Here is a 144,179-nt window from a genome sequence, read left to right on the forward strand (position 1 = left end):
TTTTAAACTTAAAAAAAAGCTATTGTTGAATTGAGGACGATGAATGACCAAGGTGATGATGTCACATAAAGCAACAATTAAAGCAAAGACAGTTAGCTATGTGATTTAGGAAATTGCTAATAATGACCCCTCGTAGATATGTTTATTCCAACGTTAAACCAAGGTTGCCCTTTGCTTATCCTTTATAAGAAATGAGTTAGGAAAGACTTAAAAAAGTATTTTATTTACAAAACTAGGAGATAAAAATAATATTCTTTGTTATGTGAGGTATACATAAAACATTATCGAGTTTAAAGATAGTCATCTATGAATTAAGTATCAAGATACTAGTGTGAATGATAGAGATTTTATTACTGTCACCAATGATAATATTTTTATTGCTACCATAATCAGAGTAAATAGATAAATTTTATAGGTCGGAAATAATATGACAAGAAATAACAGAGTTAATAATTCAATTAATAGAGTTCGATAGACTTTTATAGTGTATCCAATTTTATTACAAAGTTAGTAGAAATTTTTTCACTAATTATTATTGTTAAAATACTAGAACTTATGATAATTATAGTGATTGTTGGGTTTTAATTATTTCCTGAGTTATTTGGGTTAAAATTTCTATGATAATTAAAAATTTTGATACTATAATAAAGAATGACAACTCTGAGTATTACCTATCTATCCATGAGATATCATGTTCAATACTTTATTAAAGTTTTTATTTTGATTACTCATTCTTTTGAATTTTTGATTGAATTGAGTTATAATAACCGGTCTAATCTCTCTCTTCTCGTTTCATATGCATTTCATAATTGGTTAACTTGTTCTATAATTATTCAAATGACATTAGTGAGTTATATATTTGAATTACTATCGCTACCTACTTGTATTCATCATCATGGTAAGTAACAATGGAAACAATGATTTATTCATCACTCAAGAAACGATCTATTAAAGCCAAGTTATCTATAAAAACTTTTAGATTTTACATATAATCAATAATTATACTTGTTTTTTTTGGTTATTTTGGATAGATAAAACACTTAGCATTAGAATAATTAGTGAATATAGTTTATAGTTTGGATTTCACTATAATACTATATAAAGAGATTAGTGATGTTAACACTATAATACTAGTAACTGAGATGACGTAATCAGAATTTGCTATTAATGTTAATTCTATTGATACTTGAGTATTTGGGTAGATAATTGAAAGAAACTATCAACATAATTTAGATTATATAAAAAAAAAGATAAATAAATTATAAATTATTACTAAAGAGTTTGAAGGGATCCAAAGTTACTATATTTGATAAAAATGAGTCAGATAGATTAAAAGCAAATAGTATTTTTTGAGATAATCATTGGAATGTCAGAGATAAAGTAGAAATATATTGACATCAATTAGAGCAAATCTTATCTTCTGAGATAATTATCGGAGTCAACTAATTGAGACTTGAATAATTTACAAAATAAGTCTTGATGTAATAAAAAATTACTATTAAAGTTAATTTTTATGATACTTGAATATTTTTTAGTGGATAATCGGAAAGAACTATCCGACATAGCATAGATCATATCTAAAAAAAATATTAATAAATGATACTCACCAAAATGTATAATTACTACTAAAAATTTGATGGGATCAAAGCTATCGAGTTATTTTATCGATGGAAATGAATAATATCGATTAAGAATAATAATTATTATTTAGATAATCATTGGATCATCAGTAGAAAAAAATATTGATATCAATTGGAGTATCAACTAGAAATAAACAAAAGTGCTATGGAGATAAATTACAAATACATGTACAGAATTTTTGGTTTATATGTATGTATATGAAAATTTAATTTAAATAATTAAATATGTAAATAACATATTATATATTCAATTTTTTCTTTTTCCTTTTCTTTACTCTCGACTATGTGACACTCTTTTTTTCTGGACGGCCGCTTCGCTGTTCCCCACGCGCACTTCTCCAAATGTAGCCGCGACAAACCCGAGGCACCCTTTCGACTTCTCCAAGTTGCCCTCTCCTCCTCTATTCCCCTCTCCTCCTGTTCATTTTCCTTGATCGATGGCTCCGATTCCATTGAAGCGGTCGGCCAGTTCCGCACAGAGCCTGACCCGCGGCGGCGCCCCAGAGGCGTGCGGCCTAGTCCGGGAGGCCGTCCGCGCCAGTGCCGCCGCCAGCCTCCCCTCACCCCCGCTCGTGCCCACCCGGCCGCAGCCTCAGCCTCAGAAGCAGACCGATCGGGTCCAGGCTGAGGTAAGGTTCGGGCCGCCCGTAGAGGGGCTCGCCCTCGATGCGGCGCCGGCTCCCGGGGTCCTCTGCTGGGAGGAAATCGACGGGAGGAGATGGAGCTACGTGGTGGACGTCGACGGTACCCCCGGAAGGGCACGCAGGGGCTCGTCTGTCCGGGCCGTGCCGATGCAGAGCCCGGTGGCTCCGTTGGAGGTGAGATCTCTGTCAACAGCATCCGGATCGGGTAACTGAATTCCCGGAGAAATTGTTGTTTTCTTTTCTCCTTTTAGTTTTGTGGCTTAATTTTCTTTCCGATTTTATTAGTTGTAAATAGGTTTCTTTATTCTTTTCCCTATCTCTTCAGTTAAGTATTTCTTTTTCTTTTTTTTTTATTCGTTTGAAAATATTAAAATAGCTTCTCTTTAAAAGACCTTTTAGACTACTTTATCCTGTGAGATAATGCATAAAGTGACAACAAAATGAAGAATTCTTTCATTCTAGAGTTGCTTTCTGTTGCAAATATTCAGAAGAAAGATGTTCGATCTAGTAAATTAAGCAAGAGGAGTGGTGGTAATAACACGCAACACCGTCAGGTCATTGTTGCTTAAATTGATGTGTAACGTTAACAAGATCTTGGAAAGTTTTTGTACAAGGCAATTTTATCAGTCTAGAAGGGTGAAAAAGAGGAATGCCATGTGAAATGAGAGAGAGCGGGTATACTCATTAGGACCACATTTTTGCATGCTGTGTTTTAGATCAAGAATGTCCCTTGTTTGAGAAAAAAAAGTGAATGTTGTATTGTAGCACACATCCTTCCCCCCCCATCTTGATAAACCTCACTGAATATTGTGCTTTATCACTTTTTCTTTCCAGTTTTAATTTGCATATTCACAGTTATTACAGTGCTGTAAAGGGTTCACAACCTTAAGATTGTTAAGTGTGCTCTAATTTAATATTGCATAATGCATATAACATTATCTATTAATTTACAGGAGAACTATGAGTTGTAGTGTGTGCATGGGATACTTTTTGACCTATCAGGAATAAAAATTGTCGGTTTGCGAAGTATTTTCTAAAAATTTAAGAAAATACATAAGTTCTTGGTTGTCCAAGCGTCACGAGGACACATTTTGGTGCAGGAGTTGATGTCATTCGTGAGATCGTATGTAGTACCTGAAGGCTTTCCTGATAGTGTTACCCCTTCATATGTTCCATATATGACTTGGAGAGCTCTAAAGGTACTCATTTGATCTGAAACCTTTTGAAGCCTATTATTATTTCTGTATTTGTGTCAAAACTATTTGGAAGAATTTTTCATTTGTTTTTTTTTTCTTGAGCTCCTCATTACTAATGTTTTCCGTTATTGATTAGCATTTCTTTGGTGGAGCCATGGGTGTTTTTACAACACAGACGCTGTTGAGCTCTGTTGGAGTATCCAAAAATAAAACTACACCAGGTGCTGTTGCCATTAATTGGATACTCAAGGTGAAGAAAATCTGCATTTCCTGGCAAAACAAAATAACAGCTAGTTATGTGCTAATTCCTCTAGAACCATGGTCTAAATTGTTGAAGCAGCAAAAGCCTGCTAAACCATCTTTTCATCTTCTTTCATTCTATTTATTTGGGATGACTGAAAAGTTGTTTATGTACACTATACAAAATGGTGATATTGCATATATTGCTTATGGCATTATCCACCTTAAATGCAAGAATATGGAAGCAATATAAGGGTCGAGGTTTTAGATCTTGATACGATACCAGTTTTTGACATCTTGTCAAACCACTATGATACTGCTATATTGGGTGGTGTACAAACTTGTATTGCCTTTGCCTGGTATTACCAAAAAATAGTGAAAAATTAAATACTGAACAGTGCCAAGCTATATGGTCCGATAGCAAGCTAAATGATCTGGTCTGGATGCTGGTAAATACTATCCCATATATATTAGTCAGATTGATATTGGAATCAGTATAAGGGTTATATATCTTGTTTACCATATGCGCAAGTGAATGATGTCCATAAAAAGGGTGATCCCAGTGCACAAGCACATGGCTCCTGTTAATGTGGGGGCCAATGTATGCAAGCCACAAAGGAATAACCTTACCATGACACCTATATACATACTGTTTTTTTTTTTGAAGGGGTCCTTAGATATATTAGTTGCACTGGCCGATGCCGGGTTTGTGTGTACAGGTTTTGAGCACCATGTACAACACAATCAGGCAAACTGATTTATTGTGCTTCTATTGGATTTGGTAAATTGCACACCATATTGGTAGTTCTGCAGGCCGTGTAAACAGTTTTTTGCTAAAGAAATAATTAATATCCTTGAACATTTTGTCTCCCATGGGCTCTCTTGAAGCAACTGACAAATGGCCTTTCTAGTCACTACTGATTTGTCTGTATGCAAATGGTATTCTTTTGGTTTATATCATTTTATCTTTCAATACATTAACAGATGAATTGACTGATCTTCTTTGTAGATGATATTTGTTAAAAGGAGTTGTTTATTGAATAACTTGCCATTGCAATCTTTTTTTTTTTGTGTATAAAGTGTTGAATCAAGATCCAATCATAATGAAAACTATTGCTCAGAAGCTGAGACACAATCCTTTACAATTTAAGATTACTTGACTTGATTGTTCTCCTCCCCAGTGTTCTATTCTTGAACTCTCTAGCTTTACCTGTGTTGCATGGCAATATTGGTTTTTTTGAGTTGCCAGATTATATATCTAACCTAGTGAAAGCCACTGCTTTTCACATAGCAGTCATCCCTACCGAGCTATAATAAACTTAGTGTCAATGCCAATGCTAGCTGACTATTTCATATGCATGTGGCCATAATGTTTAAGAGGACATTTATCAATTATAAAACAGAAGCATTGCACTAAAAAATGAAAAATTGAATATATGACTATCTAGAAGAGATGGATTTGAAGCAAAAACGAAAAAGTCTTCATTGCTTGATTAAAGGCATATTTTCTTATTTCTTTCTTGGAGAACATCAAGGGCATGTTTCTTGTTCTTGTATTTTGTATTATTATCACTTTTCTTGTTGAATCTATTCTGATTTGCTAGAATTATGTTATTTTAAATATTAAAATGCAATTTCAATATTACGCAGGATGGAGCCGGGCGTGTTGGCAAAATGCTCTTTGCACGACAAGGAAAGAAATTTGACTATGATCTGAAGCAGGTATACCCTTGTGCTTTTGTTCTTTTACTTCTATGACCTTACATATATGACAACTATCACTGATCGGTATTGGATATTGCCACAGCTTCGCTTTGCGGGTGATCTTTTAATGGAGTTAGGTGCTGGAGTAGAGTTAGCAACTGCTACTGTTCCGCACCTTTTCTTGCCATTGGCTTGTGCAGCTAATGTGGTGAAGGTTGGAGAAACAAATATATGTTCTCAGTTTATAGCGTCTGACTGGTGATGTTTGGTGTATGATGTCTTCAATTGTGTCATCTGTAGAACGTTGCTGCTGTGACATCAACATCGACACGTACTCCAATCTACAAGGCCTATGCCAGAGGAGAAAATATTGGAGATGTCACTGCTAAAGGAGAATGTGTTGGCAATATTGCTGATCTGGTATGCTATTTGAGAGTATGCTCACATTTACTGGTGCATGGTTGTTTCAATAGTTTATTAGTTTGGTTCAGGATGGAATCTGACACAAAAGTCAGACTCATCAAACCATTTCACGGGGCACGTTTCACATGCAATTGTATGTGACTATATGCAGCTATTCCTTTTAGTTTCTTACTTGTCTTTCACTTTTTGAGCACTAAAAGTATTTTTCTCAATATTGAACCAAGTCTTTCTAGCATTTACTAGAAAAGAGAACGTAAAGAGATGTAGTTACCTGCGAAAGATCTAAACTTCATACATATTAGAAATCATAGACTAAAGTTACGCTAAATTGTCATTTTTCCGTTTATTCTCAATGTGTATTGCAAAATTAGGGAAGAAAACATGGTAAGCATTAAAATCAAAATCCACTTGGTATATCTTACGCGATGGCCAAGCGACAATAGTAGTAGTGGGGAAGTGGTAGCATCTTACACAATAGCGAAGCAATAGTGGCAACAGAGGCGAAGCGATGATGACGAGGCAGTGGGACCTTACGCGACGACAAAGTAGCAGCGACAGCAGAGGTGAAGCGGTGATGATGAGGCAACGACACCTTATGCCAGAAAAGGGCTTGCGAACGCGAACCCTAGGTTCTTTATTATGCTGATTTGGCCATGGACCCCACCATTTCTTTGAATATTTTATTAATTTAACTGGACCGCTTGGTACAAGATGGTCCGCATACCAGTACCCTATCGGACCAGTATGTACTGCCCATACCGCGCGGTATACCACGGAATGACAAACCCTGCATAATAGTTCATCTGTTTTATGCACCATTTCCCTTGCTTTATCAAGCTTTGCAGTTGACTAAATAAAAATCCATTTGTTTTAAGTTGGGAACCGGACTCAGCATCTTGATTTCAAAAAGGAATCCATCTTTGGTGGCTTCATTCGCATTCCTGTCATGCGGATATGTTTTTAGCGCATATCAAGAGGTTAGTATCAGTAACTCCCTGCTGTGACTTTATTACCTTTTCTCACTGATAGTTCTCGTTGATCATGCTTATTGTAATTGTTTATCTATCTTCCTTGCTAGGTCAAATCAGTTGTGTTGAATACATTAAACAGGGCAAGATTCACTGTGGCCGTGGAATCCTTCATCAAGACTGGTAAGTCAAGCAAGTACTATAAAACGTAAAAGAAATTGTCATTGTTGTAAAAGAGACAAGATGTGATGAAGCAATTTGATATGGTTTCCAAAATTTTGGATTGGTTGAGAAAAGAGAAGCAAAAACAAGAAGAGAAAACAGAAAACTATGAGTAAGAGAAAGGAGAGGGGAAGATGCAAATATGATCAGTTCGATTGATCTAAAAAAGTAGTCATGGCATGCAGGATGTTGAGTTAGTATTGTGGTGTATGACACTTTGAGGCTGAATATACTGTTCATACCATAATCTTGACCATAAATATACCATCAAAGTTCAAGACATGTTGCATTTATAGATCTATTGGAAGTAATGCAATGTTTTTGTTATCTAAGAAGCATTTTAAATAACGAATGCTAAGAAAATGAATAAAGATTGAAATATTAATGTGTTATTGTTGTGGCTTATAGATACATGTATGAAACATAATAGTAGATAGTGGTATATTACACAAGACTCCCGCTAATGTGGGGTCTAGGAAGGATCAGTGTGTACAGAAATTTTAACCTTTACTAAATGTTCAATCCTTGGAATTTTCTAGGGCATGTTCCATCACTGAAGGAAGGAAACTCTAAGGAAAGTATATTTCGTCCTCCATGGTCGAAACATACACCAGTAGTTATAGGTATGTGATAACTGGACTGTACTTCTGTTCATTCTTATCAGTCTACAATTATAGCTACTTTTTTACCTTGGCTTTAGGCCCAAGATTTTGTGATGCATTCCAGGAGTCATCCTCGTTTTTTGCCATACAACCCTTGTTCGAGGTAGTGTTTCTTACCATTTACTCATGCTACTTGTTTTATGCAGTGTAGTTCACATAACAGGTTATGATTGTTCTACATGCATTGTTCAGTTTGCTACTTACGTTAATTGAGTTTTAGAAATCAACACTAGTATTATAATTTTTCTTTTTAGCCAATTTTGATATGACTTGATGATTTTCTGTCTATGCTTCATTTGTAATTACAGAAAGAGAGATACATGGTTACCTACAACCCTTCAAAGGATAAAATATATGCATTATTGAAGGATCAAGCAAAATCAGATGATATATTGAAAGCAGCATTTCATGTGAGTATTGGTTATTGATGGTTGACTAGCCAGTAACACCTGCCTATTTAATTGTGTGCTTTATCTTTATGACAGGCTCATGTCCTTCTATATTTCATCCGTTTGTCAAGTTCAAATCAAGCTTTGAGAAAGCTGATGAACTCTAACCAATCAACATATGGAGTACCCTTACTTCCTACAAATGCTGACTTCCTTGCTCATATGGAAGAGTCTTGCAAGATTGTTTCATCTTCATATGCGATATTCAAGAGAAAAGCAGCAGAGCAGGTGATGCATTAAAGACTTGGTATTATATGTTAGCTTAGGTACCCTTTTTTTAGGATGTTCTACTCCATATACTGCTGTAGTCTTTCTACTTATACATTCATCTAATATGCAAGCTAAATTTAGCTGGTCATAGTAGTAAATTCATAATTATGATTTGTTGCCTGTGTTAGCTTGGGGAATATCTAGATAAAGAGTAATCGGGTCCTCACTTTGGATGATTCTGGAAGCCTTCACTTTTAAGGAATATGGATTAAGAAAAAGCATGAGCAGGGAATATTTATGAAGTCCATTATCAGATCAAAGAGAAAGAAATCTAAGTCATTTATGATTTATGTGTACCCCTGCAAAGTTGAAGTCTCATTATTATTCTCACATGTCATTTTTGGGGCAGACATTATGTCAACTTCCGTATATACTTCTATGGTATATTCAATCTTTTAATTGCTATTTTTTCAAGGGAAATGATTTAATGGCAAAGAAACTGACTAGCATAATATTCTATCTTTTCATAATGAATTAGTGCTTTTGCATTCATTGAACTAATTAATCTAGAAGTGAAAGCTAGTTTTATGCTAAGAGTGTTTGTTTTTTTTTCTTGTCAAGGGGTGGATAATGTCGGAGTCATTGCTGAACCCTGGCAGAGCTCGGCTACTAAGCACCAAAGAACTTTGATCTTTGATTATCATTCAGAAATTCGACATTCATTTCGTGGATGCTCATCATTAAGATTCTGCAGTGAAAACTCATGGTAAAATCATGCTTCATGTCACATCTAACACTTGTACTAAGCGAGTGGAAGTAAACACTGCAGCAACTGCAGAGTATACCATTCTATCATCTATATCGGGTACGAAGATATCTCAACATGAAGCGATGGAATTTCGATTTTTACTAGCTCTTGGACATGCTGTCTCATACAAATTATAGAACCCAACTTTCATCTGAAAAAATTTTGGTCTTTCATAGTTGCAAGCTTCTCACTCTTGCACGTGATATGGATGGGTAAATGTTCAATGCAAGCCTTTTCTTTGTGGATTTCTGGGCCTTGTCTTTCGGACTGGGATTTAGTATTATTCATCTTAATGTTGTAAATACCTTTATATCATTATTCAGCAATTTTATCTTGTAACATAATATGTATTAGGTGCAAGACGCTAAAATGTGGTTCAGAGGTTACGTGAAGGGTTTGACACAGATTTTGCAGCCTCATAAAAGCTCTCCGATAAAGATAGATTTTGTTGCTCAGTATGTATCTATATTTGGTCAAAAGATGGTGAAAATTTGTCTGGCTGACATTGTTCTTCATGTGCTACTATGGATTTGTTTTCTTATTCTTGTGAGTCATGATGACATGTAACTGGTCAAAATCTCCGAAACAGAGTTAATTGTTGATTCATGCTATTTTTTTATTTTATTCCTAGCATTAACATGCAAATACACGCTGTCTGATAAGACTTGTTAGGGAGCTTCATATTGGATTACCTCAGCCTACGTATGTGAAAGAATCTCAAGTGGTGTTGGCCCAGTTTGACACTTGCAGGCATCTCGTCACTTACAAGGTTAGTAGATTAAACCTAACATGTTTTTAAATTGCAACTTTTACTTCACTGTAGTAGTATTTTATTCTTGCAGGCTGCAAGATTGCATGCAGGCGTTTGGTTGGCCACGAATGGATAATCTTCAAGTCATTTGTGGATGCCATTTGTGCAGGTGAAATAACAGGCTCTACATAACCACAGAGAATGATTTATGGTAACAGTCACACTACAATGATTTCGTTATCTGAAATATTCCAGCTACAATGACATCTCATCCGATCTATAGTATCCTTGTCAGCTGTTTTCATGGTTGCAGTTTTTCGTCTAAGAGGAACAATAAGCTCAAACCAAACCAAATCTCCAAATTAGATCCCATGCACTAAATGTTAAGAAGGCCAAATTCCACTGCCTGATTCATCTTTTGGGGAAAAGAAAAAAATTTCATCCAAGAATTGTTCCTAGTTCTTCTAAGACAAAAAACTTAGTCAATTCCTGATGGAGTCATCAATTTATACCTTAACAATCATGGGAACATGCCATAAAGTGAAAAAACATATCATGTGATGCCATGTCCATATCTATTCTTTGAGGAAAAACGACAACCTTCATGAAATTAGAGTCAACCTACGATCAAACTTTTAGATTCCACAAAGCTAAAAGGTTAGCAAAAATCAACCATGCAAGTATCAAATCGTTTGAACATTATGCCTCCCAAGTTGCAGCACTAGCAGCAGTGACTCCCAATAGTGCTCCAACGACACTCTTAACAGTCCGAGGGGGGGCTCACTTCCCAAACATTAAAGCAGCTCACCGACTCAACTCCCACTGATGCACTGTTCGCTTGCCCGTATTGACTAAAATACCCTCAATCCTTTTACTGATTTCTACATGAGTCAACCATATTTGTAAGTAATGCCAGGGGTATAAAAGACTTATTATCCTGATAAAATAAATCCGGGGTTCAACATAGCGATAAAGTCCTTTCTTTTCCCTTTTTCTTTCCTCCTCTTTAATTTAAATCCCTTCTTTTTGTCTTCTCATCAAGCGATGCTTGCGAAGGCCTCCACCCAGATGTCTTCCTTCTCTTGCTCTTCTTCTTCTAGGGTTCGTTATCTTCCTCCCAGTCTCCTTTTCCTTTCTACTTCTGGTTCTTATCCTTTGATCTGTTGTAATGTATCTTTTGGTGCGGTTTTGATAAGATAGCCTCAGCCTCGGCGCGTTTGAGATCCTTTTCGCGCCAGGAATTGCATGTTTCGGCTCGATTCTTTTTTTCTTGCGATCTCGTTTGTTTTATTCGGATTTTGATGATGCTGAGGCGTCGTGTTCTGGCCGGATCTGATGTGCGTTCCTTAATTCCTGGATTTTATGCTGGATCTAATAGTTTTCGATTTTTCGATGTGGGGGTGTGCTACTTATGGACGTCATTTGTTATGAATTAGTTTTTGTTGGTGATGATTTAGTAGCATGGGGATGGTTCGAAGTGGCACACATTGAATGCTGAGAGGAGGTTTGGTGATGTGGTCTAGCTTTGTGTTATTGCGATCATGGGTGTCGTGTTAGTATCAGATATAAAGACTGTGAGTTAGAATTCCAAGTGTATAGAGATGATTAACTCAGATTACCTGAAACCAAATTGTCTACATTGTTGGGAAGCGTAGGAATTCGACTCAAGGATCATGCATCCGTTGTTTTTCAGTACTATAGACTATTGTATCACAAGTATTAATCCTATAGAAAGGTGACTGGTGTGTGCCCCTAGTTTTCATCTTGAACCATAGAAATTGCAAAGTGCTGTTTCCATCTCTGTTCTATGGATTTTCCTCATTCTCTTAGCTTATTCTTTTTTCTGCTTGCTGATTCTAATGTGATGAATTAAGCATTATTTTTGAATTATTTAAGTTCTCTTTTGTAGGTAAGAGGACAACCATGCATGTGGCCAAATATGAGAAAACAATGGTTTGGGAAAAATTTACTATATGGCTTTGGAACCCTGATCGTCAGTCCTATAAAAATTTTGCGTGGGGTGAACCAGTTTTTGGGTCTCCCCCCTTTCTTTTGCAACATTACTTGTATGTCATCCTCATTACAAATTGAGTTGGTGAGTGTTTGATGTCTTTGGATCTCTATATTTTACGTGCTTTTACATTACTATCTTGCACTAAACTACTGAATTAAACTATAGCCGATGAAACTTGTTAATATGAGTTACTTTGACAATCCCCTCACATTAAGATTTGCAACAACACAAGCATATTCTCCAGATATTTGGAGTCAGCTGCATGTTTCTTTTTTCATGGAATCTTTTTTTTGCCATTGAGCTCTTGTTGAGAACAGTAACACAAGTTAACCTAATAGCTATCAGTTCCCTTTCATATGCCAACTTTAGAAGTTATCTTTATGGTCATGAATCTACCACATTCTTTAGCTTACTAGTTGTATTTGGATAATTTTTCTGTTGCTTAATAGAAGAAAAAACAGTGAGGACCTTTTATCATCACATAGCACTATTGGTTGCAATGTCCTTGGACATGCCAAGGTGGGCACATTTTTTTTGTGATTGACCAAGTCTTTGGTCTTTCTGTCTAGGGTATTCAAAATCTTACTTGGTAGGGGTTACGAAAGAAGATTCTGTATGAGTAGATCTTTTATTGTTCAGATAGTATTCAACCAAATTTTTTTGATTTACTAGTTAGATATTAAAAATAGAAAATTTGCCAAGTAAGATGATTTAGCCTTTTGTATGATGGGTATTGGTGCTAGCTGTCATATTAACAGGGAAAAAGGTATACATGAAAAAGAATGGTAAGACATCTGTCTGGCACCTTATCCAATTTGAATATCTATTGAGCTTTCTGTATCCTAGAGACATGTTACGTAGAATCAGATTACAATTCATTATTTTTTTGCTCTATGTTGAGGGAATATTGATACCTTCAGTAAATTTTGTAATAGTTTAATAAAGTTCCTGATAGTTTAAGAGAGTTATTTGGTTGTTTTGGCTTCGAGAAAGAATGATAAATAATCCTGATCTATAAATAATTTTGAAGTGCTCTAAATAAGCCTTGTATCTTATAGATTGAGAGTGAGCGTTGATATCATGGCAGAATTTCTCCTTGTGATCTAGGTGACTAGGATTTGGGTTAGAAAACAGTGATTATGCTTCCAAGGGCAAAGCTATGTAAATTGATCTTCCCCAAACCCAAACCCATCATTTGTGGGAGCCTTGTGTATTAAGCTGTCTCTTTATAAATATTATGGATTAATAGAACAAATTGTTCTGATTTTACACCCTTCATCTTAACATTCTGCATAAGGAAAATGAAGAAGTCATGGACAGCAATGGTCATCTTGTGACAGTTTGTACAACTTAGCCTACTTAATAATGCTTTATCTAGAAGATGATGTTGTCTTCCCAGTTTCATGATTTTGATAACCTTTTAAAATATGATCAAGTGGGGGGTAGCAAACACATGCTTTAGTCCAATTTATAAAGAAATGGTTGTATATAATGCTGAAATTACTATTTGCAAAGCTGCCTCTGGATGTCTGCATTTAAGTTTTGTATATCTCAGCCTGTGGCAATCTTGTGTTTTCATACCATGGCTCAGCCAGTGTCCTCACTTTTCTTTTGGTGTTAATGTGTCCCACATTTTTTTCAGGTGCCGTGCCTTCAAGATAATTATGCATATCTTTTGCATGACATAGATACAGGTACAGTTGGAGTCGTTGATCCTTCTGAAGCCGCACCTGTTATAAATGTGCTGGAACGCAGAAATCAGAACTTAACTTACATACTTAATACCCATCATCACTATGATCATACTGGTGGAAACTTGGAGCTGAAAGCAAGGTATGGTGCAAAGGTATGATGGTAGACGATTTCTTTTTCCATGAAATTCTGGGACTGAAATAGACTCTACCAATATAAACCTCTTTTCTTTTGTCATTGTCTCATTGCCTTTCTGATTTATCTGGAAAAAATGATTTATTGTCTCTGTAATTTAGCAAATATCTATGTCTTTGTGGTTTCTTTATTATTTTGATATACAGTTGTCATAGTTTTAGGAACCCTTCACTTAAGTTGATTTGTATTGCTAGTCACAGAACAATCAGACAATTACTACAGCTGAGTTATGCATGAAATAACAGAGGTTGTAGTCTTTGAGTATTCAATTTTGGTCAATTATCTCTGCATAGCTGGAAATTCCTTTCAAACGATTAAGTTGTGAAATTGATATTTCACTAGGAGAGAATGATGAAGTTTCCCTAAGAGAACGCGAAAAGATATTGAGATCATGCATTATTTCTCATACGACAGATTTTTGGTCAATTATACCCAGAACATGTATCTGGCAGCATAGTCTTTTGATTGCCAATTATTGTCATATTGGAGTTATAACCTTCTGTTTGAAATTGTTGGAAGTGGATGGAACACATCAATGGTTTGTTTTTTTTTTCCGCATTTCTCACTACTATAGCATCTTAATAATTCATTTAGATAGAAATCTAATTTAAATGTGACAAGAATGGGAATGGCTGACATTTCAATTATTGTCATATTGGAGTTATAACCTTCTGTTTGAAATTGTTGGAAGTGGATGGAACACATCAATGGTTTGTTTTTTTTTTTCCGCATTTCTCACTACTATAGCATCTTAATAATTCATTTAGATAGAAATCTAATTTAAATGTGACAAGAATGGGAATGGCTGACATTTCAACTTAGTTTGGGAAATAGATGATCTTGTGTACTCTAAAAGCATGCATTTGCTGGAAGTGCAAGTTTGCAACTAATATATTGATAAAGTTATTTTTGGCTAGTTCTTGACTTCAGTATGCTAAAATTAGGTTATTGGTTCTGCTAAAGACAAGGATAGAATTCCTGGCATAGACATATCCCTACATGATCGAGAAACGTGGATGTTTGCAGGCCATGAGGTGCTCGTGATGGAAACTCCTGGTCACACAAAAGGTCAAATCTATTTGATCATTTGAATGTACAGCATTTAATTATTTTTCTATTTTCTTCCTTGCAGAATTTTGGTCAGATTAGCCTCTTTTTCTTTCATTTCATAACTGACATTCTATTTGTTGCTCACTCTTGGTCAGTCTCTGGGAAAGCAATATCTTCACATAAAAATCTTTTGCAAAAGGGGCACTATTGTCATGTATCCAAATATTACAGTATACTTCATCACCAACATATTTTGATTGTCATGATTTGTTATTCAGATAGTGTTTCCATAGTAATACCATTAGCTTTTCATTTTGCTTTTCTAAGAACCATGATTAGTGTCAAAGTTCTAGTTACTTTACTTTTTACCAAAATTCTTTGGTGGTCCAATCATTTATTGGTGTTAGTTCATAATAAATTTTTGCAACTGCTGCAATAACTTTAATTTGGATTAATCACCAAGCTTTCTGAACTTTATTAAGCTCATATTGGTTTCAGGGAGTAACTAAACATATAGTACAACTGCTGGCCATCCTGTAAGACAACTTTGTCTTCCTTGTGATGATGCAAAATATTCTTAACCATTTTTAAATTTTAACAGGTCATGTGAGCTATTACTTTCCAGGATGTGGAGCAGTATTTACCGGGGATGCCTTGTTTAGCTTATCCTGTGGCAAACTTTTTGAAGGAGATCCAGATCAGGTTTTCTTTTGCCAAAATATGTGATTTTGTGTTTGCTGTCACACACCCTATTTCTGTGGCTTTGATGATAAGACTTTTAAAGTGGACAGGCTATAGCAAACTAGTCCATTAAGTTTAAAATGGGCAAGAAAAATGGCTGATGCATTCTTAACTTGTTTGTCCTGGAATGTTTACAGATGACAAAATCTATGAATTTTTTCATTCTCATGATCAATTTGTAAATTAAATACATCGACTAGTTTTTTCTATAGTTCTATATCTGCATATACCTATTGTTCAAATGTGGATGTGGGGTTCATTTGTGTTAGCATATGTATCTAAAGAATGACTAGTGTTATTGCCTTTAAAAAGATCATATATCAAAAAGAAGCATAAAGTTATGTGCATTGCAAGCAACTTGTGAGTGCCAAATTAAAGTAAATGCACCATGTTGAACTTTGACATAAAACAAATGAGTCATTGACAATTTTGCATTATTTTATCTTGTTTCTATAATGTGCATAACAAGTTGTATTTCTCCTGATGCAGATGCTTTCTTCGCTTCAACAAATTATGTCTTTACCGGATGCCACAGATGTATACTGTGGCCATGAATATACTCTGGTATGAGGTCATTTCTTTTAGTATTTAAGTGACAAGTTGTGGATGCAGTATTGATGTTACTGGTGCTTCTGGCAGAGCAACTCTAAGTTTGCCTTATCTATAGAACCCAACAATCAAGCACTCCAGGAATATGCAGCACATGTTGCTCAGCTACGCAGTAAAATGCTGCCAACGGTAATCCTATTAAAACTTAATAGTGATTTTGTCTTTGTTGATTTGAATACAACAGAAATCAAACTATATATGTTGGCTCAGTGGTGTCCTTTTCTTGTCATTCCAGAAAGCCTTTTGATGAGAATTCTGTTTATTTTAAAAGAATGAAAGAACTCATCTTGACTTTGTAACACTTGTTGAATTTGATCATTGACATACTGTGATGTTCTAGATTCCGACAACAATAAAAAGAGAAAAACAGTGTAATCCATTTCTGCGCACCTCCAGTCCTGAGATCCGGCGAAAGTTGAATATCCCCCTTTCTGCGAGTGATGCACAAGCCTTGGGTATCATTCGTCGAGCCAAGGATAACTTTTAATGCAGTTCTTTCTGTAATAAACACAGGTCTGTATTATTTGGAAACTAATATTCTTTCAAGATCTCTGTAATGTTGCCTAGTTGTGTGTAATATGCTTTTGGTTATATGAGATATTCATCACTTTTCAGATATCATTCAGAGTAAATGTTTTTCTGACATGAAATGAATTCGTTGTCCTCTTGTATATCTTCCCATATTCTGAGCTTTTGATTATTTGTTGTCGTTTCATTTCCTAAATCCAATTTACTTTCAACGTTACAATAAATTGTCCTAGCTAATATCCCATCGTTCTCTCTCGTTTTCCCTACCTTAAGCTCCCATTCCTTATCATAGTTGTTTCGATTTCATGGGTTCCATCCGGTGATTTGAACGTTCTTGATTTGACTAAGAATATTATTTTTTTCTGCAGAACTCGATGACATTACAATTTGTTGTTTTTAGGATATTATGAGGAGTTTGTACAATGAAAACAACTTACTAGCATGTGCACATGCTCTTGTATTGTTCTATATGGAGGATAAAAAACATTAATTATAAGGCCATGTGGACATTTGTTAATATGTAGCAGAAATGAATGACGATCTGAGAGTTGCATGGTATTAATGAGCCAAGCTTCAAATAAATCTGTCAACCAAAATTTCACCATCAGATACTGTTATTTTGTCTTTTGTCAATCACCCACCCGAGTGCTTCTAAACCTCCACACTTTAAATTTTATAATAATTAACAATTTTATAAGATCTTCGAATTTTAAATTTTATAAACTAAATAATAATATTATAATGCCTTCAATTAATAATTTTGGATGATAATTAGGAAGATCTTGATATATTTCAAATAAAACCTGATACAATTCTATTTTTTTTTAACCTTATCTTAGGTCTAAATATTTTAAAAAAATTATAATATTTATAATCATATATGATGGAGAAATGTTGACAAAAAAAAATAGATGTTTTCCAGTTATAGGATTTTTAAATGGAGTTACAGTATTTTATTTTTTTTCAGTAATAAAAAAAATTATAAATCAAATTTATATGCTATTTCCAATATTTGCAATTTCCTCCTTGTCAATTGTGAGTTCCCCAGAAACAACCCCTTCTGAAAACCACGCCACGGCTCAACAAGGGGACGGAAAAGGGCTGCTTTTTAAGAGGGAGCCGAAGAAGAGCCCTCTCGAAGCAACAACTCCCTTCCTCATCTCTTGGCTTCTCACTCTCGTCGGCGATCCTTGTAGGAAGTTCCGTCGCGAATTTGAGAGAGCAGAGGAGAGAGGCAAATCCAGAACCCTCATCGAAGCCCTAGTCCTCGATAGGGTAGATAGAGAGAGATAAATAGGATGGACGCCATCAGGAAGCAACTCGACGTGCTCATGGGCGCTAACCGCAACGGGGACGTGACGGAGGTGAGCCGCAAGTACTACGACCGCGACGTCTGCCGCCTCTTCTTGGCCGGCCTCTGCCCCCATGACCTCTTCCAGCTCACGGTGCCTCACCTCACCTTCCTGAAACCCTACTCTTGGATGCTTGTACATTCAAATATGGATTCCGAATCTGGAGCTGTTGGTGTGATGTTAACAGCGAAATGAAGTCGGAAGCTCTGTTTACTGACTGTTCTTGCATTATTTTTCTTCCTTCCATTTTGGTGTCAAAAATCCTTTGTTTCCATTTGATTTTGTGTTTTATGAATGTTCGTTACTAGTTAAGTTTCAAGCTTTTGCCCCTCTTTTGTGATCCTATCTTGTCGTCAGGTGCTTCCAAAGATCTGAAGAATACAACTTGTACTTTGAGCTTGGTTTTTGGTTTATTTTAGCTGGTGTTTTTTTCACATTTCCGGTCGTGTACAATATTGATGTTGCTAACTTGGCAAATGTAAAGTTTCTCCGTCTCTATTCCTTTCTGGGAGAGGAACTATGTGGGGCTTGTAGTTCTTTCTAGCTCGGTGTGTATTGTTGATATGATGACTTAAGATGAGAGAATCGTAGCCCTATTTGACTTTCATGATGTCTATCATATTGTGATTTGTTTTCTGTCTTCTGATATTCCATTTCCATGATTGCGATGTCCTGGCTTGTTCACAGCGGCAGTTGGTATTATCTCGATCTTTTTGAACTTGGTTTACCTTCCAAGGTGTACTGCTGAGTGCTGATTTTTATGCCTGCACTTAAGGCTTTGAAATTTAAAACTACTTATATATGTTCTTTCACTAATAAAGCTGTACCAATTTGCATCAGAAAATGGATATGGGTCCCTGCCCAAAGATTCACTCTTTGCAGCTCAGGAAGGAGTATCCTTTTTTCTTATTAAATATCTATATTTTCTTTTACTTTAGATTCGTCAGCACTGATTCATGTAGAACGAGGAATTCTACCAAACAAAGAACCAGAGTGTCCATAACTGTTAATTTCAGATTGGCTATATGATCTCAAAAAACCATTTAGTAACACATTTTTTGTTGAACAAAAGTTTGTGAACTTCCATACAAGATAAAATACCTGCTTTAATATGCTTATGCAACATTCACTTTGTGTGCTTTTAGTGTTGCTTGCTGGTGATTGTTTATCAAGCATTGGTAACCAATTGTCCTGCCTCGGATATGATTCTTGATAGTTAATACTATTGTCATATATTGTAGGTGTTATGTTAGAGATTATAGGTCTAATGTGGATTCTTTGCATTTGCTTTTTCTAATTTACCTTACTAACCTCCTTGTATGTGTGTTAAATATTATGCTAGTGTCACCAGGCAAGGTTCTTAACTCCTTATATAGCTGATCAGTGACTGTTTCTTCGTCATGCTTCATCCTTCAATCATCCACTACCAGATTAATCTCTCTCCATCATTCTTACACCTATTCTGGACAGTCAACACAACTTTAAACAGTCATATCCCCTGTTTGTCTTTCTCAGTTCTTGTTTATTGCTGCTTTATCTATATATGTAATCCTCTATAGGATTCGTAGGATTCACGACTTGAACATGTATATTTGCTTCTATGAAACATAATTTTGATAAAAAAAATTCTCAAGTATCCTTATTTTCTTTATTGAAGACCTTCAGTTGGCAGGATGCAGTCATCTGTCAGGCAGGTAATCCTTGTGGGCTGAAGGGGTTTCTTGGTAACTTTCATTTTTATGCAAAACCATATTGGTGGACATCATCTAGCATTCTTAGCTTTGGATGGAAAAAGGAAAAAAGAGACGGGGTTATGAATAGGTTTCTTATGTATCTGTTCTCTGGAGAATCACATTATGAAGCTGTATTTTGAGAAGCAGTTCTTGAATTATGAGTTCCTGATGGCTCTTTTGGTGGACAACGTCGAGGCGACGCGACGTCACCTTTATATATATATACATATATATATATATACATATATATATATATATACATATATATATATATATACATATATATATATATATACATACATATATATATATATACATACATATATATATATATACATACATATATATATATATACATACATATATATATATATACATACATATATATATATATACATATATATATATATATATATTCCTTCTCCCACACGTGGTGACGTCGCTTTAAAAAAAGAATATATATATATACCGTCTGATAATGGGCGGTCCGTGTACCGGTCAACTGACGGACCAGTACGTACTGCCTGGTACGGACGGTATTATTTGAAACTGTATACCTTGATATGTATGTATATATATATGTATATGTATGTATGTACATACATATGTCAATAGGTTTTTCATTTTTGTATCCTGTTCTTATGCATACATGCATATTGCATATATGAGTCTTTCGTCCTAAATATAAAAATTCTACACTATTGTATGCATACACATACTAGCATACATGCATACTTTTCTAAATATATGGAAATTTTTGTGTTCCTGGAAGGTCAGAACCACCATTAATTAGAAACTTTGATTATTAGATTCCTTTTGCTGTTTGCTACAGAAGCTCTACACTTGTATTGTCTTCCTAAATTCCCCATAGATATGAAGAAGCAAAAGCAAAAGGCGATCATAATTTTGATCGAGAACTTGAAGATATGATTGAAAGACTCATTGTTGAATGCGAAAGGAAAATTCAAAGAGCTCTCAAGCGTCTTGAGGAGGAGGATGCTAAGGCTGCTATAGCAATATCTGTATCCAATGTTACTCAGGTATTTATTTATTTCTTTTATATGCATAATGATAATCTCTAGCATCTGGCATAAGTTTCTCTAATGATTTTTCTCCTGTTAAATTGAAGACACCTGAAGTCATGGAATTGTCAAGACATATAAAGGAGAAATTGAAAGAAGCTGATGCTTTTGGTAATTTTTTTTTTACTGTCCATAGAAAATAATTTCTGTAATTTGTGTTTGAATCTATCTTTTTGTAGAACTTATGCTGTAATTTTAGTTACTTCAGTTATTGGATTAATGGTTGCCTTTGTAGAGTACATTTGCTGCTTATTAGTTATAGCCAAAGAAGCCATAGTAACTTGTTTAAATCTTGTCTATGATGCTTTTATTTTATTTGTAAAACAATTTATTCCACCATTTAGAGATGTAGTTATTAACTTCAGAATATCTTGTCAGCTTTCAGGTATGAAATGTAACAAACAATTTTATAATCAAAACTTGAGTAGTTTAGAGGCTAAACTTTAGACCATGGTTTCAAACACCGGTTGAACCAGTCTGGACCATGGTATTTACTGGTTTGTGCTGATCTTATGTGGTGGAGGCAACTAGGGTGCCTAGTTGGTAGTTGAGCAGGTCTGTCATGGACATGTTGGCACAAACATGCCGTCTTGTTGTAAACCATTCTGTTGTAACATGTTGATCTCTTTTTACAGATCCAGGGGGCCTTGTTTGTTTGTCTAATATCTATTATGCCACTGTATGGATCTTCTGAAATAATATTAGATATAAAAAACGATAAAAATAGGAATGGATTTAAAAATGCCAATGATACATTTGTATAATCATCTTCCTACCATGACTCATTACCCATTTTTGCCCCACCCGAATTGGGCAAACTGATTGCGAGAGAGAAAAGAGATGGAGGGAGACTGGTGTTTTGTTTTTTTAGTGGGTTGTTTGGTGGGGGGTAGGCATTTAGAAATTAGCTTCAGATAAAATTTGTAACAAAGTTGGGTTGATACACTGGTTGAAGTTTTAAGTTTTGCATATATATGCTAATACTCTGTGAGCTTCGTTGGGTTCCTCAAGTTCGGTTTGTGTCAGGTTGCCCTATCCCTTAGATGAATCCAAACTAAATTCAGCTCGTGTCAGGATTTTGCAACCCAAGTTTTGTGATATCTTGAATAGGCCCAGCTTGCAGCAGGTTGTCTCATATTGAATCTAGGCTAACCTGTCATCTTTGACATGAAATTCATAAAAATTGTTTTCCTCTGCTCTACAAAGTCATTTTATAATTGTTTCATTGCAAATAACATTGCGATGTTTATCTTTTTCTTTTTCTTGTACGCCTGTGCTCTCAAGTTTTTGATAAATTGTCAAAGAATGACACTTTTTCTGATGCTTTTCATTCTCTTGTTATTCTTAATGTAGCTTATGCTTAACACCATATTGCTTACTAATATAACTTATAGATTAATAATTGTTGTTACATGTTGCTTAAGTTAAATAATAGGGTTTTGTTTCCAGATTTTGAAGGAAAAGCTGATAGTAAAATACGGGTTCTAGAAGTGGTGGAGGAGCTCAAAGCCCAGAGAGCTGACAAACAGGTATGATTCCAGAGTCATTCCATAATAGATTTATGTGGCATTATTCTGCAAAGTCAATCTGTAGTAACTTTGTGTTATGCGGTACTAGGTTATGATGTTTCTGATTACTTATTTTTTAAGCTAATTAATTTTGGTGCAATGGAGTGATAACTTCTTGTTTTCAGTGCAGGCAATTCTTCTACTTGATGCTTTTAACAAAGATAGGGCTTCTTTGCCGCAGCCAAATCAAAATCCTCCTCAATTAGCAACTCTGTCTGTTCTCAATCCTCCAGATCCTCGTACACAAGAAATGATCAATGAAAAACTTAAGAAGGCAGAAGATCTTGGTAAATCACTCTTTAGTTACTGATGCTGAATTGCTATTTTTCAACATGTACTTTAAGTTTGGATGGCTCATATTGCATTTCTCAGTATGAATGGATAGTTCTCAATGTGACCTAGAAAGAAGTTTAGAGGGGAATGTCAATGTGCTACTGCAAGTTGTCCATGTTTCAAGCTTTGCTATCTGTTTTTGAAATCAGAGGCTTTTGAGTATATTTACAGCCTTCCACTACCACTTGGTTGGTGGGAACAATCTGTTGGAAGACTATGATGCCCTGACATTCCAAGCTCATCCTATCTTACTATAGGAAAACCATTCTCTAGAATGCAGGCATTTGTTCTTGGCATAGTGAAGTTTTTGATTGGTTTGACATATTCGATTGGATAACTATGGCTTCACACTTGCCATTTCATAGCTTTAGCTGTCAGAGATACTGGGAAAATTTCAGTAATGGCTACAGAACCTAAGTTTTCACAGGCTATTTGAGGCAGAAAGTTCACTGTTACATAATAATATCTAACAGCAGTAAATTTATTTCAGGGATTAGTGCTTACTTCCTTTTGGGTGGTCTTATTCAAAACGTCAACCATAGCTATAAAAGTGAAAATTGATTGGTGTTTTACTTTAAATTATAGTTTTGTTTCTCAACTCAGGTCAAAATATCATAGATACTTGTCCAAGATTGTCATGACATTCCACTGATGTGGTATACATGCAAGGTTCACAAATTTATGTAATCGGTCAGGGTTCAGACGGGTATTGTACCAGTGTACAAGCATCAAAATTCGATGTTTATCAAGTTTAAAAAAAAACCATGAATAAAATGAAAAATAAAAGAGAAGAAATTGCTTGGTATTGGACATATACCGACCTATACCAGATGGCACAGACCCTGTTCTGGGCATACTAGGTGGTATAGACCTTGTACCAGATTATCACGGACTTAGTTGGTTTTGCTTAAGTCGTGCGGCACCCTTGCGTGTCCGTCCGCAAAGGTCAGCCTCCCCGAAGCCTCCCACAGTCCCTTAGGACCCACAAAAGAGAGAACGGGTTAGAGAAAACGCCTCATTCGGGATCCACAAGCAAACATTTCCGAAAACACTTCATAGACAATGCAAATTACAAACAGACTTTAAAGCTCTGAACAGTTGCACAACAAAGGGTCAAAATGGTCCATTACAGACCGAAAATCTCTCACAAGTGTCCACATGACACAACATTTATTTACAAGGCTAAAGCGGCCATCAAACCCAACTAAAATGAGACTATTAAGCCTTCGGTTGTCCTTCTACATACTAGGCAAAGAATGAACATATCAAAAGACACGGACATACATAAGCATTACATCAAACATCCTGTTTAGAAGTTTGTCCATGACAAGATGGTACAGTCCCTGTACCAGATGGGCATGCCAGGTTTACCTTGGTTCACGTGCTGATAGGCGATCGGAGCCGTAAACACCGTCCATACCATGCTGTACTCGGCAGTATTGCAAATCTTGTATGCAGGTAACATCCATGTGGGCCCACTGGATATTACATAAATTTTTTGTTGACATTTGGTAATGTGGACTGACAGGGCAACACAAATAGACCAATATGGGTCTCTAACTGGGTGGTATGTGCTCTGTTTAAACCATTCAATGAACAGTGTCTGGAGCCTGGACCATGTTAGTGTTCTATAGGTGCCAGCATATCAATGAAGTATTAATATTACCAGTAAATGCTTGGTTTGCCCTCTGTTTATATAGCATAAGATTAAAAAACCATGGGCTTTTTTTTGTCATGAGCTAATTTCAGTTAGTTGTGTGGCAACAATCGCCAAATGTTCAGTGGAGCAAATTGTATAATTTAAGTGACACTTTTTGAGGAAATCACAGGTAGAAAAATTACATTTTCTTCCCTTTTCAATTAATGTTTGTTTTACCCCCTTGAAATAACAGGTGAGAGGGGAATGATAGATGAGGCCCAGAAAGCTCTAGAAGAGGCAGAGGCTCTGAAAAAGGTTTCTCCACCTTCGTCACTTGAATTATGACCCTTACATGTGTCAACCTGTGATAATCTTGTTTAATTTGTCTACCTGTGAAAACTATGTATTATGTTATGTTAAACTTGCTTCATTACAACTATGAGTACCTTTTTCTTCAGCTGGGTGGACGGCAAGAGCCTGTTATAGAACCTTCAAAGTATAGTGCTGTTGATGTTCGAATAGTGAGTTCAACTGAACTGAGAAAGCTGTTCTATTATCTTCGTTTTGAAACATGAACTGATATTTAATATTTTTAATGTATATGTTTTCTGTATTTAGACATGTAGATATATGCCTCAGTGTAGTTATACTTTTTTATGTTGAGCTACAAACAGGCTCTATCATATGATTGTAGGAATTTAAAGACCTTGGTTATAGGTACTTGTTCCTTTTGTGTTTGTCTTCAATAAACTTTATATTCCAATTATCCTGATTGTACCTGGCTTATTGAGATCTCTGCAAACCAAGTATCAGTATTCATATTGTCATCCTGCTCAGCATCTAAGACGAAGAGCTTCGTGGATAGATTAAACAAATTTTTTTTTTCTGATTATTATCAATGTAATGTCAATTATCTTAAGTTGTGCAGCTACAACTTTGCTATGTAGGCTTGGTCTTAGTCAAGCCTTTAGAATTGAGAAGTAAAAAGTTATTATATTTTGAAGTTGGTTTTCAGGATGTCAAAAAGGCAGGCCATGCTTGGGACTTTTTGTAGATGGGATAACAAATGTGCCATTTGTGGTTCCAAAATTTTGAAGAAGCAATTAATATCACTTTGATGTTATATGGTATCCTCCAAGGAGAGGAGAAAAGGAGATTTAATATAATGAGAAGCTGTAATACTTTCTGGGGGGAAAAGAAGATTACAATTTGTTTTATTATTCCTGCAGAAAGGTAGAGAAAGATACGAAGAGGAGAGAGGGGGGAGGGAGGGAAGGAGATGCACACCCAAGAGAGGTTGAGGACCTGCTGCCAAGAGAAATCACTGTTTTCTTTCCCAGTTTCAAATCATTCATTCCCTAACAAGAGAGAACAATCAATTTTTTGATGCATTAAAGATGGGTTCTGTGTTCTCATTAATATAGGAAAAAATGATACAAATAATCAATGAAAAGAGTACCAAATCTGGACCTGACTGATATTTCTCCTTCCTAGACTAGAACTTGCCTATGATTCATGGAATCTGAATTGTTATCTTTTTCTTTTCTCAATTAAAATGATGATAATTGCTCCAATAACTAGAAAAATAGATAAAGAGACCTGAATTAGACCCAATAAGTTTAACTTCAAGACAAGTCACATGTAACCAAACCTTGCAATCAATCTAGTTTCCATTAACTACTGATGTAGTCCTTTTTACAAGTATGGTTTCGGTAGAGGGAAATTTCAATATGTATGCATAGATGGAGTTAATGCTCATGTTAATGGATTCATGCATTAAATGAAACAAAAACTCCAGTGGATAATTGTATGGTATAATTTGACAAATAGTCCAAATATCACTGTAAGGAGTACGGTATTGGTATGATTTTGTACTAAGTAATGCAAGAGCATAAGATATTTGGAGCTTGCTTGGTCATGGCCATTAAAGCAATGAGGTAACAGAAGATTGGCTTTGTGAGTCGGTGGGATGAGAGACTGTATTCTATCGGAGCCAGGAAAAGACTGTGAATAAATCATGGGTTTGTTGGTGGTTAATGATGGAAAGTGAGATACTTTTCTACGTCCATACTAGGAAGGGAAAGAAGAGTCAAACTGAATCCTTCCAAATCAGTTATGAACTCAGGTTCGGATTTGATCATATTCTAATTTTAATCTATTTTTTTGTTTTTGGAATAATGTTAGTATGATAAGATGGGTCTTTTGGAGTACTTGGGTTTCTATATGACAACACCCTCGTACAATTTTGTCTTGATTTTCTAAATTGATTAAGAAAGAAGAAAGAGAAAGTAAATGAATAAAACGAGGAAAAGAATTACCTAGCCACAAAAAAAAAAGAAAGGCAAGATTATTTGCCAAGATGAGTCTGGACACTGGTTTCCCAAAGAAAAAAATAATTTAATCTTGATATGATTGTATTTTTTTGTTTTTAGTTTTCTTATCTTCTCGTACTTGGGGCATTTAAAAGGGCCAAAGGGCTTGTAATGTGATCATTTGTTTTTTTAATAAATGACTTATTCCATAAGATGTGTCAATATGTTCTTTCTTCCAACTTGAGTTCAAAGGATTTGGAACGAGTTCAAGATTTTCTCTCTCTCCCTTTCTCCTCTTCCCCACTAGCTTACAATTTAACATCCACCATTGCCAAGTCTTCTGAATCCCAAACTCGTGGATGCATACTGTTTGTGGAACTACCCTGCATTGAAGACACATGGATCAACATAAACTATTCAATTAAGTCATACTAATCAAAAGGGCGGTCCAGTGTTTCTCTCCTTTCCTAAGAACCAGTTTTCTTTGAATCTTCTATATTTTTTTTGTTGTTTAAATTAAAATTTCTGAGAACCAACATGTTATTCATATCCTCTCTTTTTTGGCCTTTCTTTTCCCTTCCTTACCAACTGTCCTCCTCAAACCCTTCAATCTGACCACCCTTTAGGTTGTCCTACATCAGTTAACAATTACAAATTGTTTGGTTTAAACTTTCTATTGCTTCATTTTAAGGGCTTCATTTATTATCTGTGCTCAATATTTAATTGTCAAATGTCAGATGTATTTTAGCTTTGCCATTCTTAGTTGTTGCTTTTATTTCTCTTAGTTAAGAGAGTTGCTTTTCAGCTTCAACACCTCTTCTCTGTTACTATTGTTGGAAAATTTATTTGCATTTAGATGATCATTTAACCTATAATCCTTGTCTTTATCAAATCAAAAATATAAGAATTGTAACACCATGCGAGTTTCTTTTGCAGACCGATCAGAAGTTGCGTGTATGCGATATTTGTGGAGCATTCTTGAGTGTCTATGACAAGTAATCCTCTCACTTGATCATATAAAAGTTGTAATCATGCTCCTAAAAACTTGAAACCCTTGTGGACTTTGAGCTAGATTTTGATGTATTTATGACTAGTGCACTACCTCCTTGTTACATACTGGCTGTCTGCATTGTATTATGCAAAACAAATATTCTTTTGTAGTCAAAAGAATATATGTTTCGTTGGTCCTTGTATATTAGGAACTTAAGAGATATTAATATTTTTGTATATGCTAATGAGTCAGTTGTTATTGTATGCTTAGTGATCGTCGCCTGGCTGATCATTTTGGAGGGAAACTTCATCTGGGATATATGCAAATCCGTGAGAAACTAGCAGAACTCCAGGTAACCTTTGCAAATTATCTCCTTGTGTACAATTTTGTACAATTTTTTATTTACTGGATTTTATTCCTTACTGATTCTTAGAATAACTATTCACCTTCTTTAGGTAGATGTTGCAGATGTACACTAAATCCTGAACATGATGTACAGTTACATTTTTTGCCTTTATTTTCCATGTCGATTCAGTTTGTCTTCTTGCTAAATGTCCATGAAGTTCAAATTCTGAACATGTTGTTCAGGTGCTGGTATAATGTTTCACATTCTGCAATAAAGAGTTACACTTAAATTTGGCATCAGTGAGTTTTCTTACCTCGATTGAAAAATCACCATGTGGTTATGTTGAGTTTCTGTCTTCACTTCTTTTACTTGGCTAGCACACTGTGAACTGGGAGGGATCCTTTGAAGTACCAAAGGTGGCCATATATGGACTCAGAGAATCAGTTCTATTCCTTACCTGGACAACTGCAATAAATGAAAGTCTGTAAGCAGATGAGCTGTATGTGATGCATATTAAAATTGGTAGCAAAATGTTCTGTTTGTTCCACTTTAAAGAAATTGCTTATTTTTTCATGACCCTGGCTTTTATTTTGTGATTTGGGGTCTGATTTGAAAGCAGAAGCTTCTTAACACCTGTTAGGTAACTTATGAGCCATCTTAACTGTCACTGTCTGTCTGGTTTAAGTGTTTCTGAAGCACCTATTTTGATTGGTGGTGAACTTTTAGAATTTACAGTTTTTAATGAGCACCTGTTTTAATTTTGACACTTCCTTCACCTTGTTATGAATAATAAATGATTATGTGATACAAAGAAATGCTTATTCTCAATGTTATGTGTTTGCCCAAATGCTGGCATCTAGATTTTTAAATACATTTCTTAGTAGAAATTTGAAAGTCTCTTTTTGAATGCATTAGTTCAATGACAATTTTGATTTCAAGCAAAATCTGTCATTGGCTTCATTTTTCTGGTTGACAATTGATTTTAAGACTTCTGTAATCTTTATTCACCTTGTGTCTTGCTATGAGGACTTTCTCAAGTAGGCTATTAGTGTGTTCTTAATTGGGTGAATCTTCATTTCTCTGATAAAATTTCAAATGATGTATCACTGGGAACTAGTTAAAATAATCCTTTTACATATATGGTTTTATCGATGCCTAAAGTGATATGCATGTTTTAAACTTTTACAATGTATGTGGAGCAAATTCAAGGGCATTTTTTTGAAGATTATTTATTTTGAATTTCTTTGCTTCTGTTACTTTTGACCATATTGAAACATCATGATTTTGTTGAGATTAATTGGATATGGTCCACTTGTTTTTTCTTAAAACGTCAATGTCTTCACAATTTAGTTTTCCAGGAAGAGAGGGACAAGAAACGAAAGATTGATCGATCTGAAGATGATAGAAGGTATTCTCATTGCTTCTCATGCTTTGAAAAACTAGGTAATGCCATCAATTTACAACTATATTTCTAAATTGATGATTTAGGTCAAAAGAACGGAGTAGGGATGATGACAGGGCAGGAAGCAGAGATCGAGATATAAATAGAGATGTTCGAGGTGATAACCGAGATAGAGGCAGGGAACATGATCGACGAAACAGGGACCATGATCGGCATTATGATAGAGGTCATAGAGACCGAGATAGAGGTTCTGATCGATCTCGCAACTATGATTCGAGAAGTCGGAGGTCACGTTCTCGCTCCAGGGATCGTGCCAAAGATTATGACCGACATAGGTACTGCTATATACTTGTTTTAAAGTTTGTACTGTTCCGTTTGTCTATATTCACTAGCTATCACAATTCAAGAGCTATCATTTAGAATTTGTTGTATGTCATGAGTTGTGTAGCTAAACATAAGATATTGTCGGTGTTGAAGGGCATTGACGTAGAATATGTTTAAAATTATTGTTAATTTAACATGATTTAGTCTAAAAAGTGCATCAAGTGATGTTGACCTTGTTCATATCAATAGTAGTTGAGAGTGTGAATATGGAATTAGATCCTTCCCTTGGTTGTGGTGAGAGATTTGGTATGCTCGGCAGATATTAGTCTTTGGTGGTCATCACCAGGTCTTCAAGAACACATTATGATTTTTTTTCCCTTTTTTCTACAAGGGTAAATATTATGTAAAGGCAGATTCATTTTTCATCCATATTGCATTGCCTGCTATTAGGTAGTAAGTTCTTTTCAATCCTTGTGTTATTAAGGTTCTAGATAGTCAACACTATGGTCCCTGTAATCTTCAGCCTACCACACTTTTCTTGCCCTGTTTGTTAATAATTGGTTTTTCAATATCGTGAATTAATTATGTTCTTCTCTTTGCAATGTTATCACTAATTGTAGCTGATTGATGTCTATTGAGTTGAGATCAAACACCAGGTGATTGGCAATATTTAGAGGTTATTTTGTTATGCTAGTGCAACACTAATTTGCAAGTAGAAAACTAAAGAGGAATCCAGATATATTTTCTATATTATATCAAAGGCTTGTTTTTCATAATCAAAGCTGCTTTTGTCCTATGTGAACATTGTCTTGCTCATAATAGATATATTGTTTTCATTTATTTTTTTTAAAAAAGACAGCTATCTCAATTTAACATGTTAAAATATTTGTCTTCTTGCTGCAGGCGTCATGATAGGTACTAAAAGTAATTGCTCCAGGATCGCTCGAGTGTCAGCCATGGACCTAGTAATGTCTGGATTTATCTATCATTCATGTTGTTGCTGTGATATTTTGTCTTGATCTTGCTGACGAATGTCTGTTGATCTTCTCATGTTCATAGCTGATGGTTGCTACAATTGGGAGTGGATGATGCCTGACTTGGGCAAGCAAAACTGACAAAAATATTCTAGCTTTTGTGATGTTGAAAGACCTTATTAGATCTAACACTAAAGGACTGTAAAAATTGGCTCTCGGAGTATATATATCTTCTGCTTTGTTTCCTCTTTGTGCCATTGCTGATTAATTTTCCAGTTTTCCCCTGAAAGGATAGTATTGGAACCAAAGTTGGATGCAACTTTTGTGTACCTGGTATGTCTTCTTCCTTGTTGCCACTATCACCAGCATTGATTTCTTATAGGACATTAATTGCTCGTATGATCATGACTAGGTATTTATTTCCAACACTTTTAGACAGCTGAAATATAAGCCTTTGGATATTAAATAAAACTGCAACAAAATGAGGACCCATTTTATGTCTTTACTATTTAAAAACTTATTATGATGTTGAAAATATTAGGAATGTTCAAGGGCATTTTATATCTTAGGAATCATGGTTGAATCTGGGCTTTCTGAATGTATATTAATGTCATGGGATAAGGGAGGATCCTAATATTTGGAGGGATTAAGTCATACTAAATTTACAATGGCAAATTATACTTAGTACAAACCTTGCACTATATCTAAAAAGCCTCTCTATATGTTTATCTAACATCACAAATTGCTGTGTGTTTGGTGGTAAGTAATAAAAAGATGATATATAAACATAAGAAATATTTTTTATTAAGTATATTTCACTCCTTAAATAATTAGAATTCTCAAGATTTTAAACTGGCTAATAACTATAAATGCCCATACGCCGTAGCCGTGGCCGTCCCCGCGCGGTAAACAACAGATTTCTGGTTCGGTGGAGACATCAGTCCGCACGGCGTCTTCGCCTCTTCCTCGCAGCCCCTTTTGTCGTTAGGGTTTGAATAAGTAAGTAGTCCTTGGCTTCGTCTTCCTGCTTCCTCCTGATCCTGTCACTTCGATCCTCTCACGGTCGCCGCCGCTGGTTGCTTCAGGCAAGCCTCCCCTTCCCCACCCCATATGTTGTCTCGCGCTTCCTCTCGCTCGTCATTGGAGAGAAATCGGTGAATGTATCTGCATCGTCCCATCCAGAAACGCCGCTTCTTATTTCGCCACCCTTTTCCCTCTAATATTCCTTCTTGATACATGATATGGAAGAATCTTTAGATAGGGATTCATCCCCTCTGTTTTCCGAGGAGGTAAAAGAAGGAAGAAGAACACTGCACAGGAACATGCACATTTCATCATATAGGTGGCAGACAATATAGCTTCCTGCTATCAAACTGTCAGATGTTAGGAAGGGTTGAAGCATTTCTTGCTCCCTGAAATATATATCGTGAAACCATGAACATTTTGATAAAAATGGATTTATTATTTGCCCACTACCAGAGGTAGTAGAGTCCATTCGACAAGAAACCAACTCGATCTGTAACAGGTTGCTAAGGGTTATCAAGAAAGGGAATTGATGATGGCCTTGCAGTTCCAAGGCCACAAGAAGAGCTTGTGAGAAAAAAAAGGGTAGCTATGGATCAATTCGAGATCTAATCATGTTCTATGCGCTCTCAAAGAGTCGCATTGCTTCTGCTACGTTGGGCAACGAGGGGATTGCACCCTTCTTGGTGGTGGTGATCGCCCCGCACGCATTGGCAAACCTCAGCACCTCCCTCAGCTTCTTCTCATCCTGCAGCCCAACACGCATCTCCGTACGGTAAGTATCTGGTGGCGGACAAGTGCTGAAGCAAACTGGTGATGGGATGTCACTCACCTGCAGCGCAGACGGGTCCTCGACGATCCGCCGGAGCAGTGCGCCGACGAACGCGTCTCCGGCCCCCGTCGTGTCCACCTGCTCCACTGTGAAGGACGCGACGGCGCCATGGAAATCCTTGGAGTTGGTCAGAGCAAGAGAGTTCGTTTTTTAGCTTGGCCTGCTCACTGGCGTTTGAGGTAGAGTAGTTCTAAGCAAGTAGAGATGTGTTCTATACCTTGGTGTAGTACTTGCAGCCCTTCTCACCGAGCGTCACCAGGAGGAGCTTCAGGCTTGGGCGCCAGAGCTGCGCGATCACCTCGTCTTCCACCGAGTCATGGCCCGTGAGGAACTCGAGCTCGACGTCGCTGACCTTTATGATGTCTGCCTCGTTCCAGATGCTCAGGATCTGCTTGCGAGCCTCCTCAGGCGATGTCCAAAGCGGCAACCGGAGGTTGGGGTCGTACGACAGCAGCGCCCCGGCTTCCTTGGCCACCTCCATGGCTTTCAGATGAGCCGATCTGCAGGGCTCCGTGATCAAGCTTATCGATCCGTAGTGGAAGATTGCAGCCTGCAGATCCATCCATCCAAATTTATGAGTAATAAAAGGAAAGAGAATTAGACTCTTTTGATTTCTTGGCGGAGACGAATCACATGCTCATCACAAGAATCCATGCACCAAGAAAAGATGAGCAGATCCTATAGAACAAAGACATAAAGGATCGACCTTTCTGATGAGATCAAGGTTGAGCTCGGCTTCCGTGAGCAGCATGTCGGCGCTGGGGTTGCGGTAGAACATGAACTCACGCTCGCCGTCGGCCCGAAGCGTGACGAAGGCGAGGGCGGTGCGGGCCCCGGCGTCAAACGTGACGCCGGTGTCGTCCACGCCGTTCTCCCGCAGGATCGCCGCCAGCATGCGGCCGAACTCGTCGTCGCCCAGCTTGCCGACGAACGCAGCGCGCCCGCCGAGTCGGGCCACGGCGATCGCCACGTTGGCCGGGGCGCCGCCGGGGGCCTTAAGGAACCCCGGGGCCTCCGCCAGCGACACCCCCGACACCGTCGGCACGAAGTCGATGAGCATCTCGCCGAAGCTCACGATGAGGCCTTCGCCGGAGTCGGCCATCTTTTAGGTGTTCGAAAGGGAGGAGAGACGAGAAGAATGAGTTATACGGGACAGAAGAAGAAAAAGAAGAGAAGGGGAGGTGGGTGTAATAAACACGGAGGGGGAGTGGGTGGCATGGAATGGTCAAACTATGTTAGCTTCGGTTGGAAAGTATAATACAATGGGAAGGAGACCTGTGGGAGAGATATATGCTCTAAAATTGATTCACGATACGGTGTGCTTTTGGCCTGGCACATAAGAGTGCCTACAGAGTTCTTAGGAGACCTGATTTGACTTTGCTTCCTCTCCGTTGTCTAATTGTGTCTTTGGAGGGTATGGTAAGCTTGAAGTCAATATAATTTGTTAGGTATAATATAAGAGACTAGACTTTTGTGGTCCAAAATGTCTGCTGGGTATTCCAAGAAGGGTTGAGATCGGATACATGAATCTTGGATTAGGTTCCACCTGTATGCATGCAACTCTTATATTAATATTTTAAAATATTAATATAAGATTTTAGGGTTTCGGAATCGACAGAAAGGATAAATTGCTTATTGATATTAGATGAAACCATTTCATTGGTTGACCGCTCATAGGTTCACGAGAAATTACTCACGATTTTATCCTTTCGTAAACTTCAAAAAACATTAGTTAGAGAGATCTGGTGAACTTATAAGCCCTTGGTTCTCATATTTCTTAACCAACGTGGGATTAAATGATATTATCAATTATTTATAAGGATATTTATGTTTTTTGATTTTTCTAGTCAGATCATAATAGAATCGGTTCGTTTAGAACTGAATCAGAATTTCAATATTCATTCAAGAACTGGAATCAAATTGAATCACCTCGGTTTTGGTTTGGTTGGAAACCATCGATCGGTAAACCATGAGGAGCATGGTTCGGTTCCGGTTGCTAAATATAGCCAACGTCAAACCGGGATTTGGTTTTCAAGCAGCAGCACCTTGTAATGACTGAAACATATCCACACGTCACTTTTCCTCTCTTTGCACACAGCATAGTCGTGCTTCCTGAAAAGAGAAAAAGGAAAAATAAAAATCTCATGGCTGCTATACCCAAATGCAAGTTGTCACCGACGTGACTTTCCAACTTGCACCATGCCATTGTCATGGGAGCACAACTGTGTCATGGGACCCACCCAAACATTGACATTGGCAATGAAAGACGAACAAAAAATTCTCTGAGCATGCCAAAATCGTCATCCGGTCCAAACAAGAGAAGAGATACACGTAACCTTGGAATCAACAGGTACAATCTTATTTTCACAAAACAAATTTATTATTATCACTGGAATGAATATTGTTCACCAATAATGAATATAAATTCTAGGCATAATGATGCCTGCCCTGCATCATAATCGTCCATTTAATCTTCGTCAAATTTATTGTTATATTTATGTTTTGTTCTTAAACAATTAAACAATTAATATCACGACGACTGCGTCGGATATCATTATTTGTTCTACTTACATGATCTGCGATCACACCTTGGATCGATTCAAGATATACTATCAAATGGGGAAGAATCGACAGCAAGTGCTGATGAGATGCACCAGAGAACCGAGGCAATTAAAAGAATTAGAAGATACAGCACCTACTTAATTAATTACCGCTTCCAAAAAATATTATTTTCTTCCTCGAATGAATTGCTTCTGTCATTGTAGTTTTGTTGTTGATCCCAAATTATATTTGGATACGTTTTCTCCTGGTTTTCGTATCCACATCCTAACCGACCCACGCACACCCCAAATTCCAAACACTTTGGAGTAAATTGCGGGACCCAGTCACATGCGTGTATGGTATTACAGATCGCGAGTGACTTGGGGTCGGTTTTCCGCCTTACCAAACGCTCCACGGGAGGCAGCCATCGGGTTGGTTGGGGGTGAGTCGCTGCCAAACTTACCTTTGCGATGCCCGCTGACGTTATCTACGTCGATCATTAGTTTACCGGCGCCACGTCGTCTCTTTGTCACTTTCTCGCTCTCACCATCAATGCGTGAAGATGGCCATCGCAAATATCTTTGCAGGCGCGTTTATAGTTATCCGGATGGGATGCGACAACCTTTTCTATTTCGGAAGCGACGATAGATCGAATGGGCCGCCGCCGGCGCTCGCCCGCTACGCCTCGGCGCCCGGCGAGCTCAACGTGGTGGCGGAAGGGACCCCCTTGGTTCGGCGCAGCAGCGCCCCCGCGGGATTCTTCTCCCATCTCCTGATGGATCACCCTTTTCACCGATTCCGTTGTGTCTGATTCGGTGAACTTTATTGTGGGGTGGGTGTGCGTTTGCATCTGCAAGATGAAGTCAAAGCATCAGTGCCGGGGAGGATACGTAGCAAGAAGGTTTGGTGATTGTGATGGGGATACGAACCCTAAGAGGTGCACACGATAGGATATGGCTCGGTGCTAAGGACCATAATGGCATGCCATCATTTGTATCTTGTCACCTTGTTTTGTACGTCATTCCTACCTGGCGCTTTCATTTGTATCTTCTCCCCCGCCTCTACTCCCGGCCAACGTCTCCTAGTCGTGACCCTCATTGCCTCCTTCTCTATCGCCGCCCGCCTCCTCTTCGGTCACAATCGCTCGACCTCCTCTCCTCGCGACGATCAGAACAGAGCAACTTTGCATTTTTTGTCGTAGCCACCGATCATCGCAGTTCCCGGCCAGCAACCATCGTCGCCGCTGCTCCCGGCCAACTATCAACCCCTCGTTCTGTAGCAGTCGCCCTCCAACAGTGCATGCAACAACCGTAGCAAGTATGTTGTCCTGCCTTAACCCCAGCAGAGCACGCACCATCGATTCCTCTTCTTAACCTCGATCGTTTCAATGCCGCCTCCCCTTTGCTTAGCATCTTCTGCCACAATCACAGGTTGCCATCACCAAAGCCTCAACCCCACTGCTCGGCAATCGCCCCCTTGGGTCATAGCAGCTGCAGCCACATCGACGCAGTTGCTTTCCAATCTTGGCGCTCTCACCCTATGCAGCAACAAAAACAGGGCAGCAACTCTTCCTCCAACGCAGTGACCGCAGTGTTAGGATCGGAGCGGCACTAAGAGGGGGGGGGGGTGAATCAGTGCAGCGAATTGAAACTCATAAGTTTGAAAACGATTTCGTAAATGCATAGAGATTTCGATTCGACAATGAATGACTTGGCGAAAGTAACTCGAGTAAAGTGAGAAGATAAAAAACCGAAAGCTTGCTGCTATGTAAATAATGGTTTAAGAAAGGTAAACACTCACACATTCAAGGAACACACCAATTTAAAGTGGTTCGGTCAAAATGACCTATGTCCACTTGCGAAGCCTTCTTCGATGAGACTCCCAACTTCTACTAGCAAATTATTTTGAAGGGGAAGGACAAATACCCCTCTCACAATCTTTTACAAGTGATTTACACTCTTACAAATTTTCAAAGAGAAAGAGGGAGGTGAACACTTAAGCTATTGAAAACAAGACTTGCTAAAGACTTTGCTAAGGCTTTATCTCAATCTCTAACTTCTCAAAGGTTGTATTCTCTACTGAGAATTGAGGGGAATTATAGGCCCCAAGAGGATTCAAATTTGGGCTCCAAATTTGAATTGCTTTTGGGTTTCCCGATGCTAGCGTTGCCACCGCTTGTTAGTGGCGGTGCCACCGCCTGTCAATGTCTAACACTGATAGTGTACTAGCGGTGTCACCGCCTAGTCCGGCGGTGCCACTACCGGACCTCTCGGGTGCTGGGCGGTGCCACCGCCCAATCCAGTTGTTTGCTGGTGGTGTCATCGTCGGAACTCTCGGGTTCTGGGCGGTGCCACCACCTAGACTATTTTAGCTCACTGGTTGGGCTCCAAACTTGGCCCAAACCAGTCCGAACTTGGGCCCAATTGGCCCCTAATCGGGTTATAAGATTAACCCTTAATCCTAACCCTAATTATATGTAAACTATGAAATTAAGACATAGTCCTAAATAAGTTTTTAACCGACAATGTCGAGTTTCCTTCCGGCGAGCTTTTCGGCGAACTTCCGGTGGACTTCCGATACACCCTCGGATTTCTTCTGACGGACTCCCAATAGGCTCCCGGTCTTGTGGCGAGTTTAACGAGTCTTTAGTAAGTAGCCGAACCTTCTCGGTGATCTCCATGAACCTCCGACGATCTCTCCAGCGTACTTCCGAAAACTTCGGCAAGTCCTCGATTTCTTCTCGGATGGTTCCGGCAGCACTTCCGATGAATCTTCGGACTCTCGGCGGACTCTCGAACACCCATCAAACTTGACTCCGGTAGACTTGCTTTATATCTTCAAGCTATCGTAGTTAATCCTACACATTAAAATAAAACTTTGATCAAGATAATTAATCCTAAGTAATTAATCAAGTTGTCCGGCATGTCATTGGTCCCTCGACGCTTCGTCCGATTCTTCAGCGCATCGTCCTCTCTTGCGGCCTATTGCCTAATCGGCCAGTTGACTCCACAACTCTAATATCCTTGGTACAATCTCCGCTCTTCTTGGCCCGATACTCGAATCCACGACCCAAAGCCTTCTGTCGATATGTCGACCGATCCACCGGCCCGACGTCCAATCTTCTAACATGTTCCTCCGGCATAACATGATTTTTCTGCTTTAATTGTCTCATCCTGATCGAAGAATCCTACGTCACTCAAAAATACAGATTAAATTATAAACACATATCAAGTGGTTTCATCATAAAAATACGAGATTCAACAATCTTCCCCTTTTTGATGATGATAACCACTTGATGACAGAGTTAACCTTAACTCCCAAGTTTAAACAAACTCCTCCTATCAATATACCATATTGATAGAACCTTGAATTTAAACTGAATTCAAGTCATTGCAATTATTCATCATAAATATTTGCAACACGTCATCATGCATAACATGATCATACTTCTCCCCCTTTGTCATCAACAAAAGGAGAATTTCCACTATCATGTATTTGGAAATACAAGTTCAACTTATTGCATGAAAAATATAATATCCATTTTTTTCATCATGCAAGTTTGCTATCATCATAGATATACATGGTATTACGATAGCAAGTTTACAATATATAAGCTAGCAAATTTTTTTTAATATTTTAAGACACGCAAGCTAGCAATTTTGAGATGATCAAGAAAGTAACTCTTACTTCTTGAAATATAAGTTTTGCTAGATGTTCAAGTTAACTTTTTGCTTCTTGAGATAGGCAAGATAACACTCCTTGGTAATATTCAAGATAACAATTTCTTCTCTTTTGAGAAGTATAATTTTTGTTTTTTTCTTGAATTGTGCGAGCTAGCAAATTAGCTTTCTAGTATGTTTTGCTCCCCCTTTGTCATTGTCAAAAAGAAGGGAAGACCCTTTACGTTAATTTCTAAATTATGACAAAGGTAAATAGCATAGATGAAAATTCAAGTCTTGAATGTCAAAATAATTATTTTATCATAATATTTCATCATGCATCATTATCATACGTTAAAATATTGCATGCATAATACCAAATCATCATATATATTTTCAAAACATATAAACTCATCATTATATGCATGATTCCAAATCATCATTCATATTATTTCAATCATTGTTTCAATCATCACTATAACTCATCATGCACAAAATGTAAAATTATCTAATATGATATAAACATTTATTTTTAAAATATTTATCATTATTTTCATATATGATAATAAAGTATTCATGATACCGAACATTAAATCAATATTTTTAAGTATTTATCACTTCATGATTGTTGGTACCAAACATGTATGAGAAAAATATTTTTTTTTTCTTAAACATTTATCATTTAAAGCATTCATGATACACATCATATGCAATACATCACATACATCATCATAATAAACAGTATATGTATCATTCCAAATCATAAATATTTCAAATCATCATAGTATTAATCTGTCAAATTATATCCTACCATCCATGATCATAACTTTTCTCATTTTATCATTATAAACAAGAAAGAATAAGGGAAGAATAAAATAGTATAAAATATTTCAATTATTTCAAGGCATACAAGCCATAAATCCAACGGCATCATGTCATGAAAGATAAGACCTCTTGAATTACAAAAGACATGATTCATTTTATCAAATCTCTTCTTTTTATAAATAACAAAAATTGTAAGTGTACAAAGAAGAGATCGTGATTAAAAAAAATATCAAGTAGTAAATCCAAGAAATCAAGATCATGATTTGAATATAAACTCATTCAAATTCAAATCGTCAAATTCATCAAAATCTCAACATTACTTTCAAGAGATTCAAAATGTTATACATAGATTTATCATAATAATCATCAAGATCAATAAGATAGAGAAAAATAATTTTCAAGAAAAAAATATTTTTTCTCTTTTTAGTTATTTCAAATCATATGATTTTATTTCATTTATGCCAAATAAAAACATGTATCATGTTTAAAACCGAAAGTGTAAGATTTATTACGACAAACATCAATAAGACACTTTCATTATGATAAAAATCAATAATCCGTAAATCGCAAGATTCATCATGCATAATTTCGAATTATAAAACCATTAAACATGATTTTAAATCAATATGCTAAAGTTTTTTGTATGAAAACATACATCATACTTAAAACCGAAAATGTAACATTTCATCATGATAAAAATCGATAATCCATAAATTACTTAAAAATCACTATGCATAATTTTGAAATTTATTAAGCATGATCATTATGCATTACATTAAAACATGATTTCAAAATATTTAATATTTTCATTACATAATTTCATCATTATGCATCATCATATTTTCAAATTCGTACATGCACAATTTTAAAACCATACATTTCATTTTTCATTCATGATACAAATAAATCAATCATCATTATGAGCATATCATACATGATATTCAAGCATTCATGATACATCATTTTGGCAACATGATCATAGCTTTTCAATTAATGATATCTAAATGTCAAAGTTCATTACATCCTATCATGCATGATCATTAACTTCTCATTTGTATTTCATGCATAATTTCATTTCATCACATTAGGAACATCAAGAAGAATTAATTGGGTGATGAAATAAATATTTCATGAATACACAAATTTTATATCATAAGTGTTTCATGCATTCATATCATCACATGAAGGAATATAAAAAAATTTGGTGATGAGATATTACTTCATGAATACAATAAAATTCATATAGCATATCATGGTTTATTAGAATTAGTCTTCTTTTTGGTGAATAGCAAAAAGAATAGTAGGAGAGCAAGATCTCAATTCATGCATATCAAATATTCAATCATCAAAATCATGATTCATCTAGAAAATTCTCCTCTTTAAATATTCAAAGAGAGAATCATGATGAACAATCTTGATTTACATAAAGTTTCAAAACATAATTATCAAGATCATAAATACTAAAAGACCATGAAACATTTCGACAAATCTCCTTTTAAATAGAAAACAATCTTGATTCATTCAATAGAAAATTCAAATTATAATTACGAGAAATCAAGATCTTGATTTCAATAAAACCCATTAAATTCAAATCATTTTCTTAATCCATAAGATTCATAAAAATAATACAAATGGATTTATCAAAGTCAATAAGATAGAGAAAAAAAAATTTCAAGAAAAATACTTTTCTCTATTTAGTTGTTTCATACAAGCATGCCTTTGTCCTTTTTGTGCAAATATATATATATATATATATATATATATATATATATATATATATATATATATATATATATATATATATATATATATATCATCAATCATTTAGGATCGAAAAATAAAATTTGTCATAAAAACCATCAAGATTCTAATCATTATTTCATTCTACACATCATGAGAACAATAAATTTGCACTATAGACAATCTCATGTTTTATCATTCAAGCTAGCATATATTTTTGCAATTAGCAAGCTAACAATTTTCTTTTTCTTTTATAATAGTGATTCAATCATATCATGTGATAAATATATCATAATTACAAAACAGTATTGAATCATAAAGAAAATCAATTTATGCATAAAATGTTCTAAGCATCAAGGTACATTTTCTCAAATTATGGGTATCGAAAAATCAAGAGAAAACAACTTAATTATTCATTTTGAAAAATATTCTCTTTAATAAAATAAGAGAATTATGATTAATAATCTTGATTTATAAAATGAATACTCAAGTTATAATTCCGAAAAATCAAGAGAATCGTGATTCATTTTAACAAATCTCCTCTTAAATAAAAAATGTAAAGAATTCTTAGGAAATCATGAAAAAGATAGAATTCATTCAATCTTGTAAGAGAACAAGACATTAATTCATGCATATAGAATCTTCACTTAAGCATAAGAAATCTCAATTTACAAATTTCAAAAAATCAAGATAAAGCTAATTTAAATCATCAAATCAAGATCATTTTCAAGAGATGCACAAAAGTGATACAAATAGATTCATTAATTTCTCTTTTTAAAAAATCGATAAAGTCAGAAAAATAAATTTTTTAAGAAGAAACCTTTTCACTTTTTAGTTGTTTTAATTCATGTGATTTATTTCATACATACATGTTCTTTTCTTTTATGGCAAATAAAAACATGCATCAATGTTTAGGATCGAAAAAAAAAATCATAAAAATCATCATGCATAACTTTTAAAATCTCATGCATAAAATCGTCAATCATGGTATCAAAACATTTAATATTTTTATTACATTATTATGCATTAGTTTTATTAAACATTATTTTGAATTATTCTTATAGATAACTAAAACTTCTTTAGTTTTAATTTATGTGATTGACTTTATATTAGCATGCTCAAATTTTGTTCTTATGTCAAAACCATACATCATGTTTGAAAACCAAAGACAAGGTTCATAAAAAAATCATCAAGCCTTCCATACAAAAGCCATGCATCGTCATTGAAAATCAATATGGAAATCATCAAAATACACATTCTTGCTTCTCAAGCACATACATATGATCATTAGATTTAAATCTAACATTTTATTCTATAAACATAAAACATGTAATTTTTTTTTAAAAATAATTATTTAAAAAAATACATCACGGAAAACATCAAGTAATTTCAAAATAAATTAAGGGGGTTTCGATTACCTCATCGTTTAAAGTCGTTAAGGCGTAGTTTGTCACCTTGCCTTTCTTGATTTTCTCCTCATCTTCGGAGGAGCTCAATTCATCCCAATTTTTGTTCTTCTTGCATTCAAAGCAAGTAGTTCGGTTCTTTTTGCTTTTAAATTTTTGTTTCATTTGTAGTTTAAGTTCATCATCACTTGAGCTTATGCTCGAGTGGTCTTCATGAGTTCTATGTCCCAAATCCTTCCTGTCCTTTGGAAGGTTGTTCTCGAGTTCCCTTTTTGTCACATTATTCATTTCATAGGTTATTAGAGACCCAATTAGTTCTTCGAGTGAAAATGTTTTAAGATCCTTGGCCTCTTGAATGGTAGTAACTTTTGGATCCCAACTCTTTGGAAGGGATCTTAGAATTTTAGTTACTAATTCAAAGTTAGACAAATCTTTACCAGGAGCATTGAGTCCATTGATGACATCCGTGAAACGAGTATACATGTCTCCGATGGACTCACTTGGTTTCATCCGGAAAAGTTCGTAAGAATGCACAAGAATATTGATTTTGGACTCTTTCACTCTGCTAGTGCCTTCATAAGTGACCTCAAGAGTTCTCCAAATATCAAAAGTCAAATCACAATTCGAAACGTGATTAAATTCATTTTTGTCAAGTGCACAATATAAGGCATTCATAGCCTTTGCATTTAAAGAAAACATCTTCTTCTCCAAATCATTCCAATGGTTCATTGGAAGAGAAGACATTTCAAATCCATTTTCGACTATGTGCCATAAATTCAAATCCAAAGAAAGTAAGAAAACTCTCATTCGAGTTTTCCTATAAATGTAGTCCATCCCATTGAAAAAGGGAGGACGAATGAGAGAGTAACCCTCTTGAAGACCGAAAAGAGCAATTTCTATTTATGTGTTAAACCAAAGTAGAAAACCGTGGGTCTGATACCAATTGTTATGATCGGAGCGGCACTAAGAGGGGGAAGGGGAGGGGGGGGGGGGTGAATTAGTGCAGCGGATTAAAACTTATAAGTTTGAAAACGATTTCGTAAATGTGTAAAGATTTCTATTCAACAATGAATGACTTAGTGAAAGTAGCTCGAGTAAAGTGAGAAGATAAAAACCGAAAGCTTGCTGCTATGTAAATAATGGTTTAAGAAAGGTAAACACTCACACATTCAAGGAACACATCAATTTAAAGTGGTTCGGCCAAAATGACCTACATCCACTTGCGAAGCCTTTTTCGATGAGGCTCCCAACTTCCATTAGCAAATCACTTTAAAGGGGAAGGACAAATACCCCTCTTACAACCTTTTACAAGTGGTTCACACTCTTACAGATTTTCAAAGAGAAAGAGGGAGGTGAACACTTAAGCTATTGAAAACAAGACTTGCTAAAGACTCTGCTAAGGCTTTATCTCAATCTCTAACTTCTCAAAGGTTGTATTCTCTGCTGAGAATTGAGGGATATTTATAGGCCCTAAGAGGATTCAAATTTGGGCTCCAAATTTGAATTGCTTTTGGGTTTCCCGGTGCTGGCGGTGCCACCGCCTGTTAGTATCTAACACTGATAGTGTACTGGCGGTGCCACCACCTAGTCCTCTCGGGTGTTGGGCGGTGCCATTGCCTAATCCAGTAGTTTGCTAGCGGTGCCACTGTCGGAACTCTCGGGTTCTGGGCGATGCCACCGCCTAGTCTGGCGGTGCCACTGCCTAGACTATTTCAGCTCACTGGTTGGGCTCCAAACTTGGCCCAAACCAGTCCGAACTTGTGCCCAATTGGCCCATAACCGGGTTATAGGATTAACCCTTAATCCTAACCCTAATTACATGTAAACTATGAAATTAAGACATAGTCCTAAGCAAGTTTTTAACCGGCAACGTCGAGTTTCCTTCTAGCGAGCTATTCGATGAACTTCTGGCGGACTTCCGATACACCCTCAGATTTCTTCCGGCGGACTCCCAGCAGGCTCCCGGTCTTGTGGCGAGTTCAGCGAGTCTTTGGCAAGTAACCGAACCTTCTCGGTGATCTCTACGAACCTCCGATGATCTCTCCGGTAGACTTCTGAAACTTCGGCAAGTCCCTGATTTCTTCTCGGTTGGTTCCAGCAGCACTTCCAACGAATCTTCGGACTCTCGGCGGACTCTTGAACACCCATCAAACTTGACTCTGGTAGACTTGCTTTATATCTTCAAGCTATCGTAGTTAATCATGCACACTTAAAATAAAACTTCGATCGAGACAATTAATCCTAAGCAATTAATCAAATTGTCCAGCATGTCATTGGTCCCTCGACGCTTCGTCCGATTCTTCGGCGCATCGTCCTCTCTTGCAGCCTATTGCCTAATCGGCTAGTTGACTCCGCAACTCCGATATCCTTGGCACAATCTCCGCTTTTCTTGGCCCGATGCCCAAATCCACGGCTCAAAGCCTTCTGTCGATACGTTGACCGATCCACTAGCCCAACGTCTAATCTTCTGACATGTTTCTCCGGCATAACATGATTTTCTTGCTTTAATTGTCTCATCTTGATCGAAGCATCCTGCATCACTCAAAAACGTAGATTAAATCATAAACACATATCAAGTGGTTTCATCATCAAAATACGAGATTCAATATGCCGCACTGCCCTCGGTGTCCACCTCATTGGCAACTTTGCATCGACAGTGCTGATGCCCTTGACCGACACTAGAAATAGGAGCTGAGATTACAGATTTGCAGTCTTACGCAATGGCCACCGATAACTCAGTGAAAGCATATATGGAAGCATTGGAAATCAGAATTGAGAAACGGCTACAAGAAACACCTAATGATTTCAAAAAGAGCTTACTGGAGAGCCTCAGCAAATTTCAACAAGATAGGAGCTTAAGTTCTACGTTGCACAAATCTGAAAATACAGGAAAAGGGCCCCAAGATTGTGACATAAACTATCTACGGATTAAGGTAGAATTTCTGAGATGGGAAGATGGAGATCCGACTAGTTGGATCTCTAGGGCGGAAATTTTTTTTCGTTTTCACAGAATCCTAGAAGAATCCCAGGTAGAAGTGGCCTCAATCTAGCTCGATGGCGATGCAATCCAATTGTACTATTAGTATAAAACTTGCCACGGAGTTTCTTTGTGGGAGCAGTTTAAAAGAGAGCTTCTTGTTTGCTTTGGCCCATCCGAATATGAGAATGTTGATGGACAGCTCGTCAAAATTCGTCAGACTTCTACAGTGTTGGAATATCAGAGTAGGTTTGAAAAATTATCAAATCAAGCTAGAGATTGGTCAGAACGATAACTTCTGGGTACATTTATTGAAGGGCTTATTCTAGAGATCTATTGTGAAGTTAAGGCTCGTCAACCTCGCACTATGATAGCTACGATTTCATTTGCATGCTTGCGTGAGGAAAAAATCAGCATGGAATATCGTCGAAACAGAGGTGCCAATAAATAGGTGATTAGCAAGCAGCCCACCCCATTTACTCCCAATCGAAATCCTAACATTCGCAGACTAACCCGAGAAGAACTCGAAGAAAGATCAGCGGAGGGTTTGTGCTGGCATTGCGATGAAAAATGGAGTATGAAGCACCGATGTAAACAAGGGCAACTTCTGATGATTGAACTAATTGGAGAGGAACCGAAAGCTAAGAATGTGGACTCCGATCATGAAGGTATAGATTCTAATGAAGATGTTGAACCTACTATACATACAATGCATGCATTAACCGACTACTCTAACCCGCAAACTATGAAAGTTAGCGAAACTTTGGAACATCAGTATGTTATAGTTTTAATTGATACTGATAGCACTAACAATTTTATAGGCAGTGAGACTGTTGACCGATTAGTCCACCACATTGAAGGTTATGACAGATTCGAAGTAAAGATCATTGATGGACGGATTTTAACTTGTGATAGCAAATGTTCAAAGATAAAATTGATTATATAGGGCCAGGAGTTTCTTACAATGATTACTACACTGAAAGATCGACCTGTTACTTACACTATCAAAAAGTGGAGACCATATTTACTTGATCAACGGGTTGTGATGCGCTATAGATAGCCTATGACTGAAGTACTGAAAGAGAAGCTCCTCGAGTTTGATGCTGCTCAGCCTTGAGGACAAGACTGCTTTGAAGAGGGAGGAATTGTTTGGATCCTTTTTATAAGCCTTTGAATAATGTTTATTGAGTCTGTTTAGTTCAGTTAGAGTCAAGTAGAGGTTTATTTAATATTTATTTATTATTAAGAGTCCTGGTGGAACTCTATAAATAGTGATGTAACCCTTTCTTTTTGGTAATCAATCAATGAAATATTATTTCAGTCTATGAACAAACCCTAAGAGGCTGATCCCCTCGAAGTGATCAAGGAGGTCGATTCTCTCGAAGTGATCATCTCATTCTTCTTTCTTTTATGATAATACCTTAGGTCTTATCATGTGCACACTCATTTATTAGTCAGTCATCTATTACATCTAACAAAATAGTAACATATCCGGTTGATGGTGAAGGGTTGTCTTGCAAGATACAAAATGAAGAGTGGTCATCCTAAATTATCATATTCAACTTGCTGGATTATGACTAGCTCGATGATGCGCAATTATGCATGAAGCTGTCACCGATAAGATCGACATTATAAAGAAATATGGATGACCTTATACGCTCTTACTTTGGCTAATCTACCAAAATCTGTCGGATTCTTTGAACCTCTAAATATTAAAAATATAAAAAAGCTTGTAGACGAGCAACCTTACTAAAACTTTTTGAGCTTTTAAATAAGAAATATAGAAGACCAACATATTGATGATCTTTTAGACTGATATTGCAAGTGTGTGTGCACGCATGTGCGGAAAGAAAGATCGTGTAGCGATTTGAGGAGCATTTTCGTCGTATCTATCGTGTGGATCACCGCTAGAGAGGATGACAGTTGATCTTTTTCATCCACTCCTGCAGATATGAGATTTGACAAGGATATACGATCTCCCTATATAACAAATCTCACTTGATATGTGCGATTTTGGTTTTTCGTTTTGTTTTATGCATCAATCTTCACATGATGATAAACCCTTTTTCTTTTGGAAAATCTAAGATTTTTTTTTTCCTTTAGTCTATTACGCATGTGATACTCTGTCCAAGTTTCCCAACAATGGTATCAGAGCTAAGTTGCTTGTGCGATCGATTGGTTTTTAAACTACGTGTGTTGATGAATTACATAGAATTGTTTTTGCGTGATCACTATGATTTTTTCTTGTAGTTTTAAAATCTGAAACTGCACCTCTTTTCTTTGTTAAAAGGTGTTTTAGAGAGACCTTTTTATGTCAAAATTGTCAACACAAAAGAGGGAGAAAGTGCAGCAACTGTTGTAGCCTTATAGGTCAGCAGCAAAAGGCTACTTGTAGCCTTGGCCAAGAGCCCTAGAAGAGGGTGTCGGCCTGGCCACTTGCAGTAGACTAAAAGCAGTCATGCTGCTCTCGGCCAAGTAGGGTAGAGCCCCTACAACCAAGGATTCTTGGCTGCAAGGGGAACCCCTGACGGCTAGGGTTTCCTAGCCGCCTAGGTGTCCATACGGCTAGGGATTCCTGGTCGCATGGAGCAAGCTAGCAGCTAGGGATTCTTGGCCACCCATGGCTGCCCTATAGCCAAGGTTTCCTGGCTACAGAGAGGACCTTAGGGGCTAGGGATTCCTAGCCACCCAACACTATCCTACGACTAGGGATTCCTGACTATAGGGGTGACCCTAGCAGCCAAGGTTTCCTGGCCGCATGGGACACACTAGGGTAAGGTAACCCAAAACTCTATAAAATAATTAATTAAATATTTATTATTATTATTATTATTATTATTATTATTATTATTATTATTATTATTATTATCATCATCATCGTCATCATCATCATCTAGTAGTCCTACATGATGATGTATACATGTGATATATGATGCAGACAGATGATCATATATCGTGTGATATGATGTATATGTGTATGTGATGTGATTATTGTTATTATTGGAGCCTACGTGCCTTCATATCTTCTCTTTTATTCTAGGGCCACATGCTTATGATTATGTCGTAATTATATAAGGGGGCACGACGGGAGCGTAAAAGTAACAACGAGACCGATGAGGTTGAGACGGACGATCATGACGTATGGAGATGCATTGAGATGCTAGCAGAACCGATGAAGATAAGATGGATGATCATATGGCATGAAGATGCATCAATGCACAAATAGATCATGATGTGAGTGATTGGGCCATTGGCTCGAGCTAGATCACATTAGGCTATAGTTCAAGATCATCTGATTTGATTACTTATATGATGTGTGATTGCATATACACTTACTAGACACACACGCATGCATGCACATGCACACACACACACACACTCGACATAGTAGGTGTGATTGCTTATACACTGACTAGACATACACACACGGGCGTGCATACGCGGGCGCACACACGCGCGCGCGCGCACACACACACAATGTCTAGCGTGTGTGTGTGTTTAGTAGGTGTATAAGCAATCACACCTACTATGTCTAGTGTGTGTGTACCTAGTCATATGTGCCCTGCAAGCCACACACACACACACACACAATGTCTAGCGTGTGTGTGTGTTTAGTAGGTGTATAAGCAATCACACCTACTATGTCTAGTGTGTGTGTACCTAGTCATAGATGCCCTGCAAGCCACACACACACACACACACACCGCGCCTATTATGTCACACACACACACACACACACATTATGTCACCTATTATGTCACACACACACACACACACACACATGCGCCTACTAAATAATCACACCTACTATGTCTAGTATGTGTGTATCTAGTCATAGGTGCTCTGCAAGCCAATCACGGCCAATCACGTAAGTGATGACACGTGTGATATCACATAGTCTTTTCACTTATTATTGTTATGATATTTTATCACTTTATATTGCTTAATATATAAATATATTATGATGTCTATAGATCTATGCAATGAGAATTGGATCATAATGAGATCACGATAATAAGATCGATTCACATCTAAATACAAATTCTAAATAATCCTGGTTATAGGTTACTCTCGAGAGACATCGAAATAATCGAACAAACTATATACCCGTTTTTATGATTGAGACAATTGGTCTCATAATTATTCGTGTGGGGACACTAGGGTTATAGTGCAGGTGCTCATTGGATAGACTATATACCCGTTCATATGATGGAGGCAGCTAGTCTCATAGTTGTTCGTGTGGGGACACCAGGGCTATAGTGCAGGTGCTCATTGGAGAATGAGTTCACTGATTAATCCACTCACAGAATGCTCGATAGTTGTTGACACCTCATTATCAAACAGCGATTTTGTCGTTCTAGTGGTGTACCTGGTCCTTAGACTTAAGACACTAAGGAGGTCCTGTATGAGTATTCCACTCTTTGATACTAGTCTTATAGATTTGGAAGTTTCAGATCTAGTATAGCCGATCATCGAGAGTGACAACCAACCTTATGAGGGTTATTAAGTGTCGATAGATGATCATCCATTCTCGATATCATGAGAGGAATTTCTCATGTATTCTTGCTCAAATAAATCCTTGGTCAAAGTCATTCAGATTAAGAGAGAAAGAGTTCTTCGGGAGAATCCGATTAGAGCGAGACTCAAGGGGAAACCATGTAGGCCTCACAACATTATGCCCAGAATACAGACTTTGAGATATTAGATGGATGAGAGACTATAGGTACATGGTAATTGAGGATAGATAAGTCTAAAAGATTGGATTCTCCTATATCGTCTTGTCACGGACAAAACTATAAATAAGGAATTTAATGTAATACTCATGTATGTCCATGTCTTTTGGTTTGTTCATACTTTGCACAATATGTAGAGGGATGGTCGAAGGCTTAACAACCCCAATTTAGTTGAGTTTGGTGGTCATTTTAGGCTTGTAAATAAAGGTTGCGTCATGTGAACACTTGTGGGAGATTTCGATTTGTAGTGGACCATTTTGAATCATTTGTTATACGACCGTTCAGAACTTGTAAAGTATGTTTGTAATTTGCATTGGTTATGAAGTGTTCTCTAAAATGTTTGCTTGTGAATCCCGAGTAAGGTACTTTCTCTAACCTGTTTTCTCTTTTATATGTCCTAAGGGACCCTAGGAGGTTTCAGGAAGGCTAACCTTTGCGGACGGACACGTAAGGGTGCCGCACGATTTAGGCAAAACTAGCTAAGTCTATGACAGATGGTATCAGAGTAGGACAAGCACTCATAGAAACACTTGGCAAACAAACGTGGGGGACCTAGTAGGGCTGCATTATGGGCAGCCAACATGCGCGACCGTTTTGGGGGGAAAACGGTCATGGAGATGTAGGAAAAATGGGTCGCTTAGAGGAGCGGGTACCTATGACACTTGTCATTACTCACATGATTGACATGTATGACACCTATGACTAGCAATCTTCCACTTAACATAAAGCCAATCACCTATATGTCCGATCCTCATCAGACCCCTATGACGCTCAAAGACAATATGAGACAATGACTTTATTAGTGAACCTGCGATGTTATCTTCGGATGAAACTCTTTCTACTACTACATCTCATTGGGCCACAATCTCTCTAATCAAGTGGAACCTCCTTAGAATGTTCTTAGACTTCTGATGAGACATGGGTTTCTTCACTTGAGCAATCGTTCCGTTGTTGTCGTGATGTAAGGGAATCGACTCCATGTTACCCGACACGACTCCTAGATCTATGATGAACTTTTTCATCTAGACTTCCTTTACTGCCTCTGCTGCAACAATATATTCTGCCTCTGTGATCGAGTCAACAATAGCATCCTGCTTGGAGCTCTTCCAGAATACTGCTTCTCTATTCAAGGAGTACACATATCCCGAATTTGACTTACTGTCATCGATATCAGATTGGAAACTCGAGTCCGTGTAGCCCTCAACCCTGAGGCTACTAACTTCATATATTAGTCAAAGATCTTTAGTCCTTCTCAAGTACTTAAGAATACACTTTATTGTTTTCCAATACTCCAAGCCTAGATCTACCTAATACCTGCTCGTTGTTAGGACTGAAATCGACACTTAGAGGGGGGGGGGGGGCGGTGGTGAATTAGTGCTTTCATAAATGTTACGTCGATTCGTGAAAATCTCATTCGATAAAATCGTATCAGAAATATGTTTAACTTAAAAATATTCGTAAGAATTTAATGAGCAAGTAAAGCAGTTTGCAATAAAGGTAAACAACGAAATAAAAATACAAACTGAGTTTTATAGTGGTTTGGTCATCGCGACCTATGTCCACTCCTGATTCCTCTTCCGTCAAGGCCACCAACATTCACTAACGATCTTTTGTCAATGGATGAAGATCAACTACCCTCTTACAACTCTTTCTCCTTTTGACAGATTCGGGAGAAAACCTTTACACCCTCTTTTACAAGTGTTCCCTCACACACCTCCCTTAAGACCATCACTAAGCTCTACGAGGAGGGAGTCTACACTTTAAGATATTACAACCTTGGAATCATAGAGTTTTTGTTCTACTTTCATGTGTATTCTAAGCAAAAATTTGTGGGGTATTTATAGACCCAAATAGCTTAAAAAATTAGAGCCAAAATTTAAATCCCCGGGTTTTTGAGGTACTAGCGATACTACCGCTTGTGAGTTTGACACTTTGCGATACCACCGCAGAGTCTAATAATGCCATCGCCTAACACATTGACACTAGGCGGTACCACTGCCTGACATAGTCTAGGAGACTATGTCTGGGTGGTACCACCGCTTGCTAATCATAGGTGCCCGCAAGCCAATCACATGAGTGATGGCGTGTGTGACATGACACACTCTTTTTGCTTATTATATTATTTGATATTTTATTACTTTATATTGCTTTTTGCATATATGCTTATACATATTGTGATGTCTATGGATCTGTGCAATGGGAATCGAATCGTGATGAGATCATACTAATGAGACTGATTTACCTTTAAACATAAACCCTAAATAATACTGGTCATAAGTTACTCGAGAGGGATATCAAAATGACTGGACATGCTAGTGTGCTATATACTCATCCATATAATGGAGGCAACCGGTCTCATAACTGCTCATGAGGGGACACTAAGGATACAGTGCAGATTCTCATTAGAGGATAAGTTCACTAATTGATCCACTCATGGAATGTTGGATGGTTAATGATAAATCATTGTCAGACAATGATTATCTTGTCCTAGTGGTGTACTTGGTCCTTAGACTTGAGACACCAAGGATGTCTTGTATGAGTACTCTATTCTTTGATACTAGACTTATAGGCCTAGAAATTCCAGATCTAACACAACCAACCATCGGGAGTGGTATCGAACCTTACGAGGACTATTGAGTGTCGATATAAGATCATTTATTTTCGGTGTCATGAGAGGAATATCCCATGTGTTCTTGCTCAGAAAAATCCCTGGCCAGAGTCATTCGGATTGAGAGAGAAAAGTTCTCCGGGAGAATCCGATTAGAGCGAGACTCGAGTAGAAACTGTATGGGCCTGACAGTACCATGTCTAATATATGATCTTTGGGATATTAGATGAATAATGGACTATAGGTACACGATAACTAAGGATAGATAGGTCAAATTAATTGGACTCCCTTCTATCATCTGGGGACTATAGTGTAATGGCTTAGTACGTTCACAATCGATGAGTCGAGTGAATTATTATGAAGATAATAATTCACTGAGCTAGAAAGAGTTCTGACAGGTATGACTCACGGTCAGCTCGATATTAGGCCTAGAGGGTCATACACAGATGGTAGGTGTTGCGATGAATAGAGGTTCGGATATGAGATATCCGTCGAAGCCCATATCTTATTGGATATCCAATAAGCTTCTAAATTATTGGATCCTATGGACGAGATCCAATAAGATCCAATGAGAGTTTATTAGATAGAGAATCGTTGGGATGACAGAATCGTTGTCTGACAATGAGGTATCATCAATCATCCAATATTTCGTAAGCGGATCAATCAGTGAACTCATTCTTCAATAAGCACCTGCACTATAGCACTAATGCCCCCACACAAGCAACTTTGAGACCACCCACCTCTATCATATGAATGGGTATACAGCATACTAGTCTGTCCGGTTATCTCGATGTCCCTCTCGAGTAACCTATAACCAAGATTATTTAGGGTCTGTGCTTGGAGGTGAATCAATCTTATTATCGTGATCGTATCATGATCCAATTCCCATTGCACAGATCCATGAACATCATAATATATTTATATATCAAGCAATATAAAGTGAGAAAATACTATAAAAATAATAAGTAAAAAGATTGTGTTATGTCACACGTGTTATCACTCATGTTATTGGCTTATAGGGCACCTATGACTAGCAGAGGTCATCCTACATCTGCCTAGTGGAGCTATTATTGCATTGGATGCATGCTATTTTATTCCTTCTATTATCAAAAACATTATTTTCATTTCATGTTTGATAGTTAGTGGATATAAATTAGTTTCTGAGAACAATGTTTGTTCAATATCATTAGATGATAAGATCATCACGTAAGGAACATTGCATAATAGTTTGTTTATACTAGACATTGCTCCACATATCATAAATGTAAGTGAGTCTAAGAGAAAATGAGATGGGGTGAACAATGTATACCTGTAACATTGTAGGTTAGGTCATATCCATGAGGGAAGAATTCAAAAGTTGCTAAAGGATGGATACATAGATTCATTCGACTATGAGTTATATGCAACTTACGAGTCTTGCCTTCGTGAAAAATTGACCAACTCTTCATTTTGTGGAATTGGAGAGAGAGCCACTAAGTTGTTGGAACTCATACATAGTGATGTATGTGGTCCCATGTCAACTCATGCCATAGGTGGTTACTCCTACTTCATTATTTTTACTGATAATTTCTTAAGGTATGAACATGTGTACTTGATGAAGTACAAGTCCAAGGCCTTTGAGAAATTTATAGAATATAAGAATAAAGTGAAGAACCAGATTGGAAAGAGCATCAAGACTCTTTGATTAGATTGAGGAGGTGAGTACTTGAGTACATAATTCACCCAGTTTCTTAAGAACCATTGGATTCTATCCCAATGGACACTTTCTTATACACCTCAGTTCAATGATATATTCGAGAGGTGGAAACATGTACTGTTAGACGTAATGCAGTCCATGATGAGTTTTGTTGACTTACCCTTCTCGTTCTGGGGATATACTCTAGATATCGTAGCTTACTTTCTAAACAGAATTCCGACTAAATCGATAGTGTGTACACCATATAAGATATGGAAAGAGAGAAAGCATGATCTTAAGGTTGTTAAGATTTGGGGTTATCTTGCCTATGTTAAGAGACACAACCCCGATAAGTTGGAATCCAGGATGGAGTAGTGCAAGTTCGTGGGATACCCTAAGGAAATTTATAGGTATTATTTCTATCACCTTGAGGACCAAAAGGTCTTTGTAACAAAGAGAGTAGTGTTCCTTGAGAAGAAACACATTCTTGGCGGAGACAGTGGGAGCATGATAAAGTTGAGCGAGGTTGGAGAATCTAGCTCCAATACTACTCCACAGCCCGAGTCTATTCAGGTACCTAACACACAAGTTTCGATTTTACGTAGGTCCGGTAGAGTACCTCATCCTCCTGAGAGATATGTGAGACATATCAAAGGAGAGGATGTTGAAAATATTGATCCTCAGACCTACGAGGAGGCTATTATGAGTATAGACTCTAGGAAGTGACAAGAGACCCTGAATTTTGAGATAGATTCCATGTACTCCAATAATGTTTAGAACCTAGTTGATGCACTCGAGAGTATTATACTCATTGGTTGCATGTGGATCTTCAAGAAGAAGATTGAAGTAGAAGAAAATGTAGAGACCTATAAAGCAAGGCTAGTGGCCAAGGGGTATCGTCAAAGGCAAGGTATTGACTATGACAAAATCTTCTCACCCGTAGCTATGCTAAAATCCATCTGAATTATATTAGCTATTTTAGCACACTATGTTTATGAGATCTGATAGGTGGATGTGAAAATCGCATTCCTCAATGGCAACATCGAGGAGAAGATGTATATAATATAGCTTGAGAGATTCATGTCTAAAGAAAGTCCAAATAGGGTGTGCAGGTTACTTCGGTCCATCTATAAATTGAAGCAAGTTTCCCAAAGTTAGAACATAAGATTTGAAGGCGATTAGATCTTATGACTTTATTAAGAACGAAGATAAGCCTTGTGTGTATAAGAAGGTAAGTGGGAGCGCTATCACCTTCTTGATGTTATATGTGGATAACATCCTAATCATTGGGAATGATATATGAATGCTCTCCATAGTAAAAACTTGGCTATTTAGACAGTTCTCCATGAAAGACTTAGGGGAAGCATCCTACATATCGGGGATTCGAATCTATAGAGATAAATCTAAGAGGATGTTTGGCTTATCCTAGTCTATATACATAGATACCATTGTCAAAAGGTTTGACATGAAAATTCTAAAAGATGTCTCGTACCTATGAGACATAGGATATCACTTTCTAAGAGTATGTCCCTAAAGACTCATGAAGGAATGACAAACATGGATAAAATACATTATGCCTCAATGATGGGGTTTATCATGTGTGTTATGCTATGTACCAAGCCTGATATAACGTATGCTCTAAGTGTCAAGAGCAAGTATTAGGTGGATCCAGGCTTAGAGGACTGGAAAGTAATAAAATGTATCTTTAAGTATTTAAGAAGGACTAAGGATCTTTTACTGGTATATGGAGGAAGTAGCCTCAGGGTTGAGGGCTACATGGACTCAAGTTTCCAATCTGATGTCAATGATAGCAAGTCTAATTCAGGGTATGTGTTTACCTTGAATGGTGGTGCAATATGCTAGAAGAGTTCCAAGTAAGATACTACTACTGACTCGACCATAGAGGCGAAGTACATTGCTACGGTAGAGGCAGTAAAGGAGAGAGTTTGGATGAAGAAATTCATCATAGATCTAGGAGTCATTCTTGGTAACGAGGAGACGATTCCCTTATAATGCGATAACTATGAGGCGATTATTCAAATAAGGGAACCCGGGTCTTATCAAAAGTGTTTTGAGGATGTTCCAACTTACTAGAGAGATCGTGGCCCGAGGTATAGTAGTGAAAGAGTTACATCCGAAGATAACATTACAAATCCACTAACAAAGCCAATGCCTTAAATTATCTTTGAGCATCACAAGTGTTTGATGAGGATTAGACACATAGGTGATTGGCTTTAGGTCAAGTAGAAAATTGTTAGTCATAGGTGCCCTACAAATCAATCACGTGAATGATGGCACGTGTGACATGACACACAATCTTTTCGCTTATTATTTTTATGATAATTTTTTACTTATATTACTTGATGTATAAATATATTGTGATGTCCATGGATTTGTGCAATACGAATCATATTATGATGAAAACATGATAATGAGATCGATTCACCTCTAAACATAGACCCTAAATAATCCTGGTCATAAGTTATTCGAGAGGGACATCGAGAAAACCAGACAGACTTGTGTGATGTATCCTCATCCATATGATAGAGGCAGCTGGTCTCATAATTGCTCATTTGAGGACACTAGGGCTATAGTGCAGGTGCTCATTAGAGAATGAGTTCACTGATTGATCCGCTCACGGAATGTTGGATGGTTGATGATACCTCATTGTCAGACATCGATTCCGTCATCCCAATGGTGCACATGGTCCTTAGACTTAAGACACCAAGGATGTCCTGTATGAGTACTCCAATTTTTGATACCAAACTTATAGGTTTGGAAGTTCTAGATCAAGTACAATTGATTATCGGGAGTGGTAGCCAACCTTACGAGGGTTATTGAGTGTCGATAGATGATCATCTGCTCTCAGTATTATGAGGGGAATATCTCATATATTCTTGCTCAAACAAATCCTTGTCCAATGTCATTCGGATTGAGAGAGAAAGAGTTCTCCGGGAGAATTCGATTAGAGCGAGACTCGGGGAGAAACCGTATAGGCCTGACAGCACCATGCTCAGTGTATGGTCTCTAGGATATTAGATAGATGAGAGGCTATATGTAGACGGTAACTAAGGGCAAATAGGTCCAAAGGATTGGATTCCCTTATATCATTTGGGGACTACAACGTAGTAGCATAGTACGTCCGCAATTGATGAGTCGAGTGAATTATTATAAAGATAATACTTCACTGAGCTAGAAAGAGTTCTGATATGTATCACTCACGGTCAGATCGATATTGGGCCTAGAGGGTCACACATATGGTAGGTGTTATTACGAGTAAAGGTTCAGATATGAGATATCCGCCAGATCCCTTATTTTATTGGATATCCATTAAGCCCCTAAATTATTGGATCTTATATATGAGATCCAATAAAAGCTAATAAGATATTATTGGATAAAGATCCAATAATCTAAGAGACTTAGGTAGTTGGATGAATATCCAATACCCAATAAGGCAAGATTTATTATGGTTAAGTTGATAGGGAGCCTCTATAAATAAGAGAGAACCAAAGGGTCATAGGTTAGGCTTGTTGGTTGTCACCTCTTATTTTCCTCTCCCCTTCTCCTCCTCATATAGCAGGTGTGTAGATTTGGGTAGCAATTCGATGAGCGCCTTCACAGCCCCTATCGTGTGTATCACCGCTAGAGAGGAGGGCACTTGACCTCCTTCATCCTCTCCCACAGATCTATAGGAATCCAGGAATATATGATCTCCCTAGGTAACACAACTATCTCACACATGGTTTTCAGTTTTGCGGGTTTTTACGCATTAATCTTCACACGGCGACGAACATCTTTTAAGAAATTTAGGATTTTTGTTTTATGTTATTCCGCTACACATGTGATGTCGTCCCTAGATTTTCCTACACTTGCATCATGCCTATTAGCATATACACCTACTGAGTGAGGTTCAAGAACACCTTAGCAGGGATGAGTAGGTGGCTCGAGATCACCTTGGGGGCCGAGAGGGGCTTGGGTTATTGAACAGACGCGAGTATCGCATCAATTTTTGAACTAAGGTGGACACATCCATGTGCGAAAAGGGTAGCTACTGCACACCCCCCCAAGTGATAGTACTATGGATCGGGGGCAAAATCTCCTCGCTCAAGTGTTCGTTGAGAGGGTTGGTAAGTGGACGTTCCTATGACATCATGTCCTCCTTTTAGTACCAAAAATATTATAAGAAAGAGTCGTTAATATTTTAGTCAACCCAGACATAGTCTAAACCCATATGTATAGGGTCCAGTGCCTTCGAGGTAGAAACGTCGAGCTCTTGAAGTGTTTCCTACGTGAAGACCAAGGTCAAGAAAGGTTTCTTGACTTGATTCCTTCGACACTCAAGTTAATAACCCGAAATAAATACAGGCATGAGTCATCAAAAGAAATAAAGATCTCGTAAGTGTTGTGTTGGGGATGTATTTTTATACTTGATCTTGGAGGGGAGACAGCATATAACCATCCTAACGACCCCTTCTTGGTGTCTTATCCACGTGGGTGATAAGTGGGAGACAACCCCAAACTATCTATCTTGGACTCTTATCCACACGGGCAGACTGATAGATGGTAACTTCGATTCTTTTCTCTCACCAAGGACTCCACATGATGGCTACTTATCGAATGATGATTGACTGATAATATATTCCCTCATTTCTTCTATCAGCGTATCAAATCTTTTGAGCATAAATGTATACAACTTTGTTAACTATATCATTGATATATCTTATTTATTTTTGTTGGTTATATCAACATGTATGTTATACAATATAGGAGATATGACATGTAGGTAACTATCGACATGTCGTGTCCTCCACATATTGTTGACACGTCACTTTCACATGCTTAATACATAGCCTCCATTTGGTCGACACTGTATTCTTGCTCAATCAACACGTCAAGTGGGATGTCTTTGCGAGCTAAGTGACGTGTGCCTATGAGGATGTCAACTCGAACCTATGAGAGTGATCATACAACATTGATGGAAAAGCTGATTTGATATATCCGACACATGATTACACGACCATTTGATGGTCGAATGATACACATAACAATTCTTGGTATTTACCATGATGTCAAGGTGCATTCTCGAATTGGCTCACTCTGAGTACATTTGCTTACTTCGGCATTTGTCCAAATCCTCTATCAACTTAAGCAGCATCTCCTGAATCCTTAATGGTTGGACTGATAACTTACCTAAAACTCTAACATTATGCCATGCAAATAATCTATTAGGCAATCATTGCGAGTGCCAATAATCAGATCAAATCAAATCAGGCTTTGTGGTTGAAGCAATAGGCTCGAGGGAAATCGATGTGTTAATGAGGCTTACACGAGCAGATCTAATCCATCGTCAGGTTTGCTATGCAAACTAGAATTTAAAGTGACAAGAATGAATAATGTGCGAGATAATTTTCAATACCAATGCGATCATGAACCAATTGAATAGTTGTCTCTTGATGATGACACAATTGAATAAGTCATGAACCATCATGAGAGGATGACGTGATCGAATCGACAGTGAAGCATCTTGCGATGACAACACGGTTGAATCAACCATGAAGTATCCTACAATAATGACACGATTGAATCAGTCATAAAGCATCATGTGATGATAATGCTATTGAATTGGTTACGAAGCATCTTGCGACAATGACATGATCGGATCAATCATAAAATATCTTGCGATAATACGAGATCAAGTCAGTCTAGAAATATTCTTCAATAATGATGTGATCGAATCGGTCACAAAATATCTAATGACAATGACATAATACAAGAAAACAATGATGTAGCTAGTTTAGACATGGAACATCATTCCATAATATAGTCGATAACCTACTGTATGGTTCATTATGTCTCGACCTCACTTGGTATGTTTCAATACGATGGGGTAGATAATATGAGAGATATGACACGTAAACAATCGTTCAATATGTGACCACCATTCACGCTAACGGACATATGAAGCGGGACTCGACCTTACAAACAAAACTAGGAATGGCACCAACGATACTGCTTAACTCAGCCTCATAGGGTCGACTTGGGAAATTATTATTATTTTGTAATCTCTGCGTTCAAACCTATGATTACACGACCGATCGATCGAATGATGCACTTATTCTTCCCAATATTTATGACGAATTGTATTGTGGGCCCCGCTTGACGAAGAAGGTCGACGATGGCAAGTTGACCTGCGTCCCCGTCCTTGAAGTAGAGTGGGCCCCGCTTGCACAGTCTCGCAGAAAGCCACGTCACGCTAAAAAAATTTACCAGGGTGATTCGGTCACCACAACGTGCTTCCGTTTTGCGCGTCAACACTTTCGGTTTCCATTCCAACCCCTCACACGGAGACGTCAACGTAAGAAATAGAAACAAAGCTCCAAGGAATGGAGTTCGATCGAGGACGAAGTTTCCTCGAAGTTGTTCTCCGATCTCCTCTCACCCAAATACTATACCTATATATATATAGAAGGATGGAAATTTCTACAGAGATGACGAAGACGAGGAAGATCACCGGCGGCGCAATCAGACCCTCCGGTGGAGGAGGAGGAGGAGGAGGAGGAGGACGACGTCGACGAGAAAGCACCGTCGAAGAAGACCTCTCCCGGCTAATCACCCTTGCCGATCGCCTCAAGAAGGTTGCCGCCGACGCTGACTCGTGGAGGGCCGAGTGCTCCCAACTCACTCACCGGGCCGACCTCATCGCCGCCGTCCTCCGCGCTGTGGCCCGCCGCCTCTCTTCTCTACCCCACCAGCCTCCCTACTCTGCCCCCGTCCGCCGCGTCGCCGCCTCCGCAGACCGCTCTCTCGATCGCGCCATCTCCTTTGCTCGCCGCTGCCGCCGACGCCGCCGTCTCCTCCTTCCCTCCCCCGCGGCGCTCCTCCGCTTCCTCATCCCCTTCGCCGCCACCGGTGCAGCTGACTTTCGCCGCGCCCTCGCCCACCTCGACGCCTCCCTCGCAGACCTCCGCTGGCTCCTCTCCCTCTACCCCTACGACGACGGCGAAGGCGGCGACGCCGCCTCCGTGGGCGTCGGTCTCAGCCTCCCCCCGATCGCCGCCACCGACCCCGTCCTGTCCTATGTCTGGACCTTCGTCGCGGCGATCCAGATGGCATCCCGGCCCTCCGACCGCGCGGACGCTGCCCAATCCCTCGCGAACCTCGCCCGCGATGGCCATCGCAACAGGTGGGTCATCGTCGACGAGGGCGCGGTGCCGCCGCTCCTCGCCCTCCTCGAGGACCGCGACGACGAGGCCTCCCAATCCGCCGCCGCCGCGGCTCTCTCCAACCTCTGTACCGATCGTGAGCTCATCTCCACCGTCGCCGACGCCTTCGCGATCCCCGTGATCGTCCAAACCCTCTCCGATTCGACCTCCACGAGGCTCCAGTCTCAGCTGGCGTCCCTTATCTCCCGCATGGCGGCATTGGACGCCCTCGCCTGTGAGGAGTTCGCGAGGGAGAACGCCATTCTTCCCCTCGTCGCGCTCCTCTCCTCCGATGTCCCGCTTGGCGACGACGTTAACACCGGGCCACCCCCATCCATGACAGCGTCCCTCTCGACTCGAAGCTCTCGCGTTTCCCTCGCCCATGGCGGCGGCTACGTCGACGAGAGCCCGGCAGCCAAGCTCGAGCTCAAAACTGCGTGCGCGGAAGCCCTGTGGATGCTCTGCAAAGGTTCCATCGAAAGCAGCCGCAAGGTGACCGAGACCGTCGGGCTGCTCTGCCTTGCCAAGCTCATGGAGACGGAGGAGGACCAGCTCCAGCTCAACTGCCTCAGGACGGTGATGGAGATCGCGGCCGCTGCGGAGTCCGACGCCGACCTCCGGGGGTCGGCATTCAAGAAGAACTCCTCTGTAGCGAAGTCGGTGGTGGAGCAGCTCCTCCGGCTGGCACAGCAGGGGAGAAGCCCGTCGGTGCAAGCAGTCGCCATCAGGGCTCTAGGGTCATTGGCAAGGACTTTTCCGGCGCGCGAGGCCCGTGTGCTCCGGCCACTGGTGGCGCAGCTGGGCAACCAGGACTCGGACGTTTCTGCAGAGGCCGCCATGGCGTTGGGGAAGTTCGCGAGCCCGGACAATTACCTCTGCGTGGCGCACGCGGCGGCGATAGTGGAGTTGGAGGGCGTGCGGCCCCTCATGAGGCTGCTGAGGCCGGGTGAAAAGAGCCAGTTGCCAGGGCTAGTCTTGCTCTGCTGCCTGGCGTCGCACGTGCCGAGACATGAAGCTTTGGAAAGAGAGAGGGTGTTGCTGACGCTGGAATCCGTCCGCCGCATAGCGGTGGCACGGCACCCTTCCCTCGAGGAGCTGCTCCCGAGAGCCATTCGTCAGCTGCAGCTATACGGACATGAAGCACAAAGTTACATAGGCTTCGAGAGGTAGCCATTTTGTTACACAAGCACAAAGTACAGTTTCGAGGAGGGGTACAATATCCACGTCCATTTTGTATCCACAAGCCTGACATGCGATACTTTTAGATCACAAGTAGCATTGCAGCTTGTAATAATAGTTTAACTACACACGACTAAACGTTTGCAGGTGGAATTCACTTGCAGACGACCAAATAACCTTAATTATGCAATGAGAAATTCGAGAAATCAACAAATATCCTCTCAGCAAAAAATAAGCAAATTTTTTCGCCTCACCTTCACATACATTATTCAATAAAATATCCAAATAATGCCGACCTCACAAAAGGATATCCATCACATCCACCTCACTGTGATTGATAAGAACAAGGAGGTATCCTGCTTAATTTCCAAGTCAACCAGGGTCAACACCTTCACACATGATGGAACAAGGGATATTACATGCACAAGAAATTTGTGGCCACCGTGTTCTAACATTCATATCCAGCTAAAATTTTCCATGATCAGCAATTGTGGTGTTGTTGCGTATAAAGATCTTGAATTCTAGTAGGTGTACCTCGGGTCAAATCTCCTCCTCCCCTCCCGATTGTAGTATGGAGTTTCATCAATCGTCCTTCTCACATACTCCATAAAAGGCTGAGGTGTTCGAGGAGAGGACTGAAAGTTACCAGTGGATATAGAGTCTGTTGTCACAGGCCCTGCAACAGCTGACGATGTCGGCCCTGCCTGCCTCGACAGTAAAGACCTGTCTGGTCTTTCCAGCAACCTCATGAAGACTCCGACTGTGACCATCAGCACAGCAGCACAGATCAAAACTGCAGTCCATGTGATATTACTCACTCCTGATGCAGAAGTTCCTTCTCCAGGCTCATAAGTAACATCAATCTCAGTTCTCTGACCTGAAACAAGCAGCTGATATCAATCACTACTAGTTTACATGATTGATAGAGAAAGGTAGAACATTGATAATACGTTGAGAAGGGGCAATTTACAAGGCTCCTACATTGTAACAGTGACAACTGGTGCAGGGAAATTTAAATACGTTACAACGAAATATTTGATGCAACAAGTAGCAAGCCAGTAGAAATATTTGATGCAACAAGTAGCAAGCCAGTAGCGGTAAAGCTCAGCTTTCTTTTCTAAAATGAAATTATACTTGAACTTTGTCAGTATAAAAGGATGGCATACCAGTGGCAGGAAGAACAATTGCAATCTTATCTTTAAATTTTTGGCTTCTGAGGACTTTGACCTGCAATGAATAATCATTAATACAAATTTCATAGGTTTTGCAGTTTGTTATATATATATATATGTATATATATATATGTATATATATATGCATATGCATACATATACATATGTATGCATAACAGTTTGTTATATATATATATGTATATATATATATATATATATGTATGCATATGCATACATATGTATATGTATGCATATACATATGTATGTGTATGCATATGTATACATATACATATGTATGCATATGTATACATATATGTATATATGTATACATATATATATATATATATACACACATATATCTGCAGCTACATCACCCACCTCATACTCAATAATTCCCACCATACCAAAACTGACTATATTTAGAGGATTAACGGACAATAAATCTTTGGCATTCCAACTTATCTCAACATCTGCAATAAAAAACAACTAAAGTCATACTAAAGCTTATTGAAATGAAGTCAACAGAAGAAACATGACTAGCTTATCTTTGAATACCTGTATTCCCCATTATTGCTATGATGCTTTTATTAACCTTTGGTGTCAAGTTTAACTACACCAAACATATGTAGTGTTACTTAGTAAAATTGCGAAAGAAATCATTTATGTGAATCTCCACAATATAAAAGAAAAGTGGCTTATAAGTAAATATTTACCTTCTCAGTGTCCAAAACAAATCCGCCAACAAATGCTGCATGTGCAGATCCAATAACATTTGGGGTTTCTTTCAGTGATGCAATAATAGAGACAGAGACTGATCCTTCACTGTTTGCATTTCCTTGCTGTCTAATACTTGATTTAGACATTACACTCAACAAATGCTTCGGTGAGTATGGGAAGAAGAGGCAATAAGAGTAGCCTGTAACATTGTTGATATATGGCTTTGAATACCTACAGCGTGGAGAAAAAAATTTAAAAAAAAAAGAGAAACATATCTGTGCAACAATCAAATGGGGCTTCATTATCTGTGCAGATACATATCTGTGCGACAACAATCTGAACAAAACATACCCAACAAATGGTGGGTCAACCCGACAATCAAATGGGGCTTCATTATTTCCAGTAGCTTCCAGCTTGTAGTCAACAGGTTCACTTTAGCAAATAATAGAGGAAAGAATATCAGATTCAACTAGGCTGTGGGAGAACCACGCAAAACATCCAGAAAAAGATACTAGTCATATCGGAATAGCTTTTTCTAAAACACATGAAACAACAAAGGTAAAAGTTTCTCTTGTATCAAAGTCAACCAGAGAAAACAATGAAGGTAAAATCCAGATGTTTTGCCGATGAAGATCTGCCACTCCCGGGATGTCATTTGGGTACCTTAAGAAGACCAATGTCAAGAATGCTCGACTCGGGCCCTCCGACACTCAAGTCAGCAATACGTCTGAAGTACAAATAAAAGATGTGGAAGAGAAAGAAAAATACTGAGGGAGACTATTTATACTCCGAGACCTGTAACTATCAGAGTTTAAAGTGGATGGAGCAGTTGCTGAGTGGGTGCAACCGCCAGTCAAGCTGGCAGGTATGGTGGCGTAACTGTTGCCTAGGTGGCAGTGAGATGGTCCAAATGCTGCAAGGTGGCAGTTCCAGTTGTTGGAGAGGCCCAACTGCAGCTGAGGTGGTGGATGAAGTGGCATAACTGTAGCCTAGGTGGTAGTGAGTTGGCTCAATTATCATGAGGTGAGAATTCCGGTTGTTGACATGTCACGTGACGATTTTGATAATGTCAAATTTGTCGTCTTATCACCACCTTTTTATAAGCTATTCTACCCTAATATTTTCTTAAACATGTGGATACTTCACAAGTGGGTCCTGCAAAAGCTGCTTCAGCAGGAATGCAATCCACTACAAATATGCTGAAGGTTCCAAAACTTAAAGAGTAGTTTCCACTTTCCACTCATTTCAAGGTAGATTTGGTTGGCACTCTATGATGCCATTGAAATTTTGGATGATGAATTCAACCACCTTTCAATTTTTTTGTATTATTCTTACTTTTCAGGATTCTGGTATTATGAAAATCTTCACCTTGTCTTTTCTGGCAGACAGTATGACATAAAATAGCATTGAATTCATACAAAATAATATTGACTGAGGATACATGATGAAGCAACAGGAAAGAGAAAGAAACAAGGGGAAGAGATGAGAAATGGAATAAGGGTGAAGCTTGATCCACAGATGTCTAGACTTTTGTCAGTGAACATGCTGATCCTAGTGTATGGAAGAATGTTATATCCTACAAAAAGGGAGACAAAAAGGTCCTACAAGGGTGTCTCTAATTACGGCACTAAAGCCATGTGTTCATCAAGATAAGATGGGAGAAGAGAGGGAATAGCTTTAAAAGGCTCTCTTTTGATTGTTAAAAAATAACAAAAAAAAAAAATTGAAAGATCAGTCTCCACAGTGGATCAAGTTATTTAGCAGAGACCAATAAAGGGCAAAAAATAAATAGTTTAGAAGCCATAGAACTTCTTTATCAGTTGATCAAAACAAGATGAAGTTCGCAAGCATCTATATTATATAAACAGAGATCAATGGTTCAGATCATTAATTGAAATGGCCTTGATCATACTGTCATATACAAGTGCTAATAACAGTCTTGATCTTGTGTTGCTTTGATGAATACACAGTATATCAAAATCATATAAATTCTCTTTCTAGGACTTTTGAATAACACAGATCATGCTCAATGAAGTTGATCTTTTTTGGAGTCCCCACTGTTAGTTTTAAGTTCATCGAACTGTCAAGACCTAAATCCTCCAAATAGAATTATAGCTCAACTAATTATATAAACATCAACATTTGGTTATATACTATGTACACAAATATAGAGAGGGAGCATGAGAGAGAAATACAAACCTATATTTTACACAGAACATGTAACCTTTGGTAGGAAATGGAATATTAGTCAGGGTCTTCGCTGGAGCATAAACTGATAGCTGGCCAACTTTCATCACAGCTACTGTTGTTTGCAACTTTAAGTTTGAACCAACAAAGATAACTAGAAAAATATCATAATTACAGAGCATCAGGATCTAGTGAACATCCCAAGCAAAAATTATATCAACAGTCAAAAGGCAAATTAAGTACCTTGAGTTGCACCTTCACCGCGAGCATATCCTTCTCCAGTGATCCTATTTACCAATAGGACACTACCATTACCACTTAACCACTTGCCAGACTGAAGACCATCAATTCCTATCAAAATAAGAATTTGTAGCAAAAGGCTAAGATACGATAATTATATGCTATGTAAATAAACTCATTGGTTCTAACCATCATTATATATAAAAAAACAATTAATTCATTAGATAAGTTTAATTAAGCATAAAATACTTTTACAATTGCATATTTGCAACACAGAATAAAATCACGTGAAGCTTTTGCCTAGAAAGAGGAAAAAAGAACATGAAAACCTGATGTCTTCAGATTGTCAACATAAAATCTGATCAACATAATGGGATGGGGCAGACTAAAATGCCGGACCATGAGGGTGGGCTCAGTTGGGCCTACACCTCATCTGAAAGAGTTACTTTTGAAGTATAGAGAATTGTCAGTACCTAAATAAACCTTGTAACTATATCTCGAGTGAAGGTGAGTGACTGGTTAGCCAACTTCAGATACAATTACTAATGAGTGATACAATATATTGAGCTACAACACTAATGGAGTGTAAATGTATGAACTGAACTGTTTTATAGAAGAGTTTTAATTACAGAAAAAATAATAATAATAATGGGGTGGGGTGAACCAATCATGAAGCATTAGTCCCTAAGAAATGCTTAAGAGAGTACAAGTAGAATCACAAGATAAAGGACTCTTTTGTGTAAGACAAGTGAATGCACTAAACTAAAAGTACTACAAAACCTAAAGACAATTTTCACATTCAAACACCTTCTGTTTATTCATGTAGCTATTTAGATTACAATCTTTTTTTCATATCGATTTAGACATTTCTTTTCTATTTGTCAACATGTACCATCTTTCAATAGGTTTAAGATAATAGATACAACCTTGCAGAGTAACTATTGGTGTCAGAACCAGTTCTTGCAATTACCTTTTCAGCCATATGCTGTTTTTATAACAGCTACCTAAAGACAATTATTTGGCTTTATTATATATGCTTCTATATTACTATATTACAACAGGAATATATGGAGATTTCATATGTTATCATCAGTTATCCAAATAAATGTTTGGCATTAAAGTAGATAAACCAAGTAAATGCCTGACACACTCCCCCCGAAGAAAAATAAAGATAACACAAACACACAAAACAGAAAGAAGAAGACTTCATATGTCATCATAAAACCATAATGTTTTGGAATACCGCCCATTACAGTATGAAATGTGTGGTACCGCCAGCTAACTGGTATGTGGACAAGCCCGTTTTAGCGGTATGTATTTATAGTGGGTGTACCGATCAGTATTCCTCATATATCGGTCAATACGGACCCAACTCGACCATTACCAACCGATATGGGTCGGTAATGGTTGGATTTCAACCATATCGGTCTCCTCTCCAGTCAAACTAGGTTCCAACAATCAAATTGACTATTGGACCCTGTTATGGCCTTTTAAAGCCACCACCTTTCTCCATCTCTCATTCACTCTCGCTCACTCTCACTTTCACTCCTCACACTCACTTGTTTAATCTTCTTAATCAATGATTACTGAAAATCTGGCATGAATCAACAATTAAGATATTTGGATTAAAGCTCGGGATCCGACACGAAATAGCATTCCTTGAAAACCACATCATTTTCCAAAAGAACCACCATTTCCAGAATGGAGTCATAGATGAATGGTGAATGATCTCCATAAATAGTATTATATTTGACGTGGCTGACTAAATATGAGCAAAGTTTGGTAGAGTGATGGCCTCAGTATGGATCAAACCCAAGCCCTCAACGTAATGAAAGCAAAATTCACAAGATTGGAATCAAGATTTGCATCAACCAATCAGTTCCACACTGGAGGTTGGAAGGGATATGATGGTATATGGTGCTTGTGGATTACTACTAATAATTTTTCATTAAGCATTTCATGTTATAGTTCTAAGCATGTTCAATCCAAGTTATTTGGTCAGTAGGTCTATTGAGAAACAGGTCATGGTTAAATCAGCCAAGGATGATATAATCACAACACCTAAAGCAACTATGAAAATAATTATAAAAATATTATCATCGTATTTTTGCATCATACTATTCATTTTTAAGCCAAATAATATATATCATTTGGACAAAATCATATAAGTTAACAAGCAACATCATACGATTCACATGTAACCACCTTTTTTTCTATTTGCCAATTATTAGTTAATAATATTTTTCGTATATCATATATCTATGGATTTATAAATGTAAAAAATTAAAAAAAACCATATATGGTGACCCATTCAAGCCTTGTCCGTACTAGTGATTTAAAAAGCGCTATGCGCCAAAAGGCGCCAAGGTTCAAAAACGCCCGGCGCTCGCCCGAGTGAAGCGAGACACTAAAATATAAAAATATATAATATAATTAATAAATATAATTATTTAAAATTTTAAATAAAAATATGCTATTAAATTAAGAAAATCTAAGATATTATGTTATTGAGTTGCTCTGTACACTTGCCATTTATCCTGAAACCTAACAATAATTTCAAATAAATAAAAATTAACAGTATTAAAATCAAAATAATATATTATTAATCTAATAAATACAAATACATAACCGTTACTAGTAGATTGTTAACAATATTCTTTCGAAAGAGAAGAAGAAAGAGGAGTGTAAGGGAAGACCGAGGGTGCAGCGACAGCAGTAAAAGTGAGCAGTGATAGTGAGAGCGACGAGCAGCAACAGTGGCAACGGCAGCGACAGCGGGAGCGGCGAGCAACGACAGTGGGAGCGGGAGCGACGAGCGGCGGCAGAGGGAGCGGGAGCGACGAGCTGTCACAGACAAAGTTCTAAACAGGATGTTTGATGTAATAGTTATATATGTCCGTATCTTTATATTTGTTCATGCTTTGCACAACATGTAAAGGAACGGTCGAAGGCTTAACAGCCCCATTTTAGTTGGGTTTGGTGGCCTTCTTAGGCTTGTAAATAAAGGTCGTATCATGTAGACACTTGTGAGAGATATTCGGTCTGTAGTGGACTATTTTGACCCTTTGTTGTGCAACTGTTCAGAGCTTGCAAAGTATGTTTGTAATTTGCATTGTCTATGAAGTGTTTTCGGAAATATTTGCTTGTGGATCCCGAGTGAGGCGTTTTCTCTAACCCGTTTTCTCTTTTATATGTCCTAAGGGACCATGGGAGGCTTCAGGGAGGCTGACCTTTGGGAACAGACACGCAAGGATACCGCACGACTTAGGCGAAACCAGCTAAGTCCATGACAGATTGTCACGACCTTAGCTGGAATTGCCTAAGGCGTGAGGCACCCTTGCGGCCAAAGACGCGAACTTAGCTTGCGTTGCCTAAGTCGCGAGTCACCCTTGTGGCAAAGGCGCGAACTTAGCTTGCGTTGCCTAAGTCGCGCTTCGCCCTTGCGATATTGCTCCGCAAGGATCAGCTACTTTGTAACCTCTCGCAGGTCCCGAAGGACCTGTAAAAGAGAAAGAGAGTTAGATCGAAAGAACGAGCAATGGACAAGTCCCGAAGTCTAGCGAAAAGGGAAGCTTTACAAGCAATTCGACGAACACCCTGTGTGCACAAGAGAAAAGAGGGAGAGGGAGAAAAACAAGGCTTTCAAGGATGAACGAACAGCTGCAAGCCCACAAACTGCCGCTCACCTGGTCCGAGCAAAACAACCCCAAAACAGTCCAAAACAGCTCCGTTTTCGCGTGCCGCGGGAGGTGAGCGGAGAGCTGCCTCCGCTCACCAAAATGTCAGCCATCTCAGACCCCAGGAACCCCTCGGGTGGCACAGGGCTGGATGGGGCTTCGGTTATATACCGGGCGTTGAGATCTCTTTCGCAAGTTTGCACGTGACCTTTACGGGAACTTGTCTTTGCGCCCGGGACCAAGTGAGCGGCTGTTTGTGGGCTTGCAGCTGTTCGTTCATCCTTGAAAGCCTTGTTTTTCTCCCTCTCCCTCTTTTCTCTTGTGCACACAGGGTGTTCGTCGAATTGCTTGTAAAGCTTCCCTTTTCGCGAGACTTCGGGACTTGTCCGTTGCTCGTTCTTTCGATCTAACTCTCTTTCTCTTTTACAGGTCCTTCGGGACCTGCGAGAAGTTACAAAGTAGCTGATCCTTGCGGAGCAATATCGCAAGGGCGAAGCGCGACTTAGGCAACGCAAGCTAAGTTCGCGTCTTTGCCACAAGGGTGCCTCACGCCTTAGGCAATTCCAGCTAAGGTCGTGACATTGTGGTATCAGAGCGGGCAAGCTCTTCGATCGAGCAGCGAACGAACTTCGCAACTTCGCCATGGCAAAGCATCGTGGCGAATCAAGCAAGACGGGGCACGCCGGACCCTTGCCCCAAGCAGCCGCAGGTGGGCTGCATGTGCACACTCGCTCTCATGCTGTTAGAGCCGCTCAAGAGGAGCGCGGCAGCGAACAGGATGAACGAGAAGTTGGCAACTCTCCGCGAGCGGAAGAAGCGCAATCTGGTGCGCTAACTGGGAAAAAGAGTCATAAGGAGAGACTCACGACGACGGAAACCCGCCTGGATGTTTTGGAAGCGAGCATGGAGGAACTCTACCATGGCCAACAAAGACTTGTTGGGGTAGAGAGCTCGCAAGAGGAAGCGGAGTCCAGGATCGACAAGGTCGAGGCCCTAGTCGACCGACTGTCCGATGACACTAAGGACTCCGTGCAACACTTACAGGATGTTGTGGCGGAACTCACTGCAAAGGTGGCCATGCTCACAAGAACGCTAAATGCGGGAGGAGGCAACACCCGCGCTGCACCGCCACAAAATTTGAGGGCACCTGAGCCTCATGGATATGGAGGGGCCAGAGATGCCAAAGAGCTCGAGAACTTTCTGTTTGACATGGAGCAATACTTCCGAGCTACGAGGCCCGATTCTGAAGATACCAAAGTTTCTATAGCTACAATGTATCTGAACGGAGATGCGAAACTTTGGTGGCGAACTCGTTGGGAGGAGATCCAACAAGGTAGGTGTCGAGTCGACACATGGGAGGACTTGAAGCGGGAGTTGAGAACTCAGTTCCTACCGAAGAACACAGAGTTCGTCGCAAGAAGGAAGTTGAGACAACTCCGCCAAAGTACCACCATCCGAGACTATGTGAAGCAGTTTTCTGCACTAATGCTGGACATACAGGACATGTCCGAGAAGGACAAGTTGTTCAGCTTCCTTGATGGTTTGAAACCATGGGCTCAACAGGAGCTGAATCGAAGGAATGTTACCGACGTGGTCAGGGCAATTACAGCTGCAGAAAGGCTCACCGACTTTGTTTCCTCTGAAGACCCAGCGAGAAGGAAACAATCTTCAAGCAATCGCCCTCCAAAACATTCTCGAGGGAAGGAGCTCGGGGACGAACAGAAGAAGAAGAGCTCCCACAAAGGGCCGAACCCGAAAGGCAAGGCCTCAAAACCTGGAGGATGCTTCTTGTGTGGAGGACCACACATGGTAAGGGAGTGCCCACAAAAACAGGCACTCAATGCTTTGACGGCTTCCATCCACCCTCCCCAATCGGACAAGGGCAAAGCTGTTGCCCTTAGCTCAAGCAGTTCTGAATCCAGCAGCGACGATGAGGAGTCGCAAGGACCCCGAATGGGAGCAATGCGTCTGTTGAACGCTATGCGGGGTCAAGTGGGGGAGAACATGAAGACCAAGGTACTAAAAGCAGGAAGTAGTGAACTGATGTATGTGGACATCAAGCTGAGTGGCCAAACGACCCATGCAATGGTGGACACGGGCGCTACCCACAACTTCATAGCCGATCGTGAAGCACAGCGACTTGGGTTGACCTTGGAGAAGAGCCCAAGCCGAATGAAGGCGGTGAACTCGGAGGCCAGGCGAATCTCCGGGTTGGCGAAGGGAGTTCCCATCAAAATCGGGACTTGGAGCGGAAACACCAACATGATGGCCGTGCCACTGGACGACTTCCAAGTGATTCTTGGAATGGAGTTTATGCACGCGGCGAAGTTGGTGCCGATGCCGTTCTTGAACTCCCTATGTATGATGGGAGGCGATGACCCCTGCGTGGTTCCCGTCTCTCGGAGAGGAACCAAGGAGCCCCAACACATTTCGGCATTACAATTGAAGAAAGGGGTGCGAAAAGGCGAACTGGCATTCGTGGCTGCTATGAAGCTAGAGCCACTCAACGAGGAGGCCATTCAAGAACCTGCTGTGGTGGCGAACGTCCTGAAAGAGTTCAAAGACGTCATGCCACCCGAGTTGCCGAAGACTCTTCCACCACGCAGAGGCGTGGATCGCAGTATCGAGCTGGTGCCAGGAGTAAAGCCTCCAGCAAGACCACCCTACCGCATGCCTCCACCAGAGTTGGCAGAACTCAGGAAGCAGTTAAGTGAACTGCTAAGCGGTGGTCTAATCCGCAGCTCTAAAGCACCTTTCGGAGCTCCAGTTCTCTTCCAGAAGAAACAAGATGGGAGCCTCCGATTATGCGTCGACTACCGAGCCCTCAACAAAGTAACAGTGAAGAACAAGTATCCCATCCCGCTCATTGCGGACTTGTTCGATCAATTGGGCAAGGCAAAGTATTTCTCAGAACTCGACCTTCGGTCGGGGTATTGGCAGGTGCGCATTGCTGAAGGCGACGAAGCAAAGACTACTTGTGTGACCAGATATGGAGCGTTTGAGTTCTTGGTGATGCCTTTCGGCTTAACCAACGCTCCGGCCACATTCTGTACTCTCATGAACCAGCTATTCAAGGAGTATTTGGATAAGTTCGTGGTCATCTACTTGGACGATATCGTCGTCTACAGCCAAACGCTCGAGGAGCACGTCAAGCACCTTCGGACGATTTTCAAGGTTCTCAGGGAGAACAGTTTGTTCGTGAAAAGGGAGAAATGCTACTTTGCTCAAACTGAGATCCTATTCTTGGGGCATCGAATCGGTGATGGCTCCATTCGGATGGATAAGTCGAAGGTGCAAGCAGTTGCGGAATGGCGAACTCCAAAGAAGGTGCCAGAGTTGAGATCCTTCCTTGGTTTCGTCAACTACTATCGACGCTTCATTACCGGATATTCGAAGCGGGCAACCCCACTGACGGAGTTGCTGAAGAAGGAGCAGCCTTGGAAGTGGTCTGACAAATGTGAGATAGCATTCCAAGATCTGAAGGCTGCTGTTCTAGAAGAACCAGTACTCAAATTGCCGAACTACGGAGAGCCCTTTGAAGTCCATACAGATGCTTCGGACTTCGCTATTGGGGGATTACTCATGCAGGAAGGTCATCCGGTGGCCTACAAGAGCCGCAAACTCAACGAGACCGAGAGGCGGTACCCAGTGCATGAGAAGGAGATGACAGCAGTGATCCACTGTCTACGAGTTTGGCGACACTACCTCCTCGGGTCGCGATTTGTGCTGAGGACAAACAACATCGCCCTGAGCTATTTCCAAACTCAGAAGAAGCTCTTCCCAAAGCAGGCGCGGTGGCAGGACTTCCTGGCTGAATTTGATATGGCAATGGAGTACAAGCCCGGGAAGGCGAATGTCGTGGCCGATGCGCTGAGTCGGAAAGTGGAATGCGTGAATGCTGCACAACTGGAGGGCAGAGGCCAAGCAAGTCAGTTACACTCCAACTTCCTTTCCCGAATCAAAGATGGACTGTATAGTGATCCCTAGGCAGTTATCCTGATGCAGCTCATCAAAGAAGGCAAGGCACGACGATTCTGGGTCCAGGAGAGACTTGTTTACACAAAAGGGAATTGGGTTTATGTTCCCCTAGTGGACAATTTAAGGCGTGAACTCTTAAAAGAGTGTCACGATTCCCTTTGGGCTGGACACCCGGGCATTCACAGAACGTTGGCTCTCGTGGAAAGAGCCTTCTACTGGCCGAAGATGGGGACTGATGTGGAGGAATATGTTCGAACATGCCTTACTTGCCAACGAGACAAGGTGGAGCAGCGGAAGCCGGTGGGACTTTTGGAGCCGTTGCCCGTACCAGAAAGGCCGTAGGAGAGCATTTCCTTAGACTTCATATCAAGCTTGCCACCTGTAGGGGGACTCGGATCGATACTCGTGGTGGTCGATCGGTTTTCAAAGTATGCAACTTTCATTGCTGCTCCCCTGCACTGTTCAGCAGAAGAGGCGGCCAGACTGATGATGAAGGATGTAGTGAAGTATTGGGGAGTCCAGCACAATATCATTAGTGATCAAGACGCTCGGTTCCTGGGACGATTCTGGACCGAGTTATTCAAATTGTTGGGGTCAAAGTTATACTTCTCTACAAGCCTCCACCCCCAGACGGATGGCCAGACTGAAAGAATAAACTCGCTCTTGGAGCAATACCTCCGGCACTACGTGAGTGCCAATCAACGAGATTGGGTAAAGCTGTTGGACATTGCCCAATTCTCCTACAACTTGCAGCGGAGCTCTGCATCCAACAAGAGCCCCTTCGAAATTATCACAGGACAACAACCGTCGACTCCGCACACCATGGCAATTGGGTATACTGGAAGTAGTCCTTCAGCGTATCATTTCGCAAAGGAGTGGCATCGAAATGCAGATATTACGCGGGCTTACTTGGAGAAGGCGGCAAAGAGGATGAAGAAGTGGGCCGACTTGGGAAGGCGACCGCAAGAGTTCAAAGTTGGCGATTTGGTGTTGGTAAAGCTCCAACCAGCATCACTTCAATTCTTCAGGAACAGAGTCCACAAAGGATTGGTGCATAAGTATGAAGGGCCCTTCCCAATTATCAGCAGGGTAGGCAATGTTTCTTACAAGTTGCAGCTGCCGGCGTGGTTCAAAATTCACAACGTTCTTCACGCCAGCAACCTAAAAGCCAACCATTCGGATCCGCAAGATGCTTCCCGAAGTGTTCCAACTCGGCTACCTCGCATCACGGCCTCCTACGAGAAGCGAGTGGAAACCATTCTGGCGGATCGCAAGATAAAGCTACCCAACGGAGCGGAGCAAACAGAGTACTTGGTGAAGTGGCGAAAGCTTCCCCGAACTGAAGCTAGTTGGGAGCCTGAAGACGCCCTGCGACATGAAGAAGTCATCAACAACTACCAACAAGCGTCGACGAGGGCGTCGACAGTTTAAGTGGGGGAGAATGTCACGAACGGTCGTCGCGCACCCGCAACAACTCCGTTCAACGAACCGTTCGTCGCTCACACCTGCATGTACAGCTGCTTGACAGCATGTTTTCTCTTGGTTTTAGGTCATTTTGCTTGTAAATATGTAAGTTCGAACAAGCTGCAGCGTTGCAAAGCGACCACTCACCGAACCGAGCAAAACAGCCCAAAACAGCTCCGTTTTCGCGTGCCGCGGGAGGTGAGCGAAGGCAGCAGAGAACTGCCTCCGCTCACCAAAATGTCAGCCATCTCAGACCCCAGGAACCCCCCGGGTGGCACAGGGCTGGATGGGGCTTCGGTTATATACCGGGCGTTGAGATCTCTTTCGCAAGTTCGCATGTGACCTTTACGGGAACTTGTCTTTGCGCCCGGGACCAGGTGAGCGGCTGTTTGTGGGCTTGCAGCTGTTCGTTCATCCTTGAAAGCCTTGTTTTTCTCCCTCTCCCTCTTTTCTCTTGTGCACACAGGGTGTTCGTCGAATTGCTTGTAAAGCTTCCCTTTTCGGGAGACTTCGGGACTTGTCTGTTGCTCGTTCTTTCGATCTAACTCTCTTTCTCTTTTACAGGTCCTTCGGGACCTGCGAGAGGTTACAAAGTAGCTGATCCTTGCGGAGCAATATCGCAAGGGCGAAGCGCGACTTAGGCAACGCAAGCTAAGTTCGCGTCTTTGCCACAAGGGTGACTCGCGACTTAGGCAACGCAAGCTAAGTTCGCGTCTTTGGCCGCAAGGGTGCCTCACGCCTTAGGCAATTCCAGCTAAGGTCGTGACAAGATGGTATCAGAGCGGGACAAGCACTCACAGAAACACTTAGCATGCAAACATGGGGGACCTAGCGGGGCTGCGTTGAGGGCAGTCAGCACACGCGCGACCGTTTGGGGGAAAACGAGCATGGAGATGTAGGGAAAAAGAGTCGCTCGGAGTTGCGAGCATCTGAGATTGTCATTCAGAGGAATGGCCAACCCTTCACGCAAGAGGCACCACGAGAACAAGCAAGCTTGGAAGAATATGGAGCGTACAAACGTTGGGATGGCTGAGTTCGAGCTACGGCTCGACGTTGACAACTATACTTGATGGTGCTCAAGGCAAGCGAGACGCTTGGTAAAGGATGAGACCATACAAGGTGGAATAAGTTGCTCAGCGACCGAAAGAGTTGTGCAAAGCTCACAGAGGTGAGGGGAATTGCTAACTCGAAGAATTCGGTACTCATGCATGGGCTTGTATACGAACGATGGAATGTTTGCGGCCATCCCAAGGCGATCGAAACTCAGCACCATAGAGCATTGAAACTTTCTCTTCGGCATGTGAAGGATACGTCCGTAGGTGAATGAAGTGTGCAGCGAGTTCAACATGTCGTTAGGCCTTGAGTGGTGCAGCGGGGGCCGCATTGACGTGGAGTCGCAATCTAGCAAGTGCATTTGCAGGAGGCAAAACAATGCACAGTTTGCTCAGCAAATCGGAGTAGTCCAAGGGGATGGTGGTCTCCGAAACGAAGAGAGATGTTGCTCCAACGGGACAGTTATCCAAGAGGGATAGATGCTGGTTTCTCTAGAGGGAGAATCATGTGCAACAAACTGCACATGTTGAGGAGTACCTCAACAAACAATAACTCCACGAAGCTCAATGGACCGAGAAACGGTGAGGAGTCGTCACATGATCTCGCTTGAGAGAATGTATTGGTGGATGCATTGCGAGATCAAGTGGGGGAGCGACCCAAAGCAACACAAATGAATGCACACTTGGAGTCGATATGGAGATTGGACTCAAGGGAGGGCTGACCCGGGGAATGGTGGGCGCAAGGGCCACCATCAACTCAATGCAAAAACGAGGAACGGAACAACTTGGGTGTAACTTGGCGAAGTACCCAAGCCGCATGAAGGGAGCCAGCATAGAAGATGGAACATAGAGCGGAGGCACAGTGCTTTCCTTGGACAGAGGTCAAGGACATGAACTCTTGCAGAGGCAAGAGCAGGATCATGTTGTTCCATGGGTCCTTCGTTCTGACGGAGAGGACTCATCTTGCATAGTGCCAAGACGGAGGGAGCTTCTAGGCACATGCACCTTAGCTCGGAAAAGCATTTGATAGAGGAACTAAGGCGACTCAACTTGCGGAGGCAAAGTTGGGTTCAGAAGGCCTTGGCACGGGGCAAGAGGACGCGAAAGCGAGTATTCTTGAAGAATATATCACAGTGTTGCCAGTCAAATTGCCAGGTAAGAAGTGGTGCGCAGCGGAGATTGTGCTGGTAGGGGCAGAGGCCCAGGATCCAAACAATGGTGCACTAATTGCAGCGAAGTCGGTGGACTTTGGGAGCTACTAGGCGACGAACTGTCCTAGAGCGGTGCTTCATCTAGGTGTGACCCAAGAGTGGGTGGATGAAGGTTGATTGTCAAAGGAGCGAACAAAATCGAAGGTGGAAGAGACCCTGCGATGTATTGGCAGATTTCACAAATAGAGGGATCACAATTCGAGTTCATCCCACAAGGATCAGAATGCAATTGAGATGTCACTAGGAGGCGACATGGTGCAGCGGATCATGGTGGAACAGTTCGTGGCAATACGATACACACGACATTGTCCCGTGAGGGACTAGATCATACAGAGGTATGATCGGGAGCTACTGGAAGCTCCACTTCGGTGAACAACACGATGATAAGAAGGGCTATGGATTTAAGGGGTGAAGGCCATGGTACCGCAAAAACGGGTCTTCCGTGCGTGCATCGAATTTTGCATCGGATAAAAGTCTTGGTCATCAGCATATGGGAGCTGTGTTCCACCAAGGAAAAAGTTCGAATGCAAGTACCAGTGAATGCCATGGGAGGGACTTGATTATGCAGAGGTATGATCGAAGCAGCTGGAGAGTTGAACTGCTCCAAAGCCCATATTCGCTTAAGGGAGCCCGACAAGTCAGAGAACAAGATCAAGTAAGCGAACGTTACTACCAAGGAAGCTAAGGAGAACAGAATCGGTGCAAACCCTACAACGTTACTGTCAACCGAGACTCGGATAGTAGGGCCATGAGTATGGCAACGCCATGGTACCGCAAAGGCGGGACTTCCGTGAAAGTCATTGATCCCTTGCTCTCATGGAGGGAGAGCGCTTGGTCGTGAAAGGGGCCGAGGAGGTGGAGCATACAGAGGCAAACTCCAAGTACCGAGACAAGGCTAAAGGGCTTAGGCCAAGGAACTTCGTAAGACCGGTGTCAACGAGCTTCTCATCAAGATAGCCGAAAGTGAAGGACTTCGGGTCATGCAAGAGTGCACGACCAAGGAACGAAGCAGGCAGTACGCGGTGCTGTACCTTTGCTACTCAGTGGAGTAAGCGGCCGGGTTGATGGAGAAGACGGTACAAACCCAGAGGCGACCAAAACTATTAGAGACTTACTCCAAATTGGGGTGAAAACTTCCTGCATTCCAGAAGTTCAATGGCATTGAGAAGGTGAATCACAGTAGCTAACTCATTGCAAGGAGTGCAAACACTTCGAGTGCTTCAGAAGTGTGAGCAAAGAGCAGGCGAAGGTCAGTAACCAGCCCGATGCATGGAGTATAACCCTCGAGGAGGCGAGCGAAGTCAAGTAACCATTGCCTTCTCAACTCGTAAGAGAATAGGTGAAACCGAGTACCCCAATTCTCTTATCTATCCAGCAGAGGAGTGTTGCATAGGTTCAAAGACCCTTCGAAGATAATAGAAGACAATAATTGTCAAATCCTCACCAATGGTGATCAGTGCTACTGAGAGTAGATTATCTGCTTCATTTCCCAACAGAATGCCAATCGAAAGCAGAAGTGATGCGAATCTACTTGGAAGTGACAACTAAATGAAAAGAAGAGTTGATGGACATTTTGTGGAGGAAGGACCCAAAACTTCGAAAGTTTACGAGGCGATGCTCGTTAATGCTCCAACAAGCATCCACCCAGTTCAAGCAACATGTGGTATTTGAGAGACTGGCGTATAGTAAGGATGGTCTTTTCCTTCATCTGGAGGATCCGCAAGAATCAACAAGGATTAACATAACTCAGCCAACTCCATACTAGAGTCAAAGTCATTGGCGAGTTGAAATAGCATAGCAGATCAAAAGTTCGACTACTCAACAATAGCAACGGAGAGCAATTGGGAGCCAAGAGGCGCATTGCAGCTAGAGCAGAAGATTGAAGACTCAGCAAAGACGAGGAGTTGTAATGTCGGCAAAAGGCTTCGACGAGGATGTCGAAGGAATAAGTGGGGGAGAATGTCACGGACAAAGTTCTAAACAGGATGTTTGATGTAATACTTATATATGTCCGTGTCTTTCTGTTTGTTCATGCTTTGCACAGTATGTAGAGGAACGATCGAAGGCTTAACAGCCCCATTTTAGTTGGGTTTGGTGGCCTTCTTAGGCTTGTAAATAAAGGTCGTGTCATGTAGACACTTGTAAGAGATATTCGGTCTATAGTGAACAATTTCAACCCTTTGTTGTGCAACTGTTCAGAGCTTGTAAAGTCTATTTGTAATTTTCATTGTCTATGAAGTGTTTTCGGAAATGTGTGCTTGTGGATCCCGAGTAAGGCGTTTTCTCTAACCCGTCTTTTGTAGTTCCTAAGGGACCATGGGAGGTTTCGGGGAGACTGACCTTTGCGGACGGACACACAAGGGTGCCGCACGACTTAGGCAAAACTAGCTAAGTCCGTGATAGAGCGGCGACAGCGGCAGCGGCAAGCGACGACAATAGCAACGAGCAACGGCAGCGACAGCGTGAATGGCGAGCAGGGTTAGGGTTGGGCAGCGGCAGCTGATATCGGTGCTTTAGTTGGTTCGATTGAACCAACTAAAGCACCGGAGACCGAACCAGACCTAACACGCTGGTTCGATTGCTTGGTTTAACCCAAGCGCTCGCCCGAAGCGCCCGGCACCTAAACTCGGGCAAGCGCCCAAGCGGCGCCTCTTTGAAGTGCATCGCCTAGAAATGAAGCGAGGCACTCGGGCCCTGCCTCGCCTCGCCCGAGCGCCTAGGCAAGCGCCCAAGCGCCTATTGAAATCACTGGTCTGTACCATCATTAAAGGGAAGGAAAGAAATGGGGTAAACCTTAAATTGGTAAAGAGAAAAAAAGCTTATTTAACCCGCCATAATACCAATCTTTTCTTTTTCTCTCTTGGGCCCCAGACAAATCTTCTCTTCCATTTTGGCCAAGGACGATCAAATCTGATAGGGATACCAACATATCATCCTCCTCTCCTCTCTTTCCCATTCTTTACCCCTAATAGTGCTAACCCTCTCCAATCATCAGCACAAGTTCCTTAAAGGAATCAGCTTTTATCCACAAGAATCTGACAAAGATTCTACAACCATCTTATCTAGGTGAGTTCCAATAGATTCTAGCCATCTTCACCAGCAATTTGAGAATGGATCCAAAGTCCACACAATCAAGATTTCTCAGATTGAAAGGGACAAACTGTGCCCAAAACTCCCAGTCTGCTGATACCAATCTATCTTAAGTTATTCTGAAAACTACAAATGAAGTTTCTCACATAAAGCCCAAAAACCTTTATTTCCAAGGAGTCTTCACCTTTCAATTTTGCCTAGATAGTGATTCTTACTGTTGAATATTTTCTCAACCATGTAATGATTTTTAGCTCAAAGTTCTCTATTTTTTCCTAATTTTCATTATCCATTTATTTAATATTTTGGGATTTTCAAAATCTTTCCTATGTATGAATTTTTAGAAAATGTGTTCATCATGAAGATGATTAATGAATCTGGTCTTGCCAAGTTGATCAGATCTTGATCATGAAACCCATGGCTAATTTTAATTTCAATCTCGATCCCTCAAACCTTGGTTAGGCAAGTACAACTGAAAAATAAGAAAGTATGTGGGTTCAAGGATACAAAAGAAAAATTGCAAATAAAGACATAATTTGAAGAAGAAATTTTGCAGTCTAAGGATTGCCTCTTGTGCAACAAAGCATGTCAGTGACTAGAATCAGACATGCTGTTTATGCTTGCAGGGACACTATTTTATGCTCATAACAATCCATGATGATCATTTGCTCCAACTTACACATGAGACAAATCTTAGAAGAAATGCATCTTCTGCCACTATCCTGGTAACCTAAATTCTTTGGATTAAGTCAATCCAGCCAGCACAGCAGCCTTTCAAGATGCATCAGAGACTACTGTTTAACAGTATATCATAAGAATGTGACAAACAATGAAGAACTTTCTAGCAACAGAAACAAAAAATAAAATAGTAAAGCAAGCATAGTATTTTAAGGATAAGAATCAGATTAATCTAAAGTGAAATAAAAGCAGGTAAAGCGAGGCACTTACCATCACCAACTACAGTAAAGTTCAGATATTGGCCAACATGAAGAACCGGATTCCTAGGATACAATTGTGCACCAACTGATACCTGGCGAGGTTGATATTCTCAGTTCAAATTTAACACTAAAATTGGAATATTGGAGCTTGTGCAAAGCACCAATCCATAAAAGTCAAGCTGCTTGACTAATCTTCATGATGAAAACGACTAAGCCAAAGAAATTTTCAAGTGAACTTGGTTCTTCCAAACCAGAGAGTTCAACAAATATGTTCAAGCAAGAGAAAAAGAAACTAGTTTGACTTCCAAAACCAGTGTTTGGAAATTGAGGCTGGCTGCTGTTATTTTCTATCAATTTGATAGCATAAGCAAATCAATACCAGAATGAAGTCCGCATTTCTTGGGTTCCTATTGATGGATATCCGCACAAGAGCATTACCAGGTTTCTTTGCCTACATGATAAGGAAACAAACACCAAGGAAAAAAAAGAGGAGAATCAACCAGGAAGTCAATCATGGAGGATACAAAAATTGACACTGTTGAATGCTCTGTTATGAACAATCAGAACAAGCCTAGACCAAGCCATCTAGTATAAAATAATAAAATATCTTGAATGTGATAGCAAAAGAGAGCTGACATACCTCTATAAGGACATGTTCATTGCCATGTGTACTGTTATTATCCTTTGATGACATGAAAATAGAGAGGACATCAGGATGATTAGTCTCAACTTCCAGTGGAACCACACCATGTGCTTCAGCAAAAGGATAACCTAAAATGGAACATTAAGTAGAAAATGACAGATCCAGCCTCAAGTTCTAAGAATAGACTAGGTACTTCAGTTAAGCTGCGGGTAAAGTACCTAAATAATCTGAGTACCCAATATCTAACTCAAGTTTAGAATTGACGGCAAGATAGGCAACATGTAACAAAGCTTCTGTTGTAGTTACCCATACTTGTGACACCTGAGCAATAAAGAACACATTAATTTGCCTAAAATAGCTTACTCTACAAGCTAATACAAGACTTGCAAGTAGCAAAAATTAGAAAGAATATATTTAACGAACATCGATATGTTTGCAAATGATAACTAACTAAGCAAGACATGTCACAGATAAGCTATACAAGGGAAAAATGCCCTTTCACAAGGTAAAAAGGTAAATATCCAACAAAAGAAATAAAGCACAATGTTGTATTATTGTACTAATGACCAAGTTATTGGCAATCAAGATAAATAACCAAAAACTATACTTAAGTTTCAGCATATGAAGGGATGGGCAAAAGAGGAAAAACAATAATGAATATGTAAATTAGTGGAGTAAAACAGAAAGTTATATGTGAAGGAGATATGATTTGCTTTAGCTTTCTTAAGATTTAAGACAATGTACAGATGATATGGACAGATGAAAAACATAGATGAAAGCAAAAATGAAGTTAAGAGGCAAAGTTGAATAATAAAATATTAATATTAATACTACAAGAATTGTTATGTTGGATATTGAAAGACTCAATGGCTTGATGCAGACACCAAACACAGTAAAATTTTATATCATATTTCCAGAAGGACAATGCCATGCCTTCATGGATTTTTAATCTAAATTTCTATTGGAGACACTTGTAGAATATGGCTGGTCTCTTTGACAAGTCACTTTGTTTGCATTAACTGAAATTTTCCAAACTCGAATAAAGATTAAGATATTGATATAACTATTTGAAGATATGATGAAACTGTAGCACTGGGAGTCGTCCGGAATTTCCAGGTAAATTGCAACTTAACTAAGGTGAAATGTTCTTTTAGTATCCCTAAAAGACCTACAAGAAGGACCAATTCTAACAAAGAAAAAATTTTCATGTGGTATGCTATTAACAGTAGAATATTAATAAAATACTGCACTGCACCAACCACACCAAACAATTTTTTGGTTTTTCTTATTGTTGTGCTAAGCAAGGATTTAAATCTCAGCCAATATCAGTTTTGGTGTCCAATCGGGCTAGTGCGATACGAGCCTACCAGATTGTAAGGTTTTTAATTTTGAATGAAACCGCCTAGTATACGTATCAGTCCGCCAGCAGACCAGTACGCAGACCGTCCGCTACCGTCAATTGGGGTTGTTTCCACCCCGTTACTACACGTAATCGGTCGGTGACGATTGATTTCAATTGTTGCTGCCTGCTATGGGGTAGGATTAGCCGAGGGAGAAGGAAGAAGAGGGAGAAGAAAAAGGAGAACCTAGAAATTCGACGTCGCTCTCCCTCGACGATCCTAACCCGTCGCCACCCTCCCTCGCCAAACGCCATAGATGAGATGTCGCCTCCTCCTCGTCTAAGGCAACGAGGCCTCAACGTCGTCAACGACTTCTCATTCGCACTGTCACGGACTTAACTGGAATTGCCTAAGTCGTAAGGCACCCTTGCGGCCAAGACGCGAACTTAGCTCGAGTTGCCTAAGTCGCGAAGCACCCTTGTGCCAACTTCTCAAACCTAGTTGGGATTGCCTAAGTCAAGAGGCGCCCTTGCGACAAACGCGTCCGCAAAGGGTTAGCCTAGTTGCAACCTCGTATAGGTCCCGAAGGACCTGTAAAACAGAAAGTTGATTAGATTGAAAACGAACAACGGACAAGTCCCGACGTCTCACAAAGAGGGAAAGCTTTATAAGCAATTCAGCAAGCACCTTGTGTGCACAGGAGAAAAAAGAGGAAGGAGGGAAACAAGGACTTTAGAAGGCAGAACGAACGATTGCAAGTCCACAAACAACTGCTCACCGGGTGCCGGGCGCGAAGGCAAGTTCCCATCAAGTTAACGTGCGAACTTGTGAAGAGTTTTTCAACGCCCAACAATATACCGAAGCCCCATCCAGCCCTGTGCCGCCCGGGGGGTTCCAGGGTGCTGAGATGGCTGACGTTTCGCACGCAGCTGCAGCTTGCAAAAAACAAGCCCTGGCACGCGAAAACAGAGTTGTTTTGGGCAGTTCGGCTCGGCGCGACGAGCGATCGCACTGCAGCGCTGCAACCTGTTCGAACATGCATTTTTACAAGCAAAACCACACAAAACTAAGGCAAAACATGCTGCCATGTCTATGTACAAGCATGCAAAAGCGACGAACGGTTCGTTGAACGAAGTTGTTGCGGGTGCGCGACGACCGTTCGTGACATTCTCCCCCACTTAAACTGTCGACACCCTCGTCGACGCTTGTTGGTAGTTGTTGATGATTGCTTCTTCATGTTGTAGGGCATCTTCAGGCTCCCAACTGACTTCAGTTCGGGGAAGCTTTCGCCACTTCACCAAGTATTCAGTCTGCTCAACTCCATTGGGTAGCTTTATCTTACGATCCGCCAGAATGGTTTCAACTTGCTTCTCGTAGGAGGCTCTGGTGGGGGGTAGCCGAGTTGGAATACTTCGGTAAGCATCTTGCGGATCTGAGTGGGTAGGCTTTCAAGTTGCCGGCAGCTGTAACTTGTAGGAGACGTTGCCCACCCTACTAATAATTGGGAAGGGCCCTTCGTACTTACGCATCAATCCTTTGTGTACTTTATTCCTAAAGAATTGCAGTGATGCTGGTTGAAGCTTCACCAACACCAAATCGCCAACTTTGAACTCCTATGGTCACCTTCCCAAGTCGGCCCACTTCTTCATCTTTTTGGTCGTCTTCTCCAAGTAAGCCCACACAATATCTGCATTTCGGTGTCATTCTTTTGCAAAATGATATGCTGACGGACTACTCCCAGTATATCCGATAGCCAAGGTATGAGGAGACGATGGTTGTTGTCCTGTAATGATCTCGAACGGGCTTTTGTTGGACGCAGAGCTCCGCTGCAAGTTGTAAGAGAATTGGGCTATGTCCAACAACCTCACCCAATCTCGTTGGTTGACACTCACGTAATGCCAAAGATATTGCTCCAGGGGCGAGTTTATCCTTTCAGTTTGTCCATCCGTCTGGGGGTGGAGGCTTGTGGAGAAGTATAACTTAGACCCCAACAATTTGAATAGCTCGGTCCAGAATCGTCCCAGGAACTGAGCGTCTCGATCACTGATGATATTGTGCGGGACTCCCCAATATTTCTCCACATTCTTCATCATCAGCTTGGCCACCTCCTCTGCTGAACAATGTAAGGGTGCAACAATGAAAGTTGGATACTTTGAAAATCGATCGACCACCACGAGTATCAATCTGAGTCCCCCTACTGCCGGCAAGGTTGATATGAAATCCAAGTAAATGCTCTCCCACGGCCTTTCTGGTACGGGCAACGGCTCCAAAAGTCCCACACACTTCCGCTGCTCCACCTTGTCTTGTTGGCAAGTGAGACACGCTCGAACATATTCCTCCACATCAGTCCCCATCTTCGGCCAGTAGAAGGCCCTCCACATCAGACCATGCGACTCCTCATCGTCACTGCTAGATTCTGAACTGCTTGAACTAAGGGCGACGGCTTTGCCCTTGTCTGATTTGGGGGGGTGGATAAAAGCTATTAAAGCATTGAATGCATGTTTTTATTAGCACTCCCTCACCATGTGCGGCCCTCCGCACAAGAAGTATCCGCCAGGTTTTGGAGCCTTGCCTTTTGAGCTTGGCCCTTTGTGGGATCTCTTCTTCCTTTGTTCGCCTCCGGACTCCTTCCCTCGAGAATATTTTGGAGGACGATTTCCTGAAGATTGTTTCCTTTTTCCCGGGTCCTCAAAGGAAACAAAGTCGATGAGCCTTTCTACGACAACAATTGCCCCGATCACATCGGTGACATTTCTTCGATGCAGTTCTTATTGAGCCCATGGCTTCAGACTATCGAGGAAGCTGAACAACTTATCCTTTTCGGACATGTCCTTTATGTCCAGCATTAGTGCAGAAAATTGCTTCACATAGTCTCGAATGGAAGTACTTTGGCGAAGTTGCCTCGACTTCCTTCTTGCGACGAACTCTGTGTTCTCCGGTAGGAACTGAGTTCTCAACTCCCGCTTCAAGTCCTCCCATGTGTCCACTCGACACCGACCTTGTTGGATCTCCTCCCAACGGGTTCGCCACCAAAGTTTTGCATCTCCGTTCAGATACATGGTTGCAATAGAAACTTTGGTTTCTTCAAAATCAGGCCTCGTAGCTCGAAAGTATTGTTTCATGTCGAACGAGAAATTCTCGAGCTCTTTAGTATTCTGGCACCTCCATAACAATGCGGCTCGGGTGCCCTCAAGTTTTGTGGCGGCAAAACGCAAGTGTTGCTTCCTCCCGCATTCAGTGCCCTTGTGAGCATGGTCACCCTGGAAGTAAGTTCTACCACGACTTCCTACAGATGTTGCACGGAGTCGTTAATGTCGTCCAACAGTCGATCAACTAAGGCCTCGACCTTGTCGTTTTGGGATTCGGCTTCTTCTTGCGAGCTCTCTACCCCAAGAAGCCTTCGTTGGCCTTGGTAAAGTTCCACCAAGCTCGCTTCAAGAACGTCCAAGCAGGTTTCCGCCGCTGTGAGTATCTCCTTATGGCTCTTCTTCCCTATTGGCGCTTCAAATTGCGCCTCCTCCGCTCGCGGAGAGTAACCAATTTCTTGCTCATCATGCTCACTGCCATGATCCTCCAAAGCGACTCCAATGACATGAAAGCGAGTTTGCACTTGCAGCCCACCTGCGGCTGCTTGGGGCAAACGCCCGATTTGCCCTGCCTTTCTTGATTCGCCACGATCCTTTGCCATGGCGAAATTACGAAGTTCCTTCGCTGCTTGCTCGAATTGCTTGCCCGCACTGATACCACAATGTCACTTAGCTGGAATTGTCTAAGTCATGAGGCACCCTTGCAGCCAAGACGCGAGCTTAGCTTGAGTTGCCTAAGTCGCGAAGCACCCTTGCGCCAACTTCTCGGACGTAGCTAGGAGTGCCTAAGTCAGGAGGCGCCCTTGCGACATATGCGTCCGCAAAGGGTCAGCCTAGTTGCAACCTCGTACAGGTCTCGAAGGACCTGTAAAATAGAAAGTTGATTAGATTGAAAACGAGCGACGGACAAGTCCCGACGTCTCGTAAAGAGGGAAGCTTTACAAGTAATTCAACAAGCACCTTGTGTGCACAGGAGAAAAGAGAAGGAGGGAATCAAGGACTTTAGAAGGTAGAACGAACAATTGCAAGTCCACAAACAACTGCTCACCGGGTGTCGGGCATGAAGGCAAGTTCCCGTCAAGTTAACGTGCGAACTTGTGACGAGTTTTTCAACGCACGACAATATACCGAAGCCCTATCCAGCCTTGTGCTACCCGGGGGGTTCCAGGGTGCTGAGCCATCGTTTCGCGTGCAGCTGCGACTTGTAGAAAACAAGCTGTGGCACGTGAAAACAGAGCTGTTTTGGGCAGTTCGGCCCGGCGCGACGAGCGGTCGCACTGCAGCGCTGCAACCTGTTCTAACATGCATTTTTACAAGCAAAACCACACAAAACTAAGGCAAAACATGCTGCCATGTCTAGGTACAAGCATGCAAAAGCGACGAACAGTTCGTTGTACGAAGTTGTTAGGGGTGCGCGACGACCGTTCATGATAGCACGGGGAGACGCCTCGACGACATCGCCGAGGCTTCGTGGGGAGAAGAAAACAAGGTTTCTTCTCCCCACGCGGGGAGAAGAAACGAGACAACATCGCCTCAATGACGTCGTCCTTGTTTTTATTTTTTTCTTTTTTATTATATATATACTGAACGGTAAGCCAGAGCGTACTGCTCAGTATACTCGCATCGTATTGTATCGAGCTAAGCACGATACTCTGGTATGGTGCGAAATTGCGAACCTTGCCAGCTTATATCACCAAGACAAGGAAATAAATGAAAATCTAATACCAACTGATACCAAGTACACCATTCCAACAGGTAGAATACTGGTCCATGATTGAACTGGCAAATGCTGGTCAGTACATGCTAGTCTTGGCAGTATTTAATTGATTCCTTGGCACTGAAGCATACTACAACACATGATCAGTATGAACTAGTTTTTATTACTGGTACCATTTTGTCAAACCTAGATAAAATATAAGAATTAACTCATGGAAGATGTTTTATTTTACTAGAAAAATGAAGGAACAATTCTAATTGTGGTTTCTACAGTAATCCCTAAGAATTAATCAATTATATTCTTCAAAAGTGCCCTTAGATGAAACTAGTTTGGAGTAGGATTTTTTTTCTAGTAAAAAAAAATTATCTCCTTGTAAGATTTCCTACATCTAAGACACTTAGAGGAGAGGGAAATGAAACAAGAATGAAGATTATGTAAGAATATATCTGCTAAGGAATTTAGGGAAGAAAATAATAGAATTACCAGCACAATTCATTTAGGCACATCAGAGGCTTTATCAATAATGTGTTACACTGCATGTACAATGAGAAACAGGCAAGTGCTTGCTAGCAGCTTAACAAATGGTTAGATGAATTCACAATTGATCAAACAGCACGCATGGTACTTCAAATGATTTCCAATAGCAGTAAAGATAAAGAGTAATAGTTTCTGTTAGTAACATTGGTTCCTAGTCTAGTATTTCCACTTTTCATACAATCACCATGTGCCAGGTTTTTGATAATTTGGAACTCACATATTAACTATCAGCTATATATTCTAAGATACTCATGCTGATAAAAGAGAAGCTAGCTTAGAACATTGATCCAGCAGTCGATGATTCAACATTTGCTCCAGAAAGGGTGAGACCACAGAAAAAAAATTTAGAGGATGCAGACCAGAAACAGTAATATAAATATACAAACAGAACAGAAATTTCATTATTACAGATGCTGCTCAAAGACTGAGACTCTTAATTCAGGCATAGTTTGGAACACAACTAACCTCAGCAACCTTTATACAACATGCAATTTCTGCTCTTCCAGTTGCATGGTCATTTGCCTGGATACAAATGTTTTCTTTGCTTTGCTTTGTTCTAATTTTACCTCCGTCAATAGTCATACCTTCCTGTTTCAGAACATCATTCCTTCCACATACCCTAAGGATAGAATATGTAATACTTTTCCGGGAGTCTAATTGTCCATATGAATCTGATAATCTAGGCAAAATCTCCGATGTCATGTAAAAGGGCGGCAAGATCCAAGTAATGGGTATTCCGAGGGCTAGAGGAGGACTAGGTACCACTTCCAACGACTTTGATGCAGTGTAAGATAATTGTTGAGGAGAACCAGATAACACAACATCACACGACATAAAAATGGATACTTCTGATCTGCCAGCAGATCTGGTTCACAGACACAGAACTATATAAATGCATGCACTAAAGATATTTGCATGGTACTTACAGGAATACATTCTGCATGCATTTTTCAGCATGCGTTCAATAAATTTCTGCAGTATCATACATCATGAAAACAAAAACAAAAACAATTCAGGAACATGAACTGTAACAAAAGTTGTTCACCAAATCTATATTAAACATTTACACTAACAGCTACAAAATCAATAAGTTGGGAGTGCAGATGAGTAACTATAAGTTGGTTGGAATCCTTGTAATATCAATCTAAATAAAGAATAATAATGATAATGTATATTGTATATTGTTATATTATAGGAAGTTAGTCGACATAGATCTTACCTAGATGACAGGATTATGATTTAGCTTAAATTTGTGCATCTATAAAGGCCAAACAGCTAAAAAAAACACAATTAAAAACAAACAAAAAATATATTGAGTTTCAAGGTTTTCAGCATCGATCTCTTGTAGACCCTCAAGTTTATAATATCCAGTGCTCAAAATTAGTACTCTTTTCAACATCAATATAGACCAAAAAATTAATGTTATAATTTAATAACAAACTAAATCATTCTTATTTTTAGCTAAAATTTGTATAATGTTTAAAATATTGTGATATGTATATGTCCTATGAACCATTACAAGTGGTCCTAGACTCCTTAATCTGTCAGGCAGAGGATAACAATATTGTTTTTGTAAATATAAACCAAGTTCATTAGCTGATATGGAAGGCAATCTTCATCTAACAATATTTATAAACACCAAAGGGGCCTGTGGGTCTAACCTCTTATATGGAATTGGCTTTGACAGCATGGCTGTAAATAATTAGGCTCACATTATTTTATATTAAATGAAATATACACATCAATGTTGCTCTCACTAGAGGACCAAGCATCAAGTGAGACAGGTCTCAGTAACCAACATTTTTCGCTTTCAAATTAGAATTGAATAGGATATGACAATATTATGGTATTTCAAAAATGAATCTAAATTTATTTTTTAAAAATAAACATAATTATACATACAGTGTAAACTAACCACACTTTTTAAATCTAAACTATCTTATATTTTCTAATTGTAATTTTAAATATTTATAAAACTATTTTTATGTTAAAGAAGATAAAAAAGTTTTAAAGTAAACATTTGTTTTATCTAATTATATACAAACATATTTGAATGCTTTTGATTTATTAACTGCTCCTGATCTATCCTAAAACTGACATTTAGTTACATCAGATTTTATTAAAAAATATTAATGGAGAGGATTTGTAACTTCATGGGATTTAAATCCAGTGTGTAACATCCAAAAATGCTTCTTATTCTTGAAACACAGCAGCAATGTGACCATCTCAGCGTCAGGAGCAACAATAGTTGGGCAGCAATGGCAACGTTGCAGTGCGGCAAGCAGCAATAGTAGAGGTAATACTCTTCCTCACTTTCCCTCTTCTCCACAAGGTTCTCCATTTTGACCGGACTGTTATGAAACAGGCAGTACCTATTGGTCCAGGCATGAACCAGGATGCAGACCGCCCCTATTTCAGGCAGTCCAGGCCAATTAGAAAACTAAAAAAACTTAAATCTTCAATTAGCGCTTGCTAAAATGAAACCTCTTCTTGCAGGGAACATGGAATTGCTCCCAAGTCATTGTCATTTGCCTCCACCACCACCACCACCATCGTGTGCCACTACCATCCGACAATATCGTCGTTGTCATTCACCACCACCTACCTCTCTGATAGACTTCCTCCTCTCTTCTCCTCTCTTCTTGCAAGGAACATGGAATTCTGCCTCCACCACCACCATCATCGTGCGCTACTACCATTCGACACTGTCATCATTGTCATTCACCCAAGGTGTACAGTTTCGAATGATACCGCCTGGTACAAGCGACACGTATCGGTCCGACAGCATACCGGTATGCGGACCGTCCCCTACTAGGCGAAAAGTATAAAAGCGCCCCATATCAGACGATACGAGGTTATATCGGGAGGTAACAATCGAAATTTCGACCGTTACCACCCAACACAGCTCGGTAACGATCGATTTCGACTGTTACCACTCGATAACAGTGTTCCAACGGTCAAATTGATCGTTGGAGCCCTTTCTCATAGGTTTTTAAACCCTTCTTCTCCCCTATTTCACTTCATTTTATTCTTATACTCTCTTAAACTATCTCAAACTCTTTTTTTCTCACATTTGTGCTCTCCTAAACTTTACAAAACAACGATTTGTGAATCGAATCGAGGCTAATTTGGGAAAATTAAAAGGAAAAACTTTCTAATCAAGAGGTATATATTCTCTTTCTTTAATTAGAGAGTAATTAAGATCTTTAATATTATGATTAGTGTGTTTAATATTGATTAAATCAAAATTAGATGCTTAATAGATCAAATATTTATATTTCATGCATATTAAATAATGAAAGATATTTATGATAGTAAAATAAGTTTAACTAGGTTTTATTAAAGTTATTGAATGCTGTGATTAGTCATTTTAATGATGATTTAATTGAAATTTGATCGATTTTATCTCAATTCAATGTATTTAATACTTAAGGTGTTTTCCATGTTTATAGTATTGAAAGAAAAATAATTAGTGAGTAATTAACTATGTTAATCATGCAATTAGTATATTTAATGATGATTTCATCGTAATTTGAACTATATTGGATCAAAATTACGTATTTAATGCTTCATTTATGTGTTTGACATATTTATAATGGTAAAATAGGTTTAATTAGGTTTTATTAAAGTTATTTAATGCTGTAAATAGTCATTTTAATGATGATTTAATCAAAATTTGATCAATTTCGGATCAATTTAATGTCTTTAATACCTATTAGGGTGTTTGACATGTTTATAGTGTTGAAAGAGAAATAATTAGTGGGTAATTAACTATGTTAATCAAATGATTGGTGTATCTAATGATGATTTTATCATAATTTATCCCATATTAGATCAAAATTATGTATTTAATGCTTCTTTTATGTATGTAACATATTTATGATGATAAAATAGAATTTGTTATATTTTAATAAAATTATTTAATGCTGTAATTAGTGATTTTTTTCAATATTTGGTCAATTCAATATGTTTATACTTTATAGCTTATTTGATTTAAATTTGGTATGATCATGGCACCAAAGGAACAGCCACATAATGATGCATCGGTTCATGCCCGAAAGATAGATGGTAACCGTCATCATTGGCAATGTATTTATTGTAACTACATTGGCAAGGGTGGAGGAATAACTCAGGTGAAGATGCATTTGGCCAGCGGATATCTTGATGTTGCAAAATGTAAGAAGGTTCCGACAGAGATCCGTAAATTATATCAAAGCAAGCTATAACAAGCAAAGAAAAATACATTAAAAAAGAAGACAAGAGTTGAGGAAGAATGTTATAGAGCTACGCAGAAACCAATTTATGATCAGTATGAGGGTTGCGACGATCAAGTCGACCCGGATCTCACAATTGGGATTTGTGTATCATTGGAGTATCAATATACGATCGATGAAGCAATGAGGCATCGATGACCTGACTCACAATTGGAGCATGGTAGTGGTAGTGGAATCCACAAGTCGGCCAACATGAGACAGCCAACTGCTCCTCAGTTAGGCCGAACTAGTAGCATGAGGTATAGTGGACTCCGTAGTTTTATGAGAGGTCTTGGTAGGAGGTCCGCACCAGATATTATTGATATTGATCCGCAAGCCTATCCCCCACAAACAGCAAAACAGACACGGATTGACGATGTATACACAAAAGAAAAGAAGCAGGATCTTGGGAAGGCAATTTTAAAATGGTTCAACTTCCATAAGATTCCTGCCAACACAGCCCAAGGTCCATATTATAATAGCATAGTCTCTTCCATTCAAAAGTCTGGAACAGGGATCCAACCTCCAACACCGAGGGAGATTTACGACGTGTACTTAGATGAGAATGTGACATAATTGAAGGATTGGATCAAATCCTTCAAGAGGCAATGGGACGAATATGGGATGACACTGATGTGTGACAGTTGGACAGGACCAACAAGAATGAGTATCATCAACTTTCTTGTTTATTGCAACAGAAGAGTAGTGTTTCACAAGTCAGTTAAGCTTTTGAAAAGATCCAAGATGCAAACTACATTGAGAGCTTGATGGACACTATAGTAGAGGAGATCGAACAACAGTATGTTGTCCAAATAATAACCGACAATGGAGTGAATATCAAGAAGGTCGGTTTGCAATTGATGGAAAAAAGAATAACTTTATTTTGGACTCCATGTGCAGCTCATTGCATAGATCTAATGATGAAGGATATTAGTGAGCTGGACGCGATCGAGAATTGTGTAGCTTAAGCACAATCAATTATAAAGTTTATATATAATCATCATTGGGTCCATACTTTAATGCAAAAGTATGTAAATTGTGAGATACTCCGACCTGGAATTACTCGGTTTGCTACCAATTTTGTAAATTGTGTAGTTTCACAAACGACAACATCTAGTGGTTGCAAACGTAATTGGTCAACGTTTGCATTGATTCACACGAAGGTCCGCAACAAACTCTCCTACAGACGGTTAGAGAAACTAGTATATGTCCATTATAACATGCGACTAAGATTGCAATGTGTTGAGCTGGATAAGGAGCCAGAGGAACCAAATATTGATCCTATCGACCTCCAATTCTACAACGAAAATTTAGAGCCGATGTTAGATTGGGTTGAAGCAGCAGAGAACCAAGAGGATCCTCTACTTGATAAGGCAAGAGATCCTCAGCGTCCTTCACATTTTATTACCGAGGCAATAGAAGAAGAAGAAGCACAACCCCAACAGGTGAAAAATCCCCCTCGATCACAACGTGGCAGGAGTCGAACAACATCGAGTCAAACTGCTCGAGGAACTACAGACACCCAACGATCACAATCGTCCGCCCAACGTGGAAAGGCAAAGGGGGAGGTAGTACCATCAGTCACATTGTTGGAAAGAATCGAGTCGGACGACGAGACACCTTCACAATCACATTCAGCAACTCGCTCGGTCCAGATACATGACAGCAACACAGACAGCAGTGCCTCAACGGATGATGGCGATAATGTCGGGCAATCGTTGGTCTCGTCTACATAACTTGAGGGTGATACATAAACCGAGGAGCAATATTTTACACATGCCATCCAAGATTCAAATCATGGAACTCAACAAGGTACTGGACAAGTTTATGCGCGGAAGGGGAAGGGAAAGGCAGTGGATGAATTTGAGCAGATGCGAAAGAGCCTACATGATGTAGACACAGAAAGAAGCTCATCGTATTCACAACCGTCATATTATGGAGAATTATATGGGCAACAACAGTACAATGATAGTTGGTCATCCTTCTCTGAGCAACAGTATAGTACAAAGCAGCAGATCAGTAGCGAAAGTAGAAGCTCTGACATTCACCAATATATTCCTCAGGAGCTGCCTCAGACAATTGTGATTCATGACGATCAGCCTACAATCATCACCACATTGATGCATCAATGGAATACGGTGTATCAATACACTATGTCGTAGGATCAATTTCCTGATTGGGTCCAACAAACATATCATATTGATATGCAAATGAATAGGATCGAGGACCCCGATCCACCACCCGTGGAGGCCAATCGTTCGTTTTAGTGGTAAAATCAGCAATCAAGTATATCTACATATGTGATTATTTAATTTATTTGAATTTTAGAGTTTATATTGTAACAAAATAATCTAACAATTCAAATGATTTTTCTGTAGATATTTCAATATTTACATAAGGACAATCCGTAACGGACTGAAATACGAACCTTGCACAAGACTATTCCTCAAAGACTGAAAAAAATATGTGATACTATTCTTACCTAATTTACATTGATTTTGCTAAACTTATACTATTACTATATTTATTTCTAACTTAGAAACCCTATCCTAACTTTTTTTTTTACTTTCAGGTATTTTCGGAGGATTTTACACCTAAATTAGGCGTACCGCTCGGTACATGGCACCATACCGTACCAAGCCAAACTCGAAACCTCGATACGGTACGATATTTCAATCCTTGCATTCACCACCGCTTACCTCCACAAGAGGCTTCCGCCTCTCTTCTCTTCCGTCACAGCTTCCTCTTCTTCCTTCTTCCACCATGACCTTCTCTTCTTGCTTCCCCTTCATCTGCCACCTCTTCTTCCTTACTCTTCTTTTTTCCTCTTTCCTCCTCTTCCTCCACTGTACCTTCTTCTTCATTTTCGAAACACCAGTACTAGTGTACCATATCATGTATCGATACATAGGTACCAACGGATATGTATCAGTTCAACCAGGGACTGATACGGGTTCGTACGCGATACAAGAACCCTTGCTTCTGAACCTATTCTTTAACCAAGTATTGACAAATCATCCATATATAGATCAGTTACAACTTGTATCTACTGAGTCTTGCCTAGTTCCTATTGTATTGGCTGCATCAAAGGGGTAGAACCGAAGCCAATAATTATGTAATGTCAGGTCAATACAGAAGTAATGGACAAAACGTCGAGTCTAAGAATCAGAAATATATAAAAACCACTTTGTTATTATATCCCAATATTTGTGCTATTTGTGAAACCATGCTACAAAAACAAAAAATTCTGATTGAAATTCTGATATTACAATAGGAAGTTGAGAACCATTTTTCAGTTAGGATAAGAAGTTCTCAAGTTCTTTGTGACACATAAATATGGTTCTAAAGGGAGTTACAAATTCATGATGAATTCCTAATAGCAAAAAGAAACTGCTTTACTAAAAATTAGTTCATCTCACCATTCATAGTTTTGTACATCTCTTCTTCCAAGCTCCAGGTTTCAGCAAATCCACAATCAGATAAGTATCATAGACTCACAGTATTGCTGTATAAATGATAATCACTTAGCAAGGACTTTTTCAAAATGTCCTATGCTTTAATTATAGAAAGAATTAAAGAACCAATCCCTCCTTAAGTTACTTTTCATAGAATAGAACTAAATATGGAAATTATTATACAACAACTTTTTATTCATTTTCGGTTGTTCTGGACCTTCTGGTTTTAGTATAGCATAAGCAGGTACCAGAATGGGAAAGGAAACTTGGAGATACGGAACAATATACTTGAGGTTTATTATAGTATATTTTTACAAAATTAGATTCATGCAATAATTTAATATATTGAATGCAACCTTGCAACTTTGTCAAGTATAAGACCCAATCTGTGGTTGAATTAGACAATCTGCTTTTACCAGCAAAAGTCAACTTTTATATATCAATATAATGATTATGTAGTTAAAGTATAAAATGGGCTGAAAGGTTGATTACCATATAAGAAACTAGCCAAAAGAGTGTACCATTGGAGAAAAAAGGGTTCAAGTCATGGAAACAGCCCCCCACCTACAGGCTTCACAAAGTGATTTTATCAGGACCCCGCAATAGCAGGAGCCTCATGCACTTGGTAGCACCGCAGATTTGAAGGGAATAAACCAACTATTCCCTTTATTTGGAGTTCATGATAAGTGTATTCCAAAAATATAAACTTCTTGAACTAATCGCATTGGCATCCAAGTCAAAGTGAGTACCTTCCAGTCAAAACATTAATAAATGCACCATCACTGTCAACTGAATGGCATGGATAACCATCTTGCTCACAACTGTCTATTCGAAAGCTAAGCACCTAGCATACAGGATAAGGGCATCAGTATACCACCATAAAGCATAAACAAACACCAAGCAATTCAGTGAAAAAATCACCTTCTCGTTCCCTATTGTCCATTTGTACTCTTGACAGACCTCATAAAAAGAAAATAAGTCTCCCTGTTTAAGCATTGATGAATTAGTAACAGCTGATCACATTAAAAAAAAAAAGTAGCATGCTTGTTCAGGTTCACATGCCTCAGGGAAAGATGGAAAGACTGGCATCTTGCAACCAACACAAAGTTGGTCGCTTTGCAGATTCAAACCCATTGCTGGTGGAATTCCAACTTCAATTTTTGCATAAGCTTCACATATCAAGGAATCCCCATTCCCATAAACAGCTGCACGGACAGTCTAACAGTGGGAGTGTAATTCATTATAATTGATTTATTTAGCATAGAAACACAATATTCTAATCTACCACATAAAGTAATAAAGTCGGTTTTTAATTAACAAAGTGACATGGATGAGTTGAACAAAAAAAACAATCAACAAAAGATCCATAATAAAAAAAAAAATACTACTTATCACTTACAGCATTTCCTATGGATTTAGCAAAAAGCTTTCCTGAAGGTTTCTGAACAACAACAATTTCCTCATGCAGGCTGGTGAACTCAACAAAAGCTCCAATTCTCGGGCCATCTTTCACAGTCAGCTAAAAAACAGTTAGAGATTGTTATGCAGCTAATCAACATACTAGAGCACATAAATATGATGTTACATAACTAAAAACTGTTATGCTTGAATTGTGCTGCTTCTGTGCCATGAGTTTCACAAGAGAAAGCAGTAAGCTGCAGAGGACAGATGTTTGCTCCACATTCCATACCACAGCATAACATTGGGGCGTGTACCCAGCAAAGGCATTCATGACATGGAATGGGCAAAATATTGACACTCCCACATGCAAACTTATTATTTATAGTTATAGCAAAGGCAAGAAGTTGCATCCTTGGACTAGATAGTAAATGAATGACTACAAAGATATTACCAAGTAAGAGACACCAGGTAGAAGGTAAAGATATTCAGGATGCAGGCGTAATGGTCCATATACTTCCACTTTAACAAATTGACTAACGATTTCATAACCTGATTGTTGACTGACACTGACCTGAAATTAAATATCTCATCAGGAAACCTAATATGTATATGATAAAGATATTTGATACATCCAGATTAACATAAGATATGCCAAGATAATATACACTTACAAAGAGAGTTGCAATACCAAGCTTTGCTGCTCTGACGGAAAAGTTAGGTTCACGTACTAGCCAATTGCCAGTTCTTGAAGAATGGTACTCATCAACAGGCTCAAGTATGCCATCCTCAAGATGCACTTTAATTTTCATATACATATACTTGAAAACAAGAATAACATAAGTTATAAAAAGGAAGATAGATATTAATTTTTTTCACAAATAAATATGAAAATTGAACAACTAACTAAATAGAAGACATATTTCATGTTTTAGCCCAATGAGTAAACATATGTCTCTTCAAGACTAGCAATGTCACGCAAGCACCAGTAAATAAGTTGAACAAAAATGAATTCCAATAAACATCAAGAAAAATGCCTTTGCATAGAAATATCCAATGTTTGTTTGATAAATGATTGCATGAGAAAGTGGTGACATAATTAAGGGTAAAAACATGAAATCAAAGAGACTGTTCAGTAAGAAATTATGGGCACCTGAGAAGAATCAAAGATGCTACCATCTTCTGTCCCAGCCAAAATATCAAAAGATTTTGTGGTTCCTTCCTACAATTTTAAGACAAAGCATATCAAGCATGATTTCTGGATAGAGGGCAATTATGGTGACAGAAAGAACCATTACCATTAGGCTTATCTCTTCTTGTGATATTATCTTAATCCAGTCCACACTAGCCACTTTAACCTGTTATATAACAAATAAATTAAAATCATTGCTTGCAAAAATTGGACATCTGGCTTGCAGGTGTGTCCCCTAAATGACATAATGAACCATCAGCATACTTGCATTCGAAAGTTTAGAAAAGCATCCAATAGTTTAGCTTCCTAGAATTGATGATTGGAATCTTGTTAGCAACCAATCAAAAGAGAACCAACCACAAGCAAGCTTCAGAACTGTTAATCTATTTGTAAAAACTCAGATTCTGACACACAAAAAATAAACATTAAGGCCTTTCACATCAAACCAAAAATCTGTAGTTCATTCACATCTGATCCTTTTTAATCACATTGGAAATGCTGCATATATGTGTCAAATTTCAAGCATGCACAATCATCAAACAATTTTGTGTGCTTGCAGTTGCAACTTAATTATGCATGACATTTATGGCTGTACATTAGAGAAGAACAACACCATACTGAGTTCCTAAAAGAATTCCTGACACAAATAACATAGTAACTTAGAGAGGCACACCTCTTAACAAGGAGACTTTTATCCAACTGTAAGTTAGCTGCTTTTGCCTCTTAAAAATTGAAGCTAAATGTATCTTTTTGCAAGAGACAAGCAACTTCATTCCTGACACAAATAACATAGTAACTTAAAGAGGCACACCTTTTAACAAGGAGACTTTTATCCAACTGTAAGTTAGCTACTTTTGCCTCTTAAAAATTGAAGCTAAATATATGTTTTTGCAAGAGACAAGCAACTTCAGATACACAACACCAACCTGAGGATTCCTCCAAACCTTAAACCGCACCATAAAACCCTCCATGCTTCCTCATCTTCTCCTCTCTAGTCCTCCAAACAAGGGGGACAGGAAGAAAATACATATACCAAACAAGCTCCTCTTCACATGAATAACATAGTAAACAATCAACATAGAAATACTAATGTTTCACATCAAAAAGGCACACAACATAATTCAGAAGACACCTCTTAACAAAAAAGGCTTTTATACAATTGTAAGATAGCTACTTTTGCCTTCCCAGAACTGAAGCCAAATATATATTTTGCAATAGACAAGCAACTTCAGATATGCAACACCAACCTGAGAATTCCTCCAAACTTCAGTAGCACACTACACAACACACACTCACACCCCCCCACCCCCCCCCCCCCCAAACCCAAAAACAAAAAAAAAAAACCCCATGCTTCCTCATCTTCTCATCGCTAGAAATCAGACTGTTAGATTCCCATCTTATTTAATAGAAAACACAAACTGTATACAGTTCCTGAGTATAGTATGAAAAGAAATGGTGACATTGATTTTCTCCACATCAAACCAAAAGTACTTCAACTTTCTTCTCTTGAGAAACAAAATTGTATTTATCAGGAAAGAGCCAATAAGTACACAAACAAGCCGTATATGCAGCTGCCAATGTATAATTTATATTGGAATGAATTATTAGACTCCAAGAACAGTAGTGTAATAGACCCTTTTTTTCGAGTTTCTGCAGAATTTGAACATACATTGGAGAGAAAATTTATGTCATAATCCTATCCTTGTTGAAGTCCTCTCCCTTAATTTGATCACTGTGGTCATGAACTCTCATTTAAAAATCAACACAAACAGCATGGAAAAGCTTTTATGAATAACCGAACAAGATACATTCATTTGGGAGCAGATTTCCAAATATGAACTACTCCAGTTCACTAACTAGTAAGATACTCCATCTCGTCAACTAGTAAAATATACCTTTGAAAGAAGAGAACAAGTTCCTTCTAGATGCTAATCTTCTCTCTGATTTTTTTCCAAATGCACCCCCATAGTCCACCCTCTCACACCCCTCCCACTGTAACCCAACCAACATTCTATTTACCTTTTTGTTCCAACACACTCAGGAGAAAAAATTAAAATTAAAGAAAAAAAAGGAGTCAGAAAAAGAACTGCAATCCAAATCGTTTCCGATTGGATACACCAGCAATTCAAGGACAGCCTGCCCCAAGCAATATATAAGCCCAACCAGAAGCATGCATGCACTGCTTTATACATAATGCGCAGTAGACACAGACCATAAAACTAGTTCATTGTATTTGGACCACCCAAGATATTTCTAGGACTAACACAAACTAAATTGAGGCCTAAATAGGGTTTCCCACCCAAGTATAACTAAATGAACAAGCTGTTCAAGAAATCTTGTTGAATGGTTGATAATTCACTGATTCCTTTTCCTGATAATTCAACAAAATGAAGTAAATTAGGTTTTAATTTACCCAATTTCTGGGAAAAACTGGAACAGTTCTTCAAGTTGAACCTTTTTCCTAAAGAAATGAAGCCTCTCCTTGAAGATTTCAGAGAGTTTGTGAGAGATCTGAGATAGATTTGTATGAGATTTGAGAAAATTTGAGAAAGAGATGTGAGAGAGGATGAGAAGAGGGCTGAAAGCGGGTTGTTTAGGGCATTTCAAATACACCAAAGAGACCCCAATGGATTTTAGGACTAGGAGGTTGGCTTACCGCCAGGTCCAGGACCCATAACAGGCAAAAATGGGATGGTAAGCCTGATTCAATGGGTTACTGAGAGATAACCCTTCATGTGGACGCGAACTGCCTAGAAAGGACTGGTCCATATGTCGGTTTATGCTCGAACCAGCAAGTATCACTTGGTATATATCGGTCAGGCAAAATTAGGAACCTTGGTATAAAAAGAAACCAGAAAAGCAAATACATTTTGACCCCAAGGAAAAATCATCAGAAACTACGTACAAGACAAAAGTATGTTGATATCCAATAGTCAATTGTCAAAAGCAAGTGAAATCGCAATGATTCATATTGGGGACACATTAAGCAATGTGGCAAAAGACATTTAAGAATCAGTTAATAACTGTTCTTGCAAAGTAAGAACAAATGGTTTATTGGCATACACAATCCGGTTGGTAAAGCATCAGTTTTGTGCTTGATAACACATTTTTGTTACCAAATGTGACAATTTGAAGTTGAAGTCATACGATATGAATTATTGAAAACCAAAAGTGGGAATAAACAATATTCAAGAATGAGCATGAGAGGTGATAACAACAGATAAGAGAGATTCAAAAGTAAACATAATGGTCAATACGATAGCACTAGAAAAGTACAGATGGCCTCTGACAAGGTTTTAACCCAGAGGATATTGGTTATTATTCCTCCTCCTTTGGATTAATTTTTATTTGTTATGATTTTTGCTGAGCTGTTCTTTACCGAAAAAGGAACTACTTTATCCAAAAGAGTATCACCCCATTTATTTCATCAAATAAAAAGTTTAAATGTCAAACTAATACTAAGCAATATAAGAAAATATAAGACACATTAGATGAATTTGTCTCCTCTAATAATAAAATAAAGTACAAGAAAGGGAAAATGGACAAGTAAATTAACCAGAAAAGCTTCGCAAATTAGAAAATTCAAAAAGTCAAGCATAATATTTTTTTCAAATAATAAAAGAAGCAGAAGAAATAAAACAAAAACAATTAACTAACATAAAGCTTAAGTAGTAAATCAAAAGAGGGTACCAATGCTGAAGCACTGGCCGGAGGTGAAAGCCCACAATCACGAACTATCACAAGAGCCATTCCCAAGCCTCTAGCACCAACGGTGAAGTGTGAACATTCAGTGCTTTCAGGAGGTTGGACTATTCCTGCCACTTGTGTATCATTTATATAAGCATCTAGGAAACAGGTTCCTCCAGTAATTGATAGATTCACCTAGACATATTTTACCAAATATAAGCTCAGATATCTGGGTAAACATGTTAACAAGAGAGTTTATCCCACAGTATCAAAATTGCAGATTTCCCAGTATGTTAAACACTTGCCAGGGATAATTCGATGAAAGATAGTTTGAAATGAGAACGACACAAAACCACATGCTTAGTTGCACTTGCTTATGGTAGCAGAAATAGATTGCAACAGAAATGAAGACTGTACAGGCAACAAAATAAATCCAAAGGGCTTTAAGTCCTATGAGTAGATGCATTACAATGAACTCGAACATACCAACAAACTTTGAGTTAATAGGATCAACTCAGTACTGGTACCAACCAATAAGTTCCGATACTTGTCTAATGGGTATTTGAAAGTTTGAAACCATCATGGTCTTACAAAAGATGATATTATTGTTTAGCAAATGCATACCTCTGCTTCAGGATAAAAAGCTATTAAAGCAAACTCCGGTAGAACCCTCAATGAAGCTACCAACTGGATTTCATCCAAAATTTGAGTCAATAAAAATTGTAAAGGCTTGCAAAGGACAAAAATTAGAAGCAGCATCTTTTAAAACCATTAAAAATATAAATGTAGTTCAACAACCTGTAAAGGCATCGCATCTGTAAGTGCAGCAACTTCTAGCAGAGAAGAAGCTTCCTCATAACGATGACTATTGAATTCTTCAGAAAATCCAATTACTGTAACATGGACGATACACTGGAAAGTATTCAGAAAATAAGTTCCATTTGACGAATATTTCACACAAAAAATTCGTGAAATCATGTTAATATGTATATGCCCTTGGAACATAAACTAAATATATCAACAACTAAGGGAAAGATCCATAGCATGAGATATTGAGAACCATGTAATGCAATCACTGGCCAAGACATATGCCTAACAGTACAGTAAATGGCCACAATGCTTGCCAATCCCATCCAACCATATTAGTTATTGCATGCCATCCAGTCAGAGGCCAATACATCCCTCAGGTCACAATAATATAAGCACAAGCAATTTGGAAATTCTAGTCAGAATCTAGCAAAAACAAAGAACAGCAGTAAATTCATTACGTAATTGTATAGTTTTCAAGAAGAATCATCTCATACGCACTATATTTAGAAGACTTTTCCTTTTTATAGGTAAGATATATCAGATTGTACTATCACTAACAATTAGGGCTCCAATGTAATTGGTCTGTAGGTTGACACTTCTATTGTATTCCTGAATTGTAATCGAAGTTTGTGTTTGATGACCTCCAATTAATATAAACAGCTTAATTATCTCATACTGGGCTAGCAGTTCCAGCATTATTCTAAAATTTCTAATCTTCTCTGTGCTGTTGATTTTTTTCGTGGGACCAAAGCCAATAATTGGCACATGAAAAGGATGGCCTATGCATCTTGTTAAATCATTTTGGGGATGGGATCAGCTCTCCCAATCTTGGTCAGCTGTTTTAAAGGCACAACTGTCAAGGGGATATTTCTCTGTGATTTTTGGTGCACAACAAAGTAATTGTGTTCCGACAAGCCTTGTTTGGCATGCAATTTTTGGTAGATAGATTGCCTTCTGTTTATTATATGGCCAATTTTGTCTTTCCCTCAATTTTATGGGATCCAGATGCTTGGTGGATAAGATAAAACAGAATTTCTCACTTTTTGTCTTACTGGCAAAATTATTTCCTGTAGGAATTTACCCTATCGGGCTATAAAATTCAAAAGATAAGATGCATAACAAATGCACAAAAGCTCTGATATAAAGAGAATAAAATGTCAAAGAAGGAACAACACTATGAGAGGAAGACGGGGCTAGAAGTAGGAAAATTTTCAAGTAGAAAAAGGAATGACTAACATTATCAAGCTATATAAGAGTGAAGAACGAGGGATTTTCACATACATGGTAAAAAAAAGAGGCTAGAAATAGATGAAAGAATTAAGGAGAAAAGGTTAAACTAGGAAACACATTCAATCAAAACATTGCTTATACTCTAATGTATATATCACAATAGATTTATTAGAATTATACGTAGATTGATTTTTTGTTGAGATCTCTTTATACGGTCAAATTTGCATTGGTTTTAATGAAGTAAATTGGTTTCCCAATCTTCTAGAAGTTTTTTTGTTGAGATCTCTAGAAAATCTGGGCCCAGAACAATCCCAAAATAACGCAAATGACTAACAGCTTCAGAGGCAATATAAGTAATCCTAGACAACGACAAGACTCGACTCCAAAGAGAACTCAAACCTAAATTTGATTCAATGACTCAATACAAACTTTTTTATGAACTCAGAGGTGACTCAAACCAACACTCAACCTAAACGAAAGTTGACTCATATAGAATCCCAATTGAGAGACCTAAGATGAGTCAAACCTGTCGAAATTCATTGTCGCTACACATCTACCAAAATTAACAAAAAATAAGTCCAGAATGGCATAAAACAGTAAAGTCAAAACTCTGATCCACTAAATCAAATCTAACAAGACCAGACTAATCTCAAAACCATGGTTGTGTCAAAGGATTGAAATTTCAACCGGTTCGACATGTTTGGCCAGCATTTACCAGTCTGACCACTGACCGGTAAGCAGACCAGCCCAAACTGGGTGGTTCGGTCCAGTCTATATATATAAATAATATTCTTTTTTTTACATTAGAAACTACAATAACATGATGTGCAACTCCTCATGACCGCAACGATTTCAAACATCTGCCACTCGCCACTTGCCGCCTGCCAACTGCTCCGGTACACTGCTGCCTCCTCTTTTTTCTTTCTTCCTTCTCCACAACCTTCCTCTCATCATCCTCCTCTTTTTTTTCCTTCTTCCTTCATCCTCTTACTCCTCTTTTTCCTTCTTCGTCCTCCTCTTCTTCTTTCTTCTTCCGCTACCTTCTTCCTCTTCTTCCTTCTTCCTCTTTTCCTATAGGTCAAGCCATGGACCAACATAGGTCTGGTAACCGAATCTGCAAATATTGGTTGTCATTGTAGAAGTATAGATATGGAAAAAAAAGAAACACAAATGGATTATTAGCTTTATTAAACCTCGTTTAGGTATCAAAGGAAAAAAGCATGAAATAAAGGGTAAAATATGGATTTTCTCAAAAAGAAGATACAACAAAAACGACAACAAAGCCGTAAGTCCCAACTATTTGGGGTTGGCTACATGGATATTTTGCTATCATTGAGATTTGTAAAAAATCATATTTTTAGTTAAGATTAGTGTACTTAGATTTTCATTTATAGTTTCTATTAAAGTCTTTTTAGGTCTTCCTCTATCTCTTTTATACAACTAACATTAATCATTTTACCTCTTCTGACTATTGCATTTAGAGATCTCTTAAGCAAATGCCCATACTATGTTAAACGATTTTCTTTCATCTTATCCTTTATAAAACGATACCTAGTTGCAAGGTTTATCGTACCAAGCAATGTCATGATGTATTGCTCAGTACGAGTGGTACATACCGGTCTATCGATACGTCCCATCGTACCATGTGTTGATATGTCAGTACATATCGTACCAATGGTCGATCGGTACACCAATACGGACTGCCGATAAAGCGAACCATATATAGTTGTTCACAAATAAAAATATTTCTTTTCCTATCTTTCCAAGTATCTCCACACATCCATCTCAATATTCTCATCTCGCCAACACGAACTTTTTGTATATGTTGTTTCTTAACTGCCCAACATTCAAATTCATAAGTCATTATTGGTCTCATAATTGTCTTATGATTTTTTTTTAATCTCAAAGGTATCCAATGATCACATAAGACTCTTGACATCCCTCATCATTTTAACCATCCTGTTTTCACTCTATGAATAATATCTTCATCGATCCCTCTATCTTATTGAATAATTGATCCAAAATACCTAAGGCTTTTACTTAAGGGAACTTCTTATCCATCCAACTTAACTATATTCTCCTATCTATTCTTAGAATTACTAAAACTACACCTCATATATTCAATTTTAATCTTACTTAATCTAAAACTTTTAGCTTCTAAGGATTGTCTCTATAGCTCAAGCTTACAATTTATTCCACTTAAATTCTCATCAACTAAGACAATATCAACCAATGTTCGTAATTTTGTATCGTACCGACGTATCGAGCTTTGCTCGATACAATACAGTATAGGCGTACCAAGCGTAAAGTTTTGAATACCGGTCTGTATCGGCGTATCGAGCTCTGCTCGGTACGTACCAATATATACCTTCGGTACGCTAGGGCGTACTAATGTCTAATGGTATACCCTAAAACCTTAAAAATACCTTCACCTACCATGCTAGGACGTATCGATCGGTATGTCTCGATAACGGTCGAAATCCGAGTCGGTACCAATCGGTACGCCTCTGTACCAATCGGTATGCCTCGGTACTGATCAAAACACTGGTATTGCCCGGTAGAGGATGGTCCGCGTACCGGTATCCTCTCGGACCAGTATGTACCGCCCGTACCGAATGGTACACATCGAAATTGAGAACCTTGATCGAGCAATATATGTATATATATATATATATATATATAAGGACGCGTACGGTGCCTCGGCGACGTCGCCTCCTTTTCTTCTCGTCACTTCAGGAGAGGAGAAGAACGCGGTCTTCGCCTCATCTGCAACGTTCGTCGAAGACGTCGAAGGCCACAAACGTCTTCGGCCTTTGGCGAAGAACCGACAAAGATGAAGTCGAGTCGCCGCCTCTCCATTATCTCCTAGATCAGGATCGTCGAGGGAGGACAACATCGGATCGGGAAGCGTCAAGGTTCTCCCGATTCTCCCTCTTCTTCAAGCGCTTTCTCCCTCGACGCTTCTTCTTCCCTCACCGTAGCTAAGCCACAACCAAGCTGATACGACCCGATAACGGGCGGCGACGATTGAAATCGACCATTACCAACTTGTTTCGGGCGGTAATGATCGAAATATCGATCATTACCGCCCGATACAACTCAGAATCATCCGATACGGGGCTAGATCAACGGTATCGCCTGATAGCGAGCGGTCCAGATATCGGTCTACTAGCGGACCGATGCGTATCATTCGAAATTAAAATCCTAGATATCAGCAGCAAATAACATAAACCAGGGAGGTCTATCATATAAATGACTAGTAAGTTCATCCATTATCAATGTGAAAATGTAGGAACTTAATACATATCCTTGATGTAATCCTATGCTAATAAGAAACTCACTGGATACACTCCCTATAAAGTTGTATCATTCTCCTACAACACTCTATCTATAACTATTAGCATCATTATCCTCTTTAAAAATAATATACAACTCTATTGTTTACGAGGAAGTAAGAAACTCCAAGAGAATTACTTGGGTGTGGCATGAATACGATTTTATTGTTTATAAGAAAATGACACCAAATGATTTTTCATATTATTCAGGAACTATGATAAGAAAATATAAAAAAAACACAATCTATAGATTCCAAATCCACATTTTTATAAGTCATACAATATAAATATCATATCCACATTTTCATGAGTCATACATATATAAAAAATAAAGTTACAAAAGTATGTATGAACAATAAGATTCACTGTATAATCGTTGCAAAAAATCATATCAGATACGGTAACCCAGTCATCAAGATAAAGCAATATTATGCATTATTATCTATCAAAAGGATCCAACCAACAAAATATGTCTACAACATAAAACACACTAAGTATATAGTTCTCAAGAAAAATCAAAGCTACAAGAAAACTATTGAAAACAACGAAAAGTAATCAGAAACCAACCAATCCTGAAGCATTCTTAAGAACCAAAAACCTCTCCCACTTAGCCCCATCAAACTGCACAACACTATTGGTGTCATTCCAAAAGGCCAATTCTTCACAGCCACTAAGTTCCCACCTCAAGCAAAGAGATGAAGAGTTTGCAAAAGCTCTTCCAGTCGCATGAATACTAACAGCAGATATGCGAATTGTGCATCCATTAGATACACTGATAGGAGAAACACGAAGTCTTGCAGGATTTCGATCAGCATTGATTGCAGCCTCAATGACATCAAGTTTGCTTGCTGTTTGACAATATAAAGTAAAACAGTGTGGAAAATAAGCCATATCAATAACATAATTCATGTATAAGTTCACATTTCAGAACCATCTCCCATTAAAATGTGTTTGATGCTGGCAGAATACGAAAATAATTACCAGGTTCATTAACAATCATCACAATTGATGAAGGAAAGCCACATAGAACAGTCAATTCCAAGTTAGCTATTGCAGGCTTTGGATGGTCATCTCCAACTAGATTTCCACGCGAAAAGAGCAATTTCTGAGCAAAAAACAAAAACATATGATCAGAATACTCTTACCCACTAAAATTATTAAAACAAATTGAAATGTAAAGCATACTAATAGTTTTTAATATTTCATATTACTTACAAACTTCCCAAATGTTTGACAAACAACTTTGTACAGCCTCCTACCACTTGAGGTTTCATGCAGCTGAACTACTGACAAATTCTGCTCACCTAGAACACCAACAGTCTCAATAAACTCAACCTTTTGATCCCATCGCTCAGGTCCTCCAAGTAACAGAACATCCATCATTGAACCAGGAACTAGATACAGTTCATCAAGACCTTTACCATCTAAATCCTGGAAAGTAGCATCAGTTTTAGACAAATCAACCCAGTAACCACCAAACTGATCACCATTTCCTGCCTGATAAGCAATAAGCGGGTAGTATGCAGCTATAGATGAAACAGCCTTTAATGTAATAATTTGATCCAAAGACTGAAAGTAAGGTACTGATTCAATGGACAAACTTGCATGCAGCACAGCTCGGCCAACGCCAAAAGCAAACAGAGATGTCCATGCACAAGGAAAACCATACTGTGGCTTAGAATCATCCACATGACGGAAAATGTCAGTGGACAATAAATCTGTAGTATTCATAAATTTAAAAGATCCACTTTCTGAAGATACTTTCCACCTGATGGAAGTACTAAAGGCATCACATCTGCTGTAGTAGTTACCTTATAATAGCAAAAAATACAATATATCAGGTTAAGATTAGAAAAGAAAAACAAAGAACTCAACTAAGAAGCAATAAGGAACAATGCTAGAAAGTAAGCACCATTTGACGTCCTCAATGTCACAGCTGCATGAAGTTGTGTTCCTATGACCACCTCTACAGGAAAAATTGGTAAGATAACCATAGCAGCAGGAACTGAAACCTCAACAGCCACCTACAAAATCAAGGAAAAAGTACTAGAGTAAAACAAAGATTCCAAATTTTCCCAAACTAAGAGTGGGTCCGTACAACATGTTTAAGATACAAGATATGGTTAGTATGCACACTGGAAAGTAGCATGTGAAACACAGGCACCTATAACTAACCAACAAAACATCAAAAGCTTAGATACTACTGTTGAAGTTTAACTCTTTACACGTGAAATTAACTAAAGCATTCTCCATGTTGGTAGGAGCTTCTGCATTGGGCCACTCCTTTTTCAAGTTCGCATCGGTGTTTTTAAAAACGCTAGGCACCAAGGTCCCAAAACACCTAAGCTGCTAGGCGCTCACCTGAGCAAAGCGATGCGCTCCAAAATATTAAAATATAAAAAATATATTAAGTGCTCAACAGTTTCAAACTGGGATAGTTCCAAAGAGGGGATTAACTGGTGCTAAACAGATCCAATGAGGATTAACCAGTGCTAACTTTAAAGAGGGACTAAAAACAATTCTAAAGAGGTATTAACAATAGTAAACAGCTTTAAAAGATGCACTGAGAAGAGGAGTCACCGGCCTACAGTGGAAGGTGGGGAAGGAGAGGGCGACGACGATGGAGGAAGCTTCGAATGGAGGCGTCAGGGATGAAGCTTTGGATGTCTCTAACGGCGATGAAGAAAGCTTTGAACCTATCCCTCAATGGTGGAGGAAGTCACGCATGAAAGCATTAGAGCCAAAAGAAGCTTCGGGCATGTCCATCAAAAGTGGAGGAAAATTAAAACCTATCCGGTGATGGCAAACCAGAGGTGGGTCGAGCGATGACGTAGAGTCTAGGGTTTCACTGGGTCGGGGTGTCACGAAGTTAGCTGGAATTGCCTAAGTCGTGAGGCACCCTTGCGGTAAAGACACGAACTTAGCTTGAGTTGCCTAAGTCGCAAAGCACACTTGCGCCAACTTCCCAAACTTAGTTGGGATTGCCTAAGTCGTGATACACCCTTGCGATATGCGTCCGCAAAGGGTCAGCCAATTTGCAACATCACTCAGGTCCCGAAGGACCTGTAAAAGAAAAAGTTGATTAGTTCTTTGAAAAAGTTGATTAGTTCGAAGAACGAGCGACGGACAAGTCCCGACGTCTCGCGAAAAGGGAAGCTTTACAAGCAATTCAACGAGCACCTTGTGTGCATAAGAGAAAAGAGAGAAAGGAGGAAAACAAAAACTTTAGAAGGTTGAACAAACAGCTGCAAGTCCACAAACAGCTGCTCATCCGGTGTCGAGCGCGAAGACAAGTTCCCATCAAGTTAGCATGCGAACTTGTGAAAGATTGTTCAACGTCCGATACTATACCGAAGCCTCATCCCCCATGGTGCCACCCAAGTGGTTCCAAGGTGCTGAGATGGCTGACGTTTCTCGTGCAACAACGGACTGCAAAAAACAACCCATGGCACGCGAAAACGAAGCCATTTTGGGCTATTTTGCTCGGTGCGATGAGCGGTCGCACTGTAGTGCTGCAACCTGTTCGAACTTACATTTTTACAAGCAAAAGAACACAAAACCAAGGCAAAACATGCTTCCAAGCATCTGTACATGTAAACAAAAGCGACGAACGGTTCATTGAACAAAGTTGTTGTGGGTGTACGACGACCGTTCGTGACAAGGGGGCAGGGCATTGGGTTGTAGTGTTAGGTTTAGTTGGTTCAATTGAACCAAGTTACTGTTCAATCGAACCCGAGTTCACTTTTTGGTTCAATTCATCGGCATACACTCAGGCACTCACCCGAAGTGTCTGATGCATGGGCTCAAGCGAGCGCCCTGGCGACGCTTCAATGAAGTGTGTCACTTGGACATTGTGCGAGGTGCTCGGACCTTGCATCGCCTCACACGAGCGCCTAGGTGAGCGCCTATACGCCTATCAAAATCGTTGGTTCTCATATAATGATCTGAATGCATTAAGGATTAAGTTAGTCTACAACACAGCACCAATATTATACTATTTATGATGGTTTAAAAATATATAAATCAAGGTAGGCAATATCGAATAATACCGCCCGGTACGGGCAGTACATACCAACCGGTCTGACGACATACCGGTACGCGGACCACCCGCTACCGGGCAAAACAAAAAATAATAATAAAATAATATATATATATATATATATATTAGTAAAAGGCGACGATCAACGACATCGTATATATATATATATATATATATATATATATATATATATATATATATATATATATATATATATATATATATATATATATATATATATATATATATATATATATATAGACGAAGCGACCTCGCCCCGGGTGGGGAAGGAAAAGGCGACGTCGCCGAGGCGATGCGATGTCGCCTTTTAAATAATATATATATATATATATATATATATATATATATATATATATATATATATATATATATATATATATAAAATATTTTATATATATATTAATTTATATATATATATATAAACAAGGCGACGTCGCCGAAGTGACATCGCCCCGCCTCGAAGAAGAGAGAGGCGACGTCGCTTCGGCGACGTCATCGAGTTATATTATATATATATATATACCGTGCGGTATACCGAACGGTATACCGCTCGGTATACAGTTTCGTATCGTACCAAGCGATCGTCGAAACTCCGATACGGTACGAAATTACAGACCTTAATATAAATAGCCAGAAGGTTCTATAAGTATTAAATGAAAGCTTGCAACATGTTGTTTTGAGCATGGTATTGTTAAGCAGCAACCAAACAATCATATCACAAAGCTCTTTGTGGTGGATTATAACCAAATAACTCAAAACTAGAAAAAACTACTTATGGAAGTTGAATAATCTGATAAAACAAATTTGGCATTTTTCTCATGACACTAGAAACATGGGTAATTCAGTGATTCAAGTATGAAAGTATGGCTGCAACTGAATGTTGACCCTTTCACCCTGATTAGTCATTAATATTGGACCAAGTGTTGCATTTTTAAAAGCAGATCCCTTACAGTCCAACAGGATTCAACAAATTACAGATATTATGAGACAAGATCACAAATAACAAGATAAAACCACTATGACTTGAGAAATTCTCATGAATAGAAAATCAAGTACTTAAGTGCAGCTAAAGGCAGCATGCAATCTGATGACTTTTGCAAGGAAGGATGCCCATTACATGGCAAAATGGGATACTAACATTGTGCCAGGAGCTCAGCAGAGTCCAACAGCCACATTCCACGTGTTGAAAATGGTTACACATAACATGAAGTGCCAACAGCTCAACTGGTGGGAGGGAATAAAAACTCTTTTTTTGTAAAATTTATTCAAAAGTTTCTTAGATACAATTCCTTGTAATGTTAAATTCTGAAAATCATCCACAATAGATTATTCTGATGAGTGTTAAGTGACAACCACCAGAGTCAAAAAAGTAGTCAGTAGTAAGTCCAACAGAACTAATAAGTGAAATTACTATCCTAATTTTTCAACTAGATACCATAAAGGAACAAAATTGCTAGGATAAAATAATTCTCAAGACATTTTAAAAGAACTTCTTTGAAATCAATGTAATCATCAGTTTATCACATATATTCAGAAAAACTAAAACTTATTGTCTAATTACACCATAAACCCAAATGAAACAAAGAAAGAAAAAAGTCATGTTTAAACCGAAGTATTTACTTTATATTAATAAATCTACACAGATCATAGGGGATGAATCTTTTAATTCCAATATGTAGATACCTCATCAAAGTTTGCAGAATCAAACACTGAAATCACTTTAATAATTACGTGACCAGGTCTTTTTGCTTGCAGAGAACCAAAACCAGATGCAGAAACAACAGCCTCATTAGATGAAAACCATTTGTAATCTTGGAGGTATTTTCCACATCCTAGAGAAAGTAATATGAGGATAAATTGCAGAAATTGTATATCAATTTAAATAAGATATTAGATAAAAGTCACATCAACCTCCAGTTGCCTTTATTTTAAATTCCTGATCAATTCCAGGAGCCCAAGGCAAGTGAATGGTTCCAAAATTGTAATCATGCTCTTCCTCCAAAATTAGCTTCACTTTGCTGCAGACGTTAACTTCTTGCACTATACTGAGAACCTAAAAAAGTAATGTAGATAAGGAAGCTGCCAGATTTTATTAACCTTTGCAACAAACAAGATCATCATTCTCTAATCATATAATCACAAGGAGCAGCAATGCTTCTGAGACAAAATAGAGAAAAAGGCATGATGGCACAAATCAGAAGCAAAAAAATTTTACCTCAACCATTTCCAAATTCTCCCTCTGGTAAGTTAGAGCAGCAGTCAGAGTACCTTTTCCTTGAGAAATTGGAATAAGCAATCTAGAGTTTTCCCGATTGTAGATTGAAGTAACATCTTTTGACACAGAATATAAATCCCAGTATTTAGAAGTGTTACTTTCCAATCTAAGACCATTGTTCTGCCATTTAAGAAAGAATAAGAATCACAAATGAACAAGTCAATTATTGCTTCAAGGAAAGGACAGGTAAATTAACTTTTTCCTGAGCACAGGATCTATCATACATCAAACTGTAGCTCAAAACATAAAAAGGGCAAGACCAAGATTTTAAAGCATGGAAGCAGTATGCAGTCAGTACAGTTGCCACATACTGCTATGCAGTATATGGGTGCATAAGAAGATGCACATACATGCTCTATTTTAAAATTCTTCAAAAATGAATAAAAATTTTAAACAGGTATCTAAATAAAGATTGAAATAATATAGCAAATATAACAAAAGAAACTAATTGGTCATAAAAGGCAGTTTCATACCTCTGTTACAAGTATTTCATTTGCATCAGGCCCTTTGGAGAAGACTTTAATATGGACTATGTACTCTTGGCCTGGAAAGACATACCAAACATCTGAAGAAGAAATAGGTGCCATGCCTTCAAGAGGAGTAGAGTCATTAGTCACAGGTACTATGTATAGACACAATTTATCTGGTATGACAATATGCATGGTTGATGTCTGTGCATGACCGGAAACTCTAGTGTCCTCAACAATAATATCTGTTATTCCAAGATTCAAGGCATGAACAACCCCCATCATAATGTCTACATGAGCCACTGAAGAATTTGTCACATACCATCTATGGTGTGGGGATGGTAGATCAACCACTGCAAGATAACAACAGCACATCACAAGGGAAACTTGATGGTTTATCTTAAAGAAATATTTGCAGTACCATATGACCAAGACTTGCTTCAGTAGTAAACAGGATTTCATCCACTGCAAATACAAATATGCATGCATATCTATGTCGGGACAGATAAAATATGGGAAATGTAAGAGGAAAGAAATTAGGTGGAAGGATTAGACTCATGGCATTTAATCTCAGAGTTAAAAATCACAAATATTAAGCCTACACTAGTTTCACAGTGCTAATCATCACGGATCTTGAAATTAATCTTACCAAAGATGAACCATATCCAAATTCCTACCCCTGGAGAATGTAATTAACTATGATATATCATCACTAATAGTAATTGATCTCAAAGTTTGGAACATTACAGCTTTGTTGTTGTATGAACAATCTGGAACATAATCCCCTACCCGGTAGCTGTATTAAACATATTTATAGTTATAGTTAAATAATCACTGTGATTGACAACCAAAATGAAGAGAATGACATGATGTAGAGTTTGGATTCTTCATGCCTTTTAACTGAAGGTAGGGTTCCTAATATGTATACTCTATGGTCCACACACACTTTTTAACAAGGCCATCAATTAGCTGCATAATAAGAAAGAAATTATTCAATTTAGACAGATTTTTCCTGCACACACACACATAGGCACAAGACAACAACGATCTAAAATGTTAATAGCACAGCCACAGCAATGCTTGAACTGTGCTTATACAGTGCACTGACACAGATCAAAGTTCAACGCCTGGTTTGCACATGAAATTACGTAGAAGTTCATTATTCACAGATAAAATAGAAGATACATCTAACATTTAGTTCTCACACATATATTAATGTATAAAGTAGAAACCTTTAGCAGTCTTCAGATGAATGACCCTCAGACTGTAGCACAACAGAGCACCAACAGTGACAAAGACTGGCGATGGAGGATCTAGTGACATAGCTTCAGCAACAGTCAAAATGATTTGGTCCATCACATGCTCAAGTTGTGGCTCCAGTAACTGAGCACTTACAACCTCATGGCCGATTGCAACTCCCTTGACCACATACAAGTCTGAACCAACACCCTGGAACAAATTGAAGAAGAAAAAGTATTATTTAAAACAATAAAAGACCTTAATTATTAATTAAAAGAAATAATATACTAAAGGTAACATTAGCATATATGTACTCTATCTTCCAGCTCAATTTGCAGATCCAAATCACCACAGTCACTTAATGGTGTTTCCTTCAGAGGAATATGAACAAGATGGTTGATGCTATCTGACTCTAAAGATTTAGGAAAAAGCTTCCACAAGAACTGTAAGCCCACCAAAGACGAAAACACATTTTCTGCAAGAATAAGAGGTCACTCAGAAATAGCCAAAACTTGGGAAGACAATAGTTGCTTGGCTCATTCAACTGTTAAAAAGAGATAGGAATGTTAAATAAAATAGCATAATAAAGATGAATGTGCAGAAATCATAAGCTAGAGGCAGAGAATAAATTTGCAAATTTTGAGTGGAATATGGATCCACTATGAATAAATGCATTTTTGTTGTTTCATCTTCTAATCAACCACATTCATGGAGAATAACATTCTTTTAATGTTAACTGCACCACCAACAATTTACCAGGATAAACTTAGGAGGCATCAAAAAAGTGATAGAAGAAACAAAAACAATAATGAATTAAGAAATCCCAAGTTTTTTGTTAATCAGGCAACACCCAATTTCAACTCCAAACGCATAGCGGTGGGTCCCACAAAGAGAGGAAAGAGAGGACCATGGCACTATTGGATTTACCGCAGAGAGAGGAAAGAGAGGGCCATGGCGAAAGTTCATCTTGCATGTTAGCAATAAATTTGATGTATAGAAAACTCATGAATTATGTTCCTTTCAGAGTTCAACAACAGAAAATTCTACAGTACCAAAAATCTCTTAACATCCATAAATGTCATTGAACAGCCATAAACAGTGATGTGATAACAAAAGAAAAATGCCGGATGGGCTAAATAGTTTCATTTCCGACAACGAACTTATTGAAGGCAACATTAATTGCATCTTCCTGTAACTTTCAAATTTGGATTGCTTAAATTTAAGCCTTATTAAATAAATTTGTCAGAAATTTTCCTTCCACAATTGCTTACAAAATTTAACATGTGATGAGACAAACATGTCATTAGAGGAGAACCACCTGCTCATTATAACAACAAGAAAAGATGAAATGAATTATATGATACCTTCACTATCAAAAGCACGGATGCGCAATGTGGAAAGCTCATCTAGGTCGATTTTCACTGCATGATGGAATATTTGGATTCTTGATATCGTATCAATAATGACTTTACAACGAATTGTGATATCACTATGTAGATCAGTGGCATAAACTGCAGTCTCCTTCCGTCCACTGTAGCGTGAAATGGATATCAATCGAGCACTTGTCGAGCATCTACTACTTACATTGTACTCTGGTTGAACTCTCAAAACATCATGATGATCCCAGGACCTGCAAAGGAGAAAAGGAATCACTTATAGTTCCTTTGGGAAGAAAAAGATAAACTATTGTATCCATGCTCTTACAAGCTTTATACTTAATTTAATATGCAACCTTCAATCTAATGCACTTTTTAAGTGCCAAAAAGGCACTACTATGCTGATGTCATATCATGTATTAATAATTCTAGTTTCTCTTGCAAAGCACAACTTAGCCAATTTCCTATATCACCAACAACATATTTTGAACTGAAAGCTTTGATAAAATGACTTTCCAGCACAATTAATTGTCTAAATTTAGCACAAGAAATGGACAACCAAAAGAAAAGACAGAGAGTAATACTAAAAGTAAATAATTGAATTCAAATGAGGAACAGATAATACAAACTCATAATACAATATAAACTTTTCTCCAAAAGAATTTATTGGAAATAAATGAAAATGGAACTCAAGGTTTGCAAGGTTGTGCTATGGTTAAGGGACCCAGTGTAAGATATGAGATCAATACCTGATAGGATCAGTAGAATCAAACTATATTGGGTAACAAGATATTACAAACCAATTTTTAAAAAAATAAAACAACTTAAAGATTAAAAAGGTGCAAAAAATAGAATATTAAAAAATACTAATAGAATGAAACTGAATCTAATATCTTTCGGAAGCAATCAAGACATTATAGTTACTAATATATTGACATGTTTATCAATGCATACAAATAATAAAGCAAAACAAGTCTCAATTAGATACACAACTTATACCAAGAAAGGAGGTTCACCACCAAAAGCAAAAAAAAATGAAGTCCAGGGATTCTCTACAAGGGAAGGATTTATGAAAGAAAGCAAAATTTTATACAGTGGCAGCATAAGTGGTTTCAGTGTGCTGCTAACACAATACAACAGGTACTGCTGTCAAGCTAGCTAAAATAAACACAAGTTGTCCTGATACTCTCGACATAGTATAAAATAGCTAACACTGACTCGACATTGCATGGGATGGATCAGCATGAGACCGGCTATACTGGCCAAAAACTCAATCCATAATCTAAATGACCATAAGAGGGTGGCTTGAAAAGGCCCGATCAGCTTGCAAGGGACAACGTATTGCTTTTGAAATTACAAAATTGGTCTAGACTCTATAGCACGTTGGATTGATGCTGTCAAACCAGTCATCAACTAATGCAAAAATAAGCCAAGTTTGCTAACTCCAAATAATTTCCTGATTTTCAACAATCTGAGTCGGGCTGTCTCCATAATGTAGAAGAAGAGGGTACAAACATGATTATAAGCATAATCTACCCTTTTTAGAATCACAATCCTAGATGGGTGCTCCAACTCATGAAAAATTTGCATCTCATACCAAGAAAACTGGTTAGGAACAATAAGAAAGGATATTATGGACCTCACATTATATATTGACATTGTCGTCAACAAAGCTCAACCGAAGGGGATCTGTCATACAGGCAGTCTTGAGTTGCCCAAGCTTCAATCATGACAACCACTTGTGAAATTATCAACGTTTGCAAAACTAGGCGGGATAGTTGACGGCTGATAGTTAATTGAGGCAAGCAAGAACGACAACACATGATAACAGTTGACAACGACTTAGTGAGGATCTCGACTTAAACTTTTAAGTAAATGAACAAGATTCCATTAACATATTTCATAGTCAGCGACATAGCAGACAGAGGCTCCCAAGAAAACAACACTAAATTCAACGAGCTTCCAGAAAACGCAGCACACTAGCCGCCGTAAATTGGAACAAATTAAAGAGAAAAAAAAATCAGTTGCAAGGTTGAGGATCGAGGTGGTTGCGCAGGATCGAGGGAAGAATTAGACCGAAGAGAGAGATAATACCAAGCGAAGCATCCACCGCTGCCCTGGAGGCGGTACTCGACGGAGTGCGTCATGCGAGGGGGCAGCAGCACGTTCAAGTCCGTGATGTGCGGCCCCGGCGAGGTCGGCGCCACCGGCCACGGAGCCAACGCCGTCAGCACCACGGCCACTGCCATAGCCGCCGCCGCCATACGGTGCGCCATCTCAACCGTCCCCCGCTCTTTCTCACCCACCCAGGCAGCCACAGCGAGACCGACGATGGTAAGAACAAAAACCCTAGAGAGTAAAAGACAAGGGTGGTGAGAAGGGGTGAACTGGCAGTTGTGAAATAGAAGAGGGAAGGAGAGGGAGAAAGCGAGAGAGAGAGAAGTCGGCTATACAACACGCAACACGAGGCGGTGGGGCGCGCACCGAAAAAGAAGGGGTCAAGCTCTCGTGCGCCTGAGAACTCGGCTAAAGCGTCGGGTCAGGTACCGTTGATGTGTCGGTCGCCATATCTTAGAAACGAAATCCAGTTGCTCTTTCGGTATATTAAGACCCGGTTGCAGACGAGAAAGGAAATGCTCCGGTGTAGACAATATAACAAACAGCTTAAAGTCGAGGAGGGCAAAAAAAGCCTGCTGCCTGGAGATCAGATGCTTTCTCTAGAAAATTTTCGATGGGGCTCATGTGTGCGGTTTCACTCACTACAGAAAAGTCACGCTTTCCAAGTTTGAAATAACATGTTTCCCCCTCTAAACCTTAATATTACATATATATATATGAATTTTTATATACTTTATTTTCATCCAATCAACTCAAATTAACTGCTACTAATCATGATTGTCAATGAATCTCAAAAATAATAAATATTAAGTACCTTAATAATTTTTTTATTATTTCTATCAATTATTTATTACTTTTTTAAAAATACTTTAAAGAAGTGTTAAGGTTAACTTGAGTTTCAATTTCAAAATACTATCGAATAACTGACAAAAATTAACTATGGTGACATATTTGTAAGTTTTTGAGTTTTGAATAAATATGAAAATCGCTAATTGGCAACTATATTTTATGGAGCTTAATAGAATTCAAATTGCTTCATAATATTTTTTAATTAAAGTATCATATATAATGTCCTAGTAAATTAAGATTTGCATGAATTTTTGAAAAGAATTTCTATCTTTGGTAAATTCTCATACAGCATCTTAATTTTTTAAAATTCATACTAAGCACCCTTTTATTTAAAATGATAATTTTGCACTTGCCTCCCTGTCACGGACAAACTTCTAAACAAGGTGTTTGATGTAATGCTTATATCTGTCCGTGTCTGTTGGCATGTTCATGCCTTGTACAGCATGTAAAGGGGCGGCCGAAGGCTTAATAGTCCCACTTTAGTTGGGTTGGTGGCCTCTTTAGGTTTGTAAATAAAGGTTGTGTCATGTGGACACGTGAGAGAGCTTTTCGGTCTGTAATGGACCATTTTAGCCTTTGTTGTGCCACTGTTCAGAGCTTGTAAAGTCTGTTTGTAATTTGCATTGTCTATGAAGTGTTTTTCGGAGATGTTTGCTTGTGGATCCCGATTGAGGCGTTCTCTCTTGCCCGTTCTCTCTTTTGTTGGTCCTAAGGGACAATGGGAGTCTTCGGGGAGGCTGACCTTTGCGGACGGACACGCAAGGGTGCCGCACGACTAGGGTGCCGCACGACTAGGCAAAACCAGCTAAGTCTGTGTCATATGGTATCAGAGCGGGACAAGCACTCATAGAAACACTTGACATGCAAACGTGGGGGACCTAGCGGGGCTGTGTTGAGGGCAGTCAGCACACGCGTGACCGTTTGAGGGAAAACGGGCATGGAGATGTAGGGAAAAGAGTCGCTCATAGGAGCGGGCATCTAAGATTGGCATTCAGAGGAATGGCCAACCCTTCGCGCAAGAGGCACCACGAGAACAGGCAAGCTTGGAAGAATGTGGAGCGCACAAAGGTTGGGATGGCTGAGTTTGAGCTACGGCTCAACGTTGACAACTATACTTGATGGTGCTCTAGGCAAGCGAGGCGCTTGGCAAGAATGAGACCATCCAAGGTGGAATGAGTTGCTCAATGACCAAAAGAGTTATGCAAAGCTCACAGAGGTGAGGGGAATTGCTAACTCGAAGAATTTGGTACTCATGCATGGGCTTGTATGCGGACGATGGAATGTTCGTGGCCATCCCAAGGCGACCGAAACTCGGCGCCATAGAGCATTGAAACTTTCTCTTCGACATGTGAAGGATACGTCCGTAGGAGGCTGAAGTGTGCAATGAGTTCAGCATGTTGCTAGGCCTTGAGGGGTGCAGCGGGGGCTGTATTGACGGGGAGTCGCAATCTAGTAAGTGCGTTTGCAGGAGGCAGAACAATGCACAGTTTGTTCAGCAGATCGGAGTAGTCCAAGGGGATGGTGGTCTCCGAAACGAAGAGAGATGTCGCTCCAATGGGACAGTTATCCAGGAAGGATAAGTCCCGGCTCTCCAGAGGGAGAATCATGTGAGACGGACCTCACATGTTGAGGAGGCGTACCTCAACAAATAACAACTCCACGAAGCTCGATGGACTGAGCAAGCGGCGAGGAGTCGTCGCATGATCTCGCTCGAGAGAATGCATTGGTGGATGCATTGCGAGATCAAGTGGGGGAGCGACCTAAAGCAACTTAAATGGAGGCACACTTGGAGTCGATGTGGAGATCGAACTCAAGGGAGGGCTGACCCGTGGAATGGTGGGCGCGAGGGCCACCATCGACTCAATGCAGAAACGAGAAGCGGAGCAACTTGGGTGTAACTTGGCGAAGTACACAAGCCGCATGAAGGGAGCCAGCATAGAAGTTGGAACATGGAGCAGAGGCACAATGCTTTCCTTAGACAGAGGTCAAGGACATGAACTCTTGCAGAGGCAAGAGTAGGATCATGTTGTTCCATGGGTCATTCATTCTGACGGAGCGGACTCATCTTGCATGGTGCCAAAGACAAAGGGAGCTTCGGGGCACATGCACCTTATCTTGGAGAAGCATTTGAAGGAGGAACTAAGGCGACTCAATTTGCGGAGGCGAAGTTGGGTTCAGAAGGGCCTTAGCGCGGGGCAAGAGGACGCAGAGGCGGGTACTCTTGAAGAATATGCCACAGTGTTGCCATTCGAGTTGCTATGAAGGAAGCAGTGCGCAGCGGAGATTGTGCTGGTAGGGGCAGAGGCCCAGGATCCAGACAATGGTGCACAAATTACAGTGAAGTCGGTGGACTTCGGGAGCTACTAGGCGATGGACTGTCCTAGAGCGGTGCTTCATCTAGGTGTGACCCAAGAGTGGGTGGATGAAGGTCGATTGCCAAAGGAGCGAACAAAATCGAAGGTGGAGGAGACCCTGCGATGTTTTGGCAGAGGCCACACATGGAGGGTTCACAATTCGAGTTTATTCCACAAGGATCAGAATGCAATGGAGATGTCACCAGGAGGCGACATGGTGCAGCGGATCGTGGTGGAACAGTTCGTGGCAATGCGATACACACAATCTGTCCCGTGAGGGATGAGATCATATGGAGGTATGATCGGGAGCTACTGGGAGCTCCGCTTTGGTGAACAACACGACGGCAAGAAGGGCTATGGATTCAAGGAGTGAAGGCCATGGTACCACAGAGGCGGGTCTTCCGGGCGTGCACCGAATTTTGCATCGGATGAAAACCTTGGTCATCAGCATATGGGGGCTGGGTTCCACCAAGGGAAAAGTTCGAATGCAAGTACCAGTGAGTTCCATGGGAGGGACTTGATCATGCAGAGGTATGATCGAAGCAGCTGGAGAGTTGGACAGAGCTCATATTCGCTTAAGGGAGCCCGACAAGTTAGAGGACAAGGCCGAGTAAGCGAACGTTGCTACCAAGGAAGCTAAGGAGAACAGAATTAGTGCAAACCCTACGTGATGGCAGAGGCCATGCATGGGAGTTGCAGTCTATCTTTCCATCGACCAAACGGACTGCTTGGAGAACACAGAGGTGTTGAAGCAGGGGGTCGAAAGGGGCGAAGAAGCGACGACGAGTCCAGAGGGACTTAGCTACCCAAAATCAAGCATCAGTTAGAATGGAGGTGGACTCAGAGGAGTGCCACGGAAACATATCTACTGATCGTGAAGAAAAGGGATGCAGATGCGAGGCGACGGATAGTAGTGCCATGGGCATGGCAGCGCCATGGTACCGCAGAGGCGGGACTTCCGTAAAAGTCATTGATCCCTTGCTCTCATGGAGGGAGAGCGCTTGGTCGTGAAAGGGGCCGAGGAGGTGGAGCATGCAGAGGCAATCTCCAAGTACCGAGACAAGGCTGAAGGGCAGAGGCCAAGAAACTTCGTAAGACCGGTGTCAACAAGTTTCTCATCAAGATAGCCGTAAGTGAAGGACTTCGGGTCATGCAAGAGTGCACGACCAAGGAACGAAGCAGGCAGTACGCGGTGCTGTACCTTTGCTACTCAGTGGAGTAGGCGGCAGGGTTGATGGAGAAGACGGTACAATCCCAGAGGCGACCTCATCTATCAGAGAATTACTCCAAGTTGGGGTGAAAACTTCCTGCATTCCAGAAGTTCGAAGGCATTGAGAAGGTGAATCACAGTAGCTAACTCAACACAAGGAGTGCAAACACTTCAAGTGCTTCAGAAGTGTGAGCAAAGAGCAGGCGAAGGCCAGTAACCAGCTCGATGCGTGAAGTACAACCTCGAGGAGGCGGGCGAAGTCAAGTAACCTTTGCCTTCTCAACTCTTAAGAGGATGGGCGAAACCGAGTACCCCAATTCTCTTATCTATCCAGCAGAGGAGCTCTGCACAAGTTCAAAGACCCTTCGAAGATAATGGAAGACAATAGTTATCAAATCCTCACCAACGGTGATCAGTGCTACTGAGAGTAGATTGTCCGCCTCATTTCCCAATGAAATGCCAATCGAAAGCGGAAGTGATGCGAACCTACTTGGATGTGACAACTAACTGAAAGAAGAGTCAATGAGCAGATTTTGTGGAGGAAGGACCCAAAACTTCAGAAGTTTGCGAGGCGATGCTCGTTAAAGCTCCAACAAGCATCCACCCAGTTCAGGCAGCATGTGAAAATTTTGAGAGACTGGCGCAGTAAAGATGGTCTTTTCCTTCATTTGGTGGATCCGCAGGAATCAACGAGGATCAACACAACTCAGCCAACCCCACACCAGAGTCAGAGTCATCGGCGAGTTGAAGCAGCATGGCGGATCAAAGGTTCGACTACTCAAAAACAGCAGCGGAGAGCAGCTGGGAGCCAGGAGGCACATTGCAGCTGGAGCAGAAGATTGAAGACTCAGCAAAGGCGAAGAGTTGCAGTGTTCACAAAGGCTTCGACGAGGACGTCGAAGGGATAAGTGGGGGAGAATGTCACGGACAAACTTCTAAACAAGGTGTTTGATGTAATACTTATATATGTCCGTGTCTGTTGGCATGTTCATGCCTTGTACAGCATGTAAAGGGGCGGCCGAAGGCTTAATAGTCCCACTTTAGTTGGGTTGGTGGCCTCTTTAGGCTTGTAAATAAAGGTTGTGTCATGTGGACACGTGAGAGAGCTTTTCGGTCTGTAATGAACCATTTTACCCTTTGTTGTGCCACTGTTCAGAGCTTGTAAAGTCTGTTTGTAATTTGCATTGTCTATGAAGTATTTTTCGGAGATGTTTGCTTGTGGATCCCGATTGAGGTGTTCTCTCTTGCCCGTTCTCTCTTTTGTTGGTCCTAAGGGACAATGAGAGTCTTCGGGGAGGCTGACCTTTGCGGACGGACACGCAAGGGTGCCGCACGACTTAGGCAAAACCAGCTAAGTCCGTGTCATCCCGTTGAACCTGCCTTCATCATCGCCTCCCCTCTCCTCTATCCTATCGGACCTACAACCTCCACCCTCGACCCTCGTCGAACTTGTTGCATAATCATCTATGCAACAAGCAACGAACGACAACCATATTGGTCCATCCCTTAAGTGTGAGGGTTGTCATTGCATCTCCTCCTTCTCCTTACAAGAGAGTTGTTGTCACCTTCGTAAATTTTGTAAATCTCATCAGACTCTTTCCTATGTACAAGGGTCATGAGTAAAGTATCTCCGATGGAGATAGAGGTAAATTACTATTTTCATATAATAAAGGATTTCGTATGAAAATTTTTTATAGTTAGATGCTCCATGTGAGTTTCTTAAATATTAATTTTTTTTAAAAAAATATACCCTTAAAGATTTTATAGTCATATGAACAACACATCTATCATTTATTTAGATTTATTTTTTTAAATTTGATTATTCTTATAGTAAAGAATCTAACCTTCTCCATTAACCACACAAATCAGATTGATTTTTTTTATGTCAACCATTGTAAACCTAATTATAGGGATTATCTGTCATGTTTTTACACAAATCAGATTGGTGATGTATTAAATCATCTCTAAATTCTTTAGAAGTCATTCGGATGAGCGTAAATAAAATATTTCGTTAGAGGATACATAGTGACGTGACATGAAAAAGAAGTCAATATAATAACATCTGTGAATAGATTAAAGTTGACCTCTTGTTGTCTTCCAGAGAGTGCACTAAGCTTTGGATCTTGTAAGTTGGCCTTCATCACATGGGAATCATCTTCTTTATTTTCTTTTTCCCTCTCCCTATCAAAAGGCATGCACCGAAAAAGCTCTCACGACTTTAGAGAGGTTCAAATCAAGAAGAATCTTATGGCAGGCGAAAGGAGAATGGGAAAGAAAACGAAGACATCGATGGCACGACGACATGGCAAACACTTGGTGGGTTTGTCCTATGAAGAGCTTCAAAACTTGGAGTTCATGTTGGTGCCCTTTGCCTTCCGCAAACTTTGAGAAATGTAGCCATCTTAAATTAAATTGATTTGTTTACTACTTAATATCGTATAGATAGTATCGTAATCTTGATATGATTTAATCTAGATTTTTTTAGTTTATGTATAACAAGAAAATATAGTAATACATCAACTGAAAAATATTTTTTTTAAAAAAAAATTAAAATATATATTCTTCTATAAATGATAATGTTATGAAACAAAAATACAGTATAAGGAAGGAGGCTCTCATTTTAAAATATATAAATTAATACTGAACTCTTTGGATTTTGTTTTGGTCCACAATGGACATATGACCACCGCTAGAATAGAAAAAGTGTTGGTGGGCATATCGCCGAATAAGTTTTGCATGGACTATCCGAACGAGATCGAGATGATTGGATCGTCTTTGACTCAAAGAGGAGGAATTCTGTTTTGACCAAGTCATCCAATAGGCTTAAATGAACTTCTTCCTATTTTCAAACACGACAAAATTCACAAAAAAATCCATCAAGTTAACTTCGTCACATCATATTAGTTGACGATTAAAATTGAAACCATCTTAATATTAGTTTCTTGTTAAGATTTATCAACCTCAATTTGCAGCCTAAACTCCAAAATGTTATATTCTATGCACTTAATCAAATTTCTAAAATACTTTTATAGATATCAGATCACTATCCACTTCCAAGCTGAAACAATCACCCTCCCTCCTCGGATCGATCTTCTTCCTACATCACTGTCCATGTCTCTTTCACCAACATCTTTCGATTCCTCGAGTGATATCAAAGATGTTAGCCTTCCAATCTCATCAACCAATCTGATGAGACAAGCAGGTACTCAATAATCACTCGAGTTATTTGAGACTTTGAGCCTCAAATTAATAGACTCAAGTTATTTCTGCAGCAAAACTTTGTCCATCATCTCATGCTCATGCTCAGTTCATTTAATCATCAACAGTGATGTCTGCAAGATGCGTCCATACTGAACGTTAACGGAGCTATCGAACCAAATGCGAGGGGCACCGAAAGCAGCTGGTGGAGAATAAAGCCCCACTCCCAGTAGTCTCAGAATCCTTCCTTCGCATCTGCGTCTATAAAAGGAAGAGCCATGAGAGGAGCTCGCCATTAAGCCATTTCCAGGCAAAGAAGCTATCGGTGGTGCCTGTGAAGGAAACATCGTTCATGGCGACTCATCGGAACTGCCCACAGCGAGACCAGGCGAAGCTCCATGGCGACGACTACGTCACCTACGTCACCAGGATCGAGAAGACGACGAGCATGATCGAAGGGCCTCACTTTCCCAACCTCCATGCCATTTACAAGCACAAGGAAAGGTACGAGGAAGAGGAGAGGTGCCCGGCCGGGCGTTTTGGTAAGGCAATGCACCTGGAGAGGTTCGAGGACGACAAGGGCGCATATCGAGCGTGCGAGAAGACGACCTACGAGGAGGAGGAGGACGTCGACTCGGAAGCCGGAGAATTCATCAAGCGCAAGCACCTCACGACCGTCAAAGCTGCCTGAGAACGCTTTCAAAGAATGGCTCTACCATGGTTTGGCACCTTCAACCTATACTTCTCTACTGTGCTCGTAAGCCAGCCATGATGATACGATACTACTGATCTATGTTCTTACGCTTTTAAATAAAGATCAATTTAGCTATTAGTTAAAGATCTCATGTTGTTGAGGGTAAAAGGGGTGCCACCTGCACAAGGATTCAAAACTCAATTATGGAATTAACAAAACTGGAACGCCCAGTGAATGAAAGAATCAGGCCAAATTTTCAACGTTGCAGATGAACACAAGATAAACACATTTATGAAGAAAGAACTAACTCCCGTGTCTTGCAATTCAACCAAGTTACTCCAAATTACACTAGCCAATGTCTTTAAGATAAACCCAATAACATGAAGTTATGTCCTACTTATTTTGAGAATAGTCGATCGTATTTAATGCATTAAATATTAACATACAAGAAGAAAACATCATATTCTCTACCTGAGGATCACAAGAGTATTTCCCTTCATATAATATCGAGGAGGCAAGTTTTATCCCAATACAATAGTGGACTTGTGACAATGGAGTCTGCTCTATTTTTTTACTCGTTGAAAAAAAAAAGAAAAGGAAATCAAGATAATTGTATAACAGAAAATATGACTCGACAAGTGGCTATGTTGTGCTCTACCTCCTCAAGATCATATGATGCACTGGTGCAGCCATCTTCCAAAAGCATGTTTTCAAACTACAACAACAGTCAGTCCCATGTATCTATTATAAAATGAATGTAATCAGTCTAAATATCAAGAGATCAACTTTCTCACCCAACTTATATAGGCACAAATTGGAAAGTTTAAATCATTTTGAACCAAAACCAAACCACTTTGCCAAAAAGAACTTGCTCTTCCCACGAGAATTTGTTTCTGGTGCCTTCACTGGAAGCGGCACTGGAATTGGTGCTTGCACCGGTAGTGACTTCTCTTTTGCTGCAACCAACATATTCCACATTCAGTAAAGCTTAGTGACAATGATATATTCTCCATTTGAAATTTTCTCTCGTGACTCTAAAATGTCATTTTGTTATACAACTTACTCTCACAAGAAAGCATCCCATAATTGTTCTTCAGAGCTTCAAGAAATAAATTCTCCTTGTTTTCTTGCATCACTAGTTGCAAACAGAATATAAGATAATAGCAAACAACACATACGAAGAGGATTGCCTAGTTAGACTGAAGTTATTATGAAGAACAGAAAATTACATTGAGAAAAAAATTCTTGTCTGTAGTTGGGAGCAAAACCGACTGATAGCAACCGTACTGCCTCTTCATCTCTCTTTGTAACAAACTGAGCAGTATCATCAAGATTTTGTGTATCTAAGAGAATACCTGCAAGCTGGAACAACATATTTCTTCATAGAGAGTACAGAGTTAACGAAGAACCGATTAGTAAAATCATAGATTTCAAGTTTCATACCAAAAGCTTTTTCAAGTTAGGATTCTGAAGTAGATCATAGGCTTCTTCACAATAGTTGTCTGTGAGAATTGTGCACAGAGAACCCACCTATACAACAGAACTGGAGCATGTATAGAACTGTTTGTGCTTGAAAGATTGAACAGTGAATAATCACCTCATTGTTAGTTTTCAGCACATCCTGCCCGATGACAAGCATGGCTAGTTTGTTGGCCATCAAAAGATTCTCCAGATCTACCTGACGTAAGACATGGAACAAGAAAAAAGTATAAATGACTTATAACAAGCTGCAAGATTAAGATACATCTTTCATTTCAACATTTCATATTTCTATTTGATAGGAAGAACTATACAAAATGAGATATTGAGAGTAAAAAACCTTTACAGTTCCATTATATAAATGAACAGAGAGAGAGAGAGAGAGAGAGAGAGATGAGCTAGAATACTATCCGGACGCCTCAATCCTATCACCTCAATATCAATTATGGAGAGTCCAAACTGAAAATCAATTCTGTTAAAACATTATCTTGAAGTTTGAAAGGCCTAGAAGTAAAAATTCATCTTTTTCAAAAGCTGGAACATATGAATATTATAGAAGCCCATATAAGTAGCTTTAATAGTATAGTTTAATACACAAGCCACAAGTGTCAAAGACAAGGTGAGTTTTTTCATGGATTTATCGAACAATATTTAGCCTATGATCTGTTCCTTTAAAGTGGCTAAAAACTGAAATTATTGTTGCGTGAATGAATGTTCTTTACACCATTTGTTTTGTGCTAATGAGAATAATGCACAAAACATATCCAAATTACATGACTCTTGGTTTCTACATATTATAAATATTGTAGCTTTTGGAGGAAATTATCTTCAATTGAAGTCCCCATGATTTATTTTGAGGTGATAAAACTGACTTGAGGCCTGTCTCCATATGGATAAGCACAGTGATTGTTGCTAATGGAACATATAAAGGTTGTGAAAGAATGTGTAATACCCCATTATTTCAACAGGACAACTGGGTATCAAACAGCTGATAATTGATTTGATTAATGAGTAACATAGTCCATGTGCATGCAGAACTGTCAGTATCATAAAAACACCAAGCAGAATTTGTCTAATATTACTCCTTTATGTTCTTCATAATACAGGTTCAAAGCATTCCAAAAATTCAAAACATCATGAACACTGAAACAGAAGACTCACCATCTAATAATATAGTCTGCCAATATGATGTTTTACATTTCAAATAAGCAATCCAACATTAAATGTGCCAACCCCAAATAGTTGAAACACCACGACTTGTCATCATTGTTGTTCTAATCCAAAATGAAATGTGAATATCACGGTCATCATTTTAACAAGGTTATCCTTTTTTTTTTTTTTTAAGCATTATGTGCATAGACCAAAAGCTCTTTGAAGTCGATGAAAAAGGGGATGCAGATTTAACTTCTTGTTAGTCTAGCATGTATATTAAGTACAGAATAACCAGCTTGCAGCAAGTAAAACAAGATATTGATGGAATGCTAAGCAAACCACTCAGTGCACAGGAGTCCATACCTCATCGGCAAAGAGCAATGCCGAAGCATCAATTCCAACATGGTAAAAGAGCCAAGCAGCTTGCTTGTGATTGGTCATCCTCCTCCTCTCCATGTTCTCCACCGGCACGACCACCACCTCCTTCTCCTCCCTATTCCATAATAACCACGCATAACATATGGCTGCCACCATCGAACTCGTCGTGCCTATCAAAGAAAACAGACGATAGTCAGAGAAATTAGGCATTTTGAAGAAATGGAGGGAAGCTACAATCCGATCAAGAACTCGGAACTGTTAGACGATCCAGAGAGTATGATCTTCGCCTTGGCCGACGCTTCGCCGCGGGAGATCCTCCCGATCATCTTCCTCTGCCTCCTAAGGAACGCATTGATCTGCCTCATGTTTTCAGGCGGCGACGACTCCGGCAGCCGGTTGCAGGCCTTCAACGAGGAGGAGATGGCTTTCCTACGGTCGGACCCCTTTTCTTTCTCCAGCCCAGTGAGCGTCTCCAGCGAGCAAGTGATCGAGGACACCGACCTCCGAAAAGCCGACTCCACCAAATTCCGCGGCGGCGACAGCAGAGGCTGCCGCTGAGCAGCGTCCTCTTCGGCCTCAGCCGGAGGCGGAGCAGGGGAGCGGCTGCGGAAAGTCCGCCGAGAAGTTGCGGCGGGGGAAAGAGGTTCGGAGGGGGTTTCCTCGCGGAAGCGGGACGTCCGGTGGTACGGTTGCTTCGGCGGGAGCGATTGCGGAGGCGGGCGGCCACCCCCGTCGGAGGCGGGGTGAGGGTCGCCGGTTGCGGCGGAGTGGGTCTCGCTGGGCGGGAGGAGGGACTCGGACGAAGTGGTTCGGCCGACGCGGGAAGAGGATCGCCGTAGGATCTCGTCGCTGATGCCGTCGAACGACCTGTGCCTGAAACATCACTTGCAACGTTTTGGCATCCTGTTGTTTTCGTTTTGTTTTAAGATGTATTCGGTTACATCGTTTAGTAAAGATGTTTTTTAAAACAAAAACAAAACCAACGCTATCATTCGAAATTGAATCTAATGTTTCCGATCATCAGATGTCGTCATAATTCAGAAATTGGGCATTCAATAATAATTCGACAATAAGAAAAGGTTTCATTAGACGATTTATAGATATAAAGATTTTAATGCATCTTAATTTTTTAAACATAACCAATTATTAAGAGAAAAATAAACAAAGATAACAAAAGAATGAATTAAAACATCTATAATTTTGATACCAAATAAATCGTTCGTGACTAATTTGAGTGATTGGTGATTATCGTTTAAATATGCATCGATAAGTTAGAAAATTCATCCACGGCATGATAATTTATCATTTATGATATTTATATAATTCGTAATATTAAGTTGCTTTAATAATCGTGCGCGCAAGATCATGGTCCTCTCATGCAGTCAGATATATTATATACCTCCTTGCCGATCTTGACAATGGATCCCTGCGATCAACCAACGGCGAGGATTCCGTCGCCTCCTCCGCAGCAAATCTGGGCGATCCAAGGAACCTGGCCGGGGAACCAGGCCTCGGAGGCGATCCGGCAACCACCTTCCTCGCTTCCTCGAGCCACTCCTGGGTGAGCCTGCTCGTGTGCTTCGTGGCACCGCCTCTGTCCTCTTCTTCCTTCTTCGCGCTTCCCCCACCGAGATCGTACGTTCGTCGCTCCACGTTTACGCTGCCGAAGAACCAGTCGTTCATGAAGTCCGTGAGGTCCGGAAGGGGTTCGCCGCGGCTTGCCGCCCCTCGCTTCTGCGACTTCATCGCTGAGTCTTCTTCCTGCTCCATGAGAAAGGAAGCACAGCATCACCTGAGTCGTTTAGCGGCATGCACGCAATGCAGGAGTGGGAATTCAACATACCTTTGATGGAGGTGAAACCGATGGTGAGGCGTTGGCTGTAGGAGAGTTGGGTTGGTGCTTTATGCAGTGTGGCTGACATTGCAATGCAGGGAGAGGCCGGCTGGTTGTCTTCTTATGCGTTGGTCTTATAAGTTTAGAGATCACTTGACTGATTATAATCATGATATTATTTTCAAAAATATATTAAAGAATTATATGGGATATTTGTCCCTTTTCTTTGATGTTTGGTTCATCTGTTGGATATGCTTAAATTTAAATTTGAATAACTAAGTAGATAGTCTATTTTGGATTTAGAAAGAAAAAAAAACTTGCTATCATTCTTATTATTAAATGATAATTTTAATATTCTTTATATATTATAAAAGGTAAGTGACGATTAGAATCCAAAAATATATATTTATGCATTGAGATATGTGCAACAAAAATGATCCGACACATAAACGCATATAATATATATATATATATATATATATATTATATGTATATACATAATTATTGGAGTACACATGAGTGCCAGTAGAATTCAATAAATAAATTAAATAGAAAATATGCATAATTATTTTTATATATTATAATCAGAAACACATCGGACTAAGATTAAGATTTACCTATAAGTATCTAATAAGTGTATTATCATAAAATTTTAATTTAGGCATGCTGATGAATGATTTGAGCTTAATAAGTCAGTTATTATATCATGTCATATCGTAAAAATAATCATCTCTTATTTTTGAGATAATAATATATAATATATTAATATTATTTAGGGATGACGTTGATCTACGTTAAAAAAAGCTTTTGGATGATCGATATAGTATCCACTTATACTAAGACTAATTTTAGGTGACGTTCTCAGTATATTTCCTTGGATGCTTAAGTCAAACTCTGGAAAAATGATTTAGGTAGAGGTAAGAGTGAGAAAATTAAGACCACAATAACACACCCTAGTTTCCATTTAATTGCGATTATGATAAATAAATTTATTTTTATTATATATATATATATATATATTAATTAGGAGGATGTCGTTTTGATTAAAGATGAATATTTATGTAAATTTATTATGTCTCTCAAGTCTTCTTTCTCCCTTGTCAGTGTATCACCGTCACCAACAGTATCTTATTATTAAATGAATCATAATATAAGCTTTTTCCTCTTCAGAAAATTACTATATTTTTTCTACATGATTACAACTTCGTAAAACCCTTTGGAAATTAGCAATTGATGTACGAGGAACTATTTTAATTCATATTAGATCCCTTTGAATTTGTTTAGATATCTAACTAAGTTTAGTGTATGAACAAAACACGCCAAGAAAAAAGATGTGGAACAAACAAAGCCAAAAACTTAAATCAAACCATACTCCTTCTTTTATTTTTTTTTCTTTTAAAAATTATAATATAAAACATTTATGTCCATTGGATGTCTATTTATAAAAAAAAAATTTGAAAATAAACTCATAGATATCAAAAGGGTTATGAATTGGAATCTTCTAAATTAAATCAAGACCTTAAAAGATTTGGCAAAATTCCATCAACGCCTCTGCATTTTCTTTTAATCCTTTTAGGACAGCAATTGGTGGAAGGAACGTCGACGCTTCACCACCATGCCCTGAACTTTAGATCCCTGGATCGGCCGCTGCGATCTTTGTCCGTGATGGCGTCATTCGCTCCGGCGGCGATCGTGGTGCTGGTGGTGGTGGTGGCGGTGTGTCCCTCCTCGGCGCTGGCGGAGGCCCGGAAGGCGCCGTGGAGGATGCACACCCTGTTCTCCGTTGAGTGCCAGGATTACTTCGACTGGCAGACGGTGGGTTTGATGCACAGCTACCGCAAGGCGCGGCAGCCGGGGCCCATCACCCGTCTCCTTAGCTGCACCGACGAGCAGCGCCGCCGGTACCGGGGCATGGGCCTCGCGCCCACCTTCGAGGTCCCTTCCATGAGCCGCCACCCAAGGACCGGGGATTGGTGAGCAAAAGAAGTTGTGCTTTTACTTTGCCGTACTTCTGTTTTAATTGCATCTGAAATTCGGATTCGTGAACTGGTATTTGCATTTGATATATGAATTTGGGAAATCGCGGTGCTCCTCTGGAGTTGAATTTTCAGCTGAGCTGCCTTTTTACGATGGAACGTCGGGCTCATTGAAACAGAGATGATAACATGCGTAGATTTGGTAATGCTTTGGGGCATTAGAGTTTCAAATCTATTATGGTTCAGAATAACTAAAATGCTTGTTTCTATCTTTTTACTAAATGTTGTGATTCAATTGATTACTTGGAACCAATTTATCCTTGAATAACCTTTTGGATTAATGGGTGAACTTTTGTTCTCTTCACATCCACCAATATTGGCATGAGAATGGAGAATCCGGTGATTTTAAATTGCTATAACAAAATAATTTCTTGCCAAGTTGGGTCAATGAGCAGTAGCATGTCTTTTTTCCCCCCCCCTTTCTCATTTCAAGTTATTCTGATGACTGAAATCTTTGGAAAGCTGCCAAGGTTGTTGTTCTCAGTGTTTCCTATGTTGCATCATGCTTGTAAAAATGTGGGCTTTTTTGGTGATACTATTTGAGTATGGATAGACATATCTTAACTTCTTTAATTTCCTGGACATGTCTGCCATGTTCTTCTGGCCTTGTCTTATCTGAAATGAGCTCAGCTATGTTGGTCACTCTGTGTTACATTAGAATGATGCATGATTATATGATCATTGCCTTGATCATACGTCCAGCCCCCACAGCAACTCTTGGGTGATCTTATGGCCAACTTAGTCTTCTATGTTTGATATTATTATTACTAGTTTTGTTTCAAATAAAATAATTGATTTTATGTCAGTAGCTTTTTAACTAATTCCCAGCTTGTTGATATTTTTAAATTCTTAGAATGCAGATACTGTTACATATTACTGCAATTCTGGATCTTCAAGCTGGCTTACCTTATAGATTAACACAAGACAAACAGATTTTGATCTGCATTATATATAATTTACTGTTACTGCAATTCTGGATCCTCAAGCTGGCTTACCTTATAGATTAACACAATTTTTTGGAAATACCATAACTGCCGTCGGGCAAACAAGATTTCTCTAGTACGTAGCAAGAATTTGATTGGTTGAGTTTGAGTTGCTGGCTAAACAGCATCTTCATTTGGTCCTATCTTGACCAATGTTTCCAATATTATGTAAATATGGCATGTATTTGTGGAATCCAAGCACCAAGTTGAAATTTTGGTATGTGGTAATGTAAAATCTTAAAAAGGTGGGACTTGGCACCACTATAAGGTTGTTCCACTGTGACCTAGATGATTAGATAAACTTCTTTGCTTATGCGTGCAAAGCTGCATAAGTTGATCCTTCAAGAAACTCAGATTGTTAAGAGCTTAGTGCGGTGGGTTGCTTGATAATACCAAATCTTAAAAATTAAAACTAGATAGAACAATAAACTTGAACAAGTGCCTTCTGCATTGAATTGTTTGCTTATGAGTATAAGGCTGCATACATTTACTCTTTCCAGACCTTACATTGTCAAGAGCCTGATGCAGTGGGTTGCTTGACAATAGTGATATCTCAAAATCAGATAGAAGAATGAACTTGAGCAAGTGCCTCTTATGTTGAAACCATGCTGGGACAATTTTCATTGCATCTCATTCAAGATACAACATTGAACATCCAACACTATGTTGACATGCGTTATGATGTTAAACATTCGCTGTTTGGTGAACTAGATAGATTGGCAAGCAAACCAAATTTTCTCAACAGTACTTGATACTTGATAGTTTAAATTTTCAGTTCATGCAAGTAATATTTTTCTGTTATCCCAAGGATGCTGATTTTTATTGCACAAAAGACTCTTAGGATGTTATGAGGAAGGTGTCATGCAGTGGAATGTACCTTTTGAAGAATCCATTCTACTGCTTGTACATACAAATGGCTTGACGTCTACGTGTTAATATCATGAGAAAATCCGAAATTAATATTATCTGCCGTATATTTCTTGCAAGTTGTACTTACAGGCCAAATTTCTATTGCTGCATGTGTCTAAGGTACATTTTGACTCTTGTCACATTGGTATTCAATTTTACTTGGTTAGTGGTGTTTTTTCTCGTGTCTATTCTAATAGTTATGAAAAATACATAAATCTAATAGTTTTACCTATCACGTAGCTTTATACTTTGCCTTTCTGTACATTTTCTTTCCAACCTTGAATCATTGCATTACCCAGTTGATGTTGATCTATTTGTCGATCTCTGTTACTGCATTCCCCATTGGTTAGAGACATAATGCTTGTCTTGATATTCAAATTAGCTATGGGATTTTTCTCTATTTTATCAGGTATCCTGCTATCAATAAACCAGCAGGTGTTTTGCATTGGCTTGAACATAGTGAAGATGCAGATAATGTTGATTGGGTTGTAATCCTGGATGCAGATATGATCATTCGAGGTCCAATAGTACCTTGGGAACTGGGTGCCGAGAAAGGTAGACCAGTTGCTGCATATTATGGGTATGAATCCTTACTCCATTCAATTTTTTCTCTGAAATAACTGTAAAGTTCTGTTTTCTTTTTAATTGTTAAAATAGATTTATCATGCTTTTTGTCCCTTTTTCTTTCAGGTACTTGAGGGGATGTGATAATATTCTCTCACGTTTGCACACAAAGCATCCTGAATTATGTGACAAGGTTGGTGGACTTCTAGCCATGCATATTGATGACTTAAGGGCTTTAGCTCCTCTGTGGCTTTCAAAGACTGAGGAAGTGCGAGAGGATCGAGCACATTGGGGAACCAACATAACTGGTGACATTTATGGCAAGGGTTGGATCAGTGAGATGTATGGATATTCATTTGGTGCAGCAGAGGTAAACGATTTTTTTTGGTTCCTTCAATTTATTTTGATAGTGGTCAGCCTTTATCACAAGATAATTAGTGACGGTCTTATATTGTCCTTATCTCTCTGTTTCATTATGTTCAGGTCGGCCTCCGTCACAAGATAAATGATGATTTAATGCTTTATCCTGGTTATATTCCTAGAGTTGGTGTGGAGCCTATCCTCTTGCACTATGGTTTACCATTTAAAGTTGGTAATTGGTCCTTTAGAAAGATAAGACATCATGAGGATGGCATTGTGTATGACTGCAACAGAATCTTCCCTCCACCACCTTTTCCTAGAGAGGTATGACCATTGTGCAACTACGAACTCAAATTTGGTTCCATTGTCCAATTGTTCTCTGGAGTGCACCAAAGGACAAATGCGATCAGAAGCATCATGCCTTATCAATTACGACTCTGACAATCATTTGTATGCAGGTCGAGATGATGGAAGCTGATTTAAACAAAAGGCGAGGCTTATTCTTGAGCATAGAATGCATTAACACTTTAAATGAAGGTCTTCTATTACACCATGCATCTATGGGTTGTCCTAAGCCACAGTGGTCAAAATATCTAAGTTTCTTGAAGAGTAAGAGATTTTCTGAGCTCACTAAGCCAAAATATTTAAATCGCAAAAAACCTAGCAGTCAGATATCAGAGCACAGAATTATCTCTATTGAATCTCGAAATGTGTACCCAAAAATACATACTCTTTTCTCAACAGAATGTTCATCATATTTTGATTGGCAAACTGTGGGGCTTGTTCATAGTTTTCATTTGAGTGGCCAGCCTGGAAATATCACTCGACTTCTTAGTTGTACTGATGAGGTCTTGAAGCAATACAAGGGCCATAATTTAGCTCCTACACATTATGTTCCATCTATGAGCCAACATCCATTAACAGGAGACTGGTATGTGATCTTAACTGATTGATGGTCAAGTGTGCATATTCACAATCTGAAATTCTGATTTGTAATTCTGTCAAATATGTGATTGCTGGACATGTACCACAAAGTACTCTCTATTACTAAACCATGAGTTTATGATGCATTTATCTTCTTAATCTAGAACAACTGCATCGTCATTTTTCAGAAGTTAGAGGGACGATGTGTCTGTTTCTCTGCTTTTAGTTTTATTTTTCTCAAATTTGACAGCATAAAAAGATCATCTGAAATTTGAAGTTCATTAGGATTTTAATTAATTGGTTTAAGTTCCTAAGACATAGAAGTTCATATCGAAGTGATAAATATTGACCCGATACTGGTCTTGGTAACGTATTGGAATCTTGGTTTGATCCTGATACCAATTAGAAGTCGAACTAATGTGCTACCTATATGAATTGATGTACTAGTAGTAGTACCTGGTGCTGGCTGGTACCTTTTGGAATAAAGAGAGAGTTATGGAAAGGGTGGAGGAGGAGAGGGAAGGGGAGGCAGAGTTGTAGGAGGAAGATGAGGAGACTAAGGAAGAGTCTCATTGGTAGTAGGTGGCAATGGCAATGGGAGGAGGGGAGACAGGAGAGAGAGAGAGAGAGAGGAAATGTTAGAGGATTCAGAAAATAAAAAGAAAGAGGAAAAAAAAAAGGGCAAAGAGGGCTATCAAAAGATATAAAAAATGAAAAACAAATTGATAGGGAATACTTAAAACTGGACAGTGTACATGTAAGATAATCATATCAAGCGTGACCTGTCAAAATATCAGCTCATCGTGATCATTACATCTAGATGTTGGACTAAAATTGATGGTCTCCATATTGGTTCATGGTGAGATCGGTGAACATCAGTCTATACTCACTGGTAAATTCAAATTTTTAAACCTTTTTGGCATCCAACTATATGTTCCAATACTAGAACTTTTTTGGTGTTAAATACTGGTTGATACATAACGGTCAATGATTACTGGTTCAATTGGTATTTAGAACCTTGATTCATATTTTGTCCAAATCTATCATCTACACTGTTGGATTATGTCATTATTTACCTTTTCACTGTAGGCTAAAAATTCAGGCATGTATGAATTTTGAAAATCTTTATTTATGCCAGATATGTGCCACCTGGATATCTGACCCCTTCAAAAGGGGGTGGATTCTTCCTGCTCAATTATTAAACTGCTCAATGGTTATTATTCAGCCTAAGCTAACCTTATATAATAATTTCCAAACTATGCTGACATATTTCTGTCTGTGAACCTCTCTTGCCCTAGTCCTACTTCATCCTCCTTGCTGAGCTCTCAGTACTCTCAGATTTCTCTTGGTTAACTTCCCCTTCCTCTCTCTGTTATTGTTTAGATATCAGTGCTGCTGAGGGCCATCTTGTGCAAACAACTGTTTTTATTTATCGATGGCTATCAATCCTCATTTAATGTCGAAGCTTACCATTAGTCCGTTACTACTATCCATGGCCATGTAAAGTACTACGTTGTTTAATTTCAATGGTGCTTAACTAGTTCTGTTACAATAAGCGAATTCCAAAGTGATTATGAATGAAGCTATCATGGTTGATAATTTATGTATTATAACACTTTAACTAGTTCCAATGTCTTTCCATCAAAATTTTAGGTGAGTTTCATTAATCCTTGTATTTTCCATTCGTTAAGTTTTTTGTGTTTTTATTGTCTTCACAGTTGCTAATTAACATGCATTCTACCATATAGGTATCCAGCTATCAATAAGCCAGCATCCGTTCTTCATTGGCTTAATCATGTTGAAACTGATGCTGAGTTCATTGTTATTTTGGATGCTGACATGATAATGAGAGGTCCCATTACACCATGGGAGTATGGTGCGCAACGTGGTCGTCCTGTTTCAACTCCTTATGAGTAAGAGGAAAAGATATCTACTTTTTAAATTGGAGGCTCCTTTGATTTTTTTCATATATCCTTAATTGTTGTCCATTCTTAATTTTAGATACCTTATTGGTTGTGACAATGAGCTTGCAAAGATACACACTAGAAATCCTTCTGCTTGTGAAAAGGTTGGTGGTGTTATAATAATGCACATAGATGATCTACGGAAGTTTGCATTATTGTGGCTCCACAAGACAGAGGAGGTTCGATCTGACAAAGCTCATTATGCTACAAATTTTACTGGGGACATTTATGGATCTGGATGGATAAGTGAAATGTATGGTTACTCCTTCGGTGCAGCTGAGGTACAGAATGCTTTAGTACTTTCCAATGCTGATATTCTCTATTGATGATTGTTTTTAGTTCACTACATCATGTACCTAATAATCTATATGCATAATTTGATCTACATCACAGTCTGGAAAAATTGCAAAAGTTCATGCATATGTTACATACTAGAAATCATTTAACCATTTAACTAGCCAAATAAATTATCCCATGTTCCATTGTGAGAACCTGGAATTTTTTTGTTCTATTAAAAAATATTCCTCTCCTTGTCCTTCTCTCCTACTTCTCCTTCTGCTCTGCCCCTCTTCTATTTCTCTCTTTAGTCTGCGCTGACTGGTACATTGGTGTACCATGTTCCAATACACCAATGTGTAGTATAACCATACCAATCTAGCCAGCGACCAGTACAAGTCTCAGAGTGGGACTTGAAACCCTGTTCTGAATCTCTCATAAATAGTCAATGGCTTAAAATCAGTCTTGGATGTATTGATGTGACACATTCAACAAACAAATGAAACATGCATATGGTTAGGCATATGCATATTTAAGAGAACATATAACATACAGATAAGTAATGTGCTTACACATGATGACTTTTATAAACATGCATTTATCTCCTAAACTAGAAGATTTATTTCAAGATCTTTATCTCCAGCCAACTTGATGATGATTCTATCAATATGCCCCAAGCGAGTCCAAATCCTCATTCCAAATTGCTCTTATATTGAATAATCAACTGAAAATTGATATTTTACATCTGTTTGATGCATCACATGATCTGCTCCCCTGTTTTAGCCTGCTAACTGAAGATGCAAAAATTTCTCACTATCCACGAAATGCAAAGCAGCAGCAAATATTGCTCTTCTTAACATTAATGATGAGCTCTTCTCCTCACAATGATTAACAAACGAATTGTTTGTGAAGATAAGGGCATTGCTCCTCTTCTTATTTGCACTTTAGTTAATAATTTTTACCATATCGACCCAGCAATTTTCCCACTAAAAAGAGATGTTTTGAGTTACAATGCACTTTCTTGCCAGAAAACAAAGTTGAAATTGGTAATACCCTTTCCTTCCAAACTATTCTGTATTGAAGATATGCCTCGGATTACAATGCACTTTATAAAAGCAACTTGGAAGTGGGCTGAAAACAAATTGTTTTATTCTATCAAATTCTTTCCTTCTGTCATATTCTCCCAAGTTGCTTTAATTGTAAAATTGCTTCTCTTTGTAGGTTTCCAAACAAACCTGTGCTCGTCACTTGAGACACCATTTCTGATTTACTCCCAAACACGATCATTTTTCAGATTTACTGCAGGGGTTGAATTCCACTTATTTTTAAAAATTACGCCAGCTGCAAGAGCGCTATCACATCTCAATCCAATTTCCTTTTAACTGTAAGTCTATCGTTCATAGTTTCTCCAGGCAACATGATCATTATTCAGATATACAATAGGGTGAATTCCGCTTATTATTAAACAATCCATCAGGAACAAGAGCACTGTCCATCATATCTCAATTCAATATCCTTTCATCTGTAAGTCTATCAATCAAAGCCTCACCGGGCAACATTGCTCAAGCAAAATATGATTGTTATTTCCATTTCGCAAAAACTCTCTAAACTGCTATAGCTACCTCCACTTGCCTTGTTGCAGCAAGACATTCATGATATAAGCAACTAATCGTAATATCCCTTACAATAGAGATCCAAGTCACTCAGATCAAAATGTGTAGGTTCACTTTCCCTGGTTAATCACAAATCAAATGACTTTCAGAAACATTCTGATTTTAGGATCACCTATTTCTTTTATTTTATAAATCTGTCACATTTTCTTGTTATTGTCATTTTTCCTGTGCAAATGTTGGTGTGAGAATACTATTAACA

The 144,179-nt window shown here is 39.3% G+C and overlaps 8 protein-coding genes across 21 annotated transcripts in view; 5 read left to right on the forward strand and 3 right to left on the reverse strand.

Moving 5' to 3' along the window:
• Positions 1 to 1,936: 1,936 nt before the first annotated feature.
• LOC135610132 (protein root UVB sensitive 6-like) lies at positions 1,937 to 9,570 on the forward strand. 3 transcript variants are annotated; one of them, XM_065104233.1, is made up of 13 exons: positions 1,938 to 2,458; positions 3,385 to 3,483; positions 3,617 to 3,730; positions 5,371 to 5,442; positions 5,528 to 5,638; positions 5,725 to 5,844; positions 6,723 to 6,824; positions 6,926 to 6,998; positions 7,577 to 7,660; positions 7,738 to 7,802; positions 8,008 to 8,109; positions 8,185 to 8,376; positions 8,980 to 9,570. In XM_065104233.1, the coding sequence occupies exons 1-13, from the start codon at positions 2,078 to 2,080 to the stop codon at positions 9,046 to 9,048; spliced, it is 1,584 nt and encodes a 527-aa protein (XP_064960305.1). In that variant the 5' UTR covers positions 1,938 to 2,077; the 3' UTR covers positions 9,049 to 9,570. The 3 variants fall into 3 exon arrangements, with proteins under 3 accessions (XP_064960306.1, XP_064960307.1, XP_064960305.1); XM_065104234.1 differs by lacking the exon at positions 3,617 to 3,730 and having other exon boundaries at positions 1,937 to 2,458; positions 8,980 to 9,279; XM_065104235.1 differs by lacking the exons at positions 3,385 to 3,483; positions 3,617 to 3,730 and having other exon boundaries at positions 1,937 to 2,458; positions 8,980 to 9,279.
• Positions 9,571 to 10,868: 1,298 nt separating this feature from the next.
• LOC135581922 (hydroxyacylglutathione hydrolase 2, mitochondrial-like) lies at positions 10,869 to 16,836 on the forward strand. 2 transcript variants are annotated; one of them, XM_065104236.1, is made up of 8 exons: positions 10,869 to 11,018; positions 11,827 to 12,012; positions 13,574 to 13,777; positions 14,763 to 14,886; positions 15,470 to 15,570; positions 16,099 to 16,173; positions 16,249 to 16,347; positions 16,559 to 16,836. In XM_065104236.1, exons 1-8 carry the CDS (start codon positions 10,962 to 10,964, stop codon positions 16,703 to 16,705), a joined length of 993 nt encoding a protein of 330 aa, XP_064960308.1. In that variant the 5' UTR covers positions 10,869 to 10,961; the 3' UTR covers positions 16,706 to 16,836. The 2 variants fall into 2 exon arrangements, with proteins under 2 accessions (XP_064960308.1, XP_064960309.1); XM_065104237.1 differs by lacking the exon at positions 10,869 to 11,018 and adding an exon at positions 11,123 to 11,254.
• A 982-nt stretch (positions 16,837 to 17,818) lies between these two features.
• Positions 17,819 to 31,047, forward strand: LOC103981793 (uncharacterized). 8 transcript variants are annotated; one of them, XM_065104238.1, is made up of 14 exons: positions 17,822 to 18,191; positions 18,939 to 18,991; positions 20,703 to 20,871; positions 20,961 to 21,024; positions 22,363 to 22,442; positions 22,612 to 22,768; positions 24,707 to 24,768; positions 24,912 to 24,974; positions 27,702 to 27,760; positions 28,027 to 28,108; positions 29,461 to 29,510; positions 29,591 to 29,839; positions 30,732 to 30,793; positions 30,888 to 31,047. In XM_065104238.1, the coding sequence occupies exons 1-13, from the start codon at positions 18,045 to 18,047 to the stop codon at positions 30,748 to 30,750; spliced, it is 1,254 nt and encodes a 417-aa protein (XP_064960310.1). In that variant the 5' UTR covers positions 17,822 to 18,044; the 3' UTR covers positions 30,751 to 30,793; positions 30,888 to 31,047. The 8 variants fall into 8 exon arrangements, 6 of the variants coding, with proteins under 6 accessions (XP_064960311.1, XP_064960312.1, XP_064960315.1 ...); XR_010486044.1 differs by lacking the exons at positions 30,732 to 30,793; positions 30,888 to 31,047 and adding an exon at positions 28,480 to 28,601 and having other exon boundaries at positions 17,819 to 18,191; positions 29,591 to 29,663; XM_065104239.1 differs by lacking the exons at positions 30,732 to 30,793; positions 30,888 to 31,047 and having other exon boundaries at positions 17,820 to 18,191; positions 29,453 to 29,510; positions 29,591 to 29,794.
• A 1,196-nt stretch (positions 31,048 to 32,243) lies between these two features.
• LOC135610134 (fructokinase-1-like) lies at positions 32,244 to 33,855 on the reverse strand. The gene is made up of 4 exons (XM_065104245.1): positions 33,364 to 33,855; positions 32,875 to 33,207; positions 32,658 to 32,774; positions 32,244 to 32,573 (listed from the first exon to the last, which is right to left on the reverse strand). Exons 1-4 carry the CDS (start codon positions 33,757 to 33,759, stop codon positions 32,445 to 32,447), a joined length of 975 nt encoding a protein of 324 aa, XP_064960317.1. The 5' UTR covers positions 33,760 to 33,855; the 3' UTR covers positions 32,244 to 32,444.
• A 27,370-nt stretch (positions 33,856 to 61,225) lies between these two features.
• LOC135610135 (uncharacterized) lies at positions 61,226 to 63,259 on the forward strand. The gene has a single exon (XM_065104249.1). It carries the CDS (start codon positions 61,292 to 61,294, stop codon positions 63,191 to 63,193), a length of 1,902 nt encoding a protein of 633 aa, XP_064960321.1. The 5' UTR covers positions 61,226 to 61,291; the 3' UTR covers positions 63,194 to 63,259.
• Positions 63,260 to 63,423: 164 nt separating this feature from the next.
• On the reverse strand, positions 63,424 to 121,648 carry LOC103981790 (nuclear pore complex protein GP210). 4 transcript variants are annotated; one of them, XM_065104246.1, is made up of 37 exons: positions 121,510 to 121,648; positions 121,120 to 121,374; positions 119,014 to 119,279; positions 117,964 to 118,124; positions 117,643 to 117,859; positions 116,417 to 116,763; positions 115,884 to 116,063; positions 115,580 to 115,721; positions 115,352 to 115,500; positions 111,521 to 111,632; positions 110,824 to 111,419; positions 110,590 to 110,713; positions 110,176 to 110,456; positions 105,032 to 105,145; positions 104,858 to 104,920; positions 104,237 to 104,428; positions 100,653 to 100,712; positions 100,508 to 100,576; positions 100,029 to 100,175; positions 99,809 to 99,928; positions 99,356 to 99,475; positions 99,019 to 99,174; positions 98,878 to 98,940; positions 98,706 to 98,800; positions 90,714 to 91,113; positions 83,787 to 83,889; positions 83,566 to 83,696; positions 83,305 to 83,376; positions 82,936 to 83,017; positions 67,522 to 67,629; positions 67,291 to 67,432; positions 65,443 to 65,523; positions 65,088 to 65,322; positions 64,930 to 64,984; positions 64,753 to 64,844; positions 64,369 to 64,429; positions 63,424 to 64,079 (listed from the first exon to the last, which is right to left on the reverse strand). In XM_065104246.1, exons 2-37 carry the CDS (start codon positions 121,299 to 121,301, stop codon positions 63,724 to 63,726), a joined length of 5,874 nt encoding a protein of 1,957 aa, XP_064960318.1. In that variant the 5' UTR covers positions 121,302 to 121,374; positions 121,510 to 121,648; the 3' UTR covers positions 63,424 to 63,723. The 4 variants fall into 4 exon arrangements, with proteins under 4 accessions (XP_064960318.1, XP_018680744.2, XP_064960319.1 ...); XM_018825199.2 differs by having other exon boundaries at positions 121,479 to 121,621; XM_065104247.1 differs by lacking the exon at positions 121,510 to 121,648 and having other exon boundaries at positions 98,878 to 98,936; positions 99,015 to 99,174; positions 121,120 to 121,452.
• An 8,223-nt stretch (positions 121,649 to 129,871) lies between these two features.
• Positions 129,872 to 133,338, reverse strand: LOC135610137 (uncharacterized). The gene is made up of 7 exons (XM_065104250.1): positions 132,714 to 133,338; positions 132,443 to 132,627; positions 131,046 to 131,126; positions 130,892 to 130,978; positions 130,678 to 130,810; positions 130,512 to 130,583; positions 129,872 to 130,404 (listed from the first exon to the last, which is right to left on the reverse strand). The coding sequence occupies exons 1-7, from the start codon at positions 132,820 to 132,822 to the stop codon at positions 130,277 to 130,279; spliced, it is 795 nt and encodes a 264-aa protein (XP_064960322.1). The 5' UTR covers positions 132,823 to 133,338; the 3' UTR covers positions 129,872 to 130,276.
• A 2,488-nt stretch (positions 133,339 to 135,826) lies between these two features.
• The window catches only part of LOC103981789 (peptidyl serine alpha-galactosyltransferase), a 10,808-nt gene continuing 2,455 nt past the window's right edge, over positions 135,827 to 144,179 (forward strand). The window contains exons 1-7 of the mRNA XM_009398529.3: positions 135,827 to 136,264; positions 138,629 to 138,799; positions 138,910 to 139,153; positions 139,267 to 139,467; positions 139,602 to 140,074; positions 141,816 to 141,980; positions 142,069 to 142,312. Of these exons, the coding sequence (XP_009396804.1) occupies positions 135,957 to 136,264; positions 138,629 to 138,799; positions 138,910 to 139,153; positions 139,267 to 139,467; positions 139,602 to 140,074; positions 141,816 to 141,980; positions 142,069 to 142,312 (1,806 nt within the window). The 5' untranslated portion in view covers positions 135,827 to 135,956. The remainder of the gene's footprint in view (positions 136,265 to 138,628; positions 138,800 to 138,909; positions 139,154 to 139,266; positions 139,468 to 139,601; positions 140,075 to 141,815; positions 141,981 to 142,068; positions 142,313 to 144,179) is intronic.

This window comes from Musa acuminata, chromosome BXJ2-4 (genome assembly GCF_036884655.1).
Source record: "Musa acuminata AAA Group cultivar baxijiao chromosome BXJ2-4, Cavendish_Baxijiao_AAA, whole genome shotgun sequence".
Taxonomy (NCBI): Eukaryota; Viridiplantae; Streptophyta; class Magnoliopsida; order Zingiberales; family Musaceae; genus Musa; species Musa acuminata.

What these genes read in the sequence shown, in the direction of transcription:
- LOC135610137 (XM_065104250.1), bottom strand. Translation starts at nt 132,822, where the DNA reads ATGAGGCAGATCAATGCGTTCCTTAGGAGGCAGAGGAAGATGATCGGG. An exon ending in ACAAGAATTTTTTTCTCAAT is followed by an intron (nt 130,584 to 130,677) that starts GTAATTTTCTGT and finishes GTTTGCAACTAG; the next exon opens with TGATGCAAGAAAACAAGGAG. An exon ending in TGGGATGCTTTCTTGTGAGA is followed by an intron (nt 130,405 to 130,511) that starts GTAAGTTGTATA and finishes TGTTGGTTGCAG; the next exon opens with CAAAAGAGAAGTCACTACCG.
- LOC135610132 (XM_065104233.1), top strand. Translation starts at nt 2,078, where the DNA reads ATGGCTCCGATTCCATTGAAGCGGTCGGCCAGTTCCGCACAGAGCCTG. An exon ending in TTGACTATGATCTGAAGCAG is followed by an intron (nt 5,443 to 5,527) that starts GTATACCCTTGT and finishes ATATTGCCACAG; the next exon opens with CTTCGCTTTGCGGGTGATCT. An exon ending in TTTTTAGCGCATATCAAGAG is followed by an intron (nt 6,825 to 6,925) that starts GTTAGTATCAGT and finishes CTTCCTTGCTAG; the next exon opens with GTCAAATCAGTTGTGTTGAA.
- LOC103981793 (XM_065104238.1), top strand. Translation starts at nt 18,045, where the DNA reads ATGGACGCCATCAGGAAGCAACTCGACGTGCTCATGGGCGCTAACCGC. An exon ending in AGGCAGAGGCTCTGAAAAAG is followed by an intron (nt 24,769 to 24,911) that starts GTTTCTCCACCT and finishes CTTTTTCTTCAG; the next exon opens with CTGGGTGGACGGCAAGAGCC. An exon ending in GTGCTGTTGATGTTCGAATA is followed by an intron (nt 24,975 to 27,701) that starts GTGAGTTCAACT and finishes TTTCTTTTGCAG; the next exon opens with ACCGATCAGAAGTTGCGTGT.
- LOC135610135 (XM_065104249.1), top strand. Translation starts at nt 61,292, where the DNA reads ATGGAAATTTCTACAGAGATGACGAAGACGAGGAAGATCACCGGCGGC.
- LOC135610134 (XM_065104245.1), bottom strand. Translation starts at nt 33,759, where the DNA reads ATGGCCGACTCCGGCGAAGGCCTCATCGTGAGCTTCGGCGAGATGCTC. An exon ending in GCTGCAAGTACTACACCAAG is followed by an intron (nt 32,775 to 32,874) that starts GTATAGAACACA and finishes ACCAACTCCAAG; the next exon opens with GATTTCCATGGCGCCGTCGC. An exon ending in AGGACCCGTCTGCGCTGCAG is followed by an intron (nt 32,574 to 32,657) that starts GTGAGTGACATC and finishes GTTGGGCTGCAG; the next exon opens with GATGAGAAGAAGCTGAGGGA.
- LOC103981790 (XM_065104246.1), bottom strand. Translation starts at nt 121,301, where the DNA reads ATGGCGCACCGTATGGCGGCGGCGGCTATGGCAGTGGCCGTGGTGCTG. An exon ending in ATGTTCTGTGTAAAATATAG is followed by an intron (nt 65,524 to 67,290) that starts GTTTGTATTTCT and finishes TATTTGCTAAAG; the next exon opens with TGAACCTGTTGACTACAAGC. An exon ending in AATTGTTCTTCCTGCCACTG is followed by an intron (nt 64,080 to 64,368) that starts GTATGCCATCCT and finishes TGCTTGTTTCAG; the next exon opens with GTCAGAGAACTGAGATTGAT.
- LOC135581922 (XM_065104236.1), top strand. Translation starts at nt 10,962, where the DNA reads ATGCTTGCGAAGGCCTCCACCCAGATGTCTTCCTTCTCTTGCTCTTCT. An exon ending in AACTCCTGGTCACACAAAAG is followed by an intron (nt 14,887 to 15,469) that starts GTCAAATCTATT and finishes AAATTTTAACAG; the next exon opens with GTCATGTGAGCTATTACTTT. An exon ending in TTGAAGGAGATCCAGATCAG is followed by an intron (nt 15,571 to 16,098) that starts GTTTTCTTTTGC and finishes CTCCTGATGCAG; the next exon opens with ATGCTTTCTTCGCTTCAACA.